At 54.5% G+C, this 138,727-nt stretch overlaps 7 protein-coding genes across 9 annotated transcripts in view; 4 read left to right on the top strand and 3 right to left on the bottom strand.

The window, feature by feature from the left end:
* CBFA2T2 (CBFA2/RUNX1 partner transcriptional co-repressor 2) overlaps positions 1–20,279 on the top strand; it is a gene marked incomplete at its 3' end in the record, with an annotated part of 68,640 nt that extends 48,361 nt beyond the window's left edge. The window contains exons 2-11 of the mRNA XM_084271417.1: positions 5,531–5,674; positions 9,346–9,587; positions 11,143–11,232; positions 11,765–11,946; positions 12,566–12,819; positions 13,481–13,566; positions 15,134–15,329; positions 16,885–16,953; positions 17,311–17,501; positions 19,992–20,279. Of these exons, the coding sequence (XP_084127543.1) occupies positions 5,531–5,674; positions 9,346–9,587; positions 11,143–11,232; positions 11,765–11,946; positions 12,566–12,819; positions 13,481–13,566; positions 15,134–15,329; positions 16,885–16,953; positions 17,311–17,501; positions 19,992–20,279 (1,742 nt within the window). The remainder of the gene's footprint in view (positions 1–5,530; positions 5,675–9,345; positions 9,588–11,142; positions 11,233–11,764; positions 11,947–12,565; positions 12,820–13,480; positions 13,567–15,133; positions 15,330–16,884; positions 16,954–17,310; positions 17,502–19,991) is intronic.
* Positions 20,280–23,725: 3,446 nt separating this feature from the next.
* NECAB3 (N-terminal EF-hand calcium binding protein 3) lies at positions 23,726–47,057 on the bottom strand (the record flags this gene model as incomplete). Its single annotated transcript, XM_084271375.1, has 13 exons — positions 23,726–24,366; positions 24,532–24,623; positions 24,921–24,998; positions 26,433–26,545; positions 27,412–27,465; positions 27,843–27,922; positions 28,239–28,360; positions 28,529–28,665; positions 34,288–34,385; positions 34,856–34,881; positions 41,323–41,431; positions 42,446–42,470; positions 46,965–47,057. 13 exons carry the CDS (start codon positions 47,055–47,057, stop codon positions 24,338–24,340), a joined length of 1,056 nt encoding a protein of 351 aa, XP_084127501.1. The 3' UTR covers positions 23,726–24,337.
* On the top strand, positions 28,836–29,658 carry ACTL10 (actin like 10; the record flags this gene model as incomplete). The annotated part of the gene is given in 5 exon segments (XM_084271795.1): positions 28,836–28,908; positions 29,075–29,230; positions 29,233–29,549; positions 29,552–29,633; positions 29,636–29,658. Coding segments are annotated over 5 exon segments (651 nt in total).
* Positions 47,058–52,154: 5,097 nt separating the features above from the next.
* Positions 52,155–55,548, bottom strand: E2F1 (E2F transcription factor 1; the record flags this gene model as incomplete). Its single annotated transcript, XM_084271405.1, has 7 exons — positions 52,155–52,602; positions 52,886–53,090; positions 53,196–53,310; positions 53,438–53,602; positions 54,004–54,223; positions 54,766–54,856; positions 55,339–55,548. The coding sequence occupies 7 exons, from the start codon at positions 55,546–55,548 to the stop codon at positions 52,352–52,354; spliced, it is 1,257 nt and encodes a 418-aa protein (XP_084127531.1). The 3' UTR covers positions 52,155–52,351.
* Positions 55,549–64,403: 8,855 nt separating this feature from the next.
* PXMP4 (peroxisomal membrane protein 4) lies at positions 64,404–67,741 on the bottom strand (the record flags this gene model as incomplete). Its single annotated transcript, XM_084271430.1, has 4 exons — positions 64,404–64,846; positions 66,118–66,316; positions 67,222–67,284; positions 67,623–67,741. 4 exons carry the CDS (start codon positions 67,739–67,741, stop codon positions 64,583–64,585), a joined length of 645 nt encoding a protein of 214 aa, XP_084127556.1. The 3' UTR covers positions 64,404–64,582.
* A 642-nt stretch (positions 67,742–68,383) lies between these two features.
* Positions 68,384–88,656, top strand: ZNF341 (zinc finger protein 341; the record flags this gene model as incomplete). Of its 3 annotated transcripts, none has more annotated exons than XM_084271775.1 (15): positions 68,384–68,414; positions 72,517–72,627; positions 73,761–73,948; positions 75,008–75,160; positions 75,853–76,092; positions 77,229–77,406; positions 78,599–78,683; positions 79,730–79,925; positions 80,555–80,737; positions 81,410–81,618; positions 83,340–83,436; positions 84,930–85,062; positions 85,428–85,539; positions 86,385–86,455; positions 87,582–88,656. In XM_084271775.1, 15 exons carry the CDS (start codon positions 68,384–68,386, stop codon positions 88,094–88,096), a joined length of 2,502 nt encoding a protein of 833 aa, XP_084127901.1. In that variant the 3' UTR covers positions 88,097–88,656. The 3 variants fall into 3 exon arrangements, with proteins under 3 accessions (XP_084127901.1, XP_084127899.1, XP_084127900.1); XM_084271773.1 differs by having other exon boundaries at positions 77,229–77,421; positions 79,730–79,920; positions 80,544–80,737; XM_084271774.1 differs by having other exon boundaries at positions 77,229–77,427.
* A 1,915-nt stretch (positions 88,657–90,571) lies between these two features.
* Positions 90,572–116,747, top strand: CHMP4B (charged multivesicular body protein 4B). The gene is made up of 5 exons (XM_084271696.1): positions 90,572–90,957; positions 111,400–111,577; positions 112,322–112,436; positions 112,928–113,054; positions 115,927–116,747. The coding sequence occupies exons 1-5, from the start codon at positions 90,762–90,764 to the stop codon at positions 115,998–116,000; spliced, it is 690 nt and encodes a 229-aa protein (XP_084127822.1). The 5' UTR covers positions 90,572–90,761; the 3' UTR covers positions 116,001–116,747.
* Positions 116,748–138,727: the final 21,980 nt, after the last annotated feature.

Genomic DNA, 138,727 nt, shown 5'->3' with positions numbered 1-138,727 from the left:
GTACACTGCAAACCGGGATTAAGAGGGTTTAACATATCTGTAATCGTCCCATCTGAACATACCCAAGTTAATTGTCGTGGAGCATATATAGGGGACTCATCACAATTGCCCATAGTTTGAGGGACTTGACAGAGGGATTTCTTAGTATGTTCTAAATTTTTATAGCTTGTGCTACTATCACACCTCATTGCTGGTGGGTATGGCTTTGAGTAATTCTGACACAAGCAGGCGGCACTGACTAGATGCCGTAATGAAGGGATCAGCCACAACCAACTGTTTTTTAGGTCCCCACCAGTGGTACAGCTTATAATATTTGTGTAATTCCACAAAGGTGTTGCTAAAACCCTTTGTCGAGACTGCCAGGGATAGCAATCCCTGCTGTCATCTCTCCTCTCCTCATGGGCTTGAGACCATAAACAATTGGCAGGTGGTCCTTGCATCACATCAAACCAGGTACATGAATTGCTAGGTGTTGGAGGAAATTCAAAACACCACTGTGTATTTACTGGTTCCACATACCTCAGGACCAAACGCTTTCCCCAGTATGGTTCATCCCCATGTCGTGTATTCGCCCAAGGGTGTTTGTAACATGGCTGGTTTAGGGATCGTGGCTGTTTGCCTCTGCATCCCAAAGTCCTATTGTCTCAGCAAAGGGGGGCATAGGAACAATTTAGGCTCCAAAAGGAGGTTCAATTTAATGTATTGTTAAACAACCACTTCTATTTAAATTGTCCCCAGATTATAAACTTATTTTGGTTCCAGAGCCAATCTAGATTTTTACCCAGGTCCACAGGGAAAGCTGTTATGGGGATCCCTTGAGTAGGGGTATGTGGTAAAGGCAGACAGGTCAGCGTGATTTATAATAAGAGAACCATCATCATGTTTTTTAAAAGCTCGCACCTGTCTATCCCATATACTAGATTGTTCACTGTTGCCTAATGTTATCGTAGAAATTATAATTATTTTTACAATTATAGCCATAATATAAAACTTGTGTAAAAACAAGTATGCTACTTAAAAAAAAAAAGAGAGAAAATAAAAAGAAAGAGAAAACAAATACAAAATAAAACTCAAAACAAATATATATATATATATAAACAGGTAAACAAACAGATGAAACCAAAATAAGAAGACCAAAACTTCCAGCTGGGCTTCAAGGTTGTAGTTTCTCAATCTCTTGTTGACACTTATGAGGCCTCCACCCCGTGTCTTCTCAGTTGTCCCTCATCCATCTACTGGAGCAGTCCTGCAATTGCAAAAAGAGAGCTTCTCGACCGTATATACGCTCGACAGTGAATTGGTTAGAAATCTGGCATAATCCATTTGTGAGGATATCACCAATATATTGATACATGCTTATCCCACCTGGGACTTCTATTTCCATTAATGTTCTTGCCAGTGTACTTTGGGCAGTTGGAGGAGTGTTTGAATCTTCAGGGAAGTCCATTAAAGCTATATTGTACTCCCTTCCCAAGTGAACACAAATTAAGGTTTATCCTTCTTTTGAAGAGTAATAATTTAAAAAAAAACATATCCTAAATATCCAGAGTGGACATCCATGCATGATATTTAGCTTGGACTTGGGTAACAAATTCAGCAATGTAAGGACTGGCAGCTGTGAGTTACTCTTCAGCTTCCTACAGTCGATTGTCAGCTGCCACCCCTGCACAATTTACATACTGGACATAGAGGGGAACTATAGTATGAATGGGTGCCTTGAGTACCCACGGTGGGGATACAAAGCTCCACACTGTCCAGAAGACAGTTTCCAAACGTTTCCATCAAATCCTAGCATGTTATTTTTGTATGAACGAATGACCACCTCTATTTTCGTCATTAGGTTTTCTCTTAGAAGCCAAACACATACCATACTAATTGATCTGGTTTCAGGGATTCCAGTTACTCCTATTATATTTATTTTCTTAGCAGTAGGGGCAAGTCCTAACTTTTTGGCTGTTCTTTCAGTGATAACACTTATTCCAGTTCCACTATCTATCAGAATATTTACAGGCATTCGCCTGGGCCCAGTGGCTAAAATAAACTGTGGATCAATACGCTGGTTAGGCCATTCTACATTGGATATTACATGAGTGGGTTGGCCTGAAATTTCCCCCGTGCTTCCTAGTTTTTCTTTAAATCGATCAGATCCTCCCTCAGGGCTGAGTAAGGGCTAGGAGACACAGAAGATTTTTTTTTTTTTTCCTGCATTTTGGTGGTATCACAGATTCTAAGGCCTTGCTGATAGGCCGTTCCGATAAATTTATCGGTGTGCGAATAATCTCTGTGGATTGCCCATCTAGCGCCGCCCGGGGTATCCCTAATGCTAACGCCTTTTTTCACAGCTCATTGCGCTGAGATTTGAAATGGAGATTGGTTTGTCGAGGAGGGTGGGGATTATTTCTCTCGAAAACCGTGCTTGGCGGACCCGGCGCTGCAAATTTAGACCCTCTTCTAACCAGCCCATCTCTCTGCCGTAAATCACCATTTCTTGTAATAGCTCCCCCCACTTTAAAACAGGCTGTAGCTGGTTTGGGTTGTGAGCATTACAGTCAATTGTCTGTGCAATCTTTTCCTTTAGGGTTTGCATATAGTTTTTCAAGGCATCCGGGAGACCCCTAATCAATGGTTTAAGGCGGGTGGGGTCAATTGGAGCAGCAAGGGGAACACCCTGTCTCCCACGCTCATACATGGCTTGTATACACACAGCCTTTTTGCACTGATTCAGCCAGCCCAGATAATTTAAAGGAGCTAGCAGTTGTTCACCCAATCCTGTCCCTGGGGTAAGGGACGAGATCAGTGCATCTCAAGATTGTCTTACCTATCCCCTGGGCCAGGGAAGAGACATCATTAGATATTGACTGCCTTAGGGGCGGCCATCCTATAATTAGGTACAAACTTCACAGGGGCAATACATCCTGAGAGGGCCACACCTTAGTATCCAAGTTTCCCCCTATTCACTCTCAGGAGGTCACACTGTAGTTACACAGTTACGTTACACAACTCAAAGGGCAACATCATACACAAACCACATTGTTCACAAAACAGGCAAAGACCCGTTCCTGACCCTGGTCGGGAGACCTAAAAGCTCTCTTAACAGTCCTCCTCCCATACACCACCGATTTTTATCGCTTTTCAAATCCATACACACCACTTGCTCAAGCTGGCTCGAACCAAAACCGCCATCCCAATCAGACCAATCTTCCTCTCATTCATCACACCAAAGATTGCTTCCAAATTGCATCACAACGTCCTGCTTACATACAGAACATACAAATAACAGTTTACAGATACACAAAAATCCTTAGATCCGCATACAGAGCACCAGGAAACAACACCTGGTTCAAAACTCATTTCCCTTACACTAAGAGTTTAAATCTGCCATTCACTTTGTCCGTCCCCAGCTGCTCTCCTCGTGGAGGATCAGCACTCGCCCGCAGTCAGACTGGCTTGTTCACTCAAAAACAAAACAAAACAAAAGAAAACCTCTCACACAAACCTCTCCAACACACGGTACCGGGGCACAAAAACTTCTTGCACACACAAAGCTTAACAATGGTTATGAAAACCCCAATTATAAACACAATGACCCGCGGATCCGGGCCCCGCACTCACTGCGTACCTAACCGTACGTCTTTTTCACAAACTCCAACACTGTCTCCTGACTTTTCCTTTGCCTTATCCAGGAGAGAGGGTCTACAACCATGTTTCTGCAAAAGTTCCTCCATTGTATCCTGCCGACTACGCCAATTAATGTGACGGAAAGACACTGAACCACAGGTTTTTAAAATAGAATTAATAGTAATTTATTTTAAAAAAAACCAGAATGCAGATTCAGTACGTCACTTGCAGGTTATTGTTGGATACAATGGGGAATTCACTATTGCAGTTTGGAAGTATGACCACACTGATTACAATCACAAAAGATCCACAAAATACTCTTACTACAACCACTGTGGCTTCCCTAAAACATAGGATCACAGCTCACAAGCACACAAAATATTACAATCACAAAGATCCACAAAATACTCTGCTGCCAACACAGCACACAATAAAATGATCTACAACAGTCACAAACCCCACGGTTACACTTGCCGTAGGCAATTAGCTTCCCTACGATCACAAAGATCTACAAAATACTCTTATTACAACCATGTGGCTTCCCTAAAACATAGGATCACAGCTCACAAGCACACAAAATATTACCCATACGTTAGTCACTCAAAACGACACACTTAAAACATATCAAATAGCCACTTACCCCGTCTCTCAGGTAAGGGTTCCCAATACATTACCTCAGCCAGCCGCCCGGCTAAGGGGGAAGGGTCTCCTCCTAAGGTTGGAGGAACGGCTCCCAATATTAGCTCGAATGCCAGGGCTTTTATTTGGTTCATTTTGCTGATGTGTGTGACAGGATGCAGGGCTGGGCCTGACACCTCCGGCCCTATCTCTTGCATATTCCCATTGTCTTGGCCCATCGAAACCAAATGCGGACCCTTAGGGCTTGTCAAACAGTTTGAGTAGTGGTTTGATTGGGACTCAGGACATATGTTTGTGGAAGGAAGCCAAGGCTTAGCAAGGCTCCATACAAGTTTTTCAGGTTTTGTGAAGTGCCCGCTTCAGTCTGTTTACAACACAACTCAAGTCGGAGCCATCTACACAGCTCCCCATGAGGTGTCTCCGCAGACAAAGAGCTTAAAAGCAGCCCAAGACTGAGTTGTGTATTACAACTCCCCGTAGGCCGCCTGCTCTGTTTAGGCACTATTGGAACCTGTGTGTGTAGCTCAGCCTTACAGCTCCCCACGCAGCCGGCTGGCATCCCCCCAGAAATCTGTGCTGCCCATTGCACGGCTCCGAGCTGGCGATCCCTGTGGAGAAGCCGTCTCAGGGCCGGGCAGCACGGAGGATGTGGGGTGTGTGTGCAAGGCTGCAGAGAAGCTGTGCTGCGGGGCAAGGACTGCCCTGTTGCAAGGGACAGGAGACCTGAGACTGTTTAATTTGTGGGGGTTCATTTAAAAAGTGAACGTGTGAAGCGGGTCAGAGTGCCATGTGCTGGAGTTGTTGCTTCAGAGTGTGTTTGTGGTGGTTGGGGAACAGGGCTGGAGGCACAGCCTGGGCACCCCTCACCTGTGCCACTCTGTGCATGCCAGTGAGGTGTCTGAGGGTGTCTGAGGGGATCTTAAGCAGCAGGGAGAGCAAAGCAAATAGGTAGAAATACTTTGAGGGAGCATCTTCAGGCACGATGGGTGAGAAGATGCAGTTGAGAGGCTGGGATGGTGAATGTGGGCATCCTGAGCCTGCCCAGCAACATCTCGGGACACCCACTACACCCCAGTGCCTGCCTGCTCAGGCTGTACCCTGGCCCTTCCCTGTGGCAGCGCAGGGCCATGAAGAGCTAAGTGGGGGCCTTGGGTGACTTCCTCCCCACACACACACATTTCCATCTTTACCATTGTAACTGTACTTCACACGCTGGGCGGGGAGATGTTTGTCCATGACTGTTGCTAAGTGTTCCCACCTTCTCTCTGTACAGTTGCTGGTGAGAAGAGGGTGCCAGTGATGCCCGGATCGCCCGTGGAAGTGAAGATACAGTCCAGGTCTTCTCCTCCCAACATGCCACCGCTGCCCCCCGTGAACCCTGGTGGCCCCCGGCCAGTGTCCTTCACCCCAACTGCACGTAAGATCCCAGTAACTCAGCTTTTCCCTGGGAGCTGCTCTAGGCTGGAGGGAAGATTCTGCTTGTAGAAGGCACCAGGGATGTTGGCCAGGGCTGTTTGCCAGCACGGCAAGCGTTAGCAGGGCTGTAAGGGAGGGGGGACTGGGGCTTTCCTGCTGTCCTACTACGTATGCGAGCAGGGTCTGTAATCCCCCCCTACCCCCCCTGCTCCTACCTTACTCCCAGTGCTGCCTTGAGTCCTTCTCCTTGCAGGTGCAGCCTTGATTTGTGCCGTAAACTCCTTAAGAAATTGAAGTCTCTTATCAGGTCAGCTTCAAACAAGCCAAGAGCCAGGCTTTGCACTCTATCTTTTGGAGGAGTTAATTCCCTTCTGCTGTATCTCACTCTGCAGGCAGCATTTCTGCAGCTGAGATTAGAAAGTCGTCTTCTTTTTTTTTAATTTCTGAGCCTTGGAAATTCCTTGCTGTCCAGCTTCTCTCTTCTCCATCTTCCCTTTACAATCCTGGCCCGCTGCAGCGCAGCCTTGCACCCGCTGCTTCTAGCAGGGTGTCACACGGAGGTGACTGTGGACAGGATGGATGCACAGCCTAGAAAGAGCACAGACCCTTTTATTTTCCTCCCCTAGCCACCATTTAAGCCATTTAATGTCTTTTAAAAACACATCATTCTGGAGCAAAGCTGCTTTCCTTTGTTGGATACGGAGTTATCTGACTCCTGCACATGGCATGTATGTATCTTCCAGCCTCTCCTCATCTCCTTTCCCTGCATGGAGCAGCTCTGTGGCTGGCTCTGTGTCGCTTTGCTGGCCACAGTGGTGTCTGGGCTATCTCACAGTTCCAGTGGATGTCAGAGATTGCCAGCCCAGCCTCTCCCAGCACACAGGCTGATGTGCTGTGTGACGCTGTGTGGTGCTAATCGCCGGGTTACCCCGCCAGACACGCTGTCCCCGTCTTTATGCACCAAGGGGTTTTTAATGGTTCTCCTTGTGCTCAGGCAGAAAAAGACCATTAGCAAAGTGACAGAAATTAATTTTTTCAATGAGGCTGCTTGGCACGCTGTTCAGGGCCGAGGAGCCCGAGTCTGCTGATTGCAGATGACTTAATTGCTTCTTTTCCAAAAGATAGGAGAGTTGAGACCCGTGGTGAAGTTTATTCTTGGTTTTTACTTTTCATTTGCACCAAAAGGTCTTTGTCAGCATTAGTGGGTATGTTCCCTGTGCTGTAAAACCCATGGCTAGGGCAGGTGAGGAGGAACACGCTGGAGGAAGGCTGTACCTGCCTGTGGATCAGTAACAAAAGGGTTGGAGAAACTGGGAAAGCTTCTGAGTACTGAGGATCTAAAGCAGAATTGGGCAGAGCAGCCCTAGATGATGACTTTTGTGCTCCCAGGAATTCAGCATCCTCCTTTCCTCACAGCTGTAATCCCCGCCCTGCTCTGTACTGCCACCTCATTTGCTTCATCACTCTCTTCTCACCTGGAAACAGAGGTCCCAGCCAGGCTGTGGTCTGTGGTGGAGCAGATCCTGGCGATGCAGAGGATCAGATAACTGCCAGTAACTGCGGTAACGCCGTTTGCAGGGGAGTCAGGCAGGGGAAGCCTAAAAACGCAGAGAGCGGTTACGGGGGCTGCGCCTAACGGCAGCCCTGAGCTCGCTCCGCTTCTGTGGTATCACCCGAGGCCATCAACACCCACCGCTCCCATCCTTGGCAGCCTCCCCTGAGGGTCCCCCGCAGCCCCCTGGCCCCGGGTGGGTCACACAGCCCCTACTACTGTGGGGTATAAATAGACCTCGTCGCTCTCCCTGGTCTTTCATTTGAAAGAAGAAGAGGAAGCGAAACAGAGAAGGGGGTGAAGTGGTAGAGCTGTGCAGTCTCCTGGCTGTTTGAGAGGAGCTTCTCTTGGTGGCTTCTCCACACCCCCCTTGCTATTTATACCACTTCTAACCTGAAATAAATGCTCTTTGTGAGTAATTACCAGAAGCTTTGCCTTCCCCACAGCTCTGCATTGGCTGGTACTCTGTGCTAGCTAACCCTGCGGGTACGTGCCTGCTATCGCTGAGAGACATCTGTTCTTTGCTGCTTTGGGGATGCTGGTGTGGACAGGAGCTCTTCAGGTGGCATTGCTCCGTAGCAAAAGGCGTGAGCTCACTTCGCCTTTGCACCTCCATCCTCTCAATCCTTCCCTTTGCCTTCATTTCCTCATCTCTCTGTGAAAGGATGTGACTTTGTTAAGCCCCAGCAGAGCCTGTCACCCCCCAGTTAGCAGGAACTGTCTCTGGTGGTCTTTTTAGCCTTATCTTTCCCTTCCATCTTAACTGACTCTGGTTAATCTTCTGGGCTTCCCTCCTGTGCTCACCAGCCAGGTCCAGGTGTGTGGAGCCTTTCCAGCCTCCCGACCCTGGTGTGCCCCAGAGTGGTTTAACTGTTGGAGTACCTCCTGCTGCCTTCTCTGAAAACCACTGGCTGGGCCTGTGGGGATTTGTTATGATCCTTGGGAAGCTGCAGTGGAAATCAGTGCGTTTTCTTCTGCGAGCTGCTGCTCCATCCCTTTGCTTATAGCTTTTGGCCTTTTTTTTTTTTCTTTTTTTTGGTGCTTCCATCTGTAAGGGATTCCAGGCTGGGCTTTTAAGGATAAGGCAGTGGATCAGCTAACGCTGTATTTATGATGATGTACTTTTCACCTCTGAAATTTATATTGACTTGGGGCCCCGAGCGCAGAGCTGCTCTTCAGGCAGGGCTCTAGATTGCACAACGGCGGCGCGGGTATGTCAACAATTTATTCTAATCCCTTGCCGAGTTCCCAAACCTCCAGCCCTTCGCTCTGTTTCGACATGCTTGCTGCTGACTGGAGGCAAAGTTGCAGATGGGACCAGGTTGGAAAAAACAACCCTGTTTGCGAAACACCCTGTAAATCCCCGGGGAAGTACAGGCGACGGGCGGGTGCTGCGGGGCAGGATGCTATCAGCTGTCCTCAGGGTATGTCGAGCCACCTGAGCTGCTAGTGGGACCCTGGCTGTAGCAGGCTCTGATGACTTACTGTAAGCAATGGGGCTGGGAAGGCTCCTTGGAGCATCTGGGGTTATTTTCTGCCCGATGCTCAGTAGTTCTTGCTGAGGGCAGCTGTGAACTCGGAGCTGAAGCACATTCAGTTCCTCGGGCTGAGCGTCTGGCACGGCTCAGTCTGCGGCAGCCTGACCCCATCCCTCCTGGGCTGCCTCAGATGTGAACAGAGGTGTGCCTGCTCCACTGTGCCCTAATCCCTGTGGCATTTGATAGCCCTGGGAAGGAAGCTGGCTGAGTGGAGGGTGGCAGGGGAGAGAATTGCCAGGAAAGTCATGGCTGTGGTATAAATCACACCTGGGCGATCCCATAAGGAAAACTCCTGTGGCTGCCTTGGCTGGGTGCGTGGTTCTTGTGGGGGGCGGCTGCAGAGCATCCCTGGGAGCTCAGGTCGAGCATGCTGCCCATGACCAGCTCCATAGCCAGGTGCCCTCTGGCATGGGGCACAGGCTCTGCTCTGGCTGTATCCCCGTTTCTGGTTCCTGCTCTGTTTGCCAGCAGCGACTCACCATCGGCAGCAGGATCCTGGATGGAAGATGGATCCTCTTGAACACCACACCACAGAGTCATGCCTGCCTGACACTCAGTAACACTTCTGTCTCCCATTTGCAGTGCCCAATGGAATAAACCATTCCCCCCCAACGCTGAATGGGGCACCATCCCCACCCCAGAGGTTTAGCAATGGTCCTTCCTCCTCCTCTTCCTCCTCACTGACGAACCAGCAGCTCCCAGCTACATGCGGCGCCCGGCAGCTCAGCAAGCTGAAGCGTTTCCTCACTACCCTGCAGCAGTTTGGCAACGACATTTCACCAGAAATTGGAGAGAAGGTCCGGACCCTTGTCCTGGCACTCGTGGTAAGCCCCATGTGCTGTCCTGGGACACCTTCCTTTTGCCAGACCACTCGTGTTGGCAGGTGCACAGAGTGACTAGTAGAAATGCTGTGTGAGCCCGTATCACAGACTGACAGAATCATGGGGGATGCAAGGGACCTCCAGAGATCACAGAGTCCAACCCCCTGCCAAAGCAGGGTCCCTAGGACAGGGCACACAGGTCGGTGTCCAGACGGGGCTGGAATCTCTCCAGAGAAGGAGACTCCACACCCCCTGGGCAGCCTGTCCCAGGGCTCCCTCACCCTCGCTGGGAAGAAGTTCTTCCCCATATTGGTGTGGAACTCCCTGTGCTCCAACTTGAGGCCAACGCCCCTTGTCCTGTCCTCACAGACACTGAGAAGAGGCTGGCCATTTCCCCTGGTGTCCCACCCTTCAGCTATTGATAACCATTGATCAGATCCCCTCTCAGGCTTCTTTTCTCCAGGCTGAACAGCCCCAGCTCACTCAGCCTTTCCTCATAGGGGAGATGCTCCAGGCCTTTAATCATCTTCGTAGCCTCCACTGGACTCTCTCCAGGAGATCCCTGTCTTTTGTCATACCAGGGAGCCCAGAACTGGACACAACACTCCCGGTGGGGCCTGACCAGGGCAGAGTAGAGGGGGAGGATCACCTCCTTTGACCTGCTGACAACACTCTGATGCCCCTCAGGATCCCATTGGACCTTTTAGCCACGCAGGCACTGCTGTCTCATGGCCAACCTGTCACCCACCATACTCCAGCCCGAGGCCCTGGGGTGCAGCACCGTGCTGCCTGCCAGCCACACTCCAGTGCAGCACCCAGCGCTGCTCCCGAGCTGAGCTCTGCAATTTGGGGTTTCTCTGGGGACTTGGCTTGTCATGGCCTTGGGGGTTTCACAGAGTGTGAGCACTGGAGGCAAAATGTTTATAGGGCTGAGGAAGGGAAGTGTAGACACCTCCATGGCAATGGGTGGTACCATAGCTGTGTGGTCCAGCTCCTCTGGCTGTCCTTCTCACCACTGATGTCAGGAATTGCTGCTGGGATGGGATTCGTACCTGCAGGTTTATAAAATGCTCCCAGGGAGCACCCAGCCTGAGCACAGGTGATGCAGGGTGCCAGTAGGGTGAGCAGTGGTGACTTTGTGGGTGGATTATCTGAGGTGAGCTGAAAGGGAGGAAGGAGGAGAGGAAGACATGCAACTCTGAGCAGCTGGAACTGCTGCTGGCTCCCTGCAGCCTGCCCTCAACACCCTGGCCAGGGTGCTGGTGATGCCAGCTGGGTTCTATTGCTGCTTGGAGCCAGACTCTGCCTCCCAGCCCTGGAGCTGGGAGGGTGCTGGGCTGGGAGCACCTGGCTGTGCATGGTGTTCACCCCTTGCCTAGTGCAGCTTTTCCATTCTCTTGAGTCTTTTTGGCTGTGTTAGGCAGGATCTGATGCAAACATTGTCAGTCCTGTAGTGGCAGATGCTGTCTCCCTTCCAGTTCTGTTCATTTGGAGCTGTTTCCCCTGTATCTAAAAATAAGAACAAATTGTCATTTCACTTCTTAATCCCTTTTCTCAGAACTCAACGGTGACAATCGAGGAATTTCACTGCAAGCTGCAGGAGGCGACGAATTTCCCCCTCCGGCCGTTTGTGATCCCCTTTCTGAAGGTGAGAGGGAGCTGGTGGGGCTTGCTGAACACCCGGTGTGCCGCTCTGTGCCGCTTGGCAGCGTGTCCTTGCTGGGAAGGCGCCCGTTTCAGACACCACCGCAGTTTTGTTGAAGTCCAAGACAGACTCTGCACACAGACCATGGCGCTGGCTGTGTGGGACTGGCTTGTGGAAAGCTAACATGATAACGAGTGGCACATATGGCCTGTGTGTTGGGGGTAACGGGGACAAACTGAGCTCCGTGCTGCAGCTCCTGATCCAATAATCTGATGTGCAGATCTGAGAACATTTGAAGTGTTGGTGTATGGAGTGTGTTTAGGGTGGTTGGGCACTGGCAGCACAGAGCGGCTCACGTGGCACCTGGGTTTTGGGTGTCCATGTCAGGGCATCCTAACTGCAGCTACACTGGACAGTGCACCAGGAGCGGGAGGATCCTGAGTGGGAGCTGTGGGTGCTGGGTGTTACTACCCTGAGGGATTAACATGTGTGGAGCAAACCTTCTGTGTAAACCAGAGCCATGTTTGTTTTCCAGGCCAACCTCCCACTGCTGCAGAGAGAGCTGCTGCACTGCGCCCGGGCTGCCAAGCAGACGCCCTCCCAGTACCTGGCACAACACGAGCACATCCTGCTGAACACAAACACCACGTCTCCCGCTGACTCCTCTGAGCTGCTGATCGAGGTCAATGGGAATGGGAAGAGGCACAGTCCAGACAGGTAAAAACAGCTTTCATAGCTCTGCTGAGTTCTTGAAGCAGTGATTTTGTGTTCCACCTTTGCCGGTGTAAAGCTTCAAGCAGCATTCAGGGCTAAACCATAGGACCTTGTCACTCCCCACAACTCTTCTGGCTGTTAATAAAACATTGTTGATTGCTCTTCCTGCTCTGCAGATGCAGGTTGGGATCCTTTTTGAGGCAGGCTCTGTCCCAGGAGGGCTTGCTGGGGAGCTGAGCGGCCCTCCACCTCCCCGGGTGGCGAGCGGAGGAGCTGTCGGGACTGGGAAGGATGCAGTTCGTTTTCACCACTTTTTATTCCAAGTTAAAAGTTGTTATGTAATTATGTGGAGCACGCTTCAAATTTATAAAAACTGTGAAATTTTAATTCAGTCATGCTCAGAGAGATGAATCACAGCACTTGGGCATCTCAGGCTTTTTGCTTGCACAGGGTCATTTCATGGATTAGTTTGGAAGTTGAGCATGTTTGGTTTAGCTCCCCGTTTTTGCCCCCTGGTAAAATCCTTACTGCCCAAACTGCTGCTTCAAAACATGCAGCTTTCCCTGTCTGAGTATGCTCATGCAGTGCTAATGGGTACCTCTGTCTGCCCGTGTGGTTGCAGGAGGGAAGAGAACAGCTTTGAGAGGGAGCCGCTGCCGACCGAGCCTCCGGCCAAGAGGGTTTGCACCATCAGCCCTGCGCCCCGGCACAGCCCTGCCCTCACGATCCCGCTGATGAACCCCGGAGGGCAGTTCCACCCCACCCCCCCACCCCTCCAGCACTACACCTTGGAAGATATCGCGACCTCCCACCTCTACAGGGACCCCAGCAAGATGCTGGAGCATAGAGAGATTCGGGACAGGCACGGCAGCCTTGGTGAGGAAGCCTGGGGGAGCTGTGAAGTCCCATGGCTGAGCTCCAGCGTTGCTCCTTGCTCAGCAGTCTAACGCTGGGGACATCCTCAGCAGAGATTTTGGAGGGAATTCAGAGGAAAAAAATGACTGTGGGAGGTTACAAGTGGGAAGATGGAGGGTTTGTGTTTCCCTGTATGCATGTAAAGGCTGAGGAGGCTGAGGATGAGGAGGAAGGACCTGGTGTGTGAGCTGAGTGTAGCCAGCCCAGCAGGCAAGGCTGGAGGGCAGGGAAATGGCAATGAACCTTTCCAGGATCACTGAAACGGGAGAGCAGAGCCTGAACCCCACCTTATGTTCCCTCAGGGTGAGAAGTGCACTCTGTGTTCCTATCAGGACACCCCAAACCACAAGCTCTGAGCTCCCCTGGGATTGTAACAAGGGAACTGGCTCCCTGGGCAGGTCAGATCTAGGCCCATGAGTGGAGTGTAGCACTTGGAGACAGTGACACGGGCAAGGATAAAAACACTGGCGTGGAACTGCCCCTGTAGAGCCACCTCCTTGGGATGTGTTTGATAATCCCAGCTATACGTAGCTCTTTATCACTGCTTTGGGGCCACCTTCCCTCTCCAGTGCCGAGAGCGCTCGGCTCAGCTGATGGCTCTTGTGGCTGTGGTTTGCTGCAGGTCTGAACGGAGGATACCAGGACGAGCTGGTGGACCATCGCCTAACGGAGAGAGAGTGGGCTGACGAGTGGAAGCATCTCGATCACGTAAGGAGTGGCAGGAGGTGTGGGAAGCTCTGTGGGATTTGGCAACCCCGCGCTCCACCTGCTCCAGTCTTGTTTTCTTGGTGGTGGTTTCATACCCGGCTTTCCTAGTGGTGTGTAGAGGACCAAACCATGGCAGGAAGGTGGATGGGGTGGGAGCAGGTAGGAGCAGTAGCCCTTTCCTGGCAGGTTTTCTTTGCCCATGGTCAGTGGAGGCCAAAATCACTCTGGACAAAGTGTCTGGAGCTGAGGAGTTTCTTGTTCTGCCCTGGCTGCCTGAGCACCCAGACCCAGCCTGGTCCCGACCCAGGGCTTTTCCACAGCAGCCCAGGCCAGCGCCAGACTGACAAGTGTACAGATGTGCTATGTGCAGCAGGGATGTGGAGTTTACACGCTAAGTAAACCCATTGTTACCCTTTAAAGACTTCCTCTCCTGGGCTGCCAGCCCTCCATGGGCCTCAACTCAGTACCGGCAGCAAGACCTGGTGCTGCTGGCAGACTGGCTGCTGTCTGGCCTTTCCCTCTGAACAAGGCTGCTCACCCAACTGCCGCACTGGAGTCTCTCCCCCAGAGAGGTGGGATGGAAATTCAACTTGGATCACAAATACGTGCTTGGTTGTGCTCTGAAGCTGCTGTTCTGAGGGGTGGTGTGGAGCAGAGGCTCTGTAGCTGAGTATTTGTGAGTTGGGATGGCACTGTGGAGAGCTGGCACCGGGATCACAGCCTGTGCACCCTGTTCCCATAGCAGAGTGGTGGGTCTGCCCCGCTTCCTTTAGGCACATGGCCCTAAACCTCAGTGGGTTTCATTGGTAAGGCTGCACCTCAAGTGCTGGGTTCAGTTTTGGGCCTCTCACTACAAGAAAGACATTGAGGTCCTAGAGTGTGTCCAGAGAAGGGCAACCAGGCTGGGGAAGGGGCTGGAGAGGTAACCTTACAAGGAGCGGTTGCGGGAGCTGGGGGTGTTCAGCCTGGAGAAGAGGAGGCTGAGGGGAGACCTTATCACCACCTACACTGACCTGACAGGAGGGTGTAGAGAGGTGGGCGATGGTCTCTTCACCCAAGCAACAGGTGATAGAACAAGGTGAAATGGCCTGAAGCTGCACCAGGGCAGGGTCAGATCAGACACAAGGAAAAAGTTCTTCACCAGAAGGGTTATCGGGCACTGGAACAGGCTGCCCAAGTTGGGGGGTGAGTCACCAACCCTGGGTGTGTTTAACAGACAAAGGTAGATAAGGTGCTCAGGGATATGGGTTAGTAGGGTTGGACTTGATGATCTCAAAGTTCTTTTCCAACCTGGTGATTCTGGGTGCCCACAGCCCTTGGGGCAGATGGTATCACCTCTGTCCCAGCTGGTGCTGCTCAGCATCCTGCTGCACCCCGTGGGTACGGGACCCAACTTACCTGCATGTTTACATACTGCTTCATCCAAAATACCCTGCTTGGAGCCCCTTCCTGTGAAGGGACCTCACATTCCATCTTCCTGGGGTGGTCCCTGTGGTACCTCCGATGAGAAGCTCCAGAGATGACCTCGTGAGCAGGCAGCAGGACTGAAACACGTTCCTCCCTGCAGGCGCTGAACTGCATCATGGAGATGGTGGAGAAAACCCGGCGCTCGATGGCCGTGCTGCGGCGCTGCCAGGAGGCCGACCGCGAGGAGCTCAACTACTGGAAGCGGCGGTGCAGCGAGACGGCGGAGCCGCGCAAGGCGGGCAGCGAGCTCATCTCCAGGCAGCACAGCCCCAGCAGCTCCGACTCCATCGGCAGCGGTAAGCGAGGGCTGGGCATGCGGTGCCGGGACCCTTCCGAGTAGGTGTCTAGTTACGGTGAAGCTACATTAGGCATGAAGTGATGAGAATATATTCAAATTAGAGTATAAATTAAGTGCTTAAGCGGCGTGTAGCTGTTAGCTGCAAAGCTTTGAGGAGAGAAAAAGTTCTTGGACATGTGGAAGCTCCTGGAAGCGCGTTCACTGGTGGCTGAAGGCACCTCTGAGCAGCAGCAGCACCTTCTGCTGGTGCAGAAGAGCGTCTTCCTCATCACTTGCTGCCCAAATGGAGCCAAGTTCATTCAAAGCTGAGGAACCGGGGGCGTAAAACGCAGGAGAGGGTGGTTGGTTCCACCCCTCTTCCCCTCCCAGTCTGTCTTGCCTAAAGGATTTAAATGCCAAGGTCTACTAATTCTAAAAATACCAAAGGCTGCTCTGAGTGTGAGAGCTGCTACCTGAGTTCTTCCTTCTATTTCTGTATCGTGAGTCAGTGTACCTAGATAAAAGCTGATTGGTTTGCTCCCCCAGCATTCGGGGGGGTTGACCCTGCACAAAAAACCAAGTCTAAGATGCTGGTTTTGTGCTTTTGGAAGTAATTCTAATTTCCATCCAAACAAATATGCTGCGAATGAAATGCAGGGAAAACCCCCGCCCTGATCATTCGACAATAAAGAATGGATGTTGTCTGACAATAAATGTCAAATTAGAAATCCCAATTTGATTTATATTCCACTTGTTTGTATACAAAATAGAATGAATCCTCCTCAGTGTCAATAAGAAACATCCAAACCAGAGCCCAGCCCGGATTTAGCTGCAGTGAAACAAGCTTTGATAGTTCCTGGATAGCACGAATGAGTATTTCCTGGGAAAACAATAACAAGAGCAGAAGGAACTCAGACAGAATCATTAACCTGAGTTCATGGAAACCAAGTGCCCGCAGCTCCAGCTGTAACTGCAGAGCACCAGTGATGACACCAGAGCAGCACTGGTGATGACACTGAGCCCAGCCACCCCTTCACCCTTCCATCACTCCCAACACACTGAAATAGAGACTTACAGCCCTGGGTTAAAGGTTTATTTGTTTTATGAATTGGGAATGTTATTGCTGCTTGAGGGGTACAGGGGCATGTACACGCATCTCTCCCCATGAGGTCTTGCAGGACAGTTCATCTGTCAGTTCAAGTCCTTGTGTTGCCCTGGGAGTGGAAAGAGCCACGTTTAACATGAGCCACCGGTCAGACAGATCGGTGCTCAAAGTGGCTGGACAGTGCAGATGTCTGATAACATTTATTTATAAGCAGTGCCTGTTATTACAGAGTACCAGGAGATGGAAATGGGTTATACAAGGTCATAAATTATGCAAGGCACTAATTAAATGTTGTTATTTATCATCTGAGTGTTTGATGAATGGCTTCAACTATAGGAACCCTCTGCTTTGAGTTTTAGCTGGTTGATTCTCCCCTGCCCTGCGATGTGCCAAGGTACTGCCAGGCACTGAAGCAGCAGCTGGGGGAGACGAGGCTTTCCAACCTTTCCTGTGTCCCTCATTCCAACAGATTCCTTGCGGGAGTTCAGCAGCAGGTCGGGAACGGGCTACGTCACTGAAGAGATCTGGAAGAAAGCTGGTAAGTGTTTGCTGGAAACCTCGGCGAGGGGTTCAGCCGGCTGAGCCGGGGTAAACACAGGCACCGCGGATTGACTCCGCGGGAACAGGAGAAGCCCAGCTGCCGGAGCGCCCCGGGATGTGCACATCTGGTGACCAACGCCCCCAGCCTGGGCTTGCCAAAGGGCTCTGCTCCTCCTGTAGGACTCCAGTGGGGATCCCCTGGGGCTGAGCCCAGCCTCACCGCTCCCAGGAGCGGCTGTGGTGCCAGCGCTGACTGTGACCCGCGCGGGTGCCTCAGCCACAGGGAACATGCCACTATGTGTGGGTGTCTCTGAGACACCTCGGGCAGGTGGGTGAAGCTGCTCTTTTCTTCCAGAAGAAGCCGTGAACGAGGTGAAGCGCCAGGCCATGTCGGAGGTGCAGAAGGCAGTGGCGGAGGCCGAGCAGAAGGCCTTTGAGATGATCGCTTCCGAGAGGGCGCGGATGGAGCAGACCATCGCGGATGCCAAGCGCCAGGCCACCGAGGATGCTTTCTTAGTGATAAATGAACAGGAGGAGTCTACAGAGGTAAGCTGCCAGAGGGCATCCTAGTTCAAAGGTTCTCAAAGCCTCCAGTTCCTGCCAGCAGCCACTTGGAGCCTGCAGGTCCCTGATCAATAGCTAAAGGTGTGCACTGATACCACAAAAAAACCCCTTTTGCTTTTGATTGTGCTGGTAGGGAATTGGCCTAAATGGTGCCTGCAGCACCGCTGGGCACCATGAGCCATCCCCAGAGTAACAACCAGGATTTCCTGGGATAGAGGGAAGCATGGAAGCAAATGGACAGGATGCTGGGAGGTGCAGCTCTCTGTTTGGCCCACAAATCTGCCGTTGTGGGGTACTTGATCTGGGCAGAGAAGGATTTGCTGTCTGTGGGCTTTAAAGTAGTGCAAGATAGACCAGGCTGCAGGTGAAGGTATGTGTGCCCCACAATTCATACAGTACCCCACAGTCTGTACCATGTCCCACAGTCTGTACTGTGCCCGGTGTCAGCGCAGACCAGCCTGGCCCATGCACGTTGTCTTGGATCTCATGGTTTCTGTGGCTGCTGAAGCCCAGGCAGCACGTGGCTGCCTTCCCACTCAGAAAGGAGCTCCCTGCACCTCTCACTGCGCCATTGCCATGTATATGGGGACTGGTGGGAAGCATGTGTGCAGGGCGGCTGTCCCCACGTTCCAGAAAGCCTCCTAACACCTAGTGAGGCATTTGCAGGATGACCTTTGTCACCTGCTGAATGGGTGTCTTGGAGTGTTTCTTTCTGCTCTTCAATCATTCATTACCTGCACTGTTGCTTTAACTGGAAACTCACTGTGGTCAGCTGAGGGGATTCCAGAGAGTTGTGTGACTAAATCCTGGGCCACATGTCCTGTCCAGGTGCAGTTTGCTTCTTGGTTTGGTTTCTCTGCACGAGTACCAGAGCAGAGGCTTTGTTTCTGCTGAGCAAAAAAGAGACCAGGGAGTTGACATCCCCTAGGACTGCGTGGGCAGCAAATCCATTTCCCTTCTCCTGGGGGGTGGCCGCCCACCCTGCTGGGCTCGGGACACTCTGCTGCTGGCACCCCCCTGCATGGCAGGAGCCCTCTAAACGTGAGGTGGTGGTACAGGGAAGTGTGTCTGTGCTGCTTCCCAATGAAAATGATGAAGGATGAATGCACCAGGCAGTGAACACATGATGGGAGCGGGTGGAACTGCTTGGGAAGGTGTGGAAGAAACCAGGCAGGTTGAGGGGAATACTAGAGGAGTCCTGCTCCCCTGGCTGTTGCAGGGAGTGGTGTGGGACCTCAGGAGCAGCCCAGCATCCCCCTGCCAGCGTGGCCCTGTCTCCCTGGCACCCAGAGCTCTTCCCTAAAGGCCATGTGAAAAGCTGTCACGTAACCTGGCACACCAAGTAACCTCTGAAATACGGTTTAAAACTGCCCCTCGAACTGTAAACAGCTGTAATGCAGTGACCCAGTTTTCCAAGGGGCCTCGGTGGGGTTGGGGGTGGTTTTGGTGGTGCATCCTGCTTGTCTCAGGAGACTGAGGAGCCTCGGACATACGCTGGCTCTGGAGCAGCGCGCTCCCACCCAGCCACCTTAGTGCTTTGCTGCCTGTAAATCGTCACCAGGAGCTCTGGTGCAGACCCCAGGAGCAGGGAATCCCCACCACCTTTCCCCATAACAGGGCTCATTGGACGCAGGTCAGTGTCTCCCACCACCTCAATTTCTCTGCTTCAGCAGCTTGTGGCAGGAGAAGCCAAAGGTGCCCAGTTTTCAGGATCTGAGGCGTGGAGGTTCCCTCCCCACAGCTGAACTTGTCCTCCCAGCACACCATGGCTAACACAGGTCCAGCTGCAGCAAGCAAATCCTCCTGCCCTCCTCCTCCTCGGAGCAGCTGCGGCCGCAGCTCCCAGCGCTGGCCCCTTGCCCCTGCGCTCAGAAGGAAGCGGTGGCACGCCGTGAGCCCACCAGCTGACGCCTCTCCCGGCAGCCGGAGGGGCTTTGCTCCGCTTCCAGATTGAAGCTGGGGCTCTGGCAGTGCTTCCACCTGGCTGGGAGGCTTTCAAATGAGCTTTTTCTTTTCCAAATTAGCCTGCTCTGACCTCTTGTGCAGCTAGGCAGGGTGCAAAGCAAATGGTGCCTGTGCAGCACGCTGTAATCCCTGCGGAGAGCACTTGGCTGGGAGCGATACCAAAATAGAGCTGATTAAAACAGGAAATAAAAAGCCCAAATAGCAGCATCTGCAGCCTGGTTTTTAGTCCCTGCCTGCTGCTTCCTCTCTGCGTTTGGGTGGATCTAGGGGAAAGGATGTGACCGGTGCAGTCTGGCAGGCAGTTTTGGGCAGCGCAGAGGAGCGGGGGTTAGTACCCTTGGCAGAGGGCTGTGGAATAGCAAGAATTAACAGACTGCTCGTTTTTAATATCACTCAGTCTGGGCCAGAGGGGGATGAACAGTCCCCTCCAGAGCTGTCAGGTCAGCGCTGCCCGGCAGCTGATGGAAGCTAAGCCCGTTTTAAAGCGCGTTGTCTTTGGTCTTGCAGAGCTGCTGGAACTGCGGTCGCAAAGCCAGCGAGACCTGCAGCGGCTGCAACATCGCCCGGTACTGCGGCTCCTTCTGCCAGCACAAGGACTGGGAGAGGCACCACCGGATCTGCGGCCAAGGCCTGCACGGCCAGAGCAAGCCGCTGGCTCTGCCCATGGGCCGGTCGGCCGCCGCTGCCAAGAGCCTTGAGGGCGTGCCCAGCCCGGCCCTGGAGAAGACTTCGGCGACCACCTCCCGCTCCTCCACGCCGGCATCCGTGACAGCAATAGACACGAACGGGCTCTAAAAGGGAAGTTTTGGGTCAGTTTGATTCGTTTCCCTGGGTGGGGGTTTAAGCCTGGAAAGAAAACAAAGGATCCCACAGCAGCTTGTATCACTTGACACATTTGACGCATCGCCGCCTCCTCAGCGTGACCCTGGGGCTTTGCTGGCTCCTTCTGCCTTTCTTCCTTCGTGGCTCAGGAAGAACTGAGGCCGGCCTGGCCCGTGGCACCTGCGTGCCCATCTCTCTGCAGGGAGCAACCAGAGCTTCGCTCAGGACCCGGTGCAGGCCAGGGATACCTAGACTCAGTGGAGAGCACTGCCAGTGCATGCAGGAGAGGCTGAGCCCCTTCTTCATGGGTCAGACATGCTGAAACTCCTTTCCTGAGGTGTCTGAGCCACCTCCTCCTTCAGCTCCTTTCTGCCATAATACACATCCTTCTTTTTTGTTTCCCCGCTCCCGGACAGCGATGCCTGAGGTGGTTGTGTTGGCCACTCGTTGCTGTGAACAGACTGGGGCTGATTTCCCAGCAGGAACATCCTGTCCTCTGGTGCAAAAGCTGAGCCCTCCTCCCTCCTCCTGCCTGTGGGCTGGCAGCTGGTGGCTGCAGGGAGTGAGGAGAGGACTGATCCGCCTTAAACCAAACCTTGGGACTGGGGCAGTGCAGCTGGGCACGGGGGGCGGGCTGGATTCTGGCCCGTTCTGTGACAGGACACACAGCTGCACGTTACCCTGAGGGGACCTTTGCTGGGGGGAGTGTGGAGCCAACCCAGTTGGTCGTGGGTGGTCGTTGCCCTCTCTTCCCCAGGTACCGTTACTTGGCTATGCAGAAAGGGGGGGGGGGTTGCTGCGTGGAGGTGGCTGGTTTGGGAGTTCCTGCCCGTGTTTGTAACCACAGAGATGCTTGTGCGATCAGGCTGGGTTATTTATAGTCTGTTCTCTCCCTTGTGTCGGCCCAGCTGTTCGGGTAGGGGCAGGACGTGGTGTCCTATGTCGGTTCTTGCCCCACCCCTGCCGTGGGGGGTTCCTGCGGTGCTGCTCTGCCACCGCTGTGCTCCTCTCCCTGGAGATACCCACTGCCTCCTCCAGCTGTTGGAGACTGCCCTGAAGATGCCACCTCGGAGAGCAAGGTCCAGCAGGGAGGCCGTGGTGAGCCTGGGGAGATCCCTCCCTCAGAGAGCCCCCGCTCTGGCACGGGAGGAGGGACTCAGGACAGCGCAAACCCCGCAGCGACACCGGCCCACGAGGGGCTGTTGGAGGGAGCAGCGCGGCTCATCTCAGGTGCTTCGTGGAGGACACCAGTGGCAGCTCATGGGAGAGGGATGGGCCCATGGCCTCTGGGAGCCACACCACATCCCCATGCTGCACGCTAACGGGCTCTGGAAATCCATCTGTTCAGCAAAGCCATGTTGCTGTGACTGGTTTTGTAGGATCACTGAGCTGGAGCCCAATGAGGCGAGTAATTCCCAATTATTTTTGATCACTTTTTCAATTGGAGGCGAATAATGGAGATGTCATGAATCACTGCTGGGTTTGCAGTGGGGGGCTGGCTGCTGCCTGCCTGGGGCTAAAGAGGGACCTGGTACCTGAGCTGGGTCCTGGGGAAAAGTCTCTTCTGGAGACTGCTGTGGTGGGATAGAACGGGCAGTTCCTGGTCTGCAAGGTCTTACTGGGCAGAAACCACCACAAATTCACCTCACGTCCAGGACAGTCTTGTGTCCCTCAGGACACGGTGCAGGGGCTCCTGGCTGGGACAGAGTACAGAGGTTTTACCCGGGGAGGGGCAGCGGGCTCAGCCCCCACCTGCAGCAGCCCCGTGCCCGTCCCATCCCATCCCAAAAGCCCTGGGAAGCGGCTCTGCCTGTGCCTCTGTGGCAAAGCGGGAACAGGGCGGAGCACCAAAGGCTTTGGGCTTGGAGAACTCTGGGGCTGCCCTCACAGCCCTGCTCCTCTCCTGGGACCCGGGGTGGGGGGTGAAGGGGACACAGGCAGATTCAGAGCTGTGAGTAAAGTCTGGTCACGATGTCCCAGTTGCAGCACCGTGGGTTGGAGGGGCGGGGGGGGGGGGCAGCTGCTGCGAGGTCGGACACAGAGAGGAGAGCGGGGCAGGGCTGGCAGGAACTGCTTGTAAATAGATTGTCTTCCATAATTCTCATGCAACTTTGTTGGCCGTGTACTAAGATTAACTCCAGTGTAAATGAATGAAATACTAACAGTCAGGGGTAGGAGGGGTGCTTCTTTCTCTGGTAACAGGGGTGGTGACCGTGACATTCAGACAGGGGGCGACAGGGGCTTGAGGTTTCTATTCTCTTTTTTTTTTGACATTTAATTCTGTAATAGAGATTTGTTACTTCATTCCTGTGCATAACTTATTTAATGTCCTGTATAAAGGAACCCAAACTGTTACAGATGTATTTAGTTTGTTCTACTCCAAAAGTAGTCAATAAAAAGACTATATTCAGCCCACAGCTCCCCCTTCCTCCCTGAGATGAGCAGAGGGGTACGGTGGGGATGCTGGACTCTGGGGGTGGGGGGCAGAAGCTGCCTCCCCTGCAGGTCCTGCAGCCAGGGCTGGGGTGATTTTGGATTTCTTTAGGTTTATTTTAAATATGTTCAGTTTTGTAGTGTTTATTTTTTATCTAGGCACAGGACAGCCTGCAGCCACCCCTGCCCCCCACAGCCCCTTGAAGTGACACTTTGCCTGGCTGAGCTCTCCCCAACCCTTCCCTCCCCACCCCGTGTCCAGCTCCCGGGGGAAAAGTGAGACCCTGGGCCTCACAGCCACACGAGCCTCAGGACTGCAGCAACCGGAGGTGTGGGGCAGGGACAGGGGCAGCTATGGATAACCAGGAAATGACTGGATAACCAGTAAGTCACGGGGTGCTGGGAGGCTGGATCAGGCTCTGTACTCACTCCTGCCCTAAGGTCTTCTCCACCCCTGGCAGCCTGGTGCCTCTCCCTGCACCCCAGATTGTGCCCCCACAGTACCAGGGTAGGGGGTGACATGGGCCATGGCCCTGGGCTGGGGACAGAACAGGCACAGTGCAGGGATGCTGGGGGGAGGTGGGGGCAGTAGGGACAGGTACACTGGTAAGCAAGGCTGGTGGGTGTAGGCACCTGGGGTGATCTGGGGGGGTGCAGTGTGGTATCCTGGGCCCAGAGGCACCCCTGGTCCCTACCCCAGGTACCACTTGCTCCAGGCTGCTTGCAGCAACATCTTACTGTAGCTCAGCCCAGGGGCTGCTTCCACCACCACCCCCCCCAAGAAACCCCCAGTGATCACCCTAGGGACAGGGCAGGCTTTATCCATACCAGGGATGGGGGCTGTGCTGATCTCCTCATGCCACCCCCCATCCCAACCCCATCACCAGTACCGGGGCTCCAACCTCCTGGCCCCACTGAGGCTGGTGCCAACTCTGGCTTCCATGAACTGAGCCCAGGACGAAGCAGCAGAGCCGGGAGCCGCTGGCTGCCCTGGGAAGGGCACAGGGGTTTATTGGGGGACAGGTACAGCTGGGGGCAGCGTCCGGTCTCACAGGCTGCTGCTGTGGCCCCAGCTGCCCTCAGCAGAGCTGGGGTTTCCTCTAAAACCTCTTTCCTCCTCTGCAGGAGGCAGCCCAGCTCCGGGGGTAGAGCTGCTGCCAGCCCAGGTCCGGGGCCTGGCGGTGCCACATCCAGCCAGAGCCCTGTCCCACAGCCCCTGGGGAGCATGGGCCTGTGCTCAGAGCCAGGAGGATGAGGAGCAGGGGGAGGAAGAGGAGCTGGGGGGGCAAGAGGGGCTGCTTGGACACATGACCCAGGCCTGTGCCCCCCCCAGGGCTGGGCTGCCCACCCTGCACCCAGCTCCAGAGGTGCTGGGGGATGCCCCGCTCCTCTGGGCAGCGTGGGGGCCTGTCTGGGGTAAAGGGTAAATAAATTAACAGGAACAGAGCAGGGTAAAGCAGTGCCAGGGATAGGGGGACAGGCAGCCCCTGCCGGACCAAGGAGGGGCCAAGGGACAGAGAGGTGACCAACAAACGCGAGGGAAGGCGACAGCCATGCCAAGGGCTCCACATCCATCCACGATCTGCCAGTGTCCCGACTCAGTTGTTGTTCATGATCCACCAGGAAGCTGGGGAGAGAGGGCAGGGATTGAAGAACACAACTTGGGTTCCCACCCCAAACACACCCCCCCAGCCCATCTGCTCTGGGAGGAGCAGAGGCACCCGGTCCCCACACTGCTCCCCCCCCCAAAGCAGGAGTGAGGGGCCCTGGGGGCCCTGCAGTGCCCCCTCACCTGGGAAGAGCATGGTGGTCAGCAGCTCGGGGGACTCCAGCAGGCTGGCGATGGCACACTGGAAGGTCTTGCTGCAGCTGGACTGCAAGTGGCTGTGGGGCAACGAGCAGGGTTGAGCAGACGTGGGCCTTGTGCACGTGGCTGTGCATGGGGCTCCCTGCCCACACACAGGGGGCAAGGCTGATTTTACAGTCCCCTCTACCCCTCCCCAAGCAGGACACCCCCCAGCCCTGCTCCCCAAATCCTGTATCGGGATGCTCAGCCCCTTCCGCTGCCATTGGCCCCAGGAATGCACTGGGCTGGGCAGCAAGGAGGGGGGGCAGTGGGTCCCCAGAGAAAACCCCTGTCATCCACCCCAGCCCCAAGCACCCCCCAGAAAAGCCTCCAACCTCCTCCACGAAGTCACGTCCTGCCAGAACTCGTACAGGATGAAGCAGGCCTCGTCGCTCAGCTTGCAGGCGGACACGCTGCGGGGACAGGAGACACCCTGAGCTGGGGCCTGGCAAGCTGGCACCCTGCGACCATGGGGGGGGGTCCCACCAGGCTCATGGAGCACAGCACAGGTCTGTCTGCACACAGGCTGTGCCATGGGACTGGCAAAGAGCAGCTGGGATGCATCCACAGCTTGTGGCTGCTGGGGCTGGCACAGGGCTCCAGCAGGCATGGAACCCAGAGCTTTCCTGCCTCAGTTCCTGCAGCTGGGCACAGAGGAGCTCTGCAGCCATGGCTGCACTCCTGCTGCCACCCAGAAACCAACACAGTGTTCAGTGCGTCCATATTCCTTAGCACTCCCCAGCTCTGTATCACACAGTCCCAGGAAGGACCCTTTGGGACCGGCACGTTCACCACACACCCTCCACTGAGCACACGGAGCTGAGCTCACAGCATGAAGCCCCAGCTTGCAGCCCCACAAGTGATGCTATTTCATCAGGGACTGCTTCCCACCCAGCCCCCTGCCCAAGGAACAGGCTGGGACTTTTCCAGGCCACTGGAAGACAGAGGGAGAGGCAGCAGCAAGGCTCGGGGTGTGGGGCCCCAGGCACCAGCCGCACTCGGCTGCAGCATCGCTCATCCCAGCTGAACGCTTCCTCCAGCTGCTGCCAAGGGCCACAGGAGAGGCCCAAGCCCTGGGCAGGGAGAGCAGAGCAAGTCCCTGGGCCAGAGCACGCTTTGCAATTCCCTGGCATGAACCAGGACAGTGGATTCCCCCCGGGCTGCACTCCAGCTTTCCACTCAGGGGGGAGCCTGCCCACGCAGTGCTACCCACTTGCCTACACTCATCGTTCTCAGGGCAGAAAAGCCCATCAATCCCAATGATAAAACACACCCCTTCTCTCTGCCCCAAGTGTCAGAACAAACATCTTCCTTCTGCCAGGAGGGAAAACGTGGTTCTGGGCTGCAGAGCTGAAAAGTGCCACTTCAGATGGGAACAACACGAACACTTCCCAGGGAAAGCGGCTGGAAACCTCCCCGGGGAGAAGGAAAGTGCCTCTCCCAGAGCAGCTCCAGGGACAGGCTGGCAGCGCCGCGTCACCGCGGTCAGGCCTGGGCTCTACCCCAGCTCTGGCTGGGGCGGTGCTGGGGCAGGGCCTGGGTGTCACACTAGGGCTGGCTTCAGGTGTTTGTGCCTTGCTAAGGGCGATGCTGTGACGTGAGCACCCCCTCAGCTCCCCCCCCACCCCCCCTTACTTTCAAGTAACCCACCCGCAGCCCCCTGTGCTGGTGTCAAACCCAGCCCCCTGCCTGGTTCTCACCAGGGGGACCTGTGATGGGACAGGGGATGGTTCTGCAGCCAACACCGTCCTGTCCTCTCTGAGAGGTCAAACCTCCCCCTGTGCAGCCCACCCCCCACACACAAAGGCCCTTTGCCCCCCAGGTGCTGTGTTAGGAGCCCCACTCACTGCAGGCAGCTGCTCTGCCCGGCCGTGCCCTCGGTGTAGGAGCGGAACGCCCGGCGAAACTCCTCGAGGCTGCTGGTGGCCACAGAGATCTGCCTCTTCGCAACCAGGATGTGCTGTGAAGGGACAGGGGATGGTGGCATCAGGGACTAACCTGTACCCTCCTGCCCTCCCTGCTCCCACCCTGCTGTGGGACAAGGCAGGGACATGTCAGCTCAGCACTGCAGGGGAAGACACAACAAGGGGCTGGTACAATGCTGGGGATGATGCTGACACGACGTAGCTTCTTCCTACCTGGGCAGGTTGCCTTTCCCACAAGAACCACACCCAGGAGATGCTCCATCCTCCAGTGGTGGGGTCCTGCTTTGGTGCTGCTACTGTTCCCCATGCCCTTCCCCCAGCAGAAAGGGGTCTCAGACCTCTCCCCTGGGGCCCTGCATGGTCTGTGGGTACTCAGAGCAAACCTGGGTGATTTGGGCACTCACAAGCAGAGCTTTGCCTGCCCAGGGCATTCATAGAATCACAGAATCATAGACTGGTCTGGGTTGGAAGGGACCCCAAGGATCATAGAGCTCCAACCCCCTGCCACAGGCAGGGCCACCAACCTCCAGGCCTGGAGCTACACAAGGTTGCCCAGGGCCCCATCCAACCTGGCCTTGAACACCCCCAGGGATGGGGCACCCACCCCCTCTCTGGGCAGCCTGTTCCAGCCCCTCACCACTCTCTCTGGAAAGAACTTCCCCTAATATCTCATCTAACCCTTCCCTCCTTCAGCTTTCATGGACCTGCTAGAGCTGTGTTTGTCCTGTGGATGCTCCCACACCCAGAGCAGCCCCCGTGCCAGACCAAAGCCAGCAGCTCTCCCAGGTGACTCCAGTCCCAGGGCACGGGGGCTGTGTGAGCACATGTGTGTGCAAGGGGGGTGACCTGGGCACACTACTGGGGTTACCTGCAAATAAGCAGTGGCAGGATGGGGACTTACAGCATCTCTTCCTTTGCACAGCGCCTCGTCCTTCAGCGGCTCCAGGCAGGGGCTCTGCAGGAACACATGGGAGAAACCATTGGTACTGGGGGACCTTGGCATGAGATAAAATGTGGCAGTACCCACAGCCCCATGTGACTGGTGGCACCACCCTGGGGACACCCCTCTGGGTCCCTGGGGGAGAACAGGGGTGTGACCTGCACATCTGTGGGGCTCGGTGGGTCCAGCCCAAGGTGTCAGATCTACCATGGGGAAGCCAGGGGAGGATCAGGAGAGGGGTGCTTTGGAAATGGCAAGGGATGAGCAGCTTCACGAGTGGGTCTGGGCAGCTCTAAGGACACCAGGACCGAATAGTGGGGCCGCTCGCATGGGGAGAGGTCCCAGCACTGAGGTACAGGGCAGCCCCCAGCCCACCTCCCTCCACCACGCACCTTGCACTCTAGTTTCTCAATGAGCTGCTGGAGCCTATTGATCTGTGCCACCCACTGGCTGTTGTCCTCAACACAGACACCTGCATGGGGAAGGGCAGAGAGATGGCACTGGAAGCGCTTCCTCTGGTCACTGCAAAAGCTCCTCCAGAGCCAGGAAGCCACAAAAGCCCCTAAATCTCTGATTTAAACCAATAAACCCATTTGGTTTCCTCCTGGAACTTTTCCTGGTGCTCAAGAGACACACCATCCCTCAGAAGCTCCAGCTGGCACCTGGGTACAATGGTCCAGACTCCAGTCAGGACAAGTCCCCCCTGTGCCATGCTGCTGGTCCCAAACCCACTCCAGGCTCCAGCAGAGCAGAGACACCCACCCCAGGGGTGGCTGGGCTGCAGGTACCTGTCGTTAGCATCCCAGAATAGGGGTCTGTGGGAGACAGACAGACGCTCTTCTGTCCTCTGCGCCCACATCGTCTCCCTGACCTCAGCCCAACCGAAGTCTCAGGTTTCTTTACGTCCTTCCTGAAGGAATGAAATGCAAAAGGAGGGGTTGAAGAGATTTTCTATGTGGGTCAGCTTCACAGTATGCTTGGGAAGGGCAGATCCCGCTCTCAGATGTCCCTCCCAGGGGAACCCATGAGTCCTGCCCCATCCCACAACCCCCATGAGCGACCTCCCAGCCCCTTTTACCTCTCCCGTCCCGCCTGCTCCTCCACAGTGTCCACAGCACACTCCAGGGAGGTCTGCAGGGACTGCAGCTGGTGCATGGTCTCCCGCAGCAGGAAGCGGGTCAGGAACTGCTCCATCTTCGAGGAGGTCTCGTACCTCTGCGGGGAAGGGGAGAGGATCGGTCAGGTCTCCCCAGCAGAGCCACATCTGGGAGGGCCTGGCTCTTAGATACACCCAGTGGGGTGGATTCCAATCCAATTTTTGGTTATTGTAGGAAATGAGGACAGGAGAATCCTCTTGGCACGTGCCTGGGAGGTCACAAGAGGGAATGCACAGCAGACACCTGCATCCTGGCCCCAGCAGCTGTGGAGGACCACAGGAGGACAGCCCCAAGCTGCACAGTAATGGCTCTGGGGAGGGCTCCAGGCAGGCAGAGCATCACATTCCTTACTGCACCCAGCAGCTCACATGCTGCTCTGCCTGCACTGGGGGGGTTGGGGCAAGGCTGGGGGTGCTGAGAGCCTGCAGCAACCCCCCCAGCTGCAGGCAGCAGCCCTCCACTGGCAGGATGGGGCAGGCACTGGGTTTCATGTCCTCTCTTCCCAGGAAGAGATCACCATGCATCCTGGCATGAGGCACTGGGGGCCTTGAAGAAGACAATGGTGATCCAGCTGAAGAAGCAGTGCTGCTCTGTCTCCATGGACTATGAGGGAGACTCCACAACTGAGGTTACCATCACCTGGCCAGATTTCAGGCCTGGATAACCCTGGACAAGGGAGGCTTCTGCTGCCCAGAGCCACTCTTCCAACCACAGCTGCTCCACCAAAGCTCCCCAGGGCTGCCTGACTTGGCCTTGCAGAGCCTCCAGAAGGCACCCAGCTGTGCCAGGAAGGACATGGTGGGTAACATCGTGCTGTCAGGGGGCTCCTCCATGTTCCCTGGCTTTCCTGAGAGGATGTGCTTAGAGCTGAACACCTCATTCCACAGCACAGGCTGCCAGGTTCAGGTCCTGGCGAGCCTGGAGAGGGGCAGCACAGCCTGGGCATGAGGGGCTCCATGGCAGCATCGCTTACATCCTTCCAGCACATGTGGGTGGTGAAGGGCCAGTGTCAGGAGCACGCTGCAAGTAGGTGCATGAGGTATTCCAGTAGACAGGCAATGGCTGTGTGTCCAAGGCATCCCAGCATGTGTCCAAGGCATCCCAGCATGTGTCCAAGGCATCTCACTGTGTGTCCAAGGCATCTCACTGTGTGTCCAAGGCATCTCACTGCCATCTCACTGGGGCAAACCCAGAACAGTCCCCTTCAAAGGGGAGGTGCTGGAGGAAGCCCTGGGTCGAGCCAGCCTTGCAGCACTCCCCATCCTCTCAGCTTTCACCCCAAGGGTGGCCTAATCCTGACATCCTGCGTGGATGCTGTCAGTGGATGGAGTTTCAGCACAGGAGCAGGCAGCTGCTCCCACCACCATCACGTCACGGCTACAAGGATAACACTCAGCCTACCCTAAGCCCTGCAGCTCACCTCAGCACAGTCCTTAACACCCCAAACATGCTGGTACAGGCTCCAGCCTGGCTGGCACCCCCCAAACCTCAACTTCCAGCTTGGGGCATGCCAAGTTGAGGGCAGATTTGGCTCTGAAGCTCACTGTGCAGTGAGCTCACCATCCTCCTGAGCCCAGCACGCCCCAGCCCACCTTGCAAGGGCAAAGCAGGATCCCACACAGACACATCAGTATTTTGGGAGAGCACTGCACAGGACAGGCCAGCTGCCTCCTGTCTCTCACCTTGTCAAACACGGCACACCCAGGGGAGAGCACCAGGGAGAAGGATGGAAACAACCATTTCTCAAGGGAACCCCAAAGACAGCTTCACCCTTCTGATTCACCCAGGAAAAATTCATTGCAGGGGAGGGAATCGATTCAGACACACACCTTCCCTTCAGTTCAGCTGTCTGGCCTCCTCTGCACTCTTCATTTTGGGACAAAAGACCCCAAAACAATCCTGTCATCAGGGGTTGCACCCCACAGCTCAAACCCCTCTGTAAAGAGAGGCTGGGTACAAACGAGCCCTGGCTCAGTGAGTGCAGCATTTCCCATCTGCAGCAAGGATCCATGGAAAGGACTCAGGGAGGAAATAGCTCAGCAAGCACGAGGCAGAGCTTTTTGGTCACAGACTCTGGAATTTCAGCTCTGTTGACCCAGATGAAAAGCCCAAAGCTGCCAAGAGCTGCTGTAATTCTGCTTTTTTGAGAGGTTTCCTTAGTTCCTTGTGATGGTTTATGCTCAGGACAGAATGGGAGGAGTGATCCCCTAATTCCTGCCAAAGGAGGAGTAAGAGCACCTGGCTGGGAGAGGTGTTTATGGGCTGGTGTGTCTGCACACCGGAGAGGCAAAGGCTTTAGTGTGCAGGTCCCCCCTGAGACGTATCAGACCATTTCCCAAGGTATTTCACAGGATTGTAGGGGTTGGGAGGGACCTCCAGAGACCACAGACTCCAACCCCCTGCCAAAGCAGGGCCCCTAGGACAGGATGCATAGGTTGGTGTCCAGACAGGGCTGGAATATCTCCAGAGAAGGAGACTCCACACCCCCTGGGCAGCCTGTCCCAGGGCTCTGTTTACCCTCACTGGGAATGAGTTCTTCTGCATATTGGTGTGGAACTCCCTGTGCCCCAACTTGAGCCCATCGCCCCTTGTCCTGTCCCCACAGACACTGAGAAGAGGCTGCCCATTTCCCACCCTTCAGCTATTGACAACCATTGATCAGATCCCCTCTCAGGCTTCTTTTCTCCAGGCTGAACAGCCCCAGCTCACTCAGCCTTTCCTCTTAGAGGAAATCCTATCCTATTGCAAATGCAAAACTTAGCCACCAGACAAGCTTTAATTAGCATACTAATCAGTACACTGCTGCATAGCTGCCTGGTTACCTTTTACAAATCTAAGGGGAAATGACAGAACGTGGAGGAAACCCCTCTGTCAAGAAAAGCCACCTTTTCCTCACCACGTTTCTCCCCACCCAGTGAGGAAGGACGAGCATCGGAACCCCCGTGACTTGGTTTCCCCCTCCCCACCTGCGGATCCCTAAAAAGACCAGGAGCAGCAGGGCTGCTGCCACACTCAGCCTGCTTCCTGCAGTAAGTGCCAGCGTTTCCCACCCGTTTCCCTGCAGCTGGCATTGCACAGCAGCCCGGTGAGCTTCCCAGCGAGGATGCAGCCACTGAGACACGCCAGGTACCCTGGGCAGCAGCGACCACACCAGCAGGCTCAGAGGTGGGACTCCTTGATACCAAAAAGGCTTGTGGTGGCCACTGCTTCAAACCACAGCTCCCAGACACAGAGCTGCAGTGTGTTCCCTCTGAGCTTTGCTTTCCTTGTTTCCTTCTCTCTCCTCCCTGCAGCGGCCCCACGCTCTCTGTTGTCCTGCTTGTGTTTTCATGAGCCTGTTTACAGCTGTGGGTAAGTACCAGGAGGATGCAGGGAGCAATCCTGCAGCAGCAGAAGGAACTACTGGAGATGGACCATACCCTAGCCAAGAGATGCTGTAGTTCAGCTGCTGAGACCCAGCTGAGGTCAGAGATCCCCTTCTCCTAGCTAGCCCAGCTATCGCTGCCGCCTCAGGCACCACAGGAAGCGTTTGGGAGCTTACAGCCCCAGAAAAAAGGGCAGGGACTACAGGTCTTTAAACATCTGTTGAGCCCACAGCATGGGCTGGAAGGAGAGCTTTAGAGTGAGGGCCACTGGAGCAGGCAGCTCTCTTCTACTCTCCTCCCCAGGGTGAAGTTTCCCTCAGCTCTTCCAGGAGGGTTTCTCTCTGCTGAGCTGGAGCCCTCAGTCCTCAGCCACAGTGGCACTGGAAGTGTTTGAACCAAGAGAAGTGAGGGACAGGTGTGTAATACGGGAAATTCCTGTTCTCTGCCCCCTCCCCAGACTCAGAGAGGCGTAGGTTTGGCTCAAATCCAACCTAATAAACCCACTGATCCCATCATAACCCAAGATCGAGTTTCATTCTGTAAAATACAAACGTGGGAATATATTCAGGTCACAGCAGGTGAGAAGGCAGCATTCATCATCTCTGCCAGCCTCCAACAGCAGCACATTTCCCACAGCTCTGCAAAAGCCCCAAGCACAGGGCTGGAGCCCTGCCCTCTCCTGCCTTCTCCCCAGCTCCGAGCCAGGGAGGCAGCGAGATGCTCCCTGGGAGGGTCAGTATCTGCACCAGGGCTGGGGTCAGAGCACCCAGTCAGCACAGAACTCCCCTGGGTGAGAGCAGCCTTGGGAACATCAGGCTGTGCTGGGCTCCCCCTGGCTCTGGGAGGGTCCAAACAGGGGTGGAAAAGCCAGACCACAAAAATCTGTTTGAACAGGGAAGACCTGCTCCTCTCTTCCAGGGAACACCTGGGGCACCAGGAACCATTAAGTGAACAAATGCATCATCCCAGCACTGCAGAGCAGAGAGCAATTTCGCTCTCCCTTGGAGAAATACATGAATATACAAATCCATTACCCAAAAAACCCCAAACCAAAGCAGAAAAGCACTGCAGTAAAGCACAACGCTCTGAGGAGGATTCATTCTCTCCCTCTGGAATTGCATTTAATAGCTGTGAAGGGGCTGGGCAGCTGAACCAAGGAGAAAACACATTTTCAAGGAAGTCCCTCTCCTGGCACAAAATGTCCCAACACACAAGGAGACACTGGGTCTGGGAAACTCAAACAAGGGGGCAAGTCCGTGATGGACACTACAGCAGCACCAACAGCACCTTGATGACAGAGCTGAGAGCAGGACCAGTCCCCCTCCGCTGCTCTGTCCCACTGGTAGGTCAGCGGGCAGCCTGTACATGGATGATGCTCTTCATCTGCTTCCTTCCAGAAGCCCACACATGGAAGGACCACCACATCACAGGGAAAGAAAGGGCCAGCCCTTCCCACGGGCACCAAACAGCACACAACTACACCATATCACATGTCCCACGCAAAGGGGGCTCTTGGTCCCCAAGGAGGGTCTCTGCCAGTACTGGCCACTGCTCTTTCACACCTGTAGTTAGCTGTGCTCTGCAGCCCTCTGCTCCCCAGTGCAGAGGCAGGGAGCTCACCAGGCAGGAAGCTGCCTGCCCTGTTTAGCAGCCTCCCGCCAGCACAGCTCCAGGGAGAGCATTCACCGCGGGATGAACCCAGCACAAGGCTGGGAGTCGATGCATTTCAGCATCTCCCACCCCCTCCTGAGCACCTCGCTGCTGCCCAGAGCGGTTCTCCTGCCGCAGTGGCTCCTGCTCCCCCTCCAGAGCCAGTTTTTGTTGCTGTGAGCACAGGCTGTGCCCAGCACAAGCTGCTGGGGTCGGTCCGGAGCAGACCCAACCCTGGGGTCCCCACTTTGTGCCACACTACTCTGTGGAGAAGACCTTGCGTTGGCTCAGGGACACGACACACACTATCAGCAATACCCCCAGAAAACAGTGTCCCCAGAGAGCAGCCTGCAAGGAGCAGCTGGAACAACCACTGTCCGAGTGCTGTGAGGAAGATGATGCCTCCAGAGCACAAAGGCACCAGCCCTGCCCTCCTCCAGCATGGCTTCCCCTCCTGCGGCATGCTGCACACAGGCCGCGCTGCTGCGGTGGCAACAACCACGCATGGAGACAACCCAAGCACGTGCAGGCCGCCCTGCTGGCCTGGGACACACCCCATTTGCTGCCTCTGACGCTGAAGCGTAACGCTAAGCGAGCGGCTGACATCACCACGGCTCCCCTTATGCAGGGCCTGCCCCGCGGCCTTCCCGCGGCCCTGTCCTTACCAGCTTGGTTTTGTCCATGGCTGCCAGGACGGCGGAGTTGAGGGTTTCCAGGGCAGACAGCACGTTCCTGTACTCTCCCAGATAGGCTGAGAAATAATCTGAAGCAGAAGAGAAGACTGCTGTGAGCTTCCAGGGTCAGATCAGATGTCAGGATAAAGTTCATCCCCGAAAGAGTTGTCAGGGCCTGGCACAGGCTGCTCAGGGAGGGGGCTGAGTCCCTGCCCCTGGGTGTGTTTAAAAAAAGGGTAGATGAGGAGGTCAGGGATGTGGTTTAGCACAGGACAGGAATGGTTGGACTCGATGGTCTTAAAGGTCTTTTCCAACCTGGTGATTCTGTGATTCCCAAGCACCTCCACCTCTGCCTGCCCTGCTCAGCGTTCGCATCGCCCTCCAGAGTAACGCTCCCACCCGGACTGAAACAAAGAATCCTTTCCTATCCCCAGGGAAAAGCAAGGAACCCCTCTGTGCTGGGGCTCTCAGTGCCACCTGACTGCCCAGGCTGGAGGTGCATAAAGACCCACCACAGACCCTCCAGAGAGGAAACCCTCCGAGGAATCTCCCAACTTACCACACAATTTCTCTGTGTCCACGTTACTGCAAGAAATAGAGAAAAAAAGCTCTTGTTAGATGGTGTGGCTGGTCTGGGAGAAGCAGCTGTGCTGAGCAGGGTCTTGAGGGCCTGTCTTGAGCCCCTGGGGGATTTACTGCTCATCCCCTGTATTTTCAAAAACTACATGAGCAAAATGAAAGCTGCACTGGGTTAGAGCCAGCGACCCCGGGGCCATGTCCAGCATCCAGGCAGGGTGGCAGAGCATCACCTCTGCTTCAGGGGCTGAAGGAGCAAGCAAAGTTGCTCCACCAACATCTCTTGGAGCTGAAGTGTCCTTGGAAAACATGGAGCTGAAGTGTCCTTGGAAAACATCCATTAAAGCAGGATGGGGCTGAGACAGAGGTCAGCACCCCGCACCCATGGACTAGCAGCTCTATTTCTGATCCCTGGAGCTGATGAGCCCCAGAAGCTGCTTCTTCAACCCAACCTCTTCCAGAGAAGTGTCCAGAAACAGCCACATTTTTGGGATGGGATGTCATGCAGCACCATAGGTTCACATGAAGCTGTTGGATCTGCTTAGGTGGCCAAAGCTGTGGAAGCAGAGCTCCTTGGGATGCTCAGCATCACCTGCAGAGCCTCCAGAAACGCCCCAGGATATTGTTTATTCAAATCAGCCTCTGCTCAAGAAACTCTGCCATCTCAAAATCCCCTAAATAATTACAGCCATGTTTAATCATGATTGGGAAAGTGGAAGAGAGCATGAGAGTTTTTTAAGTGTTTAAGTGCTGTCATATGTGAAGGAACTGGTGATAACTGGAGTTTGCTGGGCTCTAAGCACAAGGATGGCTGCAGCACCGCTTCCCAGGTGAAATCAAACCATGGCCAATTGCCCTGTCCCTGCTCACAGGACAAGGGGCAAAATCACCCTGAAGTAAAATTAGATGAGAGCCTGTGAAGTGCCCAAAATGCTGCACCAGGAACTGGTGTAATAATTCAAGCAAAATCTTCCCACAGCTTTTCGCCCCCCAGTATCACAGACTGGTTCCTGGGGCTCCCTTTCTGTTGGGCTTCCACAGGCAGTGCTTCAAACCCTGAAAACAGTTGGGCATGAGGCACCACAGCAGACCCACAGCACCACAGCAGACCCACAGCACTGCAGTGCCAGACCCCTCAGCTCAGCTGATTGCATCAGCCACCTTCCCAGGCACGGGAGACGGGCAGGTTTAGGATGTGATTTGGCTCATCTATTTTAAACACCTACTGCAGGAGCTGATTAAGGCAGGGCTCTGGCGCACTGTCCTGGCACTGCAGGCAGCTTTTTAAATGGGTATTAAAAAAAAAGTGTTTCCCCTGAGATGGGATACAGATAATCAGGAAAACCACAGCCCCTCCTTCTGCTGACTCCACTCCATCGAACTTCGCTGATGCCATCTCTGAGCAGCTCCATGCATCAACCTCAGCCCTGTGGGGTAGAGCGACTGGGGCTTGAAGGAGAAATTTAAATGGGAAAAAGGGCTTTCTCCTTAATTTTTCCACTTCTCTTTGAAAGGTGCCTGGAGCCTGCAGAGACGCTGCTGCTGTGCTGCCACAAGGACCTGTCACTGCAGCATCCGCAGCAGGCAGATCCACACCCCAGAATCATAACTGCAGCCACTGGTTCCCATCCAAGGGGTGAAGGGATATGGACATGAGGTGACAAAACACACAGTGAAACATCTCATGCATATGCTACCCAAGCATCTGTACCCCATAAAAACATGGGGCTGGGACTGGTTTCACCAGGAAGAAGGGGCCCACTGGCCAGCTCCTCACCTTGGCTCCAGCAAGCAGGCATGCCCGTGACAAAGAGCTACCATCACCACCAACCCCACGGCTTCTAAGGAGAGGCCAGAGGTTATTCATAACTCCATCATGTCTGTCTGCTGCTTGAAACCAAATGATAACTCATCAGTTGCTAAGATAGCGAATGTTTGAACACAGAATCCACCACCAAGATCTTGTGGCAGAAATCAGCTCTCAGGAAGTTGTCCAGGGGAAGATTTGCTCCCTTCCCAATGCTGCCAGCTCCATCAGCAACCCTGCACCACCATTCTCTTCCCACATTCCACATTCCATCCTGCAGCAGCCCCTGAGACACGATCAGGGGCAGGACAGAGCACAGCAAGCAGATCACCAGACCGATGGTGGCATTTCCATGCTACCAGAAGCTACTTCATACCAGAGACCAGGAGGAGCTCACAAAGAGCATGAATCTCAAACCTCCGCCCATTCCACAGGGCTGCAACGGAGCGACAGGCTTCGCTCTGCTCTCCACCATCCACTCCCACTCCAAGAGGAGAGCCATCCTCTGCCTCCAAAGCACTCATCCTGAGACTCTCCACATTTCCACATAACTGTATTTTGACTGTGCTCAAACCACTGATTAACTGTAATTAAGCTTGAACCGATGATGAAGGATCTTGTCATCATTATGCTGTTGGGATTTTGTCAGAATGTGCTTGGAATTTATGCAAGAAAACAGCAATCAGCTTCAGCAAAGCAGAGGGGATTTTTTCTATTTTCCCCATTTATTCTGTGGGGAACCTCTGCCACCCTCACAGACCCAGTTTCCAAACCCTGCCAGCATGACCCAGAGTGTTTCAGTCTCCCTCCCTTATTCAGAGACTGGCAGACACCAGGGCTCCGAGTCTCTGACTACAGAGAAGGGAGGACAAGTCACACAAGTCCCTTCTTCCAGTCTCATTAATGGCCTCAAGCTGTGCCAGGGCAGGGTCAGAGCAGATGTTAGGAAAAAGTTCTTCACTGAAAGAGTTGTCAGGGCCTGGAACAGGCTGCCCAGGGAGGGGGTTGAGTCACTGACCCTGGATGTGTTTAAAAAAGGGTAGATGAGGTACTTAGGGATATGGTTTAGCACAGGACAGCAACGGTTGGACCTGATGATCTTAAAGGTCTTTTCCAACCTGGTGATTCTGTGATTCCACAGAACTAGAGGCCTGAGGTTGTTTCCACTGAGAGCTTCTATAAACCTCCAGGTCAGCTGTCCCACCTCTGTCTCTTGGGCTCGAGGTTGGAGACGTGGGCTCTGGGCAGTCTGTACCCAATACCTGCCACCACCACCTGACCTTGGTTTTCTCCATCTTCCCAACAGATGCAGAACAGAGACACACAAGGCCCAGGCCACACAACAGCATTCAGTCCAAAGCCCTTTGGAACTGTCCCTCCATTAAGCCATCCCCACAAGGCACTGAGATCTCACCCAGTCTGGCTGGGCTGCAGGCAGACACGGGGCTGCTCGGAGAGCAAACCACTCTGTGCATCTCCTGAGATGCTTCTGCAGCAACGAAACCCCTTCATTCCTTCAAAACCACTTGTCTCTTCTCACCCAGACACTTCAGTGGATGAAAACACCCTTTTCCAGAACGACAAATCTCTCTGTTCTGCACCAGTGCCAGAGCTGGTGTGGAGCTTTCAGACAAGCCAAACGAGACAGTGGCCCAAGCTGTTGGCCCAAGCTGCAATAAAGGGTATAGTTTCACTGTAATTTCTTAAATGACAAAGAATTAGAGCAAGGAGGCCTTCGAAAGCCAAAAAGGAACAATTTTCAGAAGTGCAGAACAAAAAAAGCCTCGTGGGGAAAACTTACATCTGAAGTGAACCCAAGTTCAGGCCACAGCATCCCACCTGAGTGCCGGGTTCATGGGAGCGGGAGCGATAGACAGGGCAGGGACATAAGGAGAGCGTGGTGCCACGGGCTCTCTGGAAGGAGAGCAAGTAGCGTATGGGACCTCAAACATTCATCTTCCCAGATCTCAGATTTGGGATCCAGGGGAGCAGCTGCATGTTCACAGGGGTGGGTGAGGGTCAGAGAGCTGCCCAGCCAGACACATCCTGTCATGCACACACAGAGAGCACCTGGGTGGTAAGGTCTCTGGTGTCTCTCCTCGGGTCAGGCTGGCACTGACATAGAGACACAAATGTCAGCTGAGACCAGATGAACAGAGCATCCTTGTGACCAAATCCACTCAGTGGATCAAGGGTGAAACTTTCCCATCATGGGAACAGCTACAGGACACGAAAGCAGCAGAGCAGATACGGCTGTAGAGCTTGTTGCTGCTCTAATACTTTGAGGACTGCACCAGGCAACAGCTCTTGAATCCAGCAGCGAATTTCAGCCAGCCCTCAAAAGCAGAAGGTTCCTGCAAGCAGCAGCTGGGAGCAGAGGGGCTGTCCCCTCGATGGCAAGGCACCAGCACAGCCCTTGCAAGACACCAGGGGTTGTTTGTAAGTTCCCTTTATGGCCCAAAACCAAATGCCAGAAGGTCCAGCTCTACAGGCAGAGCCACAGAGACCTCTGCGAGGCCCAGCACGCTGAACACTGCTTGATTCCCATCACCTGCCGCTGTGCAGCGGGCAAGCGGAGCCTGGGGACAGACGGGGTCACGGCTCCCTGGGGACAGGCCTGTCTCTCCAAGCCCCTCGTCCTTGCCGCTCTGGGTCAGGATCAGAGCACTGAGACAGACACAGCCCTGCCCCACACTGTTTGCACTGATGGCTCTTACCAGACAATGAGCTGAGCGCCAGGCTCCTGCTCCAGGAGGTCCCACCTCCTCCTCCTCCTCCATGAGCTGGGGACAAAGCTGAAGTAATTATATGAAATTCCCACCTCCCACATCCCTCTCCCACCGAAGCTGCCCCATGCACAGACCCCAGGGACATGGACCATGTGTCAGCCAGGGATGGCAGCAAGAGCTACCCCTGCAGTGACCTCAGGGCTGGAGCTCCCCTTCTGCCGTGGCACAAGTGAGGGATCGCCGCAGGGCAGGAGGGATGGCATCTCCTACCTCTGCCTGAAGTCACCCAATGCAGGAATTTGGAAACCAGCTCTGTCCACAGGGTCATTCCTGTTCCTCGTGGCAGAAAGAGATCAAAGACCCAACGGTCATGCCCTGCTAATTAGATGCCACCAGCTCAATGCTGCAACTGCCACGTTGTCATAGCTACCACACCGTCAGTACGTGTAATGAGTTACAGAGCACACCGGGCAGCCAGGGCCAGCACGGCTCCCAGCCAGCCTGCTCGCTCAGGGTCCCTCCATCAGTCCAGTTTATCTGCTCTGGGCAGATGGAAGAACCCTGACCTGAAAGTGACAGCAAACCAGACCTTCTGTGTTTCTGCAGCCCATGTTTTCCAGCAGTACTGTATGGGGGGGTGACTCCAAGGTCACCCCAAACCCGAGTGAGAGAAAGGAGCGTTTGCAGAGGAAAGGGAACAGCTCACTGGTAACTCCCTGGGATCACAGCCCAAAGAGACAGAGGGATTCTTAGGAGACAACCTCCTGCTGTGCACATCCAACAAGCCCGGCTGCAGCCAGGCTTAAAAGCAAGCAGCACTTGAAAGCCAGCCCGCTCCTCTGCCCTGTCGCTACAGCAGGAGCACCAGCTAAACCCACCACCCCGAAGCTCAGCAAGAGTCAATCATCCCCAAGCCCCCAGCTTGCAGCCAGGGACTGCTGGGTATCTGCTGGTAGTGGCTCAGTGGCATTCAGTGGCACCTCTGTGGTGCAGGTCCTCCATGCCGCTGCCCCAGCTCCCAGCAAAGCCCTGGGACCAGCACACACAGCTCAGGCTGCTCCCAGTTACCTCTCCCAGCAGGGACCTGCTCAGACACTGCCGCGGTCAAGTGCATCAGGAGCACAGGAGATGCTTCCTGGGGTGCCAGGGAAGTGGCACAAGCCAGAGCTGAGCCTGCCACCCAAGAACGGGTGGAAGATGCAGCCTCCTTCCCCTGGGAGCACCCCTCCACTTGAACAGGCACCCCCAGACACACAATTCATCAATGCCCAGTTTCTCCCAGTGCTGAAACACACAGAGGGACCCCAGCAAGGCCATGCTGATATCCAAGACTGGGATGAGCAACCCATCCGAGCCCAGCAGGCTCCACTAGACAGCACCAGTCAGGAGGAGACCAGGGCTAAGTGCAATTACTTCTCCTGTTCTTTGGGGGTTTCTTTTCAAAGTAGCTGGCCTAAATTCGCCGTTAGCAAGGCCTGCTTCTGGTGGAGAGCAGCTCTTACGTAAGTGAGAAGCAGTTCCCTGTGTCAGCAGTGGCAAAGTCTGCAACTGCGTGCAGTCTGCACGCAGTCCTCGCACCACCACACGCTCCTCCCGCAGACACAGCCCGCTCCAGAGAGCTGCAGAGTTCTGGAACACCTCTTTTTTTTCCCCCTCTAACTAAGGTAATGTAATTTTAAATGGGTGCTTGCTTTTAAGGAACTACAGTAAATCTGATAGAGGCTGTTCTCAAAATGTCTGGCTTCCCTCATCACCGACGCTGGGAGCTGGTGTTCGCTGGGGTTTCACATCTGCGCCTTACAAGAGGTGGGTTTATCTCACCCTATTTATCGCACCCGCCTCCAAATGTCCTCCATCTACAGCCGAGCAGTTTTAGATTCTCCTTCATCTCCTCTGTGCCACCGTGGTACTTACTCTGAATGACGCCTGTCAATGCCACTGAACAACTCCCACAGCTCCTCCGAGCTCAGGATCCCATCAGCGAAATAGTTCTTGAACTCCTCAAATGACAGCTTCCCATCATCTGCATTTAAATAAAAGGGGAGAATAATTATATATCTGCAGAAAGAAGCACACAGTCCCCAGCCATCCTCCCAGCAGCCTCTCTACCGGGAGCGTGGGACGGTTGGGCGTGTTGTGCATTATAATTAGAGCAGCATCTCACTGAAAGCGTGTCCCACCAGCACCCAGGAAAAACCCCAAGCGCTGCCAAGGGGGGCCACTGCTGCTGGAATTTCAAGTGGGAATTTCACCCCTGTCCCAAAGAGCCCGCTACAACACCTTCAGAAAGGCACGGGGATACTCGGTGCTCAGATGGCTGCCCAAGTAGAGAGCTCGTTACAAACACTAAAGTGAGGACAGCATCAGTTTTCATGAAAGGAAATCTCAGGAGCTTTCTCCCTCCTCTCCGTGGAGGTGGGAGCATGCAGCTCCTGGAGTGCATTGTGATCTGCAACAAAAGCAGCTCCCACAGCCTGCAAGCTGCGGTGAAGAGAAGCCCAAAGTGGGTTGGGAAAACTCAGAGAAATGACTTGTGATTTGGGACTTCTTGGTTTATGGGTGCCAGATTAAAAACCAAGTAGCAGAGCCTCAAATGCCAGGGGCTCCACTGGGCATCCAGGAACAGGGTCACTGGTAAAGCTCTGGACTAAGTGCAGGGACAGAATCAGTCCTACAAGGGATGGAGCAAAAGCCTGACAGCCCCAGGCTGCCTGCTGCATGGACTGCCTTGCCTTGCCTTCTCACTCCAGCAGCACAGGGGAGAGACTGTGTGCATCCAGTAGGACTTGGAAAGGGCTCTGTCCTGCCTGGCACGTGGACAGTAAATTGGGGGACCCCACAACCCAGCCCCTTGCTCCTTCCCAGCCCTCTGCTCTCCTCCAGGCAAAGCAGAAATGCCTTTTCTTTGCAGCCAGAGAGCTGCTTGCCCTTATGCTCCTCCACTCCTTCAGCCAAACCTCCCAGCGGGGATGGGCTGTGCTGCTTGGCCCAGACCAGGGCTGGGGAGGAGAGGCAGCAGCAGGAACAAAGCACTCACCGTTCTTGTCAGCTCGTCGGAAAATCTGCAAGAGAAAACACAAGAGGGTTTAGCGAGGCAGCGTGGGGAGCAGCACGGCTGCCTGGCCAGCCAGTCAGATAGAAACACCTCCCGGAGCCCAGGGAGCCACAGAGAAGCCCCTGCTGCCAGGGCTGCACAGGATGCTCCAGGGAAATTCCCCTTTGCAAACCATTAAAACCATTTGTCGCCTCCAAGGTGCAAAGCTCTTGGCACACCAACTGCTGCCCGAGCCCAGCACTCACGCCGAGCATCCTTTAGAGAACGCCAAGGGAGCCAGAGCAGAGAGGGCTTTGCTACACCCTCGTGATGGAAAGTGTTTAATTTTTCAGACCCTTTAAACGAAAGAACATTAGGCATAAAACCACCCATAACAGGAGCACTCAGTGCATCGCTGCTGACACTTCAGCTGCCCGCACCAAGGAGCAGCTCTTGTCCTGCACTTTGCAATCACCCTTCACAACAACCCTTCCTGCAGCACCCTGACACACACACACGGAGTAATTCATAATTAATGAACTAATTAATCTGTAAGTAATTCTGCCACAGAGCACAGTAGGAGCGTGGCTCCCATTCAGGGTCTCAACCTGGATTCCCAACCACAAGCCTTCTGCCTGTGGCCCAGGAGAAAGCTGTGGCTTCTTATCCCTGTGACTTCCTATCCCTGCCTGGCTCCTCCATCACCAGTAATTATTGAAAGGTCTGGGGCTGCCTCCAGTGAGGAACAGAATCACTCCTAGAGCCCAAGAACACCTTTCCAGACCAAACAGTACGAGGTTCTGGCCAGCACATCCTAACAGAACCAACAACAGAAAGTTGTGCGTGTGACAACTTTCTTCTCTTTAATCCTTCTTTTTAATCATCTTGGTTGATGAAGAAATCTGAAGGTCTAAAGAAAGAACAGAAATTAAAAAGGGCAGGAAAAGGGGAAAGATGAGGTTTTTAAGATTCTTTTCCATGCACCTGCAAAGTGCAGACCACGGATAAAACCGCCCCCGGACGAGCTCTGCTCCCTGCCGCAGGAAGACGTGTTGCTGCCAGCTGCCCCCTCCGCCCCCAGCTCCCTTCTGCACCGCTCACTGACAGCTCTGCTGTGCGTTGGGAGGGCACCAGCCTATATCTAGCCTCTGAAATGTCCCTGAAAAATGGTTTAAGTTAAAGAAAGAGCTGTTCAGAGAAACCTCCGCCACTCACTCCCGAGGAAGCCGCTGGCTTGCAACTGGGCAGAGGCTTTTCTGATGCTGGTCCCAGCAGGGAGCTCTCTGTGACTGAAACCGGGAGCAGGGACGCCTCCTTGGAGGATGCTCTTCTGAGCAAGGCAAGCTCCCCCCGACCTGAGCCACCGCAGGGAGCGGAGGCTGCCCAGAGCCAGCCAGTGCCGGATAACCATCCCTCCAGGACACGGGCTCCCAGCCGGCCAGGCTGCTCCCCTCACTGCAAAGCAGGGCAGGGGCTCTCTCAGCTCCCAGCAGGACTCGCCGGATGCACTTCAGAGCTGAAGGCAGGAACCCATGGGGCTCCCTGGCTAAAGCGGCAGCTCTCCCTGCAGCAGGGGCAGCACCACTGGGTCCCAGATGCCTGTGGCACCCAGCCACCTCCCTGGCACCAGCACATCGCTTTCCATCAAGGTAGAAGCTTCATCCTGCAGAGCTCTGCTGTCGGAGGGACATGTGGCTCATGCAATGACATCTCTATGACCTCAAATGTCACCGAGGCCAGCTAGCTAGGCTCTTAACAAGCATCACCTAGGCCCTTAAACACAGATTCAAGGGAGGCCAAACATTTCCCGCTCACAGGCTGGCCGTGGTCAGCAGGGGGCTGTGGGCTAAGAGGAAGAGCACAGTTTGGAGGGAGGCACCCATCCCATGGGGCTGAGAAGGTCTCTAATCCAGGGTGAGCCCATCCTGGACTCAGCATGGACCTCAGCGAACAGAGCTGATGCTTCTCCCTTGCCTCTGGGATCCTGTGCACTAGAAGAGCGCTGCCAGCGCACACGACAGCCGCCCGAAGCTCAGACTAAATAAAAGCAGCGTGAGCAGCGGGGCTGCGAGAGCCCGGCGAGCCGAGGGCACCGTCTGCTCCCCATCCCCCAGGGGCGGCGGGGCTCCTCACCGCCTCCAGCGAGCCTGTCCTTGGCCAACCCCAGCTGCAGAGGGGCGCCTCGGCGAGCACTGCACGCATCCAAAAACACTGATGGCTCCCCTGGGCAAAGAAGCCAACTCAGCCGAGCAAACAAACTCAGCACAGAGCCACTTCCACACTCCACGGGGAGACTCCGGCCCCCCCACCCCCCCACCCCTCCTAGGGCACAGGCACATGCATGACAATGGCAGGTAAGCGCTGCTCCCGATGCAGGAGGCAGCCCTGGACAAAGCCTGGGAAAAGTGACCTGAAGCCAGGCTGGGAATGGGATCAGGTCTGTGTCAGGTGCTGGAGAGGTTCTGCAGGCACTGGGGGTGACAGTCTCGGAAACACAGGGACACTGCCTGGAGCCCGCGGCATTTCCTGTAGCCCCCGGCTCCTGGGCTCAGGTCCAGGCAGCCGCAGCCCAGCTCAACGCCTGCGGCAGCGGACACACTGCGATCAATGGAACAAGCACTGAACCAGCATTTATTTGGGGAGGAATGCCCGCTGCGCCCCAGGAAGGAGGGATGCTATAGGGCTCCTCGCTGCCTGCAGGGCTGGAAGCAACAGCAGCTGCCGGACACACAGCCAGGGACACGCTGGCTGTTGGGAACACCGTGCTCATCGACCCACCGCACGCTAACGCGGACTGCAGCCAGGTGTCAGTGAAAACAAAGGGCTGTCCAAGGGCTTTTCTGGACCTCTGGTACACTGAGGGGGCAGTGAGCAAGCCCCAAGCACCAGCCCAGGGGACAAATCTCCCAGAGGCTTGAGATGTCTGCACAGAGAAACAACAGCGATGGCAGCACTGCAGCTTGTACCGTGCCTGCAGCGAAGCATCTCAGGCAAAGCCCTCCTCCTCACCTCTCCTGAAGGGAAGCAATCTGCAAGCAGGGAGACGGGGGGCTCTGGATCCAGGGGAAGCACCAGCTGCCACCCAGGATTTGTCGTGGGCAGCCCTGCACTGCCCGAGGGGCGAGCTGGGATCCTGCCCGCTGCTCACCCTGACAAGCACAGGAGGGCAGCTGGAGACCAGCCAACTGCCCAGACCCAAAGCAGAGACACTAACCTTCCCTTGCCAAGCGCCACAGCTCAGGTGGGAGCAGAGGGAGCCACTGGGAAGAGGAAGGGAAGCCGCCAGAACCCGGAAAGCAGTCGCTAGTGCCGTTAACACTTCCCATTTTAATTGCCTTAATGACACCCTGAGGGCTAGATGTGGGACTCAGCGAGTGCCCGGAGGAGCTGAGCTGGAACACAGCTGTCACCACCAACCCCCCTCCAGCCAGCCTTCCATCAGCCAAGTAATTAGTGCAGTTAATGATGCCGGCTGTAGAGCTCTGCGGTCTGAACTCCCCCCGCAGCAGGAGAGACCCCGACCCCCAGCTGGAAGCACCACCACGACTGCAAGATCCACATTGTTCAGTTGCTCCCCAGTGATGCCAGGAGGTCTCCCAGACAGAGGACCGGACCAGGCATGGCATTCACCTTCCTAAAGTGCTGCCCAAGACCTCCTGCTCTCCTCCTATGGTACAGGCTGGTGGTGGCACCACCAGGAGATGACAGTCGGAACCATCCTGGGCTGACGGTGCATCCAACCAACACTCGCTCGCCTTCTGCTCCCCAGTCCCTGCGGCAGGGCAGGGGCAGCAACTCCACTCATGCTCCTTGGCTCCACAGGGTGCCTTAGACCCCAGTGGTGCCTGACACAGGGGAACACAAGGGCTGGTGACCATCCAAAGAGCCACCAGCCCCCCAGCCGGGTGCCACAGGGGCAGAAGCACTCCCTCCCCTGGGGCACACAGGTTGCTGTAACAGGAGCCATGGGGCTGAGGGGACGGTCGCGGTGTGATGGGGGGCACAGTGCCAGGACCTGCCTTGTGAAAACGACAGCCACTATCTGCATCTCCAACCTCCCCAAGCCACCCACGGCCCCGGGATGCCCGCCCGACCTCCAACCCGCACAGAGCATCTTCCCCCACGACTCCTGGTGCGCTAGGAGCACGCAGGGACGGGGGGACATGCTCCTGCCGGTGGGATCCCACAGCTTTTAGGGGCTTCACGGTGCCTTCCACAGCCTTGCTGCCAGGCACACGGCTCCAGGAGGCACGGCACCCGGCTCTGGGCAAGGAGTGGGGCACTTCCAGCTGCTCGGGAAAAGGGGGCACAACCCCCAGTGCTATTTAAGCCATCGCGACCCACGCCTCTGCACTTGCCTCCGCCCCTGGGCCCTCCCTGCCCCCCGGCTCTGGCTCCTCGGCCGGGAGAGGTGGTGAGGGGCATCGCCCGCACCCCTCCATGCGCAGCCCGGCCGCGGCTCGCTGCGAGGGGGCTCCGCGGCCCGCCGGGGGCGGGACAGGGGCTCGCTGCGGGTACTCACGTCGTGGAAGATGGGGAGCGGCTGGCGGCGGGGCGCGGGGCCGCGGTCGGCGGACAGCAGGCACACGGCCAGCAGCTCGGCGCACGCCATCATGGCCCCGCCGGGTGCGGGCGCTGCGGGGCCGGAGGGAACGGTGCCCCGGAGGGAGCGGCTGCGGGGCCGGAGGGCGCGGTGCCCCGCGGTGCGCGGCCGTACGGAGCGCTGCTGCGGGGCCGGCGGGCGCGGGGCCGCAGGATGAGGTGCGGGGCCGGAGGATGCGGTGCCGGAGGGCGCGGTGCGGTGCCGTAGGATACGGTACCGTAAGGTGCAGTACGGTACCGTAGGGAGCCGCACGATGCCGTACTGAGCGCAGCCGGACTCAGCCGAGCGGCTCCGCCGCCGCCAAGGCAACTTTGCCTGCGCTGAGGTCCCGCCCCCGCGGAGCTCCGGTTGGCCGCGGGCAGTGATTGGCACCTCGGAGCCGCGTCCAGCATTGGTGGAGGGGAGCGGGGCGGGGCGGTGCGCCCAGGGCCGGGGGTCGCTGGGTCGGTGCCGGCCGGGGTCCCGGCGCTGCGGGGATGTTGCGGGCCGGGACCGGCTGGGCTCAGCGCACCCCAGCGTGACTCCAGTTCGCTCCGGAGCGGCCCTGGGCGGTCATGTTGTCCTGCAGGTCCCAGTGTGGTCCCGACGGTCACGGGGAGGGCGGGGCTCGTCTCTGGGTAGCCCGGGTTGGCCCCTGGGTAGCCGGGGTTCGGCTCTGGGTAGCCCGGGTTGACCCCTGGGTAGCCGGGGCTCGGCTCTGGGTAGCCCGGGTTGCCCAGTGTGGCCGCAGCGGAGCTCAGGTCCGGCCGCTGTCGGCCCCACGGCAGCCCTGGTTGCCCCAGCTGGTCCCGGTGTGGTTGTGGCTGGCACCATAGCCCTGCTTGCCTGGTTGGCCCTGGTTTGGCCAGGGGTGGCCCCGCCGTGGTTGTGGCTGGCCCTGGGGTGCTCCCTGGCCACCGTGGGTGGTCTCTAACGACTTTGGGGTGCCTCCTGTGTGCCCTCCCTGCCAGACAGCCTTCACTCGGTGCTGTCCCCCTCCTCCAGCGTGGAAAGCTGGTGTGAGGGGTTCCTACTGATGGCACTGGGCCCCCAGCACCTTGAGTGGATGTGAGACCCCCTCCCTGCCCCAAAGGGAGGGATGCAGGAGTGGGGGACGGGCTGGCTGGGGATACGGGGTGCTGCTGGCCCCATCCCTGCCTGGTGCAGGTACCCAGTGGCCTGTGTGTGCGGAGGGGAATGGGGCAGACACCCATGTCCATACCCCAACCTGCCCTCAGAGGTTTGCCCAAACAAGCAGCAGATAATTAGGTAAATCAATTGGGTACCACCATGCCTGGGCAGAGCTTCATACTGCTCCCAGGGTATGGGTGGTGTGGTGACTTCACGGGGTGATGGGCTTCTCCCTGCTGCTCTTGGAGGATCCAGGGTTTCACTTACAGAAAGGGGCACACACCAGTTCCACCCAGGCACCAAGTCCCTGCCAGGCTTGCCTCCACCTCCACCCCCCCCACCTCCCCCTTCGCATGGACCTTGCGAGGCCAAACCACTCTGCTGAGTTCGGCTTCTCTTAACCCAGGTCTCACAACCATGGGGCTTCCCTAGCCCAACGTGACCGAGCCGCAGCACGTGTAGTTCACTCCCTCTCCTCCTCCCCCGGGGACGACCGGCTGCAAGCTCAGCCCAGAGCAGTTGCAAGGATGCATCATAGTCATTTTTACCTTCTCCCGGCTGGTCCGGGTCTGTGCAAGGGAAAAGAGGCGGAAAAAGTGCACCTGGGACCTGGCAGGGGTACCCAAGGGCTCCGGGGAGCACGTGCACCCAGCCCACATGGCATGGGGCCCCAGGAGGGCTGAGAGCTCATTTAACAGCGTCCCCGAGGTATTTCCTTGCAGAAGAAACACAAGTGGTGCTCCAAAGTGGAAATGTCGACGTGTGGGGCGGGATGAGGAAGCAAGGCAGCAGCAGGCAGCACTGGCATCCCTGGCCAGACACACCACAGGGCCAGCAGAGACTCCACAGCCTGCCCAGACTCCCTGGGGGCATCAATTCTGGGGTACTGACAGCCTGTCCCAGAGCTCATCCCACCCTTGGGCTCCCCTCTGAGTCCAAACCTTTCAGCTCCGGGCCAGACCTGTGTCTGCCAGAGCTCAACACCACACTGGCATCGGGCTCTGGGCACCCCTAGAGCAGGGTGGGCATGGTCCCTGCTGGGATAATGCCAGGGAGTGGGAGATGGGAGCAAACAGGAGCCAAGGAGCCATGGGGCACGCTGGATGCGTGCGGCGTGCCCGTGTCCCACACCGTGTCTGCTTCACCCCATGAACATCCGTGGTGCAGACAGCTCATAAAACCTGGCAGCTCCCAGGGCCCCTTCCCAGAGCTGCCATGTGCTCTCTGGAAACGAGAGCCCTGCGTGAGCCATCACCAGCTTTCTCCAGCGGTTGGGAACAGCAGGAGGGAAGCCCTTCAGCTGCATCACGAATCACCCCTGGGAGGCAGGGAGGTTATTTTTAGGAGGCTCTGGGGGATGTGGTCCTATCCCTGCTGACAGGGAGGCTGTTTTCACGGGGACCAGGAATCCCAAAGGCCCATCATCCCATGAGGTTCCCTGTTAGGGGAGGGTGCTGGCGAATGCCATCGGTGCTCCTGCCATTGCTCAGGGGAAAAGGGAAAAGCTGTGCTGCTCCCAGGAGATTCGCTCACTGCAGGAACAGCCCTGCAGAGCTCAGGATGTTGTTGCCAGTCCTGTCCCCTCTCTCAGTGCCCATTCAGGAAAGCCAGTGACTGCTTTCCCCTCACCAGGGTCTCACCCTTTGGGTAGCACTGCATATTTTCACCACCCTCCATGAAAACGAAACTGAAAGAGGAGGAGGAGGGACGCACCTTGCTACACAGGGGGATGAGGATGTGTTGGCGTACGCCTGGACCACGTGCCCCACCATAAACTGTAAAAGCTTCAGCGCCACTGGTGACACCTCTGGTGACAAATATGGACCTTGCAAAGAAGAATACAGAGTCAGGGGACCAGGGGCCATGCCCACCACCCTGGGCTCCTGCTGCTGGCTCTGCAGGATGCTCGTGGGCCAGAGCCCTGTGGACTGGGGCAGCAGGAGGGCCCTCGCAGTTTAATTGCCCCACGAAGCCCCCTTTGATGGGGTGACAGCAAGCCACCAGCCTATCCCTCACAAGAAGGGGACAGGCTGTGTGTGCCATCACCCTCCTGGGCGCTGGGTTTCGGGATGTCACAGCACACTCCCCTGCCTTGCCAGCATCCCACACCTGAGGCCTGGCCAGTGCCGGAGGGCTGCAGGAGGAGGGCCGGGAGCTGGCACCACAGAAGGGGCTGTGCCACCCCACACCAGCACACCCCCACCCACACGTGTCCTGCAGTAAGAACCATCCCGCAGCAGCACGGCAAGCTGGGACTGGCGTGGGGATGGAGACCCAAGGACAGCGGTTGGAGGCCGGGCAGTGGCGATGGGCACGTCCTGCCACCCCAGCCCCCACAGCCCAGCTCCTGCTCCCTACAGAAGCGGCGCAGGAGCAGGGTGAGCTTACACAACACAGCTGTGAAACACTTATCAGCCTGTTTCAAGGAGAAACAGGCAGAACAGGGAGGGGAGTGAGCGTGCGGCCTGGGAAAGAGGTGGCATGTCCCTGCACACTCCTGGGACAGGGGTCACGGCCTCCCAGGCCTGCTTCTGGGCTGCCAGGGGGTCCCTGGGGTCTCCAGGCATCCCCCCCAGCCTGTCCCTGTCCTCAATGCCCCTCACTCCCCAGCACGGGGATGGTGTGCTGCAGGGGGGGCAGGGCCAGAGCATCGAGCAGGACACGGGGACCTTGAACTTTGGGCCATGGCTGGCAGCTGGTGGGAGAGAGTTGGGAAGCAGGAAAGTAACTGGAGCCTGCTGGGATGGCAGATACACCAACCAGCTTCACATCAGCCTCTTGCTGCCTTCCCCCTCCTCATGCTGGAACTGCAGGGTGGGCACCCCCCAGTTAATACTGCACCAAAACCAGGGGGAAGGCAGGGGAAGGGGGTGCCAAAAGGTGAAGCAACCCCCACCCAGCCCCATGTCCTGGAGAACATCCTCTTGGGAGGAGCTGAGGGCAATGGGATCAGCCCCAGCTCCTGTCCCACACAGGGGTGTGGGGTGATAATAAACCCCAAGGCCCCAAAGCCCTTCTGTGTTGTCGCATGCCCCCCAGTGCCCCCAGCACAGCCCCATACCAAAGGCCAGTCAGTAGAAACCTTTATTAAACACAAAGCTCAGAGGAACACAAGCTTGTTAAAAGGCAGTAAAAGTCAAAGTGCGTCTCCAGCCTGGCCCCGGGTGGGCTCCAGGACACCCCCTCCCCTTCCCCCCCCCCAGCCCCAGTGGGCAAGAGAGGGGGGGAGAAGAGCCAAAAGGGCTGAGTGGGGAGGGGAAGAAAAGCCTGGAGACAGCGCTGGGTCCTTGCCCACAGAGATGCTCCCCACCCCTGCCATGGGACACCCCAATGTCCCCCCCCCAGGGGACACGCCTGGTCCCAGGGCCACCAGCCCCATCCAACCCCATGCCTCTTCCACAGTCACCTGCCAGCACGGCCTCACCAGCAGCCCCAGTTTGGCCATGAGCAAAGCCAGGACATGCCAGGGTGGCGGGGAGGGGGGCACATCCTCCCCCAGCACAGTACTGTTCCCCCACTCCCTTCTGCCCCTCCCTCCCCATGTCCTGGGAGAGCTCCCACACACCATAAATAATAAATAAATACCCCACACTCAGCTGGGCTGTGGGCAGCCCCCCCTGTGCAAGGGGAAGCAGAGCCCCCCCCCAACACACAGGGGGAAGCAGCTACCCCCCTCAACGCAGGGGGAAGCAGCCTTGACCCAGTGCCCCCCACAACTCCACCACCCCTTTCCCAGCCTGACAAACACTCAGCACCCCTACTCTGCTGCACGCAACCCCCCCCCCCCCACCACTTCCCCCTACCCCCCCCCCCCTCCCCCAGAAATTACACACTGTCCCCAGGGGACAATAATAAATTAAAACTATACACAGGACTGCTTAAAGCTCTGTAACGGGCACCTGGCGGGGGGGGCAGCGGCTCTGCCCTGGGCAACCCCCCCTGCCCACGATCAGGGCCCTGCAGGGGGTCCTATCTTGGGGAGACCCCCACCCTGGCAACCCCCACAGAAGGCTGGAGCCAGGGATTCCACCAGCCCTTGGGGTGGGTGGGTGGGGGTTGGAGGGGTAAGAAGAAAATATTGCAAAATGGACGGGGAGAGGAGCTGTGGCTGCTGAGGCAGAGGGGTGCCCACCCTGCGAGGGCAGGAGCCCAGGTGTGCCCCCCACACACACCCAGCAGATCCCCCATGAGCATCCTCAGAAGTCCAAGGGCGTAAAGTCCCCAAAGTCGCAGTCGAAGAGCTCGCTGATGCCCTCGCCCTCCTCCAGGCCGAAGTGGTAATCCTGCGCCTGCGGCGGCGACAGGTTGATGAACTCGTCTGCCAAGAACCCTGAAAAGTCCTCCCTGCTCTGGTCCAGGAGGGCGTCCATGGAGGCCAGGGGCGAGAGGCTCACCTCCTCTGCTGGGGACTGGCCTGGCAGTGTGCTGGGTGCCGGCAGCAGTGCCTCTGTGGGGATGAGGAGCAGCCATAAATCCCACAGCACTTGTAAACACACACCCCCCACCCCCCAAAAAGCAGTTTGTGGCTAGGCAGGAGGATCTGCCTCACCCTCTCCGACCTCGTTGAGGTGCCCAAGCATCACCTCAGCATCACCCCAGCTCCTTGCTCGTGCTGACAGTCAGGGGAGCTCCCAGCTGCAAACACGGCGACAGCCCCCACCCAAAGCCCCTGTGCCACCATGCCAGCACCTGTCCCCCTGTCCAAACTTGCCCCCAGCCCCGGTGCCCACCTTGTTCTCCAGTCAGCAGTGGCATGTTCACATCCTGGGTGGGATGTAGGAGCGGGGAAGCTCTGGACTGCGAGTGGCTGGGGGATGAGTCCTCTGCTGGGGCTCTGAAGGGGCTTTTCACGGGGCTACAGACCCCTGAGCTGTCCTCGGGACAGAGGAAGACGTCGATGGGGCCCTGAGTGCTTCGCACAGAGACCTGGAAAGCCTGGGGAAGGAGGAGAGGAGTGATACCAGGAGGCGCAGGGGTGCCTGGGCTGGGCTTTGCCAAGTGCTCTGCAGACACGAGGAGCAGAGGGTGGTCCCAGCTCACCTCCGCTGGGTCTGAGACCTGCAGCTGGGTCTCTGGGGGAGCCTTGATAACCATCACCGTTTGCTCTGAGGGGTCCACGATGCTGCGGAGATCCTGGCAGGTCACGTAGGCTGCAGTGTGACGGGTCAAGGAGCAGACACAGGGCTGCTTTCACAGGGCAGCAGGACGGGCAGTGAACTGCCCTGCCTGCAACGGGGCTGGGCAGCGTCCCCCCAACCCAGCCAGCCCCATCCCAGCCCCACAGCGAAGGATATTGCTGGTTGGCGGGGTCCTCGGTGAGCAGGCGCAGCTGCACTGTGCACATCTGGATGAGGTCGTCCAGCTGCCGCTCGGCCGCCTGCAGCTCCCGCAGCTCCTTCTCCAGCAGCCGGTGCCGGCCAGGGGCCCCCACGGTGGCCTGGCTGCCCCTGGGGAGCACCGTGGATGTGAGGAGCTAAACCCCATGGCTCCCTCCACCCCACACTCTCACTGTCCCCACCTATGCCAGGCTAAATCCCACCCTGTATGCAGGGAATCCGCCTTGCAGGGACTTCCCAGTAGGCCACAGCACTGGGGTCCCCTCCCCGAGCCTGGGTGCAGGCCCACCTGCCCCCTCTCAAGGAGGGACTTGCAGACAACACAGAGATACTGATGCTGCTCGGGAACCACCCACAGCCACCACCTGACCCCTGAGCAGACGTTCCCATGACACTGCTCGGAGCTTCTCCATCCCAGCAAGAACCTGTTCCACCTGGAGCCCAGCCCAGGCAGCTCCCCGATCCTGGGGTACAGCCAGCCACAGCCCCACGAGCCCAGCCCAGGGACATACAGCCACTGGATGTTGTTCTTGGACTTCTTGGTGATGAGCTGGATGCCCTCTAGGACGTTGGTGATGTCGTAGATACGCCTCTTTTGCACCTTCAGAACCTCAGCTGCCCAGTTGAGATCCACCACGCCATCGGGCGACTGGCTCAGCAGCTCCAGGAAGCGCTTGGTAGTGAGGTTCAGTGAGGTTTCATAGCGAGACTTCTCCCCAGGAGACTTGGCCCCTGCCAGCCACAGAGGACAAATGTGATTTAGCCACCAGGAAGACCCAGCACTGGAGCTGAGAGGTCCCAAAACACCACTCCATGCATGCAGATGGCTGGTGAACCAGGGACCAGGACTGGCATCATGAAACCCATCTGCTTTCTTGGGGTGATGGGGTGAGCTCCCCTCATCCTCCACACGAAGGATGCTGCAGGACCTGGAGTGGGCTCCAAGCCCCACGCTCAGTTGTGACACCAAGGTGCCAGGCAGGGCTTGGGGGGGGGATGACAGAGGGTCCATCCAGGACACTGCACCAACACTATGGCAGAGGCTGCAGCTCCATCCCCCAGCGAGGGCCGGGGCCAGTGTGGTGCCCAGCAGATGGGCAGGACAACCGTGCCACCAGCTCGGGGGACAGCAGCACAGGCTGCAGGGCTGCCAGGAACAGCCTCGCCAAACCGAAGGCGAGAAGCTGCCAGGGCCGTGAGGCTGCAGGACCCGCTGCTGCAGGCTGGGTCTGCCCGGGGAGGTTGGGAGGGGTCAGGGGCAGTGGGACCGGTACCTTTAGCGGGGTTCCGGGCCCTGCCCCGGCCCACTGGCAGGCTCTCGGCTATGTACTGGTGATCCGTCTCCAAGTTCAGCTTCCTCTTCACCTGCGAAGGGACGCGGGTCATCAGAGGCACGACCCCCGCCGCGGCCCCCCCGCCTCCCTCAGCGCTGGCGATGGGGGCGGCTGCGAGGGACCCCCCCGCCCCCGGCACGGATGGCCCGGGGAATACACAGTACGGCAGAGCCCCGGCTTCCGGCAGCAACGGCTTGACAGGAGCGGCCCCCCGGCTGCCTGCGGGGACACTGGGGGGGGCTGATCCCACCGCGGGGGCCCCGACACGCCGCGGGGGGAGCCCCGAAGGCGGAGGGGGAAGCGAGGCGCGGCCCAGCGCCCGGGCGTGCGGCTTCCGGAGCGGCAGCTGGCGAAGGGCCGCGCTCAGCAGGTGCGCGGCGTGGCACGGCCCGCAGCTCGGCCCCGGAACGCGGCTCGGCGCGGCCCAGCGCCGCACGGCCCGGGCCCGCCAGAGCCCACAGGCACCCACCCCCGCCGCCGTCCCCCCCTCCCCGCCCCGGTCCCGGGGGTTACCGGCGGGCGGCCCAGCGCGGGCCGTCTCGGCGCGGCTCCGGGGCGGGCGGGCTGCGGCGTGGCGAAGAGCAAGAGGTCGGCGTCGGGGGGAGGGTGGCCGCCGCCGCCGCCCCCCTGGGGCTCCTCGGCGGCGGAGACGATGAGGAGGTGCGGGGAGGCGCTGCCCAGCAGCGCCGCCAGCCCCGCCGCGCCGCCCGCCGCCGCCGCCATGGCTCACATGGCCGTCGGGGCCGGGGCGGCGGGCGGCGCGGCGGGCAGGGCGCGGGCAGGGGCGCGGCCCATGCCGGGCGCGGGGCCGCACCGCTTCGCTCCGCTCGGCTCCGCGCCCGCCGCCGTATTGTTCGGCGCGCCGGCCCCGCGCGCGCCTTTGCGCGCCAAATCCTTTTTGCCGCGAAAGCGGCGCGAGCCTCCCCGCCGCTCGCCCATTGGCTGCGCCCGCCGCCGGGTGCCGCGGCGGGGGCTCGGGGACGCCGTCCCATTGGTCACCTCCGACGAAGGGACGGGCGGTGCCGCAAAGCTATTGGCCGAGGGCCGCGGCGCAGGCCGCGCTGACGGGCGGCCAATCGGAGGCGCCAACCCGAGGCAGGGGCCAATCGGGGGGCGGCTCGGGGACGCGGAGGGGCCGCCGCGTGGGTGCGGGGCGGGGCCGGTGGGGCCGCTCGCTGCCCCCCGACCCACCCGGGCCGGCGCTCCCGGGGGTCCCCGGGCCGTGCTCGCGCGGCCGGGGGCTTCGGTAAGGCCGGGAAGGGCCGGCTGCGCGCAGGGGCTCTGCCGCCGGGACCTGCCCCGCCGGGGTGTTGGGCTTCCGGCCGCAGCTGCTCTCCGGATGGCGGCGGGCGGCGCTGGCGCACACCCGCGAGCCAAGGGCGGCCCCCGGGCTCTGCCCACCCGAGGGCCGGAGGAGTCGCTGGGTTTGGGGGCTGCCCTGCCCCTTCCCCGTAACCCCAGCGCGGGCGGCGAGGGGTTGCGCAGCCCTGCCGGGGCGCAGCCGTGGAGCAGGAGCTCTCCCGTCCTGTGGGCCTCTTGTCCCGGGAGGGGGGAGGCAGGAAGGGCTGAGCGCAGGGCTGTCCCATCTGCCCTGCTGCGGGGCCAGGCCTGGGGCTCCGGCAGTGCTCGGGGCTCCGGCTCACGCAGAAGGGGACGCTGCGATCCGCTCTGCTCCGTCCTTTGGCGGATGGCTGGCAGCGTTCTGTGTTTCCAAGCCCCGAGCAGCTGTGGGTCAGCTTCCTCAGCACTACCTGATAACCCCTCGGAAGGTGGCATGGGGAACAAGCTCTGCTGGAAGCCAAATCTGCACCTGATGGTGCTGGCAGCTATCCCCAGTGTGGGGCAAGGGCAGAGGGAGCAGCAGCTGGGGCAGAGAGATGACAGTCCACCCTCGAGACGTGGCACAGGCGTGTCCCCCCCCAGCATCTCCCGTGTGCAGGGTGCTGATAACCCTCCTCCTGCATGAGAAGGCAAAACTAAAAAGGGAAAAAACCCCCACCCCATCCATCCTTCTAATTTAAAAGATAATTAGAAAAAGGCATTTAAAGACTTGCCCCCCTTTCCCAGGGCCCAGAGGGGGTGAAGCTCATGGGCGAAGCGTGGGTGTCAGCCAGGCACCCAAAACCCTGCTGTGCCCCTGACGAGCCTCACCCAGGGGTGCTGTTGTGGAGCACAGTGGCCCGCAGCCCCTTGTTGCAGCCAGGCAGGACTGTGGCCTTGTGCTGGCTCCATCCCTGCTGCTGGGGATGCAGGAGCCGGGGTGTTTGTTCCGCCAGCGCGTGGGATGCGGGAGGCATTGGGAGCCATGAGTTGACTCCTCTGCTGCAGAGCAGATCCTGACACGCAGGGCCCTGCTCTGGCCTAACAGGTTTCAGGCTTTAAAGGATTTTACGCTGGGTACTTCAGAGGTGGCTGTAACTCCCCTGCAGGACAGCCAGCACGGAGCAGAGATTTCCCCAGATCCCAACATCCTTAAATTCAGCAGGAACACGTTGCATGTCCGTGACCAATCCTGTCACTTCCTCATTCCTCCACCAGCACAGAGCAAATAGCAGTGCTGCCTTGCTTAAAGGAAATTAATACAGTTAATTAACACTTGGCCCTTGTAATATTCATGGCCTTGTTCTCCAGAGCCCTTGCAGGGCAGCGTCATCAGTGCTGTGAAGCATCAGCAACAGTTAGACCAGATGTTTACACACAGTTAATGCTTCTTCCATTTGGGGAGGGGGAGAAGCAGCCCCAACAGCCGGGGGAGAGCCAACGGCTGGCAGAGTGCACTCCCGGTCCCGGGGGAGCCTCAGCCAGGCGCTTCCTGGGGTGACGGCAGGGTTCGGGACACAGCTGCTGCACCAGCTGCTACCCCTCTGCTCACAAAGGCTGGGGTTTCCCCCCCTCAACCCCCCCAATTCCTGTGGGAGCTTATGTGGGGGGAGCAGGCTGCCCTCTGCCCGCCTGTGCCCCGAGCTGCCGTGCTGCAACTTCTTCAAGGCCTTTACTGCTGGTGGTGCTGAAAAAGGGAGGCTGTGAAGACACGTGAGGGGGAAATGCTGGTGGGAGAAGGAGGAGTGGGGGCTTTGCTTGCATGCCTGCCAGGGAGAGCGGATGGATCCCATCTCCTGTGGAGCTGCAGCCTTCTCCTGGCCCCGCCAGCCCCACCAAGGGGTGCAGACATGCTGTCCAGATTAGCTGTCTGGCGGGTGCTGCCCAAAGATAAAGGCCTGTCTGTGTGGCCCCACGTGGTCACAGAGAGAATCAGGAATATGTTTTGTACCCCAGCTGGGTTTACCCTGCAGCAGCCACCGTGTCCGGGTGGGTTTGGGTGCCTCATGTGGGGGTCAGGCTCAGGCCAAGGGTCCCCATGCTGATGGGAAGCAGGACAGGGCTGCAGCCAGAGCTGGTGTCCACGCTGTAAAATCATTTGGCAGCAGGAGCAGGCAGGAGGTGAGCTGGCAGGAGGCAAACCTGCATCCCTGTCCTCAGTTAACCTTAGCTTGTAGGTGTCCCAGGCACACTATTGTCCTTGTCAGCCACAGCGTGCTCCTGCCTTCAGCACCCCCCATACGTGGGACTGTCACACGGGAGTCATCAAGGAGCACCTTTGGGAACAAACCCCTTGATGCTGCCTTCTGTGCTTCAGCTTTTACCTGGACTTAGTAGCTCCAGCCAGTCCAGTTCACCTCCTGTCAGGTTCTGAGCATGGTCACTGGCACTTGGAGCCCAAAAGGCAGGTGAAGGGTGTGAAGCTGTGCCAGGAGAGGTTTAGGCTGGGTATCAAGAAGAGGTTCTGTGCTGAGAGGGGGGTCAGGTGCTGGCACAGGCTCCCCAGGGAAGGAGTCACAGCCCCGAGCTGGGCTGAGGTCAAGAAGCATCCGGCTGATGCACTCAGTGCCATCTCTGACTTGGCTGGGCCTGTGTGGAGCCAGGAGTTGGACTCGATGGCCCTTGTGTGTCCCTTCCAGTTCAGGAGAGCATATGGCTCTGTGACAAACCTGTAGCTCACTCAGCTTCCCTTGGAATGGAAGGAGGGCCCCATATGACACTCTGAGGGCAAAACCCCGCTTTAGGACAGGACTGACACCTGTTTGGGGTGTTAATTTGGCTTCTCATAGGCCAGGGCTGGACACTGCAGTATTACAGCAGGTCCAAAGCAGGGGCTTGTCTTACAGCTACCCAGCACTCCCCTTGCAGAGCGATGTCCTGCTGTGCAACAGGACCTCCGCAGGGAGATCCTCACACCTCCACTACCTCAGCAGAGCTGCTACCTCTGCTGCTTGGAAGAGGCAGCAAAATCATCTCTATCCACCCTTATGTCATCTATTTGTTTAGCTCCTTATTTTGTTTAGCTAATGAGTGAAGCAGGTTCAGACTCGTGGCCGGTGCCTCGTACCTGCACCCTGCTCTGGCAGACAGTCCTGCCACAAGCTGTCTGCCCTGAAGAGGAGTGTTTGGGCAAGGCTGAGCTCACAGACTGAAGCCAGGACTACCAAGTGTGGCCAGTCACCGACAGCCTCCTCCAGCTGACCCCTCTTCCAACAGTTGCAGCCTCTCTGTGACCACTTGCCCACACTCCTGATGGATTCCCACCCCCTCAGGAATTCCCAGTGGGACAGATGGAGCAATGCAAGAGCTGGGCACACCTTCCCACTTAAACTGTTTGGTGTGTCCAGGTGCTACAGCCCCCCCAGCCTACCCCCAGTTTGGCTCACTTGGTCTGAAGGCACAGCCACACCAAGCGAATCCAAAGAGCGACTGCACAGGGAAGCCAACGCTTCAAAACCAAACAAGAAGAGGACAACAGCCACCTCAAGCTGTCCTTGCAGCTAGGATCCCTACCTGAGGTAGCCCGTGCTCAGTAGTTACGTCTGATGGGGTGGTCAGAGTAGCTCTTGCCTCCCAGCTGGTAACATGACAGCAGAACTCAAGCCAAAAGCGCCCTCCATGCTTCTCTACATACAGGACTAGGACTGGCAACATGCAAGAATTAAGCATTGCTTTAGGTATGTATTTCAGCTTAATGATGACAGGGGAAAAAAAAGGGACAAAAATTAGGGTTTTATTACCATGGTTATAGAAAGCACACTATTCATTATACAGAAATAATCTGCAAATGAGTTTGGCAGAAAGTCTTGATGTCCCACACCAAGCACACAAGAAGTCAACTCACAGTGGCCAGAGCCACTCACTGCCCCCTCTTTTTGCATGTTTTAAACCCAAAACCCGAGCTGTCCCTGCAAGCTTTCTGATCAGCATGATTACAAGTTACCTGAGTTTATGTTCTTTATTCTATGCTGTCAGACAATCAGGGCCTGGCTCACACAGCAGTTACTAACACAAAATATAAGCAGAGGTAATACTACTTCTATTATGGAGCATTCAGCTTGTTTCCTTCCCCTCCTCACCCTCCCCCATCCCCAGTCTCATAAGGAAATGAGACAGACACAATTTTTTCCAAGCAAAGAAAGAAGTTCCCTCCTCTGACAATCTGGTATGAACACACAGGGTGAAAACTCGAGATTAGCAGCTCTGAAATGCTAACAGGGGCAGACAGACATTGTGCTGGACAGAGCTACACCTTATCTTCTCTCCTCCCTTATCTGCTGGGTTTCCAAACCAGCGTCAGAAAGCTGACACTGTTCTGCTCTGGTTGGCATGAGACAGGAAAGCCAGAGGCTACCTGAGAGATAGGAAGTGCTGTGCCACTCTGCTATTAGCCAAAGGTCACATTTCTGCTGACACAGCACAAATGAGCTTCAGTCACGTCGGTTTCTCCTGTGTGAAGTGTCCATGGGCACCTGGGTTTGGTCCAGCTCCCCACACTCCTACCCCCACCCAGCTTGGTTTGAGGCAGAGCCTGAACTACTCTACCAGGGCAGGAAAGTCTCACAGCACCAGTGTAAAAGCTCTTGGGCAGCCTGTCCCTCCTGGCCTGGCTGTCTGGAGCAGGGAGGGGGTCACTGCCCAGACACGCTGCAAACACAGGTTCCCACCTTACAGCAGCCACAACCTCCGTTAAGCACCCTTCTCCTTGGCACTAATTGGACAAACACCCAGTTTTTCTTTCAGAAACATCCTCCCCTTAACTGAAAGGATCAAAGGCAGTAGAGAAAAACCTCACCTAAACCAAATGTCACGCACCCATTTAATTGTCACCTCTGTTAAATAATGTAATTGCCCCGGAAAGGGTTCTGCAGCAGCCCTGGCAGCCAGTGCTGGCACACAAGCTGGCCTCCACAGAGAAGGGAAGCACAGTGGGTGTGCCAGGGCAGCATGCAGCGGCAGTAAACCACCCCGAGCGTGCTTTGTTCCTCCATACAATAAATGATTAATAGCTCGGTGTAGTCAGGCTGCTATTCAAGGCTTGCTGCAAACTTTTTGATCAGTTTGATTCATTAACCTTTAAAACTGCCTCTAAAGGAGGGTTGGAATCTGAGGGAGAAGCCTCATTTTTAAACAAACACTTCAGCTTTATCCAGAAATCCTAGTTTCTGATGAGCTGAGCTAAGGATCAAGGTGCTCTGCTCCTCTTTAGAGGCACTGGGTACCTCACAGTCAGGTGCTGAGGGAGAAATATATAACAAGGTAAAACAAGCTGATGCAGACAAAGAAAAGCACATTCATCTTCCAATTCAAAACTGGTTGGGGCTGGGGGGGTGGGTGGGGGGGAAGAGACCAGCACTTCTTTGTGATTCTTAAGCACTTGGTCGATTCGCAGGTGGCTTCCCAACTGTCCCTTTCTTTCTTTTGGGTTTAATGCTAATAAAAAAGGGAATCCAAACAGGGGACTCAATTCCCCACACAATGCACTGGGGGGAGGGCAGGGAGTGTAACTTATGTATCTGAAAAGTCTGACTCAGACAAATTACTTCTAGTTCACTTCCTTACGACACGCTCGCATTGTTCCAACACCTCAGGAGCATAAGGGGTTCATCCCCAGCTATCTGGTCACAGAAACAGCAGTGTGGTCTAAGGCTGTTGGAAGAGCTGTTCCAATTGCTTCCCTGGGGAAAGGGGGGACTTGCAGCTTAACGTCCTGCCCCAGCCCAGCAGGGCAGCCAACCGTCCGCCAAGGCCCGGCTGATGGCTGCTGCCAGGCAGGACCCGCTCCTGGGATGAGCTGCAGTTTGTTCTTCCAGGGATGGCAGCTGGTTCCTGGATCAGAAGTACAGATGGTTTGAGGGCTCAGGCAGAGTTTGCTTTGAAAGTGAGGTCACTGATGGATTCCCCAGAGAAGGAGGGCATTCTGAACCAAGGACTCATGGCCACCGCTGCCAGGCTGGTGCTACCACTCGATGCTGGCTTGGTTTTGCCATCCAGAGAGGAGAGTAAGATCCAGTGTAGTGTAAGGACAGGTCACTCATCCTCCACAAGGCCAGAGAGGTGCCCACAGGGCTGCAGGGGCAGAGCTACTTGTAGAACAACATGATTTTGCCTCTGAGGCAATCACAATCCTTTCTCAGGGAAAGGAATGCCAGCTCTACATTAAAAAGGGTAAAAACCTGCTTATATACAGGTGGCTCGTGTAACCAGCCTGCACCACACCTTGCTACAGTAACTGCACACAGACAAGGATACACAAGCCTGGTCATTCTGGGGAGAAATTCTCAAGCTTCAGCTGTCAGATTCTTGAAGGGTTTTCTGAAATTCCATTAAGCTTGCAGGAATTTGTCAATATTAGCAGAATGTTCTTATCTGGGGCAATACTGAGGCTTCAGAGTGCTGCATTCATGCTGCTTTGGATATCCAGCAGCAACACAACTAAAGGCACAATCTTTATAAAGAAATCACCTGTAGCTTCAGTCCTTTTCCTATAGTTGAGTCTTTAAACTTATCTAGACCAAACAAAACACTTAACTGCAAAGAAACAAGCCCAATCCCTAACTTCTCCAGCTTTCCTGGGGTCTATCTGATTAAATACTGATCCATGTGCAAATTCAAGTGCTGAAGGTACCTTGGACACTCACTATGCAAAGCAGCATCTTGTCTTTCGGGCACCAAAGATGAGTACATCACAGGTCTGCATGGGATGAGCCCAGAGCAGCTTCCATCTCCACACCATACCATCTCACAGCAAATGCAGTTAAGACTTGGTGTTAGGCTCAGTTCAAGAGCCAAGAGACTCTATCCCTGCTCCACCTGAGCCACTTGGGACATGATTCAATCCCAAACATCCACAGCAGCAGCCAGACTATCGGGAGGGGAACGTTTCACTCTCCTGCTGACACAGCGAGTGGAATAATGAACAGCACAGCAGCACTCAGAGTATGGTAAGGGCAATAGAAGAGCTTAGGAGGACAAGGAAAAATTGCTTAAGAAGAAATCAAGACTTTTTTTTCCTACTCAAAAGCCACCTGGACTTCAAAGGACTGTTTCAGTCATGGCATTAAGTGTGACAGCATCCAAAGACTGCAGTAGACACTGAGGAGCAGCATCAGTGGGGTTACAAATGACATGGTCAGGTGAGGATGGAAAAGCAGATGGGAACAAGGAGAGCAAAGAAAGCCAAAAGGGAACAGACTCTCCTGCAAACAGCACCATAAACCCAGTGTGCCAGCAAGTACCTTAATGTACATCATCAAGGGAACTGTGTAGTGTTATACAGCACTGTAAGTGCTTTGCACTATTACAAGTTTGAATTTCTAATTTTAAACCAGTTTTTGTTATCTCTCAGCTATCTAGTCAGTCTTCTGGTAAAGCCCAGCACGTGCTGTGCTACTCCTGGGGGGCAGCAGTGTCTTTTCAAGAGGAAGATTCACTTGTGCATCCATCCACAGCCTCAACCTGGCTCAGCAAGAAGCTCAGGTACATCTGAGTTTGGTTACAGGTACCACACCTGCTGTGGAGGGTAGATCCTGGACAACAGAGAACCTCCATGGGCTTGTTTTCCACCCAAATAAAAGTGCTGGTTGGAAAGTGTTGCTCGCTTCTATGTATACAGCACCCAGTGTGATATCTGAGGGCGTGCAATGTGCCTCAGCCTGTTTCCAAAGGAGGCTGAGTTGCATAACTGTTTTTGGTATTTAGTTCAAGCAGCTTTTAAAAAAACCTATACAAATAAGTTCAAAATAATTATGGGATATTAATCAGTGCACTCTGCAGAGGAACAGGTTCAACCCAAGTGAATGAAAGAAACCAAGCAAAAATAGTCCTGCCAAGCTGGATTTTTACCAGGCTTCTACTAGACAATCTTAACAGTTTTTATGTGCCCTCTCTCTCTCAAGGGGCAAACAACTGCCCTTGTAATAGTTTAAACAAGATTTCCAGTCTACCACAGAAATGAAGCAAAGACATCCCTGCTTGCAGGTCTCCCACTCCCCTCACACTACGCTGGGCACAGCAGCACACAGAAACGCTGCTGTCCTCACAGATAATCTCTAGGACTTTCATTTCCCCCCCCATGATTAGACACACTCCCCACTTACTGTCAGGCTGAGATTTTGTAAGTATATTTAGTTCTGGTAAAAAAATAAACCCACATACTTGAAGGGAAAATAAGGCCTCTTTTTGACAAGACTGATTTTAACTCCAGATTCCCGAGGCGTTTCACTCTCCCTCAGGACTGCAGCAAAGTCCTGTGGGGTATTTGCTTGCTCTAAACAAAGCCAAGCCAAGCCTGATTGGGATATTTTGGCCAGGACACAAGAATCAAGTGCATATGGTAGATATTAATTAAAAAAAACCCCTAAAAATCACCAGCGGAGAGCGACAGAATCACCTTTTCCCTTGGCTGCTGGAAGGCTCCATCCCGTCCAAAGGTGGTTTACTTGCTGTCTGTCCTTTTGTTATGGATGAGGAAGTCAGACATGTCATGCCACACGTTGCTGTCGTCGTACAGGTAGGTCATGGAAGACTGCAGAGAAGGCTGCAGGGTTTGCCGGTGGTACTCAAAGAGCCAGAGAACCGTTCCCCAGATCAGAGCAGCAACAAGTGGGAAGGGATCCTGCTTTGGCTGTGGGATGTAGCCCTTCTCCACTGCCAGCCGAGACAGGCCGAACAGGATGCGGGACAGCAGGTACATGATGATCTGCACGAGGGGAAACCCAGAGAACATCAGGTAAATACCCTGACCTGATCCAGGCAGCGGGTTACAGGGTTTAAGACACGATATGCCAGGCAAGAGCAGTGGAAACAAATTACCCATCTTCACAGAAAACAAGTCTGCAGGTTCACATATCAGGCAGCATTACAGCTGGAGATGTTTGTGCCCTCCCCACGTCCACAAAGCCCTGCTTCTCTGCCAGGGCTCGTTTAGTAATCAACAAGTTGCCCTTGATGCAACCTATCTTTGCAGTTGCACAACTTTTCTCTTTGCTCAGTTAATGCTACCTCAGATGCTGCTGCTGAGAGAACAGCTTGGTAGTCTGGACACATCCTAAAAGCAGAGTGAAGAGGGGCTCTTGCAGGGGACTGACAGTAAAATGCTTTTGGTTGATCTCCATCTGTGGGTTTTTGGCCTGGTGCTGGCCAGACCAGCCAACCTCCCCAAGCAGCCACCCAGGTGAGCTGAGTTACCCTGGGCTGTTTCCACACCACTTCCACATAAAAGGGGCTGGCTGGGGAAGGACAGGGGCTTGGTGCCCCCAGGGCAGTCTGAGTGCAGCTGGGGTGTTGGGTCTGCCTGTCCTTGTGTGGTACAGCACCCTGTAATCATGCTGGCAGGGTACTCTGCATTATCACCAGGTGTGAGAGTAACTGGCTGTTACTGTTCTATGTTCACAGTGATTTTTTGTCAGTAAACTATCCTTATCCCAACCCACAGGGCTCTGACTCCTTCTCCTCTGGGAGTGAGTGGTGTGTGTGGTGCTCAGCCACTGCTTGGGGCTGACCCACCAGAGTTCTACTGACTGATTAATCCATGACTGAGTGTTAACAACTCCCCCTGGGCAGCTTCTGTCAGTTTAACCAGTTTAGTTCAGTGTAGCCCAGTACCTGATGGTGCTCTACACTCACAGCACCCAAATTACAGGGTTTGGCCCTGCAAGTGGGCAGACTGGAGTGCCTGCAGCTCAGGGGGCAGGCAGGGTAACCCAGCAGCTTTGGCCTGCCTTCCTAGCCATGCCAGTGGAGGTAAGCCTGGGCTTTCAACCCTCAAACTGCAGACACTGTTCATGGGGGTGCACAATTTGAGTGCAGCACAGCCAAAACCAGAACTTGTGCAAAGAGAAATACAAAAAAGGAAAACAGTTCATGGTATGGAGCACCAGAAACATGCCCAGCTACACCAACCACCTCCTGGCACAGGATCATCCATCTGCAGGGTATTGTGTCACAGAAACGTTCAATGAGTGCATTTACCTGGCTGTTGATGGGGTTGTTCTCACCGAACACTAGCCAACCTCCAATGCAGGCTGCAAAGAAAGAATGAAATGGGATTTTTTTCCCCTGCAGATGGGACTGCAACGCCATCAGCCCCTTGTAGGTGAACACAAAATATGCCAAGTTCCGGGAATGAGTGTACGTAGCCTGAGCAATCGATTTCAGTTTCTCTCTTAAACTGAAGGAAAGAAACAGACAGTTAGAAGAGCAAGAAGGCAGGACCACTGCAGTCACTCAGCCTGGATACTATGCCCTCTGTCCTACCTGTCTAGGCTGACAGCTCAGGCACCCCACAGAACACCCACATTGTGAGGGAGGAGAAACCCCTTCACCTCTGGCTCATCCATTGCAACACAGGCAATGGTGCCTCTTAGGCTGTGGACTGTGCTCATCTAACCCCATGAGCAGCCAAAGAGCTTCGTATTAGAATCATAGAGTGGTCTGGGTTGGAAGGGACCCCAAGGATCATAGAGCTCCAACCCCCCAGCCACAAGCAGGGACACCAACCTCCAGGTCTGGAGCTACACAAGGTTGCCCAGGGCCCCATCCAACCTGGCCTTGAACACCCCCAGGGACGGGGAATCTACTACTTCTCTGGGCAGCCTGTTCCAGCCCCTCAACCACTCCTTCTGTAAAAAACTTCCCCCTAACATCTAATCTAAACCTTCCCTCCTTCAGCTTTAGTCCATTCCCCCTTGTCCTGCCATTATCTGCTCTTGTATTCTGTCACTGTTTCTTATTTTTGGCCTAAGCATGAACCTCAGGCACAAGCAAGGGAAGCCACGGGGTGCAGTGCTACAGCGTGGCTTCCTCTACCTGAACGGGGAGCAGAGCACTGGAGCTCACACCTGCTCACCTCTCCTCTGCCTCTCACCAGCCAGGGCACAAGCGGTGACCCTCGTGAGCACATACGTTGGTGTATGTGCGTGGACAGGAGCTGTGCCCTGTAGCTATGGCAACAAGGGGCTACAAGCACGGCTCACGCGTCCTTCAGCTCGTCAGGGCCCCTGGAAGCCCGAGGCTGAGCGCCCGAAAGAAGGCGCTGGAAGGGGCAAGGAGGGACCGCGGAGCCGGGGCCCGTACCTTCCGCTCCTGAAGAGGAAAGTCATCACCAGGGCGTGCGGGGCGCGGATTTTTGCTCCGTAGCTGCAAGAGACGTTCCAGGGGCGTTTGTATCCCGCGTTACAGCGGCCGCATCTCCGCCGCGCCACCGCAGCGCCCACCCCGCACGCTGCCCCGGCCCTGCCCGGCCCGGCCAGGCCCAGCCGCCAGCAGCCCGGCCCACCGCGCCCCAGCGGGGCCCGCAGACCGATGCACACCCGCAGACCGCCGAGGGAGAGGCAAACGCCTCCGCAGAGCCTCCGCCGCCACAGCGCCGGCCGGCGGGCAGCGCCCGCGGCCTCCCCGGGGCAACCGGACCCTCCCCGGCCCGGCCCCAGCCCCGCGTCCCCTCTCCTCGCCTCGGGCGCCCCCGCCGCACTCACACAGCCCCGTTGCGGAAGCCCTTGAGGACGGCGAGCGCGGCGCGGTAGCGGCGCTGCTGCAGCAGCGCGTTGGCGGCGCGGAGCAGCGAGCGGAGCGCGTCCCCCCCGCCGCCGGCCATGGCGCAGCTCACGCCGGGACCGGCCTCGGCGGCCGGCAGCGCGCACTTCCGGGGGCGGGGCCCCGCTCGCCGCACGCATAGGCTCCTCCAGCTGCCCGTCGAAGCTCACGACCAATAGGCGGCGTCGCCGTAACAGCTTATAGGCGGGGAGCGTCTGTCTCGTAGCCAATGGGAGGGCGCGGAGCATTAAGCCCCGCGCCTCCCGCCGCGGGAGGCGGCCGGGCAGTGCCGGGTGCCGGCGGCCCGCAGATGGTCATGGCGCCGGCGGTGCGATTGTCCCGTGGCGGCGGCTCGGGCCGGGGGCTCCGCGGGCCCTCACAGGCGCCGCGCTGTAAGGCCAAGCGGGGCAGGGGCGGTGGCCGGGCGGCTCCCGCGCTGGTCAGCGAGGCCCAACCTACGCGGACCCCCGAGGTGCCGCTCCGCCGCGGCCCGAGTTAAACGCGAGACCCCCCCCCCCCGCCCCGGCCGATCACACCGCGGTGTCGCTACCCGGAGCCGCGGCCCAACCCCCGGGCCGGACCCCGGCGCTGTCCCTCCCCACCCCAACCCGGCCCCGGAGCGGGCGGAGGGCGCCCCCTGGCGGCGCGGCGGCGCTCCCGGTGCCCGCTCCCGCTGGCGGGTCGCGGCCACCCCGGCTCCAAGATGGCGCAGGCGATCTTCGAGGCGCTGGAAGGTAACGGGGCCGCCGTGCCGGGCCCGCCCGGGCCTCGCCGGGCCGCCAGCGGGGACGCGTCTCTCCTCGCTCCCTTTCGCCCAGCGCCGCCGCTCGGGACGAGGCGCCGCGGCGGGGCCGCCCCGAGAGGCCTGGCCCGGTGCGGCGCGGGGGGGCTGCCGGCGGCGCGGGGCCGCGCCTCGCTGCCCCTCCGTTCCCCCCCTCGGCCCCGTATCCCGGCGGCGGCGCGCACCGGCGCGGCCCCGGGGCGGGCGGGCGGCCCCGCGCGGCGGGGGCGGGGCGGGGCCGCGGCGGGCATCCCCCGGCGGCAGTCCCGGGGCTCGCCTCGCCGTCCCCGGCTCCCTGGGCATCCCCGGTTCCCCGGGCACCCCCGGCCGCTGCCGCTCCCCGGCCCTGCGTCCCGCGGGACCCCTGCCACCCCTCCCTGCACCTTCCATCCCTGTGCAGCCCCCGTTAGCCCCGTGCCCCCCAGCCCGGGGCGCCCCATCCCGTCCCCGCCGCTGTGCCCTGTGGCACTCCCATCACCCCCGCCTCCGTGCCCGGTAAGGGGGATCACCGGTGCCCAGGGCGCTCCAATCGCTCCCCGTCCCCAGCACGCTGGGATACCGCCAGCAGGGCACCCTCAGGGCACCCCAGGGCTCGCCGCGGTCCCTGCCAGCCCCCAGGGATGGCCCCCGGGTGGGTGCTGGCCCCTGCCTGGGTGTGTTGGTGCGGGGGGGTCCCAGCTCCCACCCGCTGTGCAGGAGGACGGGTCCGTCTCGGTGCCGCTTTGGGACACTGCTGCAGGCAGGTGCCACCCGAGGGGGACGCAGGAAGCCGTCAGGCAGTGGGCTCAGGGTCAGCCCGTTTGGAGCAGAACTCTTTCGTGCAGCGTTTCTATCCTAAATTGGATTACAAACGTTTTTCCCTTTGCTTGGGGGGCTGGCACTGGCCGAGAGGCCTCTCACCGGCATCGTCGCCCTCTGCTTTGCCAGCAGCACCTGCGGTGGCAGCGGCGGAGTGAAGAGCGAAGGAGAAATGTTTCTCTCTGTTTTGTCAGGTTACTGGGTGCATCTGACAGCACTCTGTGTAATCACATTCCCTGTTTCCTCTCTGCAAGCAGCTCCTCGGCGTGTGGGTTTCCTCGCAGAATCCAGGAGAGTGAAGCATTTTGCAGAATTAAGGAGAGAAGAGCGTGGTTTGGTGTTGGGTGGGTTTTTTTAAGCCCACGATAATCGGCAGCTTTTAGTAGCTGAGCTCCTTTTGTCTTGTTCTGTTGCCAAGTCGGTGGTGACTTGGCATCGGTGTGCAGTGCTGGGAGCAGAAGTGTCTTCAGTGGGTGCTGTGGGGCAGAGGGGCATCTCCCCCAGTCACCAGGCGTGGTGCTTGTCTTGGCAGGAAATGAAGACTGGATGAAACTCGGGGTGAGAGGGAGAAGTAGCACCTGGGTGAAACAGTCTTGTTCCCCTCTCTAAACCAAGGGAAATTTGGAAGGGAAAAAGGGAGCACGGCCCAATAGTTTTGTGCTTCCCCAAATCGCCTTGGGTTTTGTTGGGCTCTGGGGAAAGCCTGTGGTGCCAGGAGAGAAGGGAGGGCTCCTTTTTCTTTTCAGGTTTCATGACTGTGAAAAGCACCCTGCAGACTGGTGCTGGCTGTAATCGGTGCAGGATTGATCCAAAGCTCTCCTGGAGCCTGCGGAGAGTTGTGAATGGCACCTCAGTAACCAAGTAACCCTGCCTGCTTGTCTGCATGGCTCACTAAACCTTGCCCTCTGTGATTGCCCTCTGTGTGGTGTTGTGAAGCTGCGGGGACTCTGTGGGTGTTTGTGTGAGTTGCCAAACAAACGAAGAGCAAGGTATCTCTGTCATCCTGGGCCACCTTTCTCTCTCAGGAGGCTGAGTGCAACACCAGCCATGCTGCTGCATCATCATCGCCTGTCTTCAGGTCTTGGCCTCTCCTCAAGCCTCCTCCTGCCAGCGGGATCCAGACAGTCCTCTGGCTTTGTTACTGGGAAGATCTGCCCACGTGTCAGAAGGAAATCCAGTTCTCCAGTGCTGGACACATCCAAGTGGCATTCTTGATGCGAGCTGTTCTTATTTATCCCCATAATACACTGAACCTGATCTTTGGTCCCCCTTTTTTCTTTCGTGACCTGTGAGCTCACTTCTGCAGAAGACACAGGAGCAGCTGTTCACTCTCTGGTTTGGATACACTGATGAGAGCCTGCAGCACTGCCTTTGCAGTCGCCCAGGAGTTTATTGGTAGAAGAGGAGGTGTGTTTTAAAGCAGGGCTTTGTCAGTGTGGGAAGATCCAGCAGCGTGAGAAGATCCAGCAGCGTCCTGCCATGGGGTTGTCCTACGGGGCCGGTCGCAGCCCTCTGCGGAGCGAAGGCTTGTGGAACTGGACCTGCAGCTTTGCCATGCCTCCCTGTGATTTATGTGGAAGGCTTCCCATAGGCATGGGGTAATTTCCTGGCAGCCTGTGAAGTGAGATCTGCTGCTTTCCAGTAGCTCCTTGTGCCCACTAAGGGGATGCTCTCCTCTCTCCCAAGGGCACGTGCAGCGTTTGTGACCTCTTCTTGGTGAAAGGTGGTTGATGAGAAAGGTCTTTGTGGAGCCTCAGTGTTACTTGCTTCACACTGGAGATGCAGGAGAAGTGAGTGTTGAGTGTGTCTTTGAAACACCATGGATTCCATGGATGCTCCTCAGCGGGAAGGTGGCATCCTGGTTGTCCAGGAGACATTTCAAAGTGGCAAGAGGAACGTGCAGTGGGAGATGAGGTGGCTGCTTCTGCTGTGCTGTTCCTTTATGCTGTGATGTGTTACGGTGTTTCCCTGCCCTTCCTGGTGCTCCTTGCTGAGCTCCTCACCTCACTGCGTGGAAACTGTGAGACCAGTAGTTTTTCTTTTTACTGTGGCATTCTGAGTTCTGAGCTTTACAGAAGTGTTTTGCAAAGCTCCTGAAGAAAAGTGAAAAGCAAGCTAGGAACCCTCACCTTTCTCTTCTCCCTTAAGCCACAAGGTAGATACAACCCTGGCTTGCAATTTGTTTCATTTGTAGGTTCCTTGTCATAAAGGAATGATGGGGGGAGTGTGGCATAAAGTCACCCCTTTTCCCTCCCGCCCCCCCCCCCCCAATAATCAGATTGCTCTGTGTGTCTTTACATCTGATTTCCAAAAAGGAAGAGTACACTGGCCTTGATCTGCTGGTTGTGTGTGGCTGGCCAGGGTGTCTCCCGAGGGAGGCAGTCCCATCTCCTGCATTTATCTGGAGTAGTTTAGAACATTTTAGCTGCAGTAAAAAATACTCATCCCAGAGCAAGTGAACTGACTCTGACAACAAATCTGGCACCATGTGTGTGTGCTCTTCTGGAGTCCAGGGGAAATGGAAATGAGAGAGAGCAGCCAGCAGCTCTGGCTTGAGAGGAGCCCTCGGGGGACCACAGTCTTGGGAGCGGAGGGGAGCCGGGGTCCTGCTCTCCTGCATGTCCCAGTGCCAAGGTGCTGGCTGAACACATCCCCCTCCAAATCATCTCTTCCAGGAACCCATGCCTAATGTTTCCTTCTTAAAGCTGTATTTAAATCCTCCCATAGTTCTCAGCCCTGTGATCAGATGTGGGATCTCTGCTCTGGAGAGCAGGGAGGCACTGCTAACACTGCTGCTGAGACAGAGCTGCTGCACACCGAGGATTTGGTCTGCAGTGAGCTTGGTGCTTCTTGTGCTGTATCACGCTGGGTCCCCAGGGAGGGAGATCCATGCAGGCTGCTGCCCCCCTGGCCCGGGACGGCCCAAATACCCACTTCTTGGCTCTCGTCATACCCACTCCTTGTCAGCATCATTCCTCTCTGCAGCAGAGGCCTGAAAGGAAGCCACCTCCTGCTTTCCTTGCCCTTCTTCCCTTCTCCCATCGGAGGAGCACATGGGGACAAGTGGGAGCATTTCTGTAGTTGATAGTTGGTGCTGTGGAGTAGAAGGGGTGAGGAGAGGAGAGTGGCTCTGCGGGAGAAGGTGGCAGCAGCTGGCAAGCCGCTTCCCTCCATGGCTTGTGAGCGAGCTCCCAGTGCCTGAGCGCTCCATGTTCCAGCTGTGCTCGACTTCCCACCCGTCCTGTGTCTCCTTCCAGGAATGGATAATCAGACGGTGCTGGCTGTGCAGTCCTTACTGGATGGGCAAGGAGGTGTGACGGATCCATCTGCTCAGAGTGTCAACTCCTCCACCGCCATCCAGTCAATGGGTGAGTCTTGGTGGCACTTGGGGACAGGGAAGCGGGGCAGGGGGCTGCAGGTCTCTCCCTGCAGCACATGCTCTTGACTACCAGCACAGGTGGCAGAACAGCTGTACATGTAGGGTGCTGCTGTGGGTGTTCTGAGCCCTTGACAGGACCAGGCAGAGCAGGGAGGAGGAGATAAAAGCCCAAGCAGGTGGAGGTGCTTTTGGATGTGGTCACAACAGTAGGCTTGACCATGTGTATCCAGTAGAGGTGTGAAGGGACTCTCCCTGCCACTGCTGTTTGGTACTCTTCACGTTTTTATTTAATGAGCCATTCTGTAACCTCTGGGGATGTCCAGCTGCTCCAGTCATGGAGTATCTCATCTAGGGGAATGGATATGGGAGCTGGTTGTTCATCTGCACACAGAAACTCAGAGTGCTTGGCCAGGACACGCTGGGTAGATACTGAGTTACCCCCCCAAGGAGTTACAGGCTGCGCCCCCGGAGATGTTCTGCTTCAGGCCGTGAATCAGGCAGGAGGTGCAGCCTTGTCTGTCTCAAGTGCAAACCAGGCTGTGCTTGTGTGCTTTGGTAATGCTGCTAATTTCATCAAGGACACGGTAACTGGGTGGTTCTTTCTGCTTCTAACATCAAACAGAAGCACCAAAGACCAGCAGCCTTGTTGGTGGGTGGCTTTCAAACACGAGCTGCCATTGACTCTGCCCTGATCCAAGTTGCTTCTCTTCCTTTGTGCAACCTGAATAATAAAACCTGCCCCAGCCAGGGTAACGGGTGCTTTGGAAGAAGCTGTTTAGACTAAAAGCAGATGGTGCTGCAGGGGCAAGGCTGGGTTTGTTCATCATGTCTTTGGGATGAGAAGACAGACGGTGGGATTCAGTTTGTTATGGTTTGTGATGGATTATTTATATGGGCACAGGGCTGAGGTGGGCTCTATCATGTTGGTTGGCTTTATGGAGAGCTCGGGGTTGGGGAGGGGGGACAGGATGGCCCTTGCAGCTGTTCTCTCCCGATGGTGATGTCTGTGAGGTGCCAAGATCCAAAAGGTGTCTGTTTTTTCATAGGGCTGTGGTTGTTAGGTCTAGCACTGGGGAATGCAGAGCAAAGCCTGGAGCAGTGATCTGGTCCTCTTAATTGCAGATGATGAAGATGTGTTCCTCTGTGGGAAGTGTAAGAAGCAGTTCAACTCACTGCCTGCCTTCATGACCCACAAGAGAGAGCAGTGCCAGGGAAATGCCCCTTCCCTCTCCACGGTCTCACTGGCCACCAACAGTGTGTACACCCCCTCCATCACATCGGTGCAGCAGGCTCCAGGTGCCAGCCGGCAGGTACCGTGCTGCGGGCAGAGGCTCAGCTGCTCTGTCGCTGTGGTTTTGGGTGTGGGGGGACCTCTGGGTGATGCTTTTGGATCCAGTGGTGCCGTGTGACTGACCTCTCTTCTAGCAGGCTTGGTTTTGGTCCTGTTGGCTTTTGGCTTCATGGTGAAAGCTGCCTGGACCCGTGCAGTGATGTGTCCTCCAGCATGAGTGGCTGACAGCCCTTGTTTCAGGACCAGAGGGGTTTTGTATGGTGTCTGTGCTACAGCCAGGCTTTGGCTCTGCTGAAGACCCCCAGTGTCACAGCCTGCGGGGGTGGCTGCGTGTCTGGGCACACACTGTGTGGTGCTCAGGGTGGAATGGCTCTTGGTGTCCCCTGGGCCGTGGTCTGGCTTGTGGGCAGAAGAGGAGAGCAGTATCTGGCAGCTTCATCCCTGCATCCCTCTTCTCAGCCTCCTGCAGACAAGCCCCACACAGTGCTGTGTGACGAGCATTAAGGGAATATTCTCTCTGGAGTAACATCTTCCCAGCAGACCTCTCTGGAGCAAGTCCCTTGTGCATGACACATGCTGTGCCTGCAGCCATGGTGGTTTCTGAAGTGCTTTCAAACCAACTGCTTTTTTCAATTTAACATAGCACCAGTGGATGGTGCTGCCCAGGGCTGCAAATATGGGTTGTTTCCACCAGGAAAATGGGACAGGCTCCTTACCCTCCTATAACCCCACTCTGGTTTGAACCAGAGCAGTGTCCCTCAGTTCCCCACCTTTCCCAGCTGGGGGAAGCATCCAGGAAAGGCCTGAACTTGTTTGTGACCAGTTTGTCCAGCAGATCTTGTTCAATAACCCCTGATTGGAGCTGTAGCCAGTGGCCATGTTCCTCAGCCACTGAAGAATGTTTCTGGAGCTGCCTTATTGTTACAGCCAGAAACTACCATGGACTCAGCAGAAACCTGTAGATAATCGCTGTGGCTCACCAGCGGCTCTGAGGTTCAGTATAAAGCAGAGTTGTCATTTTCTGTTTATTGTTTTTGTCCTGATCCTTGTCAACAATTCATCTTTCTTCTTCTTTCAGCAAATTTCGACCTACATCACCGTTCCCCCATCGCCTTTGATCCAGACCCTGGTCCAGGGCAACATCCTGGTCAGCGATGAGGTGCTGATGTCAGCCATGTCTGCTTTCACATCCTTGGACCAGCCCATGCCAGCAGTGCCACCCCCAGCACAGGTAAGGGACACGTGTGGGCCCATCCCGCTGCGTGGGGCAGTGCTTGCACAGCAGGAGAGTCCTGTCAGTCTATCAGACATCTGCTTCGATGCTGAATCCTGGTCACCTACCCAATGTGACAGCCAGGCTTGCAAAGGAGTGATGGATAAATGACAGGGTAGCTCCAAGGATTGCCTTCTCCTGGTGTCCTTGTCACTAGATGCTCAAATCTTTGTCATGGGGTCTCCACTGTTTTGTTGAGCCCAAATACAATGGTTGGCTTCCAGAACCCTTGTCAGTTTGTTCCCTGGATCCCTCTCTTCCTGGGATGGCTTTTTGGGGCTCTCCTTGAGCTGGCCATGCCCTGAAAATATTCTTTGTAGCCAGCAGGACTAAAAGCTTTAAAAAGAAGCCAAAAATAAAAAAAGAAGGCAGAAAAGCAGTGGGGTTTGAGCACGCTGGGGTTAGAGAAGACAGTGATGTCTGCTGTTAGGTCGTGCCAAGGACTGACTGTGGCCTGACTGTGCAAGCCAGCACAGTCAGGTCCAACCTGGCAGTTGGACAGTGCTGCATTGTGTCAAGACATTGTCACTGTTCCTGCAGGTGCTGCTTTGAACTGGGAGTGGGAACACCTATGAGGGAGCAGCCCCCCAACTCGTGGCTGCTGCATTTTCAACATCTTGTCTGTCTGCCTGTCTCTGTTCTGGTTTTAGAGCAGCTTGAGTATGCACGCTGGGGCTGGCTACCTCTCCCAGCCTCCCCCACCTCCACCTCCCCCACCACCACCCCCTCCTCAGCCTCCACCACCTCCCCCTCCAAGCATGGGGGCTCCGGGGCAGCCCAGCGCCGGCGGCAGCGGGGTGATGGAGGTGTACAGCGGGCCGGCTGCTATGGCAGCCAACAGCACGGTGGAGATCCAGACGCTGGGGATGCAGCCCTACCCGCCCATGGAGGTAAGGCCAGGGGCTGTCCCCAGGGGCTCTGCCCTCCTGGGCCTCTTCTAACAAACAAGGCTGGACTGGAGATGTGGAATTGGAGTCTGGGAAGATGCGTTAGGTTGGATGACAATGATTATTTCCTCTGGGAGAAGGATGGCAGCGAGGTGATGGGGGTGCTGAGGACAGGACAGACAGTTCAGAGGGATGGAGGGCTTGGCTGGCACAGGCTTTGGAGACCTGTCTGTCTGCAGTGGTCAAGGGGTACCTGCAGGTGTTGGGAGCAAGAGGGGACTAAGGTGAGGGGCTCACCTCCCAGAGGGATGCAGAGTAGCACCCTGCAGGCTTAAGTGGAGGGGAAAATTCAGTCTCAGTGAGAGTGACAGGACAGCTTTTCCTAAAGAGAGGGACAGGCAGGGGAGGATTTACTGGTGAGTCAGCCTCCATGTGATCCTTCCCATCTGGAACAGAAACTACTGGGTGTGACAGGTTTGTTAGCCTTATCTGTGTAGCTGGGTCTGCTCTGGAAGTGCCTGTGGTCAGAAACGGGTGGGGATGTTGGATACACAGTTCCCTGTGTTAAGTTCTCAGGGTGGGCAGCAGAAACGCCTTCAAACCACAGCATCCCAGACTGCTGCCTCCTTTTCTTGAAGCATCTCTTTCTAATGGTGGTACTGACATAAACAGCTGGACTTTGCCACCAGCAGTTTTCTTGTCCTTCCCATCCCTCCTGTGGTCCTGCCAGGACAGGCAGCAGGGCCTGAAGGTCCCTGTCTTCAGGGCTGGTGTGAACCCACAGGCTCAGTGAGGATCCTTCTGGTAACTTGCTCTGGAGGGATAAGAAACTCTTCTGGGTATATGACATAGATGAGGGACTAGATAGCTCCTTTGGAGTGTTGCTTTGCTGTTCTGTTCCTGTTGTAGCAACTGCTGGACACTTTGTGAGGTTCAGCAGGAGAGTTTCAGTGTGCAGGTGTTAGTTTTAGTCAGAGATGCATTGTTGGGCTGGTGAACCAGAAATTCGATCCAGTTTGACTGGAGGCAGAAAGCTCAGCCTGGTGTGGTGAGTGTTGCTGGAGACAGGGTGGGGGGGTGGGGGGCACAGTCTAACGGTGCAGCAAACCTGTTCCCACTGATAGATTCCACTCTTGCAGGTACCGAGTCAGTGTGTGGAGAGTCCTGTGTACCCTGCTCCCCCTGTGTACAGCCCTGGGAAGCAGGGCTTCAAGCCCAAGAGCGCCAGCGCTGCTGCCCCTCTGGCCAGCGCAGGAGCTGCTGGGGTTGGTTTCGATTCCAGCTCGGCTGCCAAGAGCCGGCGCTGCAAGAACGACAGTGGGCTGCAGGAAGGTAAGAGTCCTCACAGCATTTGCCCTCCACTCATCTGTAGGCCACTGTGCTTGTCCCACAGTGCACTTTGGAGCCACCGGCTCCCCAGCTGCAGTGGGGTGGCACTGGCTGGGGGTGGCACTGGCTGTGCATGCAGGAGGAGGAACACGACGTCCTGCACGAAGCTCTCACAAGCAGGCTGAAGTGTGGGTGTGCTTCTTGTCTGTCACCTCTGAGTGCACGTGAAGGGCTGTCACTGTGCTGCTGCATGGGCAAGCTCGAGCTAAATCCCAGTGTCACACCTGAAATGGGGAGATCCTGTAAGGTTGGGTGTTAGAGCTTGGTCTGTTCTAAGCCAAGGCAGAATGCCCAGCTGTTGGATGTGGCCTGGTCCTGGGGGCTCTGTCCCCAGTGCTCAGCAGACCCCCCCTGCCAGTGAAGAAAACTCACCTGTCCCCTGGTGAGGCAGGATGGGGGCTATTATGGAACAGAGCAGTGACAGATCTCAGCTGGCTGAACCTACCCATCACTGGTGTGATGTACGTGCACCCAGCTGAGTGATGGGAGAGGTCCCAGGCGTGAGGTGGGGAAAAGCCAGGAGGCCTCCTCCCCAGGAAGGCTGGGCTTCTGGAGTTACATCCATACAGGTGATGGGCTTCGACATTGTTTGTGGACTGTGCATGATGTTGCAGGCTGCAGCTGTCAGCCCAGATTTTCCCAGAGCAGCCCACAGTCCTGCTGTTGCCATTGTGTTGTAGCCCATCACAGTAGGTGGAAGGTGTGACTGACTGGTCTGGCCGTGTGCTGTGGCTGATGGCTGACCTCAGTGAGGTCGTAGGAGAGAGGCAGAGCTGGGGCCCTTCCTCTGGCTAATCCCATGTCTTCCCAATGCCCAACATGCCTTTAAAGCAAGTGCTTTGTAGCACAGCTGGAAGGGTCCCTGGAGTGGTTAATGCCTGAAGGGGATGCCCTACTCCCTCCACTACTACTCTCAGTACTTCTAGAGTTAGTTCAGGCTGCGTTAAGTCCTGCTTGTGCCCATAACCTCTCCCTGATCTGGCTGGGCAGATCTTATCCTTTCCTAAGCCCTTTCTTCTTGGTCCTGAACAGACATGTCTTGGGGTGAGGGCCTTGTGGCGTGGGTGACATGGGGCTGTGCTGCATGATCTCATTCCTGCCTGTGCTCTTGCTCTTCCAGGCAAACCCAAGTCCCCCAAGCTGAAATGCACTTACTGTGAAAAGGCCTTTACCAAGAACTTTGACCTGCAGCAGCACATCAGAAGGTAACGGTGCTGCTGGCCCAGACACAGCAGCGTGGCTGGGGTGGAGGTGGGCACAGCCACACTGAGGAGGTCTGCACAGCCCAGTAGACCTTGTGTTTGTCATGTCCCAGAATCTTGCTGCGCTGGGAGATGATCCTTCAGGCCCCTTGCTCCAGGACACCGCCCCAGTGGCAGAGGTGAAGGCTGCAGCATGATGTAATCTTCTTGCTGATTATGGGCTGGGGACTTGTTTTCTTTGCTGATGACACTTTGAAAGCCAAACTGGTGTCACCTGGTAACTGGAGCAGCAGCATCTCCACTGCTGGCCCCTGCCCTTTCCTCTCCCTCCCTTGCAAGCTGCAGCCTTCATGTTTGCTGGCATCAGCAAACTATAAGCCAAGCTCAGTGCTTATGCATGGAGCTCTTATAAGAGCCAGCCTGTCCCTGGCAGGAGGCAGTTGATGTTTTCAGAGTTTCCCTCAGCAGAATCTGCTGCTCCCAGGGCAGGTAAGAAGGAGCAAGTGGTGGTTTTGCTCCCCTGCCCAGCCTGGACTGTTCACATGACATACTCCATGTAGTAAAGTCTGTTCTTTCTCCTGCAATAGAGGGGCAGGGTAGAAAGCCTTTTCTGCTGTGGACGGGGGAGCAAAGTCAGGGGGGCGAGGGGGCTGCAAGCTGGGAGCCAGATGTGTGCAGGAGAGGGAGGGGTGACAGGGAAGAAAACAGTTGTACCCCTGAGAAAGAGATGGAGATCCCTAAGGTCTGTGTAGAGATGCCAACAGCAAATGCCCTGATGTTGCTGCAGAGCTCTTCTCTCCCCCTTCTTCCCTTATCCCTTGTCATCCCCAGCTGGCGAGTGTTCAGCCTGCAGCAGGCTTGTTTCCCCAAGCCTCTCAAATCCACTTACTCCAGTTAATCAGGTCTCAGAGCCCTCCTTTGGCTGGGCCAGGTGCTGATCTGCCAAGCAGAGGTCTTAGTGCAGTCCTGCAGCAGCCACCCCACCACGAGCCATGCCCGGGGGCTGCCTCCTGTCTCTGCCAGCTGCTGATACACACCTTGTCCTGCAGTCACACAGGAGAGAAGCCCTTCCAGTGCATCGTGTGTGGCAGAGCCTTTGCCCAGAAGTCCAACGTGAAGAAACACATGCAGACCCATAAGGTGTGGCCCCCGGGGCTGGGGTGCACCATCTCCCGCAACTCCATCACCGTGCAGGTCATGGCCTTGAATCCCAACCAGCCAGAGGACGAGGACAATGCAGGTTTGGTGCCTGGGGATGGCACGTGCTAGGGGCAGGGCAGTGATGTGAGGGGGCTGTGCATCCCTGTGCCATGTCCCCCATCCCGGGAGGGAGGGCAGGTGGGAGCTGTGTGTGCTGTTTGTGTTCCTCCTGGGGGGTTTAGCAGCAAGCACTGGAGAAGCAAGTTGCATTTGCTTGACTAGTGCATCCTTGGGTCCCTGAAGCTGCAGTGGATTCAGGTGCTGGTGGAGTGGCTCCAAACTCTGTCCCATTATGTCCATGTGGACAGGATGAGGTGTTTTCTCCCTGCTCCTTCCTTGGCAGGCACAGCTTTGGCAGCCACACTTGGCTCACTGGTGTGGGCTTGTTCTGCTGACTGCTCCACGGAGGACAGTGATGTCCCTGGAAAAAGAGAATGGGTTTAGAAGGGGAAGACAAAGTAATCAGCATCATTAATCTGTAGACAAATTTAAAACTACCCTGTAAAAGAGTGAGATATGTGTGACCTAAATAATCTGTCCCTGAGAGGAAGGAAGAGCCTGGCCTCAGAGCCAGGCCAGGTGTGTCTCACTGCATGGTGTTTGCAGAGCAGCTTTCAGAGCTGTCTCAGGGCAGGCTGTGATTTCCCTTCTCCCTTTCTCCAGGTTTGACTCAGCCCACAAGGAACCCTGCCCCACCACCCCCAGACATGAGCCCCTTGGATGAGAGCGAGACGGGCAAAGTGGAAGCCAAGCAGGTTGTCTTGATCGATAGCTCTTACCAGTGCCAGTTCTGCCCCAGCAAGTTCAACACCTACTTCCAGCTCAAATCACACATGACACAGCACAAGAATGAACAGGTAGGGACGGGCAGAGGGTGCCCTGTGTCAGTGGCAAGATTGGGATGGGCTTCATATAGCGCAGTAGCTTCCAGGGCCTGTCCTGAGTCTCTTGCTCTGTGAAGCTGCCAGTGTGTCCCATGCAGCTCAGCTCTCTGCATGCCTGGGCTGCAGCTGTGTGGTCTGGGTGGCTTTGCAAAGCCCTGCTGCCTGTGCCCTGCTGAGGGAGAAGTCAGCTGAGCAGGTTTGGGTGACTAGAGGAGAAGCAAAGAAGTGAAGTCCAAAGTCTTCAGGGCAGGTGGCAGCTCCCAGGCTGTGGGACAGTCACCACTGGGGTGTTGAGGTCTCACCCACTTGAGTGGTTTCAGGGGCTTGTGCCAACACCCCTTTCTCCCACCTTGCTTTCGGAAGGGAGTGCCCTGCCAGTCTCTGCTTGCAGAACATTCAGCTCCTGGCAGGTTCTGCTGTGCCCTGGCTGAGCCCTAACACGGCTGGGGGGATGCTCTGGGATCACAGCACTGCTTTCTTCATAACCTCAGCCCAGCTGTTCTCCAGCACAGTGTGTCAAGGGCCAGTGGTCCCTTTTCTGTAAAATGATTTCCAAAAAGGAAGGGCCATGCTGCCTCTTGGCAGGGGGTTTGCCAGGGGTTTGTTTCCATGGTGTGCTGCTCGAGTCACTCTCCCTTCTCCCAGGTGTACAAGTGTGTGGTGAAGACCTGTGCTCAGACCTTCCAGAAGCTGGAGTCCTTCCTTGAGCACATCAAGAGCCATCAGGAGGAGCTGAGTTACCGCTGCCACCTCTGCAGCAAGGACTTCCCCTCCCTGTACGAGCTGGGCATCCACCAGTACTCCCACAGCCTGCTGCCCCAGCACAGCCCCAAGAAGGACGTGGCCGTCTACAAGTACAGTAGCGATCGGTGCTCACAGGGCGTGTGGGAGTGAGTGGGTGCAGAGTGCGTTTGGCTGAGAGCAGTGGGAGCATTAGAGGGAAGAGGGGAGCTGTGTGTTAGGTGGCCATGGTTCTTTTGGGCACCCTGGTGGCACATGGGGGCCCCTCCCCCAGGCTGCTAGGGCTGAGCACTTTAAAGGAACCTTTCAGGAAGACAGTGAGAAGCTGGGATCAGTTATGTGAGAAGATCTCACTGCTGCAAGTCCTCTGATCACCAGGCAAGAGTGAGATGAGCACAGCTGCACCTGCAGCCTGCTGGGCTGGTCAGAGATCCCGGGGAGCCCCTTCCCTGTTCTCTGTGATTCTTCCAACACCTGCAGCAAAGGGAATGTGAGCTGGAGAGCTGTGCTCAAAAAATATCTGTCCCTTTGCTGTGAAAGGGTCTACTACCTGAGAAAGCCTTTCTACTGGTGCAGAGGGAAAGGGTGAGGAGTTCCATCAAGGGCTCTCTGAAGCTTTTAAAATTCCTGCAGAGCCAAACAGGAAGAATAGGAAGCCAAGGAGATGCTGAAGTCACCTAGGAGCTTCATGGGATAAGTATCTGCTACTTCTTACGTAGACCATGATTTCTTGTTACCCTTGCACTGCAGAGCTTCATTCTGCAGCTTGCTAGTGGGGATTGTTGACGTCAGAGCCCTGCTTACTCCTGAGGAGGTTTTGGGCTGACCTGAGGAAAAGGCTTTCCCAGCAGATACACATGGTGAGCATCTCCCTGCTCACAGTTGATGATGCACATGCCTGTTGCCCACCACCAGCCAGCTTTGGCAGAGGTCTCCAGCAGGAATACTGCCAGGCATTGTGAGGACATCTGAGTTAGGTGGAGAGGGCCCAAGAGGTTTTGGAGAGTTGGCAAGGTGGGCTGAAGCTTTGTTAGACACTGGAGACCCTACATGGAAGCATGTCACCTTGTAGCTGCTCCAGCCGGCGGTAACACTGTTCTTACCCTGTCACTCCAGTCTCAGCTCCTTCACCAGGAGCTGCTGTTGTAGAATCATAGAATCACAGGATGTGTAAAGCCATCCAGTCCCACCCCTGCAGTGAGCAGGGACACCTTTAACTAGATCAGGTCACTCAGAGCCTATCAAGCCTGATCTTGAATGTCTCCAGGGATGGGGCCTCCACCACCTCTCTGGGCAGCCTGTGCCAGGATCTCACCACCCTCAGAGTGAAGAACTTCTTCCTAATGCCTGATCTAAACCTGCCCTGCTCTAGTTCAAATCCATCACCCCTTGTCCCAGAGCTCCATGCCCTTACAAACAGCCTTTCCCAGCTTTCCTGTAGGTCCCCTTCAGGTACTTCGTGCAGCAAAGATGGAGGGAGGTATTTTAATAAGGTGAAGTTGTTACTTCAGGCTTGTCTCCATGAGAAATTCCATGTGGAATATGTGTTCAGCTCTGGGTGTTCCCATGGGAGTCAGTGTGGAAGAGCTCTAGCAGCTGAAGGGCTTCTCTACCCAGATGGCTGGTCCCCCCTGGTGAAGGGTGCCAGGTGTGTGTGTGGTCTGGCTGTGTGGGCTTCAGAGCACTGCAGGGGGCTGTGACTGTCTGTGACTGACCCTACCAGAAACCACCCTGGAAGGTGGCTGGGGAGCAGGCTGGGTGCTGCTGCCCGGGCTGGGGGGCTTGCTGGGGGGTAGCCCTGTTCACAGGCTCTGTCCTTTCTCTCTGCATTCAGATGTGTCAAGTGTGTAAATAAGTACTCCACCCCGGAAGCCCTGGAGCACCATCTGCAGACAGCAACGCACAACTTCCCCTGCCCTCACTGCCAGAAGGTGGGTGCCCGCTGCCTGGGCTGCTCTGGGCATGCAGCAGGGCTCTGAGAGGCCAGGAGTCCTCTGCTCCCTCTCCTCTCCCTTCCTACCTCAATCTGGACTGGTGGGCTCACAAGGGGCTTTTCAGAGAGCCGGAGGAATTGCAGCCCTGGCCTCGAGCCCTCTGACCTCACACCAAGTGGGTTCCTCCCTGCAGTGCTGGCTTTTCCCCAGGGCCCCTTTTCCTGAAGAGAATTAGTTAGGGAAGCTCCCTTATTCCATACCACAGCAGCACAGGACTGTTGGCTCTGGCTGCTGTCCTTATTTCTTAAGAGAAAGCGTGTGAGGAGGAGCAAGGCTTGTTTTGGGAAGTCATGGAATGGCAGCAGTGCCTGAGACCCACCATGCCTTGTTACCCATGGCTGGAATTTGGGTGTGAGAAGCCCTGGGAAGCTTGTAGACCTCCACTGCTGTCCTCATCTGCTGTTGCAACAGAAGTCTCTGGGTTCCCCCTCATTCCTCTCTTTTGGAGGAGCACTCTGTGTCCTTGGCAAAGGCAAACCTGAGTGGTGTGACAGGCTGGAATGATGCCCGGGTAGGTTTTGGCTGGAAATACTCTCTTCAGCACGGCCCCTGAGGGGGTTTGAGGGGCAGAGTTTTGTGGGATTTGAATTCTAATAAATTATTTTTTGAAATCCAGGCTAAAATTTGGACCCTTGCTCCTCTTCTTATAGCAAAGGAAATGAAAATCCTGCAGTGGGGGCAGGGGTGATCTCAGAGGGGTAACCACTCCGTACTGAGGCAGCTCAGGAAGGGAAAACGCTCTCCTGGCATGGTTAGGAGCCCATCTTTCTTCACCTGTCTTTTCTCCACTCCCCCCACCAGGTGACAGCTGCCCTTCAGAGCCTGGGCCATGCTTTCAGCATGCAGCATAGATGCCTGAAGGCTTGTTAGCTGCAGCGTTTATTCTTTCTTACTTTTGTTTGTATTCTTGCTGAAATCACTGTTCAGTGGAGCTGTGAGAGCCCAGCCCTGAGTCCCTGTGCTCCCCTCAGACACCTGCTTGCAGCATCCTCACGAGGAATTTGCTTAGCTTGGGTATTCCCAGCATCCCCACCAGCCAAAGGAGCTGTTCATACTGGCTCTGTAAAAACCAGGAACAGGAACCTCTGTACCAGGTGATTGGGAAGCACAGACCGAAGGTAACACTCTGGGAAAGCAGTAACTGCTGGGAGATTGGGCATCCAGCTGGGGTGCTGCTCCTGGGCAGTGAATGGTGTTACAAAGTGCAGCAGCGAGGTCTCACCTTGTTTCTTAAGGGTAAGAAGGAATTGGCTTTGCTTTTTAAAAGCTCCATCTGTGTTTTCCTCGGGCCAACTGAAGGTGCATCCTTACCAAGAAAGCAGTCACCGTGTCTCAGCCAGGCCACGCGTCCCGTGTGCCTGTGCGGGCTTGGGGTCGGGGTCGGCCCGTGCGTGCTGCTGGCCCTGAGCCCTGGCTCTGTGTGTTGGCAGGTGTTCCCCTGCGAGCGGTACCTGCGCCGCCACATCCCCACGCACGGCGGGGGCAGCAAGTTCAAGTGCCAGATCTGCAAGAAGTTCTTCCGCCGGGAGCACTACCTCAAGCTGCACGCTCACATCCACTCAGGTACGGGCTCCCTGCTGCTCCCTGGGGTGCCCTGCCTGGTTTCCTGATAACCAGAGTTGACTGTACGAGTCATTTGGAGCAGCAGGGGGTTTAGGAAACACTTGGCTTTGGTTCAGCCTTGCAAAGTGGGGCACAGAAGCAGCTTCACTACTGCCTGTGGTTGTGAACAGTAAGGAAGCTGGTGCTGGAGAGCAGAGGCAGTGCACAGTGTGGGTCGTGTCCACCCACCTACCCACTGGGCAGGGTAGGGAGGCTTGGGGGAGTTTATAGAAAAGCAGAGAGTGACACCGCTGCCAGAGTGAATCCTGTGTGGGACTAGAGCAGCCCAGTGTGACCCTGAGTGCTGGTGTTGTGTTTTTATCTAGGTGAAAAGCCCTTCAAGTGCTCAGTGTGTGATGCAGCTTTCAATCGGAAAGACAAACTCAAGCGGCACATGCTGATCCACGAGCCTTTCAAGAAGTACAAATGTCCCTTCTCGTACGTAGTGTGTCCCCATCATGGTGGCATGTCTTAATGGGGTTGGGATGGGGTTTGGGGTGGAAGGAACGTCTCCTGTGGCTACCTTAGGGTCCATGTGTGGCATTTACCGGTCCACAGCTTTTGGAGAGGCAGGGATGCTGCATGCTGTTGAACTGGGGGCTCAGAAGTCCCAGTTCTGTTACTGGCTTCTTGTGGGGCCACCTCATTTCATCTCAGCTCATCAAGCCCTGTCAGATAATGCCTGCCCTCATGGGAGGCTCAGGGGCGTTGTGCCTGGGGAGGGCTGGGGGAGGGAAGCAGCATTTTTTGACCACAGAGCACAGGGCTGCCTGGGTGACAGGCTCTGCCCAGCTGTCATGTCTCGAAACAGGCTCGGTGACATGGTCTAGTGTGGGACCTGGTAGGGCTGGATAGATGGTTGGACTCAATGACCTTGAAGGTCCTTTCCAACCAAAACCATTCTATGTAAAGCACTCAGCAACGTGGGAGCTAATGTATGAGCCAGAGAAATTCAGGTTTATAAGGTGTGTTCCCAAATCCATGATCCAGCTCTGGGCCTTCTGAGAGCCAGGGCTGACTGGCTCCTCCCAGCTCAAATGCCTGGTAGTTCCTTCCAAAGTATTTCTGTCTCCAGCTGGGACCTTGAACCTCCTGCTATTCGGAGCAATCCTAGTGAGTAGGCTAGCAAAAGCCACTGAAACACTGGAGCTCCTGAGCTTGCACCAAGGGACCTGACTGGGTGCTGCTAAGGAGGGTTGTGGATCTCTGTATGGTCCAGAATCTGTGTATACATTGATCCTCAGGTGATTTGTGCTGCTCACCAGCATTTGTTGTCATTACAGAAGCCACACAGGCTGCAATAAGGAGTTCAACAGGCCTGACAAGCTGAAGGCTCACATCCTGTCCCATTCGGGTGAGTGGAGCTCTGCCCATGCTGCCCTGGCTGGGATTCCCTGTGGTGCCACAGGGGTGTGTTCTGGAAGGAGTAAGCCCAAGAAGCAGGAGACAGCAAACTGAAAGTGCTTCTGCTTTATCTCCCAGAAGCTCAAGCTGCTCCTTACAGGTGCTTCCTCTGGGGTGTCTCTCCACTCAGGGCTCATTTAACACAGCTGCTGCAGGAGAAGATTCTGTGGGAGAATTTTCCACTGTAGGTGGTACAGTGTTTCCCAGATACACATCTAAATTCCTAGTATCATTTATTAGCTTTAGATTTATTATTTTTTTAATTACTGTTGCTGCAGGCCTGTTTAAGTGAGCTTGCATTTACAGCTGTGCCTAAGCTTTGGTCTGCTTTCCAAGACAGTACAAATCTGTAGGCAGGGCCTGCTGGCAAGGTGCAGAACCCAAGCTGGATTACTCCCTGTGTTGGCTCTCAAATGAATATCCAGAGTGCTCTGTCCACTTCTCCCTAGTACCCTCTCACATTCAAAATGAGATCTTTTGGGATTTGAATCCCTCCTCTCTGTGTTCCAGAAACAACATTCCCACTCCTAATACAGAGGATTTATTCCTGTGCCCTAGGGAGTGTTCTGACTTCTGTCTCTTGGGGTAAAACAGAGTCTTTTCCCGTGCCTGTGATGTCCAAAGCCCTGCAGAGCGGGATCAGACGGGCCCATGCTGACATTGGGATGGATGGTTTGTTTCAGATGGCACATTCCCACACTTGGGAGGGGAAAAGAGTGAAAATTGTTTTGCTCACCAAGTATGCTTGAAAAAAAATAACCTGAGTTTCAGATTGTTATTCATTCTCATCACCATTCCCTGGCTTTTATTTTTCTGGTGGTATTTTAATGCTCTTACTTGAAACAAGAACTATTCTTTAAGCCCTTCACAAACACAGACCTTTGGGGTGTAGCACTTACACTTTCCTGACTGCAGGTTTTCCTGGCACAACAGCTCCTCCCTTTCACCAGGAAACATCTCCTTAGGAGAGGAGATTAAGCTGTCACACAGCCCCTTGATGCGGTGCAGGTTTCCTGCTCTCCATTAGGATCCAAGGTCTCTAACTGCGCTTTCTCTCCTCCCCATGCTCTGCCCAGGGATGAAGATCCACAAGTGCCAGTACTGTAACAAGTCCTTCAGCCGCCGAGCCCACATGATCGAGCATCAGCGCTCGCACACCGGCAACTACAAGTACCGCTGCCCCACCTGCAGCAAGGGCTTCACGCGCCACAAGTACATGAAGGACCACAAGTGCCGGCTGGGCTCGCCCAAGGACAAAGACCTGCAGCTCAGGAAGCCCCAGAAGAAGCGGGTGGCGCGGGGGCGCAAGGCGGGCCTTTCCCTCCCCAACCCGCTGGCTCTGGCGGAGCTGAAGGACGGTGCTGCTGGGGAAAGCCCCCCCGAAGGTGGCCCTAACAAAGAACCCTTCCAGGAGTCGGACGCCGTCCTGTCCATCGTGGTTGGTGGGGCGGGAGCTGCTGATTCAGATCTCGTCGTCCCCGGGCAGCCCAACAGCATCACGTCCAATCTGGCCCTGGCAGAACTGGGGACTGCCTCAGACGGCCCCTGCACCATGCTGGCTGTCCCAGTTTACATCCAGACGACAGAGTGATAACACGTAGAGCCACTGTGTGGCTGAGGGCTGCTGCTGGGGCCATTGGAATCGGTGCTGAAATACATCCTGGTGGAAAAAGACCAAAGCTCGTGTGGGGAGGTGGATGGATATGGGAGAGAATGGCTTTCATCTCCACTTGTTCTTCCCATCCTTGGGCAGAGGACTGCTTGGAAGCCACCAACGGCTACAAGGCACTGAAGAAAATGGCTCCGTTATTTCTTGTCCCTCTGCATCCCTGGTCAGCCTAGGGCAAGAAAGGCTTAAGATCCCTGAATCAGGGTAACGAGAAGGAGCGTGCAAACTCACAACAGACAGAGCTGCTGAAATCAGGTGGCTTTGCAAATCACAGCCTGTCCCATCTGTGGTTTTTCTGGCCTGAAAGCTGTATTGCCCAGTATTTGGGTGGCCTTTCCAAGAGCAAGCAATTGATCCTTCCTAGTGGAAGCAAGTTCATCGTGAGATCCTTCGGGAACACTGTTCAGAAATACCCTGGTAGACATATCTCTGGTATCTTTCTCCTCTGTCTCTTATCAGTAGAAAGATGACCTTGACTGTACTACATGTGTTATAAACACCATGGACCTTGTGTGCTGTGTGGAGTTGGTGGGTGGGAGCTCGTGTTTGCGTTGGCTTTTCTCTCTGGTTAGTGTTCCCTGCTCAGTGTTTGTTCTTTTCATGGTTTTTCTCTGTACCTGAGGATCTCCAAGTGCCTTAGACATCAGTGAGTCGATCCTTGTGACAGTTAAATGTGACACCACCTGTGTACAGAGAGGGAGACTGAGGTGAGCTGCCCTACCCAGGGTCATGCAGGAAACCTCTGACACATCCAGGAGCCAGTTTTGTAGCATCGGCTCCAGTCTGAGTGGAGAGGGAGTGGTTGGAACTTTTGCAGATGCTAGAGGCCAAGCACAAAGAAACAGGACTGGAAAGTGTCCAGTGAAGGCTGGTACCAGGCTGAGGCCCTTGAGACTTGGTTTTGTTGGAGGACTCCACTCTGTGCACAACTCCCTGCTGTGTGACCGCAGTGTCTATGTCCCTGCTGCCTCCAGCATCAGGATGAGTGCACACTCCAGTGTCTGGGAAATAAGGAGCTTATAGAATCATAGAATTGTAGGGGTTGGAAGGGACCTTGAGAGATCATCAAGTCCACCCCCCCCCCTGCCAAAGAAGCTCCCTAGGACATATCACTCAGATAGGTGTCCAGACAGGTCTTGAATCTCTCCAGTGAAGGAGACTCCACCACCCCCCTGGGCAGCCTGTCCCAGGGCTCCCTCACCCTCACTGTGAGAAAGTTTTTCTGCATGTTGGTGTGGAACTTCCTGCGCTCCAACTTGCAGCCATTGCCCCTTGTCCTGTCCCCACAGAGCACTGAAAAGGGGCTGGCTGATTCCCCCTGCATCCCCTGCTTCAGACATTTATAAACTTTAATTAGGTCCCCCCTTAGTCTTCTCAAGGCTGAACAGTCCCAACTTACTCAGCCTTTCCTCATAGGGGAGATGCTCCAGGCCTTTAATCATCTTCGTAGCCCTTCTTTGGACTCTCTCCAGGAATCATTAAGGTTGGAAAAGACCTTCCAGATCATCTAGTCCAACCATCCCCCTACCACTTGTATTACTCACTAAGCCACGTCTCTCAGTGCCTCATCCAACCTCTCCTTGAACACCCCGAGGGACGGTGCCTCCGCCTCCTCCCTGGGCAGCCCGTTCCGATGCCCAACCAAAGGACGCTCTGGCTTCTGCTGACTCCACTCACACCGAGCCTGGAGGAAGAGAGACAGTTTTCAGCAGTAGCCCTTGATAACCGGGACAAACCCCCACGGGGCGTGAGCAGACAGGGCCCTGCAGGCTCAGCGGTACTCGAGGCCCCGCGCGAGGCTGCGAGCCACGGCGGGAGGTACCCGGACCCGGCAGGATGCCCGGGGGGCTGCAGGGGAAGCGGCCGGGACCCGGCCCAGCGCCCTGGCAGCGGTGACGCAGCCACGGGTTTAACACCCGGCGGCCTGAGAGGGAAGCGTCACCGCGCCTTCTCGGGCACGGGCGGGCCGCGCAGGGCCACGTCACGGCGGCGTCATGGTGGCGTCACGGCGGCGGGCCGCGCCGAGCAGGGGGCTGGCCCGGCCCCCGAGCTCCCCGGTAGCTCCCTGGCGGCCCTGCGCCTGCCCGCCCGGGGAGGACGCGGAGGCAGCGCCCAGCCCCGCCCTCGCTGCTCTCAGCCCCGGCTCCCCCTGACGTCACCGAGCCTATTACGTCAGCGCGCCCCACGCCGTCGCTTCCGGGTTCCCGGGACACCACCCCCCCCGCCCCGCCCCGCCCTTCCCGGCGCGCCCCGCGCCTCGCTCCGTCCCTGACTACAGCTCCCGGCAGCCCCCGCGAGCGGGCGCTCCCTGCCGGCGCGGCGCGGCGCCGCGAGGCACGCCGGGAGCCGTATGCGGGGCGGGGGCGGCCGGCGGCGCGGGGCGGGGCGGCGGCGGCCGGAGTGCAGGGTGTCGGCGGTCCGGCCAGCGAGCGGCGGCGGCTCGGGCCTGCGGGCGGACTGACTGGCGGTCAGCCGGCGAGCCAAGGGGTCACGGAGCGAGGGGAGCGGGTAGCGGCGCTCCACGGCCGTCCTCGCCGCCTCCGTTTCACACCGCGGCCTCGGCGGCCCGGCCCGGCGCGGCGCAGCCATGTCGGGGCTCCTGGGGAAGCTGTTCGGGACGGGCGCCGGCGGGAAGGGCGCCGGGAAGGGCCCGTCCCCGCAGGAGGCGATCCAGCGGCTCCGCGACACGGAGGAGATGCTCAGTAAGAAGCAGGAGTTCCTGGAGAAGAAGATCGAGCAGGAGCTGGCGGCAGCCCGCAAGCACGGCACCAAGAACAAGCGCGGTGAGCGGCCGGGCCGGGGGCGGGCGGGCGGGGGGGGGGGGAGGCCGGGGCAGGCCCGGCCGGGCCGCCCCCTCCTCCGGCAACAGGTCTGCCCGGAGCGGGGGGGGGGGCCGGTTGGGCGGGCGGCTCGCTGTGGGTGGCACGGCCGCGCACGCCTGGCCGGGCTTTTACTGCTTTGATTGGATAGCGCGTTGCGGGGAGCCGGGACGGCCCCTTTCCCCGGGACAGCCCCTTTCCCCGGGCCGGCTGCTGGCGGAGCAGGCCGTGTCCCCCCCCCTCCCCCGGGCGGGAAGGGCAGACAGCCCGTGTCTCCTGGAGCTGTCTCTAAGGCGGGTGCCGCGTCACTCCTGCCGTGATCGCGATGTCGCGCAGTTTACTCGGCTCCTCGGTGGGAGGTTCGCTCCGGTTCCGTGTAGGGAGCGGCTGGGGAGACGACGCAGAGCGGGCGCTGGGCTGCTGCCGGCGGGTCAGTGCTCCGGCGGGCACTAAGGCCTTGGGGTTCCTTCCTTCCAGCAAGCAAAACTCTTCGCCTGTTTAACAGGAGGATTGAGTTAAATCCGGTTTTATTGCTGGCTAAAGCTGTGGGTGGGTTATAAATTGGTATTAGAAACTGGGGTTCCCCGGGGGGGGACTGGTCCCTCCTGGGGAGGCTGGCAGGAGGGTAAGAAGTGGGCTGTGAGCTTCCCCAAAGGCTCTGATGAGCTTCTGGCTTGTTCCACAGTGGCTGTTAGCAGTGGCATTCCCAGGGAAGCCTGTCCGGATTCCTGTGCTGGGCTACAGTTCAGGGCAGGAGGTGCAGCTCTGTGGCACCGAGAGCTGCTAACGCCTGACTCTGGGCCAGGTAACAAGGTTTCACTGACTGTAATTACCCATAACCAGTTCTGCTTGGAATCCCTACTCCAGTCAGCAATTTAAGCCTCCTCACAACCCTGAGAGCAGCGTGGTGCAGCAGGGCCTCTTGCTGTGTGGGCAGGACGGGAGCGAGCTCCCAGGTGAGTGCCTGCAGGGTGTGTGGGCAGCAGCTGCTGACCCACCTCAGCAGAGCCTCAGCTTATCAGAGTTTCTAAATCAAATTTATTGCATGGGTTTTAAGAAGCCTGAGTTGCCTGTGCAGGTTTCGGCCTAGTTTGGTAATGAGTTGTGAAGGAGAACTAAAGTACATCCCTTTCCAGCCTTCCCTTTCTGTTTTACACTGGTCCTGTTTAACTGCTCCTGAACTTCTCTTTCTGTGGCTGGCTGATCAGGGCTTTCTCTGCTCCACTGTAATGCCATCTCACTCACTGCCTCTCAGTGTCCTCTGGAGCACTTCAGGTTGTGGCAGGATTGAATTTCTTCAGAGGTGGAGGAAGGAGAAAAACCTGCCCATTCACTGGCAGGATTCTGGGTCAGACTAATTGAGGTCTCACAGAAGGACAGGATCCTGACGAGTAATTGAGGAGCTTGAAAAGGAGAAGGGCTAGGGATGCTCTTCTGCTGGAAAATAAACCCTTTTATTTTTTTCCAGAGGACTTTTGAAACTAAGAGGCCAACTTCTATTGCTGGGCTGCTGTGAAAGGCAGCTGGTTATCTGCTGTCTTACTGGGAAGTGAGTTCCCCTCAGGACAGAACTCCTTTATTCTGGGTGCAAGATGTCAGTCATCAGCTGAGCTCAGACAAGTTGTGGGGTTTTTTTCCCTATGCTGCTGTTTGGACTTTTCCCTCTCTGACTTCAGGCTGTTTTATACTTGAGAATTTGCATCGTTTTGGTGCAAAGTCACTTAAATCTGTAATTTAAGCAAGAAGTAAAAATGTTGGGTTTACATGTGAGAGTCTGTCTTTTAAATGGAAATACTTTGATATAGTTGAATGGTTTAAGTGAAACCAAAGCTAATGAAATAGGGATTTCTTTTTTCTATTGAACTGTTGGATCAACTTTTAAAAAAATACTACTTTAACAATCCTTAGGCTTTTTTAGCTCTCCAAGACTTAAGCAGATTACTTGGGGGTGGGGGGGTGGGTCCGTATATCACAGAATCACAGGTTTGTAGGGGTTGGAAGGGACCTGAGGGGATCATTGAGTCAACCCCCCCTGCCAAAGCAGGTTCCCTAGGGCAGAGCAGGTTCCCTAGGGCAGAGCAGGTTCCCTAGGGCAGAGCAGGTTCCCTAGGACAGAGCTATTTGGAGAGGAGCATACTCAGAGGCACGTGTACTGCTTCGCTGGGCAGTCGTGCTGGCGTTAAAGGTAGCTGCTGTGGTCAGGCTGGCAGAAGAACATCCCTGTCTGCAGCAGGAGGGCAGGGAGCTTAACCTGACACTTTAAAGCCACCGTGGCAAACCTGGGCTGGTATTTCTGTTTTCCCAGGGGAAAGATGGGCGTCTGGCACGCTCGGGGTGAGGAGAGGAAGCGCTCCCTGCTCCCCAGCACACTGTGCGATTGTGCGGGTGCCAAGCGCCCGGCGTTTCTAAAGGCTCATTGACTAATTCCTGCTCCACTGCTGGAGCCCAGTGAAAGCACAGAAACGGACAGGCCTTCTGCTTCTGCTGCCTGCCCCAAGCACAGGCAGGGGGTTTATTAATTCATTAACTTCTTTTAGGTGTATATTTTCCACAAGCTGCACGTAGAACATCCAGGCTGTGTAACAAGGCAATTTCTCAGGAAATTCTGAAGTCAAACTAGTGTTTCTTAGCATGGGAAGCTTTAAACTTTCACTAAAAGTTCCTTTTTCAGGGTCTTTCTATGTTTTTCTGGCTGCTTTATGATTACCGTGCCTTCAGAGGAACACAAGGTATTTTAATAGGCAGAATTATATTTTTTTTCCCCTAACTTCACTAATTCTTTGTCGTGAGTCCACAAGTATTGAAATGGCTCCTGGGGGAGGGAGATGGCAGCAGTCTCCTGAGCGGTAGGTAGCTTGAAGGCACCTATGCAGCTCCTACAGCATGTGATGGAGACCCGTGGTTCTGGCTTTGCCACACTTTTGTCTGCAGGATGAAAAACTGCCAAGGAGAAGGTCAATTGTCTCTAAAAGGGTTTCTTGAAAAGAAGTGAGTTAATATTCCCTCTTCTGGGAAGAACAAAACTGCCTGTGTCTTGTTCTCTGCTGTCTCATGGAAATATCCAGCCTCTTCTTTGAAGAACAGCATCTGTTCTGCTGGGTTTCCTTTCTCAAGAAGCTCTTCCACACCTTTGCTCTAAGCCAAAGCAGGGTCCCTAGGACAGGTCACACAGGTCGGTGTCCAGACGGGTCTGGAATATCCCCAGAGAAGGAGACTCCACATCCCCTGGGCAGCCTGTCCCAGGGCTCCCTCACTGGGTAAAAGTTCTTCCACGTGTTGGTGCAGAACTTCCTGTGCTCCAACTTGCAGCCGTTGCCCCTTGTCCTGTCTCCACAGACACTGAAAAGGGGCTGCCCATTTCCCCCTGCATTCCATGCTTAAGATATTTATAAACATTAATAAGGTCCCCCCTTAGTCTTCTTTTCTCCAGGCTGAACAGCCCCAGCTCACTCAGCCTTTCCTCGTAGGGGAGATGCTCCAGGCCCTTAATCGCCTTCCTAGCCCTCCTCTGGACTCTCTCCAGGAGATCCCTGTCTTTTTTTATTCCAGGGAGCCCAGAACTGGACACAACACTCCAGGTGGAGCTTTGCTGTAACAAAAGCAGTGTGCTGCTGGGAGCAGGATGGGAGGGAGCTCTGTGCTGCTGCTGCTGCAGCCCGTTATTCCGCTCCAGTTTGTCAGCACAACATTGTTTCACCAAAACAGGCGTGTTTAGCAGGCACTCTGACCCAGCTGTTAGGTCTTGCCAAGGGTTTGGGAGTTCTGATGCTCAGTGTTGGGTTTCAGGATAGCTCAGGCAGATCTTAATCGCTGCTGCTCCAGTTTTCCTCCTTTCCTTTGGGCTGTTGCTGGGTCACACAAAGCCAAGCTGCCAGAGGAATGGTGCACACACACAAAGCAGCAGTGGGTGATTCCTTGATCTGTGACTGCTTTGGGTGTAACACTCCAGAATCTCTTCCTGGTGGAAACTCAGGGCTCAAGTGATGTCTCAGTGTGAAAGTGACAGTAGGGAGAGAAACCTGACACGCTGCTGGGGTGCTGCTTTGGTAAGTTCTCTGTTCTAGAGTTGGATCTGGGGTTTATCAGTGTGGTTCTGTTCCTGCCTGCCTCTGGGTTTTACCTTTCCACTGAGGAACACGAGGCCTGCAGGTGCTGGGATCCCAGAATCACAGAATTGTAGGGGCTGGAAGGGACCTTGAGAGATCATCAGGCCCAACCCCCTGCCAAAGCAGCTCCCCAGCTCATATTGCACAGGTTGGTGTCCAGATGGGGCTGGAATTTCTCCAGAGAAGGAGACTCCACACCCCCTGGGCAGCCTGTCCCAGGGCTCCCTCACCCTCACTGGGGAAAAGTTCTTCCCCATGTTGGTGTGGAACTCCCTGTGCTCCAACTTGCAGCCATTGCCCCTTGTCCTGTCCCCACAGAGCACTGAAAAGGGGCTGGCTGATTCCCCCTGCATTCCATGCTTAAGATACTTACAGACATTAATTGGATCTCCCCTTAGTCTTCTCAAGACTGAACAGCCCCAACTCACTCAGCCTTTCCTCATAGGGGAGATGCTCCAGGCCCTTAATCATCTTTGTAGCCCTTCTTTGGACTCGCTCCAGTAGATCCCTGCCCTTTTTATCCCAGAGAGCCCAGAACTGGACACAACACTCCAGGTGGGGCCTGACCAGGGCAGAGTAGAGGGGGAGGATCACCTCCTGTAAAGCTGACATTGAGCTACTCCACTAGTAAATAAGATCAGGCTTGAGCAGGAGTTTCCTGTCAGCTCTGGTCTCTGTTAGCTAGTGGGTTTTCTTTCCTGAGGTCAGAGTTTCTCTTTGACTATAGATGTTTTTCAGCACTGGTGTCTGGCTGCACAAAACGGGTGCAAAACCACTGCTGGACTCCTGCTGTGTAATTCAGGCTTTTCCTGGAAGGAGAACACCCCTGTGCTCCACCCCACACGTAAAAAAACAACCAACAAGAACGTTGAGTGTAGGCTGAAGCAAAAATTAGTGGTTTTATGCCTACCTCAGGCTAGCACAGTGCTGTCACAGCCAGGTCAGTTCTGCTGGCTGCTCAGATGGAAAATTAACTCTTTACTATCTGACTGCCTTTTTTCCACCCCTTTTTTTTTCTTTTTTCTTTCTTTTCCTCTCCCCTCTCCCCTCTTTGTGTGGCAGTGGATTAGTTTGCTGATCCAGCCAAAACCCAACTCCTCAAAAATACAACACGTATAGACTGTTTTCTGCACTTAACTGCAGAAATGCTGGAGCTGGCAGGAGAGGGAGCCAGGAATGCAACTGGAAGAAGGAGGGCAATTCTGTCTTGCCTGGCAACAGTCCCCTGCTTGCACAGTGCAGAGGTATTACTGCTGATAAAATCTGAAGGCGATAAAATCAGAGGGTGAGGTGTACCCTCCCAGCCAGGAGGGAACTGGTTGTTCAATAGAAACTGGAAGCATGGCTACTTGATGGTGTGGAGGTTTTTATTTAGAGGTTTGAGCTGTTCAGAATGTTGCAGAGAGAAAGCTGCAACCTCAGGCCTGGGGCCAGGCAGCCTCAGGTGACCTGTGACACATCTTAGACGTGTTTTTAAGGTCCTGCTTGCCATTTGGCAAGAGAAATGATCTCTGCTCCCAGAATCAAATAACCTGCACTTGGTTTTGTTTGCAGCAATCATGAGATGCTGATGTGGAGGAAGCAGGAGTCCTACAGCAAACACTATCCAGCCCTTCTTGCAGTACCCCAGCCTGCCTTTGCTGTGCTCTAACTCCTACTCTAATGTGAAATGCATCCTTGAGTTCCAGGTGCACAAGGCTTCAGTGCAGGGGTACCGATAGCTGTGCTGGCACAACCTGAGATTAACTGCTGGGCTTGGGAAGAGTTAGGTAATCAGCCTTTTAAAAGAGGTGTTTAAAACCCAAAGGATGCTTTCAGATTGCAGTTCTACCCAACCTGTATTTAACAGAGGATTTTTGAGTCAAATTGCAGTTGTATAGAGAGGTTTGGGAGGGATGGGGTGTTCACACACAGAGAATCACAGACTCACCAGGCTGGAAAAGACCTTTAAGATCATAAAGTCCAACTGTTCCTGTCCTGTGCTAAACCAGATCCCTGAACACCTCATCTACCCCTTTTTTAAACACACCCAGGGTTGGTGAGTCAACCCCCTCCCTGGGCAGCCTGTTCCAGGCCCTGACAACTCTTTTCAGCGAAAAAGTTTTTCCTCACATCTGCTCTGACCCTGCCCTGGGGCAGCTTTGTGCCATTGATGCCACATCTTTTAGAAAAGTGCCACAAATGAAACCAAAACCCACAGTGCTTCTGCCAGATGTGTTTTGGTAACTGCATTTGATGCAATACATCCTTCCTCTGTTCCTGTTCTCTGTCACACCCTGCAGACAGAAAACCCAGCATGTTTGTAAACCCTGACCTTGGTTTTATTGCTTTTTCTCTCCAAATATATTAGATGTTGGGGTTCCAGTAGCTCCTTAAGCTCCAGCCCTGGTTACAGGATCCTGCTCGAGGGGTGCAAGTGCGAGTTCAGAGCTGTGATGTGCAGGTGATGCAAGCTGCTAATTTGGTTTGACCCTCTTCTCTTTCTGTTTAGAAACCTGCTGGGTTGTTTGTCACCAGCAGACTCTGTGCTGAGTTGTGCAGTGTTGTCTGGATGTTGTAGGTCTTGGTGCTTGTGACCTTCAGGCCTGTCAGTCTGTTCTTCCCTCTGGCTGTGCCTGGTAGCTGTCTCCAGGCACCATCTCCTTGAGCAGCACAGCTGACTTGCACGGTGGGAGGTGGGAATATTCCCTCCTGCCAAGGTTTACACTGGGTTTTGCCTTTGATTAGAGGACATGGTGCCTGTTCAGGCTGGATTCTGGTAAGAACCACGTGCTTATGCTTGAACATCATCTGGTCCATGCAGCAGGATCACAGGATGGCCTCCTGGGGCTCTGGGTATGGCCAGGCACCGTGTGCTCAGCTGTGCTCTGTGTGCAGTCTGAGGTGGTGCTGGGCAGGCAGGTTGGCCTAGGAGAGTGCTGTATCAGGGCTTGGAATTAAAAGTAGTCACTGCTGCTTACCCAGCAACTCTTGGTTCTTCCAGGCCTGAAGTGAGGAAGGCCATGGCCATGCTTCATTGCTGAGCAGGAGAACATGGCCAAGGGAGGGACAGTGTCACATTGAGAGCAGCCTGTAGCCAGTGCTGTCTAGGAAAAGGATTATTTTAGTTTTTTCCCCCAAAACTGTCTTGCATTTTCTCTTTGGCATTCATGAATGACTTCCATTAGAAAGGTGTCACCACCTCTAATCTCTTGTAGGGCTCCATGCAGACTCTGTTGCCTGCACCACTGCCTTGAGTGGACACCCTTGCATGAGGTCTGCAGCAGCTCTCTGTGCCCAGGTGCCTCTGAGTTTCCTGTTCTGGTAGCCCAGCCTCTCCTGCCTGCCTGGGGTGCTCTGCTCCTGGGTGCTCATACTTGCTGGGAGCAGCAGCAGGCTGAGGCTGTGCTGGCTGGTGGCATGTGCTGAGTCTGGCTGGGAAGAGACCACAGTGATGATTTTTGGCAGCTTTTAGCTCTTGGCTGTGAAATCCCCATCTGCTTTGGAAAACCCCTGAAGTTTTTACCAGACCCTTTCTGGGTTTTGGGGCAGTGTGTGCTGCTTGTTTTGTTCTAGAGACTTTGCATAGGGTGTGCTGTGACTGGGGAGGATGTGGCCTGACCTTCTGCAGCTTGCAAGACTCTGAAAGTTTCTGGGGGGAGGCAGTGAGGTGTAAAGTCTGTTTACTCAGACTGCTTAAAAACGGATGATTCTTGCAAAACTGAAAGCTGGAGCTTCTCACAGGCTTTAACATGCTTTCCATCAGGTTTGTAGCCAGGCATCCAGCAAGTGAACTCCTGGCATGAAGTGCCTGGAACAAAATAGGACACAACTGGAGAATCCTAAACAGGCTGTGCATCAGATGTGGACAGACCTTTGCCTTTCCCTCAGGCAGCCCAAGGCTGCAGCTCATAGCTGATAAGGAGTTTAGTTCTGTTCCTAATCATCCTGGTTGAGTCTTTGAGCAGAAGTTGCTGAAGATGCTGGCAGAGGAGGGCAAGTCTGCTCACAAGGATGGGGCTGGGTCACAGGTGAGGAACCTGAGGGCACACTGGACCTTCCTCATGGCCAATACTGAGGGCAGTGAAACAGCCACAGTGACCTGCTGGGGGGTGCACAGGGAGGTGACATTTGCTCTCACTGAAGCTCAGTGCCTGGCTGGGCAAAGGCAGTGGTAGTTCTGCCTGCAGTGCTTGGCAGTTGGGAGCCCAGTCAGAAAAGGTCTGCTCTGGCTCCCTCCAGGTTCATTGTCTCTGAAGCCTTGCCAGTAACTGTTTTTTGAGGGGTTAATGCAAGTGCAGGGTAGTTATACAGACAGCTCTTGTCATGCAACTGATTGGCAGCGAATGATGAAGGTTTGGGGTTGTCCAGATCTCCAGGATGGCCATCTCCCTCGTGCCCACCAGGACGTGCACAGTGATCCCTGTGTGCAGCAGGTGAGGGCTGAGCTCAGAACAGGCTCTGTGGCTGCTCCTTTCCCATCCCTGAGCTGCTGCAGCTACTGGTGCCTCTGTGCTCAGCTGCCTCCTCGGCTCTTTACCCTCCCCTGGATAAGGGGAGCTGAGTCAGCCAGTATGTCTGTACAACTGATCACACCTGGAGTAGTAACCAGCAGTAACCCTTTCACTGCTGCCACCTTGCAAAGAGCAGTTGCTTCAAAGCAGAGCACAAGTTGAACAAGTCTCTGTCCCCATGTCCCTCATCCAGTAGGTCTGACGTGCTAAGTCAAGGGTTGGTTTAGGCACAAGGTAGACCAAGAGGCCTGGTAATGTGGTCACCATCCTGCTGGCACAAACCCCTAGGGGTTAATGTGAGAGTGCCTGTCAGTGAATTTGGCTGTGTAGCTGCGTCTTGAGCTCATTTGGATACTTGCTGCAGGTTACTCCATGCCTGCAATGTCTTTCACTATAAAACCTGTCATTTTGGAGTCCCCCTTTCTGGTCAGGGACACAAAACTAGTGGAGAGTGTCCAAAGGAGGGCAGTGGGCATGGGGAAGGGTCTGGAGGGGAAGTCTTAGGAGGGGCTGAAGTCCCCCAGTTTGTTCAGCCTGGAGAAGAGGAGGCTGAGGGGAGACCTTGTGGGGGTCTGTGGCTTTCTGCTGAGGGGGAACGAAAGGAAAGATGCTGATCTCTCTCCACTCTTTAGTGGCCAGAGATAGAACTCAAGTGAGCATCATGAAGCTGTGCCAGGGGAGGTTTAGGTTGGGTGTCGGGAAGAGGTTCTGTGCTGAGAGGGGGGTCGGGCACTGGTACAGGCTGCTCAGGGAAGGGGTCACAGCCCTGAGCTGGGCTGAAGGCAAGAAGCATCAGGATGATGTGCTCAGTGCCATCTCTGACTGGGCTGGGCCTGTGTGGAGCCAGGAGTGGGACTTGATGGGCCTTACAGGTCCCTTCCAGTTCAGGAGAGACTATGATCAGGCTGTGATCAGCAGTGCTGGCTGTTTCACTACTGTGGTGGTGTGTTAAGTATTCAGATACCCATATTGTGTTGCTCCTCTGTGGCTTGGCAGAAGCTTACTCAGGTTTAAAGATGTCATGTTTGCTTCCAGGTGACTTCACAGAGGTTGCTTGCATGTAGTGGAGCTGAACAGGAACAGAAATGCCAGGGTGACTGGAACATCAGCTGATGATTCTTCAGAAACTCACAAGTGATTTTTGTTAGTTGTGAAATAATCCAAGTTGATAGACAGCAAACGTCACGGTGGGCTGAGCAGGAGCTGTGCACAGCCATCACAGCTGCCCTGAAGGCAGCACCTTAGTGAAATGTCTTGACATCATCAGCACATGCAATGTCTTGGGAGAACAGAGAGAGGTAGAAAGCATCTTCTGGTAGGTGCTTCCCTGGCAGCACCATCAACCTGCGATGCTGGGGCTGCAGGAGTGATGCTCAGTGCTCTCCTGGCTCCTGGAGCCGTCGCTGCCTCGGAGTGTGGGATTGCTCCCACAGAGACTCAGTGCTGGCTTCATGATGCACTGTGCTGCTGCCAGTGTTGAGAGGCTGACTTGAGAAGCACAAACTTCTTTTTAGGAAATAAATGTGGCTTGTTTTGTTTCCTTTATCACTTCTGTGCTTCGAAAAGTTTGTGTTTCCAAGTTCTCCCCCTTTAGTCCTTAGCATTGGAATCGGAGCTTTCATGAAAAATGGTGAAATTTGCACACCTAAAACCAGCCAAACTTCACCAGATGAGATGTTAAGAAAAAAGCTAAATATTGTGACAGCCTCAACAAAACTCTTAGACTTGGCAGCATTCTACTAATTATTGCCCAAAGCTGGAAGATGCAAGATGATTACCCAGACAGCCACTTCTTTCTTTCCCCAGGAAGAGAAGGTGTTGAATTGGGCCATGGGAGGATCTTCTGAGTTTTGTGACTTAATCACCAAAATTTTGTTGCCAATCACAGGGAATTTTGTTGTTTGGGTTTTCTTCCTTGTGAGAAAAGAACATCTTGAGATACTTAAGAAGAGGTACTTGTGTTCTTGTGAAGCTAGAACTCAACCTGATGGGCATCTGGCAGGGCTTCATGGGGAGATGCTATTTTTTGCATTTGGATTACTATTAAAAATTTCAGCACTTGTAAATTAAAAAAGAAAACCCATAAAGAGCATTTCCAGGCTGTGAGGATCCCAAGGAGTGCATAAGAAATGTACTTTTCTCATCCTAAACAGGTAATATTTGTTGAAATCTGAGTAATTATCACCTGTTATATATACTTACAAAAGTCTGCTGTGAAATAGGGTGCTGAAGACTTTTAACGGCAAAGTTACTGGGCAGCTTAGAAGGGTAAGGGAGGATAACTTACCCAGCAGCCTTAGAAAATATCTAGTTTTATTGTGAAAGAAGAAATGTATTCTGGGTACATCAGTTTTGGAGATGCCTTGCAGTCCTCTGCCATCGTCCAGTGACATGCCAGAAGTGAAACAAACTGGGAAATATGGTACGTGCTTTGCTTTCAGAGGATGGATCAGGTTTGATGTAATGCTTTGAAGCTTTAGGCATAGATGATCTTGGCTGGTCCTGGTTTCTTCAGGCTTGTTCCAGCTCTTGGGTGGAACAAAAGCATTGGCTACTTCTCTGTAACTGGGATCTCTCTTTCCTGGATTTCTCATTTGGGCTTCAAATCTCACTGTAGTTGACATGTATTTATTTGGTTTTTGGGCCAGGCAGTTCTGGACTCATCTAGAGATTATTTTCAAGAGGTTTATTGACTAGAGAATGGTTGCCTTGATGTTGGAGGTGTGCCTGTGTTCTGGGTGCCCACCACTGTTTCCTGAAGCAGGCCAGGAGGTCGCTCTGCAGCCCGTGCAGCGTATTTCCATCAGTAACTTTCAGCCTGAGCGAATCACTTGCTGTTTCAGGAACAAATAGCCCTGTGATCATGGATTCTGATGTTTAGAAACACCCTTTCTGTGTGCAAATGACTGGCAGTGACTCATGGTGAGTAAGGGAGCGGGACAAGGAAGTAGTTATGCTTCAAGTGTGGCTGCCTGGCTGGGCCATGGGATGGGGAAACTTAAGCACACACTGGTGCAAAGGTCGAGCTGATGCTGGTCAGGGCACTGAGCACTGCCAGGGGGTGGTTACTGGTTTGTTTGGGTATTGTGTGTATCAGAGCTCTGATTCCTGCTTTATCTTTCTCCTTTGGTCTTTTTCTCAGATACTTTAATTGTTTTTCTTTAAACCAGGAGTGTTTATTGTCAGTTTAATCCTCGCACAGTAGACTAAACGTTCTGGCACTACTTTGCCTGAGAGGAAGTTGTAATCTCATGTTTTAAGTACAGATGGGTCAGAAGCCTTCCTGTATTCTCTGCCTGGGTTTGCATGCTTTTTCAGGGTGGTTTTAAGCCATTGCTTCATCTCTGAGCTGAGAATAGTTGCTGTCCTTTGAGGATGGGGTTTGGCAGCTTTTTCAGTAGACAGGCACAGAGAAGGATCAGCAGAGCACTGAGGCTGAACTCTGCTCACTCCCTGCTACAAGCACAGGAGGCTGGCACAAGCATGTGAGCTGCGTTCAGGGAGCTGTGCTGGAGGCGTGGGGCCTGGCAGGAGAGGAAATGTGTGGTGATGGCCTCAGACATTCAGCTTGGAGTGAGGTTGAGACCTGTGTGTATCCTCTAGACATCACAGATCTCAAAAGGGGATCCTCACGGGAAAGGAAATCTTGCTGCTTTGCGCTGTGTTAGCCTGGGAGGTGATGTAAATTGATTCTTAACCGTGCTTCAGTTCCTCTCTCCCAACCACTGTCACGCTGGGATGCTTAAAATCAAACCTGACTTCTTAGAGCTGTGACATTTTGTGCTGTGCCATCAGCGTGCCTCAGTGTGGCTGTGTATTTAATGAGCAATCAGTTAGGAATATGCTAATGTGTTAGCTAAGCAGCCATGCTTGCTCTCTTCCTCTTCAGTCGCTTGTAAGAGGTCTTCCTGTTTGTTTTTGTGCAGAGGAAACCTCATGAACATGCAAGCAAGGCTCTGCTGGAGCACAGGAGGGGTACAAGTATTTCCAGAACTTGGAACAGCACCAAAGCAAAAATACTGGGGCAAAAAGCTTGCAGGACAAGGTTGCTCTCTAGCTGTTGTATCTAGAGTAGTTACATGGTTTTAGAAATACCCAAAAAGCTTTTGGAAACACCCTGAAAAGATCTGACCTCTTGGACCCTGAATAGAGAATTAAGAGGGTGGTGAGGCCCTGGCCCAGGGTGCCCAGAGAAGCTGGGGCTGCCCCTGGCAGGGATCCAGGCTGGATGGGGCTTTGGGCACCCTGGGCTGGTGGGGGGTGTCCCCACCTGTGGGGGTGTTGGCACTGGGGGGGCTCTGACATCCCTTGCCACCCAAACCAGTCTCTGAGTCAGTAGCATGTGCATCTTGTCAGACCAGCTGGTCTGGGACGAACATTCCTTGGTGCTGGTGGCCTGTTGTGGTGAGATACTGCCTGGATGCTTTCGTACTGGATTTGGTTTGAGCCTTCACAAGCACTCTTCTGCTGGGGAACAGCTTCTTGAGCTAGCAAATCCCTGCTGAAAGATACTTACTCAAGGCTACATTCAGCAGTGTGAAAGAAGTTTGATAAGGCTGGTTGGATTTACATGTACGTCTTTATCAGCTTGTAGCATTGGAGGATGTTTGTGAATTGTTTTAAATTCCCCTTTTGCTGCTTAGGAATTTGTTTGAGATACTGCAGGCAGTTTGCTGATTTGCTGTGGGGTGAGATGGGAGCAGCTGCTGCCTCAGTTTCCCCTGCTGCATGTCCGTGCTGCGGGCAGGGCAGCCTCTTGCCTGCTGCTTACCCCTGCCTGCCGGAGCCTCTTGTTTATCCCATCTCAAGGACGTCAGGGGTGTTGTTTGTGGTTTAACTTGCTGCTGGGTCTAGTGCCAGGAAGATGGAATGGTACCTTCAGAAACAGCAGAAATAACAGCGCTGCTTTGTGCTGAGCAGCCTGTGGATGGTACACGGTGTGATGTGTGAGACTGTCACCCGCTGTTGATGGTCTCAGTCGGTGTCTGGGCTCTCTGCTAGCGGGGTCAAGAGACCCTCATGTGGGAAGCTCCTCTGCAGCTGTCTTGTGCTGCTCATTTCGGCGTGGCTGACACGTGGCACACATAATTTTTCAGGCTGTTGTGGAGATTTTTCATCCCATATTAGTACAGCTGGTGCCTGTTGGCAATGGTGGCTCTGCTGCTGCCATTCCTTTTGTCGTTTGCCAGAGGGACCCTATGAATTACATGTGAAATTAAGTTATTTCTTCCTTTAAATTGGGTTAATCAGGGTAATTAACCCATGTCTTTTCCTCTGGACAAGAAGCCTTTCTAATTTAGGTATCAGTGTGTTTTTTAGCAGACTGTTACAGAGGGGGGAAGCGTGTGCTCTGAGCCCCCACTCAGGGCAGATTCCCTGGGTTCACACATGTGTGGACCTTGATACAAGTGTGGGTTTGAGTTAGGTGAAACTCGTGACTTACACTTCCAGTTGTTCCCAGTGCTCTTTGGTGTAACTGGTGGTCCCTGCTCCTCTCGAGACATGCTTTTGCTAGCAAAATTTGGAGTTGCAAGTATGTAGGAAGTCTTAGGTTGTTCCTTGGGCTTGATCCACTGACCCACTATGCTTTCCTACGGAGGGTAGTTAAAAGCATGAATTCTACTGAATTGCTACCTGTGTAAATACCCCGCTACCTCTACTTGGCCTACAGATGTATAAGCATCACTTGTTTGTGGGGGGCAGTTAATTTACAATCATTTTTTCCACTCCAGCTGCAGTACTGAGCAGTAAAACTGTGTTTTCATTACCTTGCTGACTTCTTATCATAGGGAATGTTTGTCCTATTTCACTGACAAACCGCTGTAAATACTACAAGCAAAACCTCACAAGAGCTCTGTTACTAATCCCCTTATGTACAGGCTGGAAGGCTTTAGAAATTAAATTCTTACAGATAGCATTTCTTAAGAACAAAGGGATGTTTTCTGGGTGAGCAGCCGTGCTTTTCTGACCATGAGTGCAGACAGTCTGCTGGATTGAGTCTGCTCTTTTCACTTGGGGCTGTGTGTTAGTCTGAAGGAGCAGTGACTGAAAACCGTAACACAAGTTCCTGTTTATCTGTGTTGGAGGGCTGGGTGCTGCCCTGGTAGGCGTCATAATGAAACCCTTGGTATCTTGTTACTCACCCTGCTCAAACAGTACCTGCAAAACTTCTGCTGGAGCTTCTCAGGGGGGTGTACTGACAGAAATTCACATCACTAGGAAATTAAAAATAGCAGTTCCATCAATTGAAGGTAGGAAGTGCATTAAAAAAATTCAAACAACAAACACCCACCCTCAAAAAAAAACCAACAACCAAACCCAACTTTTTATCTGTTAAAAAGTTTGAGTTCTTAAAAAGGCTGTCAGATGTTCTTCAGATGTGCTTTTATATGTGTTTTTATGTTCAAATAATTGAAGCTGACAGTCCCATCTAACGGCTTTTGACTCAGCAGCTGTTTCCCTGGACTTGCCCTCCTCTCTGGAAGCTGATGTTTCTGTGTAAGTGGGAACTGTGGAGAGTAGAGCCTGCTGCTTATTAACACTGAGACATTTTACATTGCCTGGCCTATGGAAAAGAGGTCATAAAGTATTTCTATCAATTTTTACTGGTCAGAGCTCTGACATGAAATGTTCACGAATAAAAATTGGCTCCAACATCCCACTTGTAGCTGATAATAAAGACAGCAAATAAATCAAAATGGCACATGGAGAAGATAATTTTGAGCCCGTTCACCGTCTCCTAATGGGTGTCAGGAGTCACCTGCTTAGTTTTAAATATATTACCTTGAATGTAATTGTAATGGTATATATATAACTGCTTTTTTCCTGAGCACATCTTTTTTTATGTACTCTGCTGGAAACTTTACTAAAATTCAAATAAATTGCACCTTCAGTTTTGTTATCTGCTGTTACTCTTCAGAGGATGTTTAAGTGCATGCAATTCATCATGCACATTGGACTTAGAAGCTAAAAGCCACGCCACGTCTGTTCAGGGTACAGTACGGGTTGTAAAGGTGGTGTAAATACTGAGTGGTTATTGTCAGGGTCTCGCTGTTGTCTTGGGGAAGGGAATTTCCCATGTAATGATGGCATATTTGTGCTGTCATTTGCTCTGTGCTGATTAAGGGATTGTTAACTGAACTGTCTTTGAGGTCCTTTCCAACCCGAACCGTTCTGGCATCCTGTGGGTATCAGGCACTTTGCAGAAGGTGCTGAGCCTGGTCCAAGGGCCTTGGAATCTCTAAGGAAACCGTCACACTGTTGGGAAACAGGCCACCTGTTTCTAGAACAAGGTGGGGTGCTGGTGGTCCCTCTAGGTTCTGGGTGGTGGGCAAAGTCTCTGTGGCTGTGCTAGAGAATAAATGCTTTAACCTTAATATATATATATATATATAATATATATATTATATATATATATAGTTGCAGGTCCTACTGAAGCAGTTCAACAGCAATTACAGCTGGGTATGAAATGACATAGCTTGCCTACATAATTACCATCTTGGAAGCAGTAAAGTCATAATTAGGAGTGTGGGTCCTGAGGACTGCCCCGTCCATGGCTGCCTAATGCCATGGAGAGCAGAGGTGGGCTGTGTGACATGCTGACTTCAAACACATGTCAATCTCCTGTGTGGGTATAATGCTGAGGGTGGAGTTGTAGCAGTTCTTGCTTTTGCCTCCAAATGGACCCTTACACTGGAAATTCCTTGTCAGCTTGGAGCCACGGGTATTGGTGTGGTGAGAGAGAGGGCTGAAAATTAGGAAATCAGTGCTGAGGGAGAGGTTGGGAAAAGGAACTTGACTAATGGTCTTCAGTGAATGTGACTTCATAGAATCATAGAGTGCGCTAGGTTGGAAGGGACCTTTAAAGGTCATCCAGTCCAATCTCCCCGCAGTATTAAGTATTTCTTTAGACATAGAATCATAGAATGATTAGGGTTGGAAGGGACCCATGGGCAGGGACACCCTCCATTAGACCAGGTTGCCCAAAGACCCATCCAACCCAGCCTTGAACACTTCCAGGGATGGAACATCCACTGCCTCTCTGGGCAACTTGTGCCAGTGCCTCACCACCCTCATACTGAAGAATTTTTTCCTAATATCCAATCTAAATCTACCCCCTTCCAATTTAAAACCATTCCCCCTTGTCCTATCACTCCAGGCCCTTCTAAAAAGTCCCTCCCCAGCTTTTCCTGGGAGTTCCTTTTCAGGGACTGGAAGGCCACAGTAAGATCTCCCCAGAGCCTTCTCTTCTCCAGGCTGAACAATCTCAACTCTCTCAGCCTGTCTTCAGGACAGAAGTGATCTGGTAGTGACGTGGCTTTGTAGCTGAGACCCATACTGATCAGGTGCTGCACCAGTGCCTGGCAGCATCCACCAGCCTGTGTGAGGTGAGTGGGAACAGGGCACAGAGCATCCCACACCAAGGTGCATTTGTGTCCAGGAGCATCCGTGAGAGGAGCACTGTGCAAGGGCTATGCTGCTGATTGCAGCAAGGAGAATCCTGAATGTAAAGTTCAAATCCTCTTCCTGGGGTGACGGGGGGACGAGTGTGGGAAATGAGTTGCCAAAACTCACAGGTTGAAATGAGCATGGCTGACCTAAATTAACTTGGTGTTTTCTTACCTTTTCAGCTTAATAAAATCTAATAGCTTTAAACAAGACTTTACATTAGTAGATAGTTAGGGAAGGGGAAACACAGATGAAAATAAATCTGAAGAAGTTGTGATGATTTAATCTGAGGCACTGGATGCCTTGTTTTACATTCCTCGGTGCTCATAGCTGCAAGAGGTTTCAGTCTCCTGTGTAAGATTTTCTTTATTGCAGAAACTCATTTATCACTTTGATGCTAATTGGCCTGTGTTAAATATTTATGCTGAACAGAGCTTTATGCATGGTCCTGTGTTTATGCTGGGACTGTGTGTCGATCCTTTTAGGCTGCTGAAACAGGCATTTCCATCAGTCGGAGTTCGGGTGGGCACTGTGGCTGTGGGGGTCTTTGTCCTTGTATTCACCTTATGGGGGAGAAGGGGAAGGTACAACAGTCTTCCTTGGTCACTGGGTCTGGAGGAGTTGGAAACATTTCTAGAAGATACCACGAATCCATTTTAAGTGTTCATTTCAAAGGCAGGTTTTAAGATGAGCGTGGTTAGATGCCCATTCCTAGGCAGGAGTCTGTGTGCTGGACCTCCAGATCCGAGTGCGATCCGTGCTTGGCTGAGATGCAGCAGGTACTCTCCAGGAGCTCTCTAGGTGGGAGATGGGATGCTGTCTTCCAGGTCTTGTGGGGAGAACCCTGTTCAGTTCTGCAAGCTAGAAAATTCAATACCACATAAAAACAGGAGCCTTGATGTATGTAGTATGTAGGCAAGTGAGAAATTAAGGATTTCCAAAACGGAATGAAGGCTGGGGAACACAGTTCTGGGACAGTGAGCTGTGAGAGCAGGAGGGGTGGGGGTACCCAGCAGCCCTGATAAACACTTCTCAGCACAAGCTCCCTTGCCATGATCCTTGCTGTGTTTGGTGCTTGAGCAGCTTGTTTATGAAGTCCATAAGCATGAAATGTAGCTAAAGCATAGCTGTTCTCAGAGAAAGCTACAGCAGAGAACTGGTGGTAACTTGTAGTGCTTTACCTGGGGTTGTGTAACAGTTATAAAACCTCTGGTTTTGCCATCTGGTTTCTCCATGATGCACGAAATCCTCAATAAAGACTGTCCTGTCACTGTGGGACACTGTGCCAGCATCTGTCACTGTGTAAACGCAGCCTATTAACAGCTTTATCTGAGCAAGACAACTTCATGTAGCCTTAATTAAACCAGAAGTGCAAAATTTCCCAGACTAAACATCCCAGCGATGTGTGGCTCATCCCTTTATGATCTGGCATAAAGCTGGAATGTTTCACGTGGTGCTTGTGTTGTGCTTGACTCTGCAGAGCGACTGTCATCCTTTGTGCTACCCGAAAACCTGGTCCCGTTCCCACTCCTGTCAAGTGGAAAGCTGCTGTTGATGCAAATGAATGTTGGGCTGGCCCCAAAACAGCAGGGAGATTCACTGCTGGTTGGAGGGAAAGTCCGTGAAGGGGCTTGGTTTGGGTCTCTGGCTTGTGTTGGAACAGCCGAGGTGACCTGTGCTCTCGTGGGTTTGCTAACTGCTCGGTCAGCCTGTGTACTCTGCGTGCTTGGCAGGCTTAGCTGTCACTGCACAAGGTGCCTTTTTTATTCTCTAATAGCTTAGTGTATTTTACAAGGAATCAAATCCAGCACATTCCTAATGAGCTGAAGGGCTGTGGAGGGCTTCTGGGTGCCAGGATGTTACCTTGAAGGACTGTCAGGCTTCTCAAGATGGCATCTGACAAAATACACAGGGTGCCTGCAGGCTTAATCTGCTTTTGGGAGAGGAGCTACTTTGTGTTTGTGGCAGGAACATACTGCTCCTGTCACAAAGTTGTCATCCCTCTAGGAGGGGAGATAAGAAAAGCTGTCTGCTGTTGGGATTTCCTCCTAGTCCTCCCCTTACCCCCCCCCGCCCCAGTCTTCTCTGGAACCCCTAACAAGGGCGCAAAGGTTTGGAATAACACCTTGAAGATTTAAAGCCTTTATTTGCTGCCGACTGGTCTGTTAGGAGGTCTGGGATGTTGATGTTTAGCAGCGCTGATGCTGTATCATGTCAGCTGCTTCCTGCGGTGAGTCTGATGATGAGAGTGCTGAAGAGATACGGTGTGCACGTGGCTGGGCTCAGAAACCAAGAGCAAGGCTTGGCTGAGATTGTCAAGTGCATGGGTGTGTTATGTGACCAAGACTGTCACGCAGCAGACAGATCTGTGCATATCAGGAGGGGAAGGAGCAGGGCCATGAAGGGAAGCTGTACTTATGTCTTGCACCATGTGATACTTATGTTGTCAGGCAGCAGTGCTCAGTGCTTGGTAGGTCTTGTCCCCCCTGCAGCTTGTACCAAATTACATACAGGCAAGGTTCTGTGTAAATCTGGTACACCATCAGCATTTGGGAATGGACATGCACCTGTGTGTCTTGGGAAGAGCCAGCTCTTGACTGTCTTTACTCATTGAATGAGTGGAGCATTGGGGAAGGACCTGGAGAAACCTGGCTGTGTGGCGAGTTGGACCAGTCCTCCCACACAGGTCATCCCTGTGGGTGTGGGACCTCTGTGCTGGTGCTGCAGTGGGTGGGGCCTCTTGCAGCGATCAGGCATTATTTTTAATATATTACTTGCTAAAACCAATTGAAGTGATGACATCTCTCATCTCATGTCTCAGTAGTGGCTGTAGTGTGGGCAATACACAGTAGTAGGAGTAATACCAAAGACAGTTTGTATATAGAGATTTCTGTACACACACAAATGTGTATTTCCCAGCATTAAGCTGAAGAAACATTTGTCTTGCTTTGTGTTTGAATGAGTTTCTTCTCATTCATTCTCATACCAAGAGCTGTGCCTTGCTGTATGAGGGGTGATGGTGAGCAGAGATCTCTCTCACCTGGCATAGTGAAGCTTGCTGGTTGCAGCACAGTCTCTGGTTTGTGGGGTGTTACAAGTGACTGTGCTGTGGATTCTGGATCCTTGGCTTGCATCCTTCGTGTGGCAGGGGGTGGACAGCTGGTGCCAGACTGCCTGGCAGTAATTTTATTGGAGGCAAACACAAGGGTCAGGCAACTCAGCTTGCCTAGGAGGAAAAGGAGATGACAGATAAAATAAGGTGTTAAGCATTGCTGTGAGCTGAGTGGCATTTGGTACAACCTGGAAGTGGCTGTTTGGGCATAAATCTCACAAACTTTACCCTTTCCTGTGTCGTTCAGCTGCTCTTCAGGCCCTGAAGCGTAAGAAGAGGTACGAGAAGCAGCTTGCGCAGATAGATGGCACGCTATCAACAATTGAGTTTCAGAGGGAAGCCCTTGAGAATGCCAACACTAACACTGAAGTGCTTAAGAACATGGGCTTTGCTGCCAAAGCCATGAAGGCTGCTCATGACAACATGTAAGTTACTCACTCCCTTCGGCATCTTTCCGTAGGACCTTTAGTTTGTCGTTTGTTTGATCTGCTACATGCCAGGTGTTTCACAACCAAAGGTAAAGCCTGAGTAGCAAAGTTTTCCTTTAAAACCCTATATTTAACTTAAAAAAACCTAGCTATTCTTTCCTATCAAACAAATTGTGCCAGTATTGATGCCTCCTCTGTTTGACACCATTTTATACTGCACAACGCTGCCTTTGCCCAGCAGGAGGCTAGCACCAGTGTAGGCTAAAGCAGCGGCGATGGTCCTCCAGTTACAGGTCTACCCAGTAACAGCAAGAATGTTAAGCCTCAAGGAGAGCCTTAAACTTCGTCCTGTGTGATTGAGTTTGTGTCTGTAGCAGTAATTAAAGGTAAACTGCATTCCGGGAATGTTGTACGTGAAGGAAAGTATTGGAGCTGTAATGTAATAATGCTGGCTCAGGGAACAGAGCAAATGATTATTAATGCCAGTAATGCAGAACAAACCTCTTCAAATGAGGTCTGTCTGGGAGCTGAGCTTTTTAGAGAAATCTAAAAAATAAATGCATAATTTTATTGAGACTGAGAGGGATGAAATTCAGGTTTGGATACCAAGTGTATTTTGGGAAAGGACCTTGTGAAATGTCACCATCATGTGGCATTTCTACAAAACCCAATAAATACAGTCGTTTCAGTGCTGACTGGGAAAGTGCCTGATTATATTGAACTCTTTTCTTTCCTTTCCAGGGATATTGATAAAGTAGATGAATTAATGCAGGACATTGCAGAACAGCAGGAGCTGGCAGATGAGATTTCAACAGCCATCTCGAAACCAGTAGGATTTGGGGAAGAGTTTGATGAGGTAAGCTTGAAATTTGCTTCTGCTTATATTCTAGAATCATTTTGGTTGGAAGAGACCTTTAAATTCACTGTCAACTTAATGCCACCAAATCCACAACTAAACCATGTCACTGAGTGCCATGACTTCTAAATACCTCCAGGGATGGTGACTCATATCAGATCTTTCTCTTCAGATCTGCGTATCGCATGTGTCTAGGTGTAGTACTAGGATATAAAATGCCTCCTACAACTTCTTACTAGCTGCTCCTACCAGTGCATACAGCAGCTGTAACCCTGACTTTGTGCTGAGAACGCTCAGATGTCCTGATCTGAAAATGTTTGTACTTAGATTTCTTCTTTTCACTGCTTTCCTCACCCTCCAAGACACCTCATACAGCAATTCAGATGGAGATTGAGACTCTTTTTCTGATCTTACTTGTTCAAGCTATTCCCTGTCATATGACCAACTAAATCTACTTACTGATAAATATAACATTTTTTTCCTTTTCCTAGGATGAACTCATGGCAGAACTAGAGGAATTAGAACAAGAAGAACTAGACAAAAACTTGCTGGAAATAAGTGGTCCCGAGACAGTACCACTACCAAATGTGCCCTCAATATCAATACCCTCAAAGCCAGGTATGTATGGTGCTTTACCAGAAACATCTTGGGCTGTCAGAAGGTACACATATTTAACCACAAGCTTCTCAGGTTGGAGAGCTCTAGCTGCAGGCAGCACAGATGTCTTCTTGAAATTGCTTCATGAATCACAAATTACATCCAGCGCTGTTCTTCCGTGGGGGTAACCTGCCTTTCATAAGAACCATGAAAATTAATAGCTGTTAACACAGGAACAGCTTTTATCTATTCTGGTGCTACCAGTTTATCTGCAGCGTGGATGATGCTCAGGGTGGTGTGGGGATGAGGAGAAAGGAAGAGCCTTCTACCAGTTGCTGCTGGCCTGAGAGGGAAGTGATCTTGCCAAACGTACCGAGGCTGTAAGGGGGAACAGAGAGTGAATTAGCTCTTGGATTCTGTCCCAGGCTGATTCAGATTCACACGTTGAACCATGCTGCCTTGCTGCTGCTTTGTGTCTTGATTTGATCCCTGGCTTTTGGGAGGAACTCACCTCAGAACCTCCTCTTTGGGGACAGCTGTTGCCTCCTCTGAGGTTTGCACGTACTCAAGCCAGGCAGCACCCAAACTTAGGGTCATCACAGTCTTAAAGTGCACATATCTGGGACATTCTAGTTAGTGGGATGATTTTATATGGAGAATGGGCAAGAAATGTTCCTGTTTACAGACGCTTCAAAGCTGCTGTTACATCTGAACTGATCACTCTTCTATGAACCCAAAGTGAAATATCATCGAGCTGGAGTTCCTCTGGCACACATTAATGGGACGTGAAGCTCTACTAGCCCATTTTGCTGAATCTGCCTTAATGTATTATGAATAAGTTGTAGACTTTGCAGCTCTATTTCATGTACCTACTTAGGAAAAAAGTCCAAGAAACCAGAGGATTAAACAGTCCCAATGGGCCAGTGTATCTATAATTATCTTGCTCCTTTTCCAGGCTTAAAAGGACCTGGGAAGCAGCAGATGCTGCCAAGCAGCAAGGTTCTGCTTTGTGTGGGATGCTATGAACTTTGATGAGGAGTGAGTTATTCACAAATATCCTAAATCTGAGACTTTATCTAGATTCACATCCAGCAATGGGAGAAACAGTTCAAATAAATGCCTGCATTACCTTTTTAATTCCTAGCTGGCTTAATGACCTTTATTCTTGAAGTATTCTTTGAGTATCACAGCATCACAGAATCTTAGGAGTTGGAAGGCACCAAACCCCTGCCAGAGCAGGGTCACCCAGACTAAATCACACAGGAACTCATCCTATGGGTATGGACATTATGGACTTGAACCCAGATTCACTCTTTGCGTTGTCACAGATAGAAGTGACCACACATGAGTAAGAGGCTTTGTAACTCTGTATTTAAGTATTGTGCACAGTTTAAGACTTGTGGAGACATAGTACTTCCTAAAATAATCCAACCAAACAAATGCTTTTATACTAAAAGCTGTGAGAATGCAACTTGGTGTTTTATAGGGGTTATGTTAAGCTGCTTTTGGATAGAAATTGGGATTCCACTGCTGTATTTAAGTGGCACGTTGCTGTTTGCTTAGCTAAAGCTGCCTCCCAGATTGGCATTTGGGAAGCCTTGAGGTAGTGGTGTGGTGGTGGGTGGGCATTTTGTGTGGGTGCTTTTTTTTTTAAACTCAAGTTGTCTTTCACTTAAAATTGATTTAATATACACTGGGATTAGAAGTTTATTTCTGGTAATCATGGGTCAGACATTCAAAGGGACTGCTTTACCTTACAACACAGGTACATGCTTGGTGTGTCTGTTGGAAGTAATGTGTCTGTGTGGTGCAGCTGGCTCTTACTACCTCTGGTTTTAGTCATCAGATGGAAACTAAGTGTGAGCTTTCCAGCTTTTCCAGTTCTCAGGAGCTGTCTGGATTTTGACTTAATCAGTCTGATTGAGAATGTTTTTTGCTGTAGCCTGTCAGTAAATGGATGTCAGAAGGAATTCAGGCCAGAGCCAGTTCTGTGTGACGGAGGCAGGAAGAGCTTAATTTAGGAAAACAAATTCTGAACTTGTACAAATGATAGGCCTTGGGTTTGACTTGAAGTTGACTCAATTCTCTCTTAGGCAAATGTCTCATGTGGAAAGACACACAAACTGTTTTGAATGTGAGTGATTTGACTCCTCCTCCCACCAAAACGCTGTCTGAGGAAATTACTTTTTCTTTCTCCCCCATCCTTTTTTTTTTCCTGTATGTTTTGCAATAATTGCAGCTATTTCTGGGTTAAAGCCTCTTTGCTGACCTGATGGCTTTCATTTCTGGAAGCTGGACTTGTCCTGTAGTGACAGACAGCAGCGTTTGCTTCCCTGGAAGGACCACAGATGACAGCGGGGGAGTATGTAGGCTGCTGCTTAACGTCCAGGTCCAACCAGCTACTGCTGAGCTGGAGGGGAGCAGCACTTGAACTTGAACTGAGTCACAGGTCTCCAAACTCTCCTAGCTAGATGGAAACACTGTACCCTCATTTGAGGACTTAACGATGGAGAAAGGAATGTGTTTTTCTGTAATGCTGGAGGTGTCAGGCAAGAAGCTGAAGACATGGGGTCTTGTGCGTGGAGGCTTGGTGGTCCTGGGAAACAGCACACACCACTGGTGTACACATCCTACCCTGCATGCACATTTGCTCTCTTCCTGTTGAATCTTTCCACTTAGAGTGGTACTATAGGGAAGCTCATCCCAGTTTGGCTCCCTCAGAAGGCACCTTGTACTTCTGTTCACACAGGCCTGGTGTGTTTCCTTTCCTCTGCAGGCATTTGGTTCTTCATTTATTGGCAAGGGCAGTGGCCAGGAGGCTTCTCTTCCTGCAAAGTCGAGGCAGGGTTCAGTCAGGATTCCCACTCATTCATTTCCTTTTAATATTTTGCAGCCAAGAAGAAAGACAAAGAGGAAGAAGAGGATGATGACATGAAAGAGCTGGAAGCTTGGGCAGGAACCATGTAACCACAGCAGTAACTGGCTGGAAAGACTTTGATTTCCTGTTCTGGGTGCAAATGTGTTGTGTTGAGGAGAAAGCATAAGCAAAATGTCTTTATCTTTAATTTTTAACCCAAAGCAGTGGGAACTGCATTGCTGTTTTCTGCATAGAGGAAAGAGGGGGAGCAGGGGGAATTGCCTGCTGTTTGTGTGGTTGAATTTCTGTAAAAAAAAAAAAAAAAAAAAGAGTTTGCAAAATGAAAACATTCAGCTTTTGGACTGTGCTACTGCCACTGCTGGACCTTCATCTTCAACAGTTTGGGCCATATTGAATCGAATTAAGCTGAAAAAAAAAACACTCTGTAATTTTAAGTCAGTTTTAGTGTGTCTAGAAGTCTTGTTAAGGCATTTAAAACCAGGAAAAGTCGTAAGCCACCCTTGGCTTCTTATTGTGTTTAGGTGCAAGAATGCTTTAGGGTTTTAATTCTTTGCAAGTTCTATTTATATCCCTCGACTGCTGTGTGGCCAGCCCTGTGTTCGTCACCGCAACGATGTAGTCGCTCTTCCCATTTTAATTGGTGATAATGATTTGCAATTGACAACTGCTACCTTGGGAGTAGGGAAGATTTGAAACTTCAGTTGTACATTTTTCTACATAGCACTACAATGTTTATTGCTTTTTTGTGATAATTGATAACCCATTCAGATACATGCACACAGTTATTTTAATTAAGAAACTACTATGGATTGCACTGTATTAAATATCTTGATTAATTTTCATCTGTGGCTTCTGTTGTCAATTCTTTTGTGATGTTTGAGTAATCTGGCTGTAACTTAGGTGCAGTTTGGCTTCTTTTGACTTGAGTGACATGTGTTCTTTAAAGCTAGCTGGAGTGTGGTTGTGTGGCTGCAGCTTAGTGGTATAAAGCTGTTCTAGTGTAACAATGCTCCGGTCTACCGTGTCAAAATCCCCAGTCTAAGAAGAAACCAAAGATGAATTAATAGTAGAAGGAAGAGGTTTAGGGACAGAGCTGGAAGGCTTGGCTGCTTCTCACAGCAGTGATACCTGTTGTGCATGGTGCTAACACATGTGGCATTTTAAAGCAGTGCTGTCATAGGAGATAGGGACGAGCATCTTGAGTGCAGTGAAGTGTCTTCATAGAAGTGTTTTGGGTATAGATGGGAGAGAAAAAAGAAATCCCATCAGCACTGTTAATGCTTGCTAAGGTTACTGGTGCAGAAGACCAGAAACCAAGTGATAGACAGGGATGTACTGGAAAGAGTCCAGCAGAGGCTATGAAGATGATTAAGGGCCTGGAGCATCTCCTCTGTGAGGAAAGGCTGAACAAGCTAGGGCTGTTCAGCCTGGAGAGAAGAAGACTAAGGGGGGATCTTATTAATGTTTATAAATATCTTAAGTGTGGGATGCAGGGGGAAATGGCCTTTTCAGTACTCTGTGGGGACAGGACAAGGGACAATGGCCTCAAGTTGGAGCACAGGGAGTTCCACACCAATATGGGTAAGAACTTCTTCCCGGTGAGGGAGCCCTGGGACAGGCTGCCCAGGGGGTGTGGAGTCTCCTTCTCTGGAGAGTTTCCAGCCCTGTGTGGACACCAACCTGTGTGACCTGTCCTAGGGACCCTGCTTTGGCAGGAGGTTGGACTCGAGCTCTGAAGGCCCCTGCCAACCCCTACAATTCTGTGAGTCTGTGACAGAGGCACCACCTGGCAACCCAGCTGCTTCCTGCGTTGCGTTTTCTTTCCTCTTCGTTTAGCCAATTGCTTTGACTACAGGAAGAGCCTGGTCTGCACAGCTAGGAGGAAATGCAGCAATGAGCCTGTGTCATGATTCCTGTTTCTTCTGGGCCTGACAGTAGGACAACCTTATCTCCTGCAACGTATTTTTGCTTGATTGTTTTAAGAAATGATGGGTTTATTAGTATATCTGAGGACCACTCACCTCTGCTTTGAGTGTCACTGAATTCCTTTATGTATTGTTTAGTATAGCGAAGATGTGAGTAAAACATGTTCCTGCCTTGCTTGGACTCATTCTGTGGGCAGAACCTACCTGTAAGGAGCAGTGGAGAAGGAAGCAGCTGTCAACTGCCAGCAGGTTTTTGTGGCTGTGTACTCGCTGCCCAGGATTTCCCTGTCCTTCCCCATCCTGGGAAAGGCAGTCTAGGTCCTGCTAGTAAACTGCTCAAACAACTTGCCTTCCAGCAACCTGATTTGCAGCTGCATCAGTGTTTCCTTTGCAGAGCTGCTGTTACCTGTGAAAGGAGGCAAGCAGAAAGCCAGCATCCAGGTATCTTCAGTTCATGGTTAATCCTTGGTTTTTTCCTACAGGGAAGGTGAAAAGTGTTGGTGTTGCACATGTGTGAGACCATGACACCTTAAGAACAGGGCAGAACATCCTGATGGACCTCATTACTTAGGCCTGTTTTGGAGGGGGTGGCTGGTAGCACTGCTGTGGCAGTGAGGAAACCAGGATGTTGCATTTGTGCTTTGACCTTGGGGAAGCACAATGCTTCTGCCAGGACTGGGAGGGAAATGTTCTGGATTCGTGCTGCATGTTTGGGTGGGGGGAGTGCTGTGGCTGCACAGAGGGTGCTCAGAGGCTGGAGAGCAGTAGTTCTATTGGGAGGGGGGGGCAGTGTTCCCTCCCAGGAATAATGGCAATCTGAAGTTTCGCCCAGAACTGCTCTGTATGAAATCCATCCTCAGCATTGTTGGATCTTTACCTTTCCAGGTGGTTTTTCTGTGTGCCTTTCTGACTCTCCTCTGCAACAGATGCTCTTTCTGGGACTGTTGTAAGATATGGACGTCTAACTGCAAGAATCCCAGAATCCTAGACTGGTGGGGGTTGGCAGGGCCCTCTGGAGATCATCCAGTCCCACTCCCTGCCAGAGCAGGATCCCCTCGAGCAGGCTGCACAGGACAGTGCCCAGGATCATGGGGTTTGAATGTCTCCAGAGATGGAGACTGCCCAACCTCTCTGGGCAGCCTGGCCCAGGGCTCTGCCACCCTCCCAGGAAAGAAGCTCCTCCTCAGGCTTACATGGAACATTCTCTGCTCCAGTCTGTGCCCATGGCCTCTTGTCCTGTCCCTGGGCACCACTGAACACAGACTGACCCCGTGCTCCTGACCCACCCCCCAAGGATTTATCAGCATTGATAAGATCCCCCCTCAGTCTTTTCCAGGCTATAAAGTCCTGAGTCCCTCAGCCTCTGTGCCAGAGAGATGTTCCAGCCTCCCAGCATCTCTGTAGCCTGAAGAACCTTCAGTGTAATACTAAATAGGCAGGAAACAAGAAGGGCTCCATTAGGCACTGGTGGCAAATGAGTCTCCAGTTGCTTAACTGATGAGTCCTTAGCAAGGCTGCTTTTTAATTAACGTGTGCTCATAATGAGCTCTCTGGAGGCGCGTTGTGGGACTTCCCCGGCACGAGTGATGGGAGCTGGAGCTGGCTGGGGAGCAGTTGGCCTCAAACACAGGTCTGGGTGTATAGGTCCAAAGCAGTGTGGGTGCAGTGGGGTACGTAGCACCCCAGGAGCCACAGCTGGCAAGATGCTGGCTGAAATGTGTGGTCTACTGCTTGGCACTCGAGGGACAGTGTGACAGGCCCTGGTCTTGGCTTCTCCTGCTGGGAAGCGCTCCCTGGCAATGAGCACCATGGAACGGACCTGCAGGTCAAGGGCTTTGCTGCCAGATGTGCCACAGCTGCTCTGGCATCTGTAGGTCTGGTTGTGCTGCTTGTGGCTGAATGTCCCTGGTGTCGGTGAGAGCAGCTCCAGTGCTGAGGGAAGGAAGAGCTCTGTGTCTTCCCTGCTTGCTGACTGGCAGAGCCCTGTCTGGGGAAGGCCCAGCTCTGTGCAGCCACCCTCCATGATGTGGGGTCTGCTGGGGCACCCAGTGGCTTATGGCCCCAGGCAAAGAAAGTTTGGGAGCTGGTTCCTGGGGTTGTGCCAGAGCTGGGCTCTGTCCCCAGGCAGCAGCCAGCAGCCAGGTGCCTGCAGTTCACTCTTGAAGCCTGGGCAAGGCTGAACCTGCTCCCAGTGCCCTTGGAGCAGCAGTTTGTTGGCACAGCTGATTCCAGGATGGATGGAAATGTGTCTTCTCCTATCAGGCATGAAGAACCTGTGTCCTCACCTCAGGAAGGTGGCTACAGAAGTGAGGGGAGGCAGGAGGCTGTTTTCAAAGGGGCTGAGGTGTTGCCTTGTTCGTGTTTGTGGAGCAGCCCATGGGGTGCCACAGGAGGTGTGCTGGGCTGTGCCCTCGCTCTGGCTGGGAGCCCTTTCCTTCCTTGCTGTGGGGAGGTTGGGGCTGTGACCGTGTGTTCTGGCACTGAAGGACTGCTGTCTTCTGGCCAGCCTTGCCTTGGAGGTCACAGCCTGGGCTGAGCTGCTTGTGCTTCTCCTTCCTTCCTCCTCTTCTCTAGCTCGGACCTACCCTGCCTGTGTCCACTGTAAAACCCCACCACAGAAACCCATCAGAAGCTCTGGTGATGCTGTGGCTCCTCCATTCCCATGTCCAGCCTCCTGGCACATCACCTCCCTGGGGTCACGATACCACCACCGTCACCCTGCACATCGCTGGTGCCAGGTGAGTGTCTAACAGCACAGGGCATCCAAAAGGCAGAGCGGGTGGGAGAGCTCCTTGGCTGCACCAGGACTGGGACACAGGGTCCCTGCCCAGGCAACCCACCCCCCCAGGCTGCCCTGGGGATGCTGGGCTTCTCCACACCTCCGTGCAGAGCTGGGTTACTGACAGCCGGTTGGGTTACTATGGCGATGTGACTTCATCTTTGGCTGTGATGCTCTCTAATCCCTTTGCAGGTGTATATTTAAATCTCAGCTCTTTCATTAAAGCCCATCAGCTCATTGAGGGCTCTGAATGCAGCGTGCTTACGCAATCAGCCTGCCTGTAAGAACTTGGTTCCCCTCACTCAAGAGGTGTAATAGCCCTAATCGATATAATAGGCTAAACCCCTTTATTATGGCTCTGCTGAAAGGATCCCGAGTTAGACATTGGTATGCCATGCTCAGCACTCACTTTCTCCCCAGCTAGTTATTTTTATCATTATTTTGGTTCTTAGGACAAAATTGCTCTCTGCTCGTCTGGAAAGCTCTTCCCCCTCTAAATCCTGCTTGTGTTCGGCTTATGCCCAGCCCTGTGGCAAATAAAGGAGCTCTCTTGACTTCATTTTCAAACATCAAGGTCCATTAAATCAAAGTGATGCTTTCCAGATCTTGTGGCTCTCAGCAGCCCGTCCCCATCCCTCTCTCCCTGCCTCAGCTCCAAGGGCTCCAGCTCTGCGGAACGTCTCCTGAGCTGGTCGTCTGGCAGGATTTTGAGGCCAGGTTTTAGGGTATTATCAGATGTTTCCTCTAGTCTTACCTGTGTTACAGGGACACAGTGGTGTCCTACATGTCCTCTTGGAGCTGTGGCCGAGAGCGTTCCTTGGTGCCTGTCCCCTGTGTGTGAAGGAGGAATGGTTGGCCAGATCCGGCTGGGTTTGGGCCAGGTCCTGTCACCCTTCTGCTGTTGTTGTGTTCCTCCTGCCCTGTGCTATTTGCCCACACTCATGCTCCTGTTCCTGTCACCTGCTGAGCCAACAGTGCCGAGTTCCCCGTCCTCCTCCGCGGTGGGCCCCATGCACACAATGTGAGGAGGTTTCACAGGGGGGCCTGGAGAGTGGTCAGCAGGGAGGAGGGACAAGACACAGGGCTAGATGGCTTGGACAGATCTTCCCTGTCCACAATGAGTCCTCTAAAATCCACCACACAACTGCTCCCCTCCCCAGCCACGGGCAGGCAGTGCCAGGGACTCGCCTTGAGCACAAGGGAGAAGATGGGTTTAGGGATAGGTGGAACTGAGACCTCTAGGGCTTTTTGGGATCCCAGGTGGGCAGCACCCAGGTTGAGGATCCCAATTGTCCCAGGCACCAGTGGGCTTTAGAGTGGCACAGAGTGGGCTATCAGGCACAGAGTCACAACCAAAGAGCTTGTCCTGCTGCCCTGTGTCGTTCCGTCCTCTGCTGTTCTTGCACATGCTGGCACACAGGGGCCATGGGCAGCCTCTTCTCAGTGTCTGTGGGGACAGGACAAGGGGCGATGGCCTCAAGTTGGAGCACAGGGAGTTCCACACCAATCTGGGGAAGAACTTCTTCCCGATGAGGGTGAGGGAGCCCTGGGACAGGCTGCCCAGGGGGTGTGGAGTCTCCTTCTCTGGAGAGATTCCAGCCCCGTCTGGATGCCGACCTGTGTGCCCTGTCCTAAGGACCCTGCTTTGGCAGGGGGGTTGGACCCGATGAGCTCTTGAGGCCCCTTCCAACCCCTACGACTCTGTGAACCTGTGACTCTGTGTCCACACACACCCCTCTCCTCCAGTCTGCCGCAGGGACCCCACAGGCACAGCGTGCAGGAGGATGACATCAGCTGGCGCCGGCCCTGCAATTTGCTGCTTGAACACTTGGAGGCAAAGCTGCATTTCTGGACAGAGGTGCGGGCACAGCCCTGCCCGGTGCGGCTGCCGCCTCCTGCCTCCCTGCGCGGGGCTGCGGGCACGGCCAGGGCTCCTGCCAGCCCTTCGGGGCCATCCCTTGGGATGCGGGGAGGCACTAGCCCCGGCTGCTGCCAGGAGCAGGACACAGGGTGCTGCCCACTGGCTCCGTTCCTCTGCGACGGGTCACGATGGGAGCTGCACGGTGCTCTGCCAGCAGCCAACCTTCACCCAGCTGCCTGCTGCCAGGGGGCTGGAGGTGCGGGGTGCTGGTCACGCTGCTGAGGGCACCCTGCCAGGGGCATCCCGGGCCCAAAAGCAGCGGTGGCCCATCGGCCAGACATCCCCCTGCTCCCAGAAGGCGTCTCCAGGTGATGTTTGCAACCATGAGGCAACTTCTGTGTCTCTCTCCTGAACTGTGGTAAACTCGTGTGGAACAGAGACCCAGGGGTTAACTCAGGTTAACTCGGGCAGGGCCGCTGGCTGCCAGCTGGGGTGGGAACCTGTTCTTCCTCACTCCAATTTTCAGCTGCCTCTGTCCTGAAGGCAAAGCTGAGCCCCTGCAGGAAAGCCCCGAAAGCCCTGAGCCCCCAGGGTCAGAGGGGCTGCTTGTGGGCTACATGGGGAGGTTTCAGGCCGGGTATGTCTTTCAGTCCTCATTCCCAGACCCTTTCCCAGGTACTCTGCTGCTGTCCAGGTACACAGCAGCCTGCGGCTCGCTCTCAAAAGGAGACCTTCCTCGCCCAGTTGCTGCAGCTGAGGCCAGTTGTGCTGCTGGGATTTGGCCATGAGGGTGCTCGGGGTGCCCAGCCCAGCAGCTGGAGGCACCGGAGTTGCTTCCTGGGCTATTCTGGGGAGACAACAGTGAGGGAAAAGCTTGTCTGGAGGGACTGCCAGCAGAGGGCAATGATGGATTTTCGTCTTTGTGCAGTTGGGTGGGTGTTAAACCCCAGAAGGTCCAGCCTGAGAGCGGGAAGGAGACAGATGCTGAGGCCAGGGACCCCCGGTCCTTTCAAACTGCCTCAGCCCCAGTGCTGTGTCCTGGAGCAGGCAGGAGCGGGCAGGAGGGCACTTCTAGCTGACCCGTGCCTGCAGCTAGAGAGCGATGCGGCTCCGGCCACGGCAGAGGCACTCGTCCTCCTGCAGAAACACGGATCTGCTCTGCAGAGCAGCACTCCACTTACACCTCCCGTTTCACCCCCAGGAAAGCTGCTGCTCCTCACGCTCTGGAAGCACAGCCCTGTCCCCAAACCCAGGATGTCTGGGCTGGGCTCCCACTCTGTTTCCTAAGATCGCACTTGTTTGGCTTCTAGGGAAGAAGTTTGCCTTGTTCTTCCCAAGGAAGGTGAGAGTTCCACCACAAATAAAATATCCCCCATCTCCATTGGTAATCTTACACCTGCCCCGGAGGCAGCTGTGGGGAAGGAGCGTGACGAGTGCTGAGGCTGGAGCCAGAGGGCTGCTTGCTGGCAGCCAAACTGTCCTGAGTCCTCTTCCTGGGCAGCAGGTCCTCACTGTGGTGCTGAATGGGCAGGTAAGATCCGCTGCAGGTGGGAACTGTAACCACCATGTCCCCTGTTCCTGCTCTGAACCAGGGTGTTGGCTGATGGCCACTGGTCTGGAGTATCTCTGGTCTCATCCGGGACCTCTCCTGGTCAGGGCTGGTGGCTTTTGGGGACTTGGCCAAGGGTGTCGTGTCCATCCCATGCTGGCTTCATCACCCCTGAGGTGTAAGAGCCATTTGGAAGCTCGGAGTGATGACAACCCTCCTTCACAGGCCCTGGTTGGAGCAGGTCTCCTGTCCCTGCCCAGCCTGCTGGGTCACGCTGGGGTGATGCTGGCTGCTCCGGGGTCCTCAGCACGGTCTCTCCTGGCTCGTGCTCGCCCTGCCAGGAACAGAGGGGTCTTGGCTGTACCCTCCCAGCAATGGCTTCGAGGTAAAATGTAAACCACATTTGTTTATGGCAGGTAAGATACAGGCTGAGGCTTTTCCTTCCCAATGGCTGCACAGGTTACGCCCCCCCAAAGGCAGGGGGCTGTAAGAGACTGTGGGGTGAGCAGACCCATGGTGCAACACTGGGCCACAGAATAACTCCTGGGTGGGTTCATTATGAGTGAGGTGGATCCAGCTGCCATTTGGGGATGCAGGGATCCTCCTCCATCAGTCCTTGTGCTTGTGAGCTGGTGTTACCTCTGGTAAGAACCATCAGCTGGTGTTTGATGGCACACAGAACTTGGGGTTACAAGGGGTTACACTTGTGGTTCCCCTCAGTGGGGAAACTGAGGCACGGAATGGCAGAGCTGTCCTGTGGGACAAGCTCTCCAGAAGTGCAGCCACTGTCTTTGGGCAGGCATGTCTGGTCCTGTGTCAGCATCCTTGATGGTCAGCGTGTCCCCCTTGTCTCCGTGGCACTTGGCTAAAGCTCCCAGACCTTTCTCCCCCTCATCTGGAAGATGAGGAAGCAGGAAATGTTGTTGATGACATGTTGCTCTCAGTGCATATGTGGAGTTTTAAGCCATGAGTGTGAACCCCAAAGGCAATGGGATGCTCCTACTCTGGCAGAGGGTTGTGCATCCAGTGCCGCAGGTGATGGGTCTGGCAGGGTGGGACAGAGCTCTGCTGGTTGATGGGATGCTGGGCCTGGAGGCAGCACTGCAGTAGGAAGGGCCTGTGGGAGCATCAGGGGACAGTAAATGCTGTACTGACCATCCCCAAAAATGGGGGCCCAGCACCCCAGCGGGAGCATTTCCTCTGCATGCCCCTGAGGACCAGTTGCAGTGATGGAGCCGTTCCCTCTGGGCATCTTCAAGGTGTCCCAGCTCTGAGGCTGTTGTGTGCAGCAGGGGAGGAGGAGGAGGAGGAGGGATTGCTGGCTGATGGTTGTGGCTGTGCTGAGGTTTCTGCAGCCTCATGAGTTGTGTCACCATTTGTCCCAAGCTGCTTCCCGAGAGTCCTGTGTGTCCACCCTTGTCCTTGCCCAGGTCTGCTCCTGCCCAGGCACAGAGCTGCACAGCAAAGGCTTGTTGTGGCCATCACAGGAGCCTGCTGGCATTTTTGGGCATGAGGAGGAGACAGAAACCACCCAGCCCCAGGTCAGGCGTGCACAGAACAGGGGTCCATGCACAGAGTGAGCAGGGTTCCGTGTACAGAGCAGGGCTCCATGCACAGGGCAGGGTTCCATGCACAGAGCAGGGTTCCATGCACAGGGCAGGGTTCCATGCACAGAGCAGGGTTCCATGCACAGGGCAGGGTTCCACAGCTGCGACCTTGTGTGCAAGGAAGGCAGGACCATCCAGGATGGGTTCTTCTAACCTGCTGCCACAGGCACGAGCTGGGGGCAGTGCAAAAGCTCTGCAGTGGGACATGTTCCCAGCAGAAAGTGCCAGCACGTGTCCTGCAGAGCGAGGAGGTGCCTGTGAGGGGGTGGGGTGGGGGGCAGAGCCATCTGTCACTGCTTTCTCATTTACACTGGGTATGATACGATAATTAAATCTGACTTTTGCATTAATTTTTTGCTAATTATTTACAATAGTGTTTTGGATAACTCATCGTGTTGTGCAAAAGAGAAACCCAGCGGGCAGCTGGGGGGGCTGAGTCCAAGGATGATGATGGTCTCATCAGCAGGTGGCCTCCATCCCCAGGGATGACACATCAGTGGGAGCATTCTGGGAAGCTCCATGTCTTGTGGGGCTGGGATGGAGGTCGTGGCCAGCTCTGGGGGCTGGCAGCAGCTCTCCTTCACCCCAGCCTCCTCCCACCATGGAGGGGAACACTGCAGGATGCTGCTGCCTTGCATCCCTGGGATGAAGTTAGCAGGAGCACCTCAAACCCCACGGTTAAAGCTGTGTGGGGCAGCTGTGGCAGAGGTTGTCCATAATTTTTCCTCTCCTGGGGCAAATTCTGGGTAAAGAAATGTTGAAATTGTAAATCTGTGTTTCTTGCTGCTTTCAGGGTTCATCAGGCTCTTCCCAGGCTGCTCGAGGCAGATGATGGAGCTGGGTGGGACTGGCAGAGGCTGCTGCAGAGGTTGGTACTGGGGGGACTGGCAGGGTGTGGGGGGGGAAGTGGGTGCCTGGGGCCCATACCCAGCTGTTGGGGTGCAGGATGGGGCACCCTCAGTTCTGCCTGTTGCTTTTCCCTTTGTTGATAGGAAGGCTGCACGTGGGTTTGCCCACCCTGCTGAGCCTGTCACAGGGCGCTGCTCTCCTGCACCCGTGGGCTCTTGGCTGCACAGTGTGTCATTCCCCACGGATTTGCCTGAAGTTACAATACAAAGGGGGAGAAAAAGAAGGGGGAAAAAAGAACCTTTTCAGTTTAAGTGATGCCTCAGCTGTCACCACCATGGACTGTCAGTGGCACTTCACAACCCAGTACCTGCATCATTTCTTTGCCTCACTCAGCTCAGTTTCACCTCAATCCTGAGCAAATGCTGACATCTCTGATGTCATCCTGCTGGTATGGTACCCGACAGCTTTATCTTGTTTGCAGCACCCCTGGTACCATCGTATCCCCTGGACAGGAGCCAAGGGACACAAGCACCAAGTTAGATTGGAAGAACAAAAGGAAGGGGAGCAAAGAGGCTGTGTGCCCACAGTTTGGTGGGAGTGATTATTGGGGCTACATCTTCTCATGTGTCTGCCCAGCCCCAGGCTGCCTGGGCTGGGTGGTTGTGGGTGCATCCCCATCCCTGAGCACCTCCTTGCACCCAGGCACTCTGACCCCTCTACAGAATCCTCCAGAAAGGAAGGAAATCTCTCTGTAATGCTCCCAGGGACACGGTTTATGATGCTGACTGACTGAGGGGACTGGTGGAGACCCAACACATGGGGATGAGCCCGCAGAACCCCCAGTCCCAGGAGGGACACCCAGGCTGGGCGCTGTGTCCCGTTGCTGGAGCCCAGCCGGGGCTGAGCAGTGGAACAGGCTGGCAGCAGCTGTCACTCAGGCAGGGAGAGTTTTGCTTTGACATTGCTGCTGGGACAGTTTGTAGTGTTCACTATCAGCCAGCGTGACAAATCTTCCTGCCCCCGCCGCTCCCATCACTCACCTGCAGTTTGTTCTCCCCCCCCAAACCCATCTCTCAGCGAGGCTGGGAGGTGCTAAATCAGCTCCTCAGCACCACGGCTCACATTATTGCTTTGAAGGTTTGGGGTGCTTTTGTTTTACCAATCCATCAAAAACCAATTCCGGGTCAGGGAGAGTGATGGGTGCGTCGGGATAAAGATCCAGCGAGTGCGGCAGTTTCTCCTGGACACATCCTGTCAGGGTGCTGATCACTCCTGCGCTGGCTGGAGAGGAGCTGGGCACAGTCCTTGTGTGGCTCTGGGACTTGGTCAGCAGAGAGACAGCGTGGGCATGGGCTGGATCCAGCTTTGGATTTGAGCCGAAGGGCTTGGCTGAGGCTGGAGAGGGTCTTCTCTTCCTCCTGCTGATCCCCATGGAGGTGGCAATGGGTGCTCAGTGTTCGTGCTGGGCCAATGCCTGGTTCAGCAGAGCTTGTAGCAAAACAGCTTGTGGACTGTGCTGCCTGTCCCTGGGGAGCTCAGGGGGTGCCATGAAGGCCTGAGTGCCTTTTGGGGCTCACTTGGTGCCCCAACAGGCTGCACCCATGGGCAGAGCAGGGCCAGTGCTGGAATCTTGCAGTTACAATCCCAGCGCCTGGCTGGGAAAGACCTGCCCCAGCTCTGCCCACAGGATGTCTGTGGTCTGCTGGGTGTCGTGGCAAAGAGAGGGGTCCCCAGGGTGCCACAGCAAAGCTGCAAGAACAGGGACTGTTCTTCCCAGGCTGCCTGGTGCAGGTGAGTGTTCCCAGCCTCCCTGTTCTGGGTGCTGTCCCCCAGCCCAGACCACTGCTGCTCCGGGCCAGCGTGTCCCACTGCAGCTGAAGGTGACCATGCCACAGGTGGAGCTGCCTTTGCTGCGTGGGGGCTGCAATGAGCAGCAGGACCTGCGCCCAAATGTCCTTGTCCCCTCTTTAGGAGCCAGCTGTGGTTTTGTACCCTGGGCATTAGATTTGGGGGGCTGCAACGCCCCAGCCTGAACCCTCCCCAGCCAGCGCTTGACATTTGTCAGCACGGTGAGTGCTAAAATGGCCCATTCCCACCAAAAAAATTTGCTTTTCATGCAGCCAGGCAGACAAATTCCTCACCTTCATCACCCTCAGCATCTTCACCCTACCCAAATCCTGCTGCAGCGCAGACCCAAGGGAACGTCGCCGGGGCACCGAGATGGATGTGCCGAGTCGGGAGTGATGGATGGACGGGCGCCCGGCAGCAGGATGGCAGTGGAAGAGGAAGCTGATTTCAATCGACTGGTTAATGACTTCATAAAGTCAGCGACTTGTTGGCAGCGCCTGGCAGTTCATTTTTAACAGCAGAACTCGTGTGCTCAGCCCCAGAGCCGGCTGCCTCGGAAGTTCAAAGCTCAGTAAGTAGCTCTGGGGCTGAAAATAAGCTCAGTGTGAATGCAGCTGTGCTCCTCCCCACACCCCATCCGCACCCCACATCCTGGCTGTCGTGTACTTCCACGAGGTATCAATCGTAACCTGGGACCTAAATTAACCTCCCGGAGAGCAGCCCTGCTGAGAAGGGCCTGGGTGTCATGGTGGTTGAGAAACATCACATGAGCCAGCAGTGGCTCTTGCAGCTCACAAGGCCAATGGGATCCTGGGCTCCATCAAAAGAGGGGTGGCAGCAGGGACAGGGAGGGGATTGTCCCTCTCTGCTCTGCCCTGGGGAGGCCCCAGCTGGAGTCCTGTGTCCAGAGCTGGGGCCCCAATACAAGTTGGATGTGGAACTGTTGGAGAGGGTTCAGAGGAACCACGAAGATGATTAGAGGGCTGGAGCAGCTCCCCTGTGAAGAGAGGCTGAGGTAGCTGAGCTTGTTCAGCCTGGAGAAGAGAAGGCTGTGGGGGGACCTCATTGCAGCCTTCCAGTCCCTGAAGGGAGCAGAGAAACAGGAGGGGAATCAGCTTTTTAAAAGGGTAAATAATGGCAGAACAAGGGGGAATGGACTAAAGCTAAAGGAGGGAAGGGTTAGATGAGATATTAGGGGAAGTTCTTTACAGAGAGAGTGGTGAGGGGCTGGAACAGGCTGCTCAGAGAGGTGGTGGATGCCCCGTCCCTGTGGGGGTGTTCAAGGCCAGGTTGGATGGGGCCCTGGTCAACCTTGTGTAGCTCCAGTCCTGGAGGTTGGTGGCCCTGCCTGTGGCAGGGGCTTGGAACTCTGTGATCCTTGTGGTCCCTTCCAACCCAGACCAGTCTGTGAAACCATGATTCTATGATTCTTTGACACACAAAAGAGCTGGGGACAAATGGTGTCTGGATGCAGCTTTCGTTTTCCTTCTGTCTCTCTGTGCTTTTACACCCTGCTCGCCCGTGGCGGGTGCGGATCAGGCCCCTCAGCAGGATGCAGTGGCAGGCGGGGTTCCAGCCCCTGTTATCCCCTCCCCAGCCTTGTGTCCCATCCCCCCGATGAAGAGGGATCATTCCTCTCATCACTTATCTCCAGCACATGCCTTGAAACGCTTGTAATATAATTTAATCTTTTTCAAGTCCCGCAGCATTGCTTGGCAAAGCGCTGGGTATTACCACTAATCTTCCCCATCTCTGCTCATTTAATTATCCTACTCCCTGCCTCACCCCTGGCTCTCCAGCCCCCCACCCACAATCTGCGGTGGCTCCTCAGTGTGGGCACAAGAGTTGACCCTGCCATTCGGGGTCCGTCTCCAGCTGTAATCTCTGACTTTAAGGTCTCATTTGAAATCTTCACCCTTTAAAGGCTCCCTTCAACCTGCCCATGACCCCCGTCCCACCTACCTTCCGATGTCCCTCCCCTGGGACACCCCTTTGCCCCCACACCCATCTTCTGCAGGTGATGCTCACTCCTGGTGAGGTCCAAACAGCAGCGACAAGGGCACCCTGCTTTGCACCAACTTTATAACTTATTTATGGGCACATGCACAAGAAGCCTTTTGGTATCTGATCACCTCCCTGCCAGGAGCCCCACAGCCCCGAGCTGTGGTACTTCAGCAGCTTGTTTGGGCTCACGGATACGGCGACGCGGGGTTAGAGCTGTGGCAAGGAGCCGGCCGCAGAGGAAAAGTCTCTTCAGCGCGGTGGTGTGTGGCAATACATACTAATTAAGACAAATGTAATTACACAGGCTGCAACTCATGCTTAACAAATTAGAATCAAAACATGGCAAACAAGAAGAGAGAGGGAAAAACAGGCTCGGGGCTTTGAGAAGCACGGAGCCAGGAGGGAGCTGGGGCATCGGCTCGAGCCAGCGGCTCGGACCTGGAGTTCATCCAGGGTGCAGGGGGTGGCTCTTCAGCTTCCTCCACGGTCAGAAAGTCACAGCTGCAAATTAAAGGGGCAAAAGTATATAGGAAAAAATATTAAAGGGGAAAAAAAACACCCCCCAAAAGGGTGTTTGTTTGTGTACCAAGAACTTGGGGTGAAAAAATCATAGAATCATAGTTTCACAGACTGGTCTGGGTTGGAAGGGACCCCAAGGATCACAGAGCTCCAACCCCCTGCCACAGGCAGGACCACCAACCTCCAGGCCTGGAGCTACACAAGGCTGCCCAGGGCCCCATCCAACCTGGCCATAAAATGCACCAGTCGTCCCTGGGTCCTTTGCAAGGAACAAAGGACAGGGACATCACGTCCACCTCTTTACTGGCTGTGCATCCCCCGTGTTCCCTCACAGGCTGCTGTGGGGAACAGCCAGCTGCGGGTGCTGAGGACACCAGCACCCAGCACTCCTGGGGCGCTGGTTCAGAAGGTCGGATGGGAGCAGGGCTGACCCGGGTGCTGTGGCATCACCCGGCTTCCTTACCTGCTGCCCTTCTTGCCTGCTGCTGACTTTCCTGCTGGCAGGTGGGCAGCCACCACCACGGCACCGCTGCTCTCCTGGGCAGGTCACCAGGGGAGTTTAACACAGGCTGCATTAAAAATCTCATCAGCTTTATGCACAGCCATAAACTAATCAAGGGAAGCCGAGCTCTTCGTAAAAACCCTGAGCTGGATGGCTCTGGACTCCAGCTTTTAATTTCTATAAGGCTTTACTTTTTATCAGATGGTCTGACTTTTAGCAGATAAATCAGGCTTTAATGCTGGTGAAAGCCTAATGCAGCAACCACGGGTGGGCACTAGTGAGGGTGTTGGGACCGAGCTGTTAGGGTCTCCCATGGGGATGTGACCGTGACTGATGTGGTGTGTGGGGATGTGTGGGTGCTCCTGCACCGGTGCCCTGCCTTGGGCATCCATGAGCTGAGCCTGGGGCCATGATGATGCCTCACTTGGTTCCCTGGCTTGGAGAAGCTGCTGTTGGTCTGGTGCAGGTGTACAGAGCCAGGGGCCTGCTGGGAGGAGAAGGGGCTGTGGGAAAACAAGTTTCAATGGAACCTTCTCATGCATGGTACAAAAGTTGGGAAAAGGTGCTGAACCTTTCTTGCTTCTTGTGAAATGCTTTTGAGTGTGGAGCTGAGACTAAGCAAACCAGCTGGAGAAGAGGACATCACCCAGCAGTGGACATCACCCAGAAGAGGACATCACCCACCGAGGCAGGGCAGGACCATGCCCTCCTGCACTCACCCACCATGGGAAAACACTGGTGGCTGTGCTGACCCTACGTAAGGACTTGACAGGGCTCTTTGAGGCTTGGTGCCCCCTCCACCTGGCTGTGCCCATTGAGGGGGGTGCTGCATTCACCTTCCTGTGGTTCCCTCTCACAGAGCTGTGTTTGTGAGGGGGTGTGGGAAGCAGATTAATGAGGAAAGCATTGAGAATTAAACCAATAAAAATGTGCACAGTAAGTAGAGCTGCTGTCAAATGGTGCTCCCGAGGGAGATAATATCCCTTCCCCTTTAATTTCTTAGTAAATCCATTATGATTAATGCTATTAAAGAGGAAACACTATTATTACAGATACATCGATGATGGCAGAGCTGCAGAATTAATAACACTGGGTATTACTTAACTAATTAATTGCTGTTTTCAATAGGACTGTTACCCAGATGCATTAAACTGAGTCTGTGCTGGAGGTGAAATGAGAAGCACTGTCTCCACTTTGGCCAAAAGCCATCTCCCTGTGGCACCATCATCAGCTGAGCTGCCTGCTGGCTCCTGACTCCTGTGGAAGCCCTGGGAAGCTGCTGGTGGAGAGTCTTGTGTTGGAGACCAGCAGCTAGCAAAGGAGGAAGGAACCAGGACCTGATTTCTCCAGGTTGGTCCTCAGCCCCCCCCAGTCTATCCATGCAGGGGACTCGATGCAGCTCGCAGGGACCTAGGCCAGCTTGGGAATGTGCTCATCCCTCCTCACAGCCTCATGGCTACAGGGCTCATCTGAGGGAGTTTCCACACTTTTTCTTTTTTGTTTTTCCCTGCTTTTCCCAGAAAATGAAGTTAGCAGGAGATCAACTTAGCTGGGGGCTTGCTTTGCCCATTGCTGGTTGGCACATCCACACTGGGAAATCCTGATGATTGGCTGCATCGTGTTTCACCAGGAGAGTGGAACCTGCTTGGGAGCCAAACTGGGATTGAACAGGAGCTGGAAGGAGATGGGTGAGTTGAAAGGGCTCAACACACCCATGCTGGGCAAGACAACAGGATCTTGGAGACCCTTTTCTCACCCTGGAAAAGCCATCTCGTGTTGCCAGGTAGACCTGGGAGCTATGAGCAGCCTTAATAGTTATTGAGTGCATCCCATTTCAGATCAGAGCAAGGGCCAGGTGGGAGTGAGACTGTTGCCTGCTGCAGCAGGAAGGGTCTCATGCAGTCCATGGCACTGTCACAGCAATTACTGTGTCCTGCTTGACATCACTGGGAAACGTCTTGCAACTGCTGCACTGCAGCAGTTTGTCTGCTGGGGGCTGAAAGGACAATGAGCCAACTTCAGAAGCCTGAGAGGGGGTCTGATCAGTGGTTATCAATATCTGAAGGGTGGGACACAGGGGACATGGGCAGCCTCTTCTCAGTGTCTGTGGGGACAGGACAAGGGGCGATGGACTCAAGTTGGAGCACAGGGAGTTCCACACCAATCTGGGGAAGAACTTCTTCCCGGTGACGGTGAGGGAGCCCTGGGACAGGCTGCCCAGGGGGTGTGGAGTCTCCTTCTCTGGAGAGATTCCAGCCCCGTCTGGACACCAACCTGTGTGACCTGTCCTAGGGACCCTGCTTTGGCAGCGGGTTGGACCTGATGAGCTCTGGAGGTCCCTTCCAACCCCCTTGACTCTGTGAGTCTGTGAATCTGTGATGTTAGACATGGAGGTCAGACAGATGGCTCTGGGGCTGCGTTTGGGCTGGGGAGGATTGCTGCTGCCTGGCTGAGGGCCTGGCACTGTACCACCTCTGCCAGCACCACCCCTGCTCCCCAGGGACCGGGACCTGCTGCTGCACAAGCATGGCTGTCCCCTGTGATGGAGCAGCTCTTCCCCTCCTCCATCCCCATCCCCTGCTGCTCCGGACACAAAGGGATCCTGATGCTGCCGGAGGGCTCCTTTCGGTGCCTTCAAATTAACACCTACTTAAAATTCAAATGCAAATACATTTTTAATTTCCCTAATTGAAATTATTTCCTCGTTAGATCTGAATAATGGGATTTGGAGACTAGAAGTAACGGGACGTGCTTGGCTGTGTCAGAGGGGACCAAGGCATTGGTGAGCAAAGCAAAAGCCCAGGAGCAGTGGGATGTGTTCTGGGAGCTGGACCAAGCTGGAGCACAGCATCCCTCACACCTCCAGTAAGTAAAATTCACTCCAGCTTAAAATGTTATCTCAGCAGCCCCTGATTTTGCAAAGGTTGGAGATGATGGATTGCTCCTGCAGCCCCAGAAAAGCTCTGAAGGGGCTGCTGGGGCCTTGGGGGACTGATCTGCTCCTGCTTGCACTGTGGGACTGTGGGAGTCAGGGTCTGGGGTGCTGATCTGTGGGCAGCCACGAAGTAAGATCATCCCTGGAGTGAATAGCTGCAGCCCAAGGGTGGATGGGGTGAGCTCCTTTGCTGTGTGCTGCTTTGCCCCAAAATGCCTCTGTCCCAGAATAACCCAATAACTTGGCTATTGTGATGTGGGAGAGCCGTGTGTTTGGGCCCTGATGCACAGGGCACTGGGAAGAAAGAAGGGAAAATACATGATGATGACATGAAAAGTGTGTCACCAGCTCTGGCTGCCATACACAGCCCAGCGCCTGCACTCACAGGTAGGAGGTGATGCACTAAGGAGACAGACTCACTCCTCTCTGATCTGACTGAAAGGTTATTAGAGGTGTTTGGTGTCTGAATCAACGTCCCTGCCGCTGTCTGCACGTCTCCCATCCTCTCCCAGCCTCTCCCTAGCACTCCCTGTCTTTGGAAGCTTTTCATGTGGTTATTTAAATTAATACCCACCTACCCATTAGAAAGCTGCAGACAACGAGTTATTCTTGGCTGGGGCAAAGAGCCTGGGCTGGGGGGGATCGCTGCTGCTCGTACCAACCCAGCCTAGAACAATCTCAAAAGTGACTGTGTGAATCATTTATTAATTATTACTGAGGTATTTATGCAGCAAAGGGGGTGCCTTCACTTGAACTGCTGGCCTTCCCTTACCAGCATTCACCACACTGGCAGAAGATGCTGGGGTGTCTCATGCTCTTGCTAACGGGACGAGCTGACTGCAGGAGTGGGCAAAGCTTTGCACCCCTCTCTGCCTGACTGAGGTTTGGGCACCCAGCTTCTCACTGCAGCCCCCCAGCCCGTCCTCATGCTGCCTCAAATAACGAGCAGGGACCCTAATTAATCCTCATTTCCAGCAGCAGCCAAAACGAGCTCCACGATGAGCACAATGCCATTTGATGCAGATGAACTGTGCTTTGGTGGGAATTCAATTACACAATTTTTCCTCACTGAACATAATGCATTGTGACGATACAGTAGTTTCAGTGCTAATGAGATGCATTTTAACTGCTGTGAAGACTGTATTTCTCCCTGCACTTAGTACACAGGATCCACATTAATTACAGTTTCAGTGGAGAAAAACCCACAGAGTTACTACCTACATTTTACTCCTGGTAATAGCAGTTTCCTTGCATTGCCAGGAACATTATGGATTCACTTTTAAGCCACATTTTATACCAAACAACTTGATTGTGATAGCAGGGAGAAAACAACTCTGCTTTCCTTCTGCTGCTCGGTCTGTGTTGTAAAAGGGTCATTTATAGCAGGGAGATGAATCAGATGCATTCGAGTCAGAACATCCTTGGAATAAAAGTCTTCAGGGAAGTTGTTTTAAGAGGATTTTTAAGACATGTGGGACTCAGTGCCAAATTAAAGCAGCAGCTCATGAGCCCCCACAAAGATGCACCTGCCCTTCGCCCGGGGATGGGCAGCACCCCTTCGGGGATGTGCTTCAGCCCCTGGAGTCAGCATGGAAAAGCACAATTGCTTTATTCCAAGGAAGAAGCACATTTGCTCTTTGATTTATTATTATTTTTTAATTTTTTAAATTTTTTTGGAGAGTTTTTGACCACTGGAGCCCAGCAGCAGGGAGTTCCCCTGGTATTTGTCCCGCAGGAGCTGTGTGTGATGGGAGGTCCCACCACCTGCTGAAAGTCATGGCAAAACCCCACGGTTTGCCCACAGGCTTTGTCTCAGCAGCCCAACCATGCAGCTTGCCCACGCCTCTGGTGCAGGGTCCCTGTGTGGCAGGAGAACAGGCGGGCGGGAGATGCTGGCTGCTGGGATGCAGGAGCATCAGCAGCCTCTGGCTGCATCCAGCTGGGCACCGTAGAGCAGCGTGGGGATGCTCTGATGCTCTGCAGCACTGGCCTTGGGACTTTGGGTCCCTGTTTGGTTAGAGCCATTTCCCTCCCTCCGCACAGCGGTTGGGCTGAGCTGGCAGCAGACAGCTCGGAGAAGCTGAGCAGTTGTAAGCTGCGTGTAGCACATGTCTGATGAGGAGCCAGCAGTCAGGAGTGCTGCAGAGATGTTTAATAAAAGATTGATCAAAAGTGTCGTAGCGTGTTCTATCAATCACTCCCCGACCTTCCTTTAATGCCGGCGCCTCATCTGTTAATAGCTGGAAATCATTTGTAGCCTTCCATAATGCATCTCAGCTATTGTCGTGGAAAAAATGAAAACAATTATTCCTGTTAATCATTCATGCCTTCATTTAAGTATTTATACACCTCCCTTTAAAGTTCCCCTCCCTCTCCACGCAGGGGGAGCCCAAGCCCACCCGGGCGGCTGAGCCGCTGGGCTGTGAACCGGCACTAAGGCAGGTGACACGTAAACAAGTTGTTCCTCAGCCCAGCGAGGCAATTAGGCTGTCGCTGGGGGAAAGGGCTGGGCAGACAGAGATGCATTCGCTGCTGGAACTCCTTGGATATTGGGTATGGTTAGAAATGTCACACCGTGCACAAAGCCTTATGTAGCCTTCCCAAAGAGCAGCCGAGCAGGAGGAGGGGGAGACGCTGGGCTCTGTGGCCAGTGGGGTGGGCATGGACAGCAGAGGGTCTTTTGGAAATGGGTTTGCATGGAGTATGGGGGAGAGGGGTATTTGGTCTCTACACCAAGGGCATTTTGGGAAGAAGCAGCAAGAAGGAGGACATCCCACTTTTTCCTTCATTCCTTTGGAAACCGATGCTGCTCTTTTGACATAAAGGCTTTTCTTTCTTCTCCCCCCCCCCCCCCCCCCCCCCCCTTAATACTAAAGGTTAATGCAAACCCAGGAACTCAGAGCTCTGTCGTGCTCATGTCACCGGCTCCCTGTTTGCTGACAGCTCACAGCGAGAGGTGGTTTAAGCAGAAGCCGTGTTTTTCTGAGAGCCCTCAGCCCCTCCAGCATGGTGGACATTGTTGAAGGTGACTGGGCAGGTCCTGAGACCTTGGAACTCAGAATCCTTTGGAAAAATCAGCCCGCTGTCTCAGGCAGCCATGCCCTGGTGCCTGGCTCTGCTCGGCGTTTACCGAGGTGGATGTCGCAGCGGCAGAGAGCAGCTCTGGCTGTGCCAGCAGCACCAAGTGCTTCCAAGTGAAAAACTAATGAGAGGATTAAAGCAAACAGAGGCTCACTGTCCCTTTGCTTTCTCTCCCCAGAATTCACACTGGAATCGTGGTTTTGTGGTGTTGGCTGCAGCAGCAACAGATGAAACCTCTGGCAGTTTTGAGACGTGTAAAGCACCACTCCAGGGATCCAGGGACTCCAGGAGCCAGGGGTTCCCAAGACATAGACAGGAATGAAACCTAGGTGCTGTGTGCCTTGGGTACAGCGCACTAGATGGAGCTACAGGATAGCTGTCTGCCCTCGGAGGTGGCTGGACACAGGGTGACCTGTGCGTGGACATCAGTGACCAGCCACCCTGTTCATCCTGGCAAAGCCCCCAAGGTGCCTTATGCTGATCTCATTTGGTGCCTGCTTGCTGGTTTTGCTCTCTGCAAGGAAAAAGCCCAAAACCATGGAAATCATTTTTCAGGTACAGTAAGGCAACCGTGTTTTTCTTTCAGTTTGTCAAGAAGCAGTGGAGGATGTGAAGATGTTTGACTCATCTGGACCTATCTGCCCTCTGAGCCTTCTTTTCTGGGAAAGTGGGCCTGTTCCTACTTGACCAGCTGGGACTTGGCAAGGTCAGTGTTAGCTCTCTTGCTCTTGCAGGGGGTGAGGATGAGCCAGTGCCTTCCTGCAAAGGGCTCTCGCTGCCCACCTGCTCCATTCGCCACTCTTATCCCACCCTCCTGGTGAAATATTTCTGGATGAGTCAAGGATTATCTTGTGGGTCAGAAATGCTTTCTAAACTGCCAGCCTTTACCCCTTTCTTCCACAGAGAACCATCTCTGGGCAGCCCCATGTCAGGGCATGTCATCCTCCATCAGCTGTATCTCTGCAGAGGGGATGAGCAAAATGGGTATGGGAGCAGTCACAGCTGCTGAAGGGGTTTTACAGATCAATTGAATGAGGAAGATCTCCCTTTAGATATAAAACAATGGAAATACCTAGAAGCAGTGGGGAAAAAACATAAAAGATGAATCTGGAGGAATTTACTTAAGCATAGAGATGTCACTGATTCTTTATGTAAAACTTAGTAACAGGTTCAGGTAGTTCAAATTCTCCTTAAATCTCTGGCTTGGTAGATACTTGTGAAGGTTTAATGGCAGCTAATAGGAAGTGTTGGGCCTGGTAATTAAGGGGAAAGGAATGAAAATGCATGAGGTGAGTGGTCATGGTGGAGCTTTTCAACGTTTCTGAAGTTCTTGGGTACTCAGTGAGAGCCTGTTCTC

The sequence above is a fragment of the Gallinula chloropus genome, assembly GCF_964237585.1.
Source record: "Gallinula chloropus genome assembly, chromosome: 16".
In the NCBI taxonomy this organism is placed as follows: Eukaryota; Metazoa; Chordata; class Aves; order Gruiformes; family Rallidae; genus Gallinula; species Gallinula chloropus.
Note: the sequence above shows the minus strand (reverse complement) of the source record. Positions and strands in the feature narration are given on the sequence as shown.

Coding starts and splice junctions, on each gene's coding strand:
- CHMP4B (XM_084271696.1), top strand. CDS start 90,762: ATGTCGGGGCTCCTGGGGAAGCTGTTCGGGACGGGCGCCGGCGGGAAG. Junction 111,578..112,321: donor AAGGCTGCTCATGACAACAT/GTAAGTTACTCA, acceptor TTTCCTTTCCAG/GGATATTGATAAAGTAGATG. Junction 112,437..112,927: donor TTGGGGAAGAGTTTGATGAG/GTAAGCTTGAAA, acceptor TCCTTTTCCTAG/GATGAACTCATGGCAGAACT.